The sequence below is a fragment of the Castanea sativa genome, chromosome 2 (genome assembly GCF_040712315.1).
Source record: "Castanea sativa cultivar Marrone di Chiusa Pesio chromosome 2, ASM4071231v1".
Classification (NCBI taxonomy): Eukaryota; Viridiplantae; Streptophyta; class Magnoliopsida; order Fagales; family Fagaceae; genus Castanea; species Castanea sativa.
This window is the reverse complement of record NC_134014.1, coordinates 40,402,256-40,546,434: the sequence shown is the minus strand read 5'-3', so window position 1 is coordinate 40,546,434 and position 144,179 is coordinate 40,402,256. Positions and strand designations below refer to the sequence as shown.

Genomic DNA, 144,179 nt, shown 5'->3' with positions numbered 1-144,179 from the left:
GGGTCAAATAATATTATATTAGAGTATTGGGATCTAATTTGTTAATAAGGCCTAGAGTGTAGTTATATTTTCATAGTGGTACATGTTATATAATTAATAGTAATTTTGGACTTGTCAAAAGTTAACAGATAAGCTTAAAGCCCATTGAAGCTTGAGCATTATTCGTCACTTTGGTCCTATCTCAAACCACACACTAATTAATAGTAACTTTGGGCTTGTCAAGAGTTGACAGATAAAGTTAAAGCCCATTGAAGTTTGAGCATTATTCGTCTCTTTGGTCCTATCTCAAGCCACACACTAAAGCCCAATTAGGCTAACCCAAAAAACTAACCTAATTAGATAGTCAATTATTTATTTAATAAGAGTTATTAAATAAAGTAACTGCTTAGACAGTTAAAACGTACATATGATTAAAAGAAGATAAAACAGTTTTCTCTGTAACATCCTTTGTATACACTTTTCCATAAGTAAAATTAATGTACTAAAGAACCGATTGAGAGACCACACATCTTGAGTATAATGTGGAATTAGAATGAAGATTGAAGGTCTTCTCAAATCTTGTTTTTAATTTTACTACATTAAGGTACGTTTTCTATTTTTTATTCTAAAATTTAAGATTTTATGTTATCGATCATGAATGAAATAAATCATTATGTTGCTTTTGCTGCTTGTTTTGTATAAGATAGAAAACTATGTTTTCCAACAAATTTTTCTAGGAGAATACCATTTATCATTACTTTTACAAAAGAGTAAGATTTAAGGACGGTACTTAAATGTTGTTCCTTATGTTTCCCTCTTAAAATTCTACCATGTGAATTTTTTCTCATAAAATTAAAGTGTATTTTTTAATTAAATAGTTACATGACTCAATCTTAATAAAAAAAATTTAAAAATAATGTACTTAAGTTACAGAAACCCCCCATTTCTCTCCCGATTACCTATAGTTACACGTCTAAATTATGGCAAAATCATGACACAAAAAAGTTGTGTCGAAGGGCTGTCTCATCCAATTATAGGCTCGGCTAGCCGCTAGCACAAGCTGAGTTAAACACATGGCTCTACGTCAGCAACTTTCCAAACCATTGGTCCCTCGTACGTGCTTCCAATCACAAACCAACAAGCGGCCGAAGGTGGGCCCCAACCATTTTGTGTCTTCATGACTAAGCAAAAAAACCAATCTTTTCGAGGGACCCACGGGGCTTAGGTCACACCACAAATGCCAATGCCCCTTTAATTATAAAAAAAAAAAAGCGAAGAGTGTCACATTTTAACCCCACACCATAGTGCCACCTGACTCAAAAGCTCTTTCCTGTACACATACAGTTCTACACTTGTGCTCGTAGTCTCATACAGACGAGTATTTGACCAAAACACCCCTAATAGATTCCCAAAATTTTAACCTCACTGCCACCCACTCATTCTTTTAGCTATAAATATGAAGCCCCGTAGCTTCATTTCTTCCCTTTCTCCTTCTTTCCTTCCTCCTATTACTATTAGAGAAAATACTAAGCTTTTTTTAGCGTTTCTTAATATTCTTTTCTTTCCTTAGATTTCCAGCCATGCTGTCTGCTTTTCCGATCCAACCCGATTCTCTGTTCGGAAACCCATTTCCGGCTTTCGAAACCGGCTTTACGCCGTGGGACTGTCCGGAATTCTTCCCAACCATCCAATCCCCAGAACCCGTCATTTCAAATTCCGATTCCGATGCTTTGCAGTCCACGAAATCGGAACCGGACGTTTTTCCTTCTCTGAACCCGGTTATTTCAAGTTCCGGTTCGGGATCGGACGAGCCGAACCGAAGCCACGGCGACTCGGACGGTACGAAACATAAGCGGGGGGCGGAATCCGTGACTGTGGTGGGTGTGGTGGACGAGCGGAAACGGAGGCGGATGATATCGAACCGGGAATCAGCTCGGCGGTCGCGTATGCGTAAACAGAAGCATTTAGAAAACCTAAGGAACCAGGTGAACCGGTTTAGGGTGGAAAACCGAGAACTATCGAACCGGTTGCGTTTCTTTTTGTATCACTGTCATAGCGTACAAACAGAGAACAATCAGCTGAGGTCCGAATATGACATGCTCCGACACAAACTGTCTGAGATACGACAATTTTTGGTGTTCCGGCAACTCCAACCTCTGACTTCTGCATGGCCATGCAATAGCACGTCGACCCAATAGACCCCATCATTAATTCAAATGAATTTTAACTATATAAATTACCTACTCATGCCCTAAAACGAGAACTATGAGACCTCTCTCTCTCTCTCTCTCTCTCTCTGTGTTTATATATTAAGTCAAAAAGTAGCTAGCTAAAGGAATTAATTGGTGGGGGTTCTGATTCTGATCAGTGAATTTTGGGAAAATGTCACGTTATGAGTAAAAACTTTAGTTATTACTATTATTATGTAAAAACTTTAGTTATTAGTGTACTTGTGGTCTTAGTTATTATTAAATTAAGTATAAATTTTTAGTTGTTTTGGTGTTCTCTCTAGTTTTAGTCATCTACTTAAATAAAGGTTCAATTTCACTTTCATTTACAATCTGGTCCACATATGGTGCAGAATTGTTGAGTTAACATATACCAAAGTGCTGCCAAAATTTCCTGTGCTCATACTATTCTTGAGAAAAGTTCGTTTATATTATTGGAGTCAATAATTGGAGGAACGTGGAAGTCCGAAATGTCCTTCGCTATTCAAATAGAAGTAAGGTGCGTACAAACCATTTGAAAGGGATGATATTGTCCTTCCAAAATAACATACCCAACCAACAAAGAATAATTGAACATTCTAAACCCAATTTTCAAGCAATGGTTTTGTTTGTACTCTTACTATAATCGACGTATGATATGATTCCACTAGTCTTTGCATTTTGTAAAAAGAACAGAGAGCCAATGAGTGACAACTGACACTTGCAAGAATATAATAATTGTTGTTATTATTAATAAAAAAAAATGACAATACTCATTGATATGACACAATCATTTTAATTTGATTCATAGCCCAAAAAGATATTCAAAAGAGAAAGAAGCCATCAACTTGGCAGCGAATATGTCTCTCTCACGAGTTTTCTCGATCTTATACATCATCATCAACATCAAGCAAGCCTTTTTCACCCAATATATGTATGTGTGTGTATATATATATATATATATATATATATATCTCACGAGTTTTCTCGATCTTATACATCATCATCAACATCAAGCAAGCCTTTTTCACCCAATATATGTATGTGTGTGTATATATATATATATCTTTTACTAACTTCGATAGGGTTTTGGTTTAAGTACAAAGAAGATGGGTGCTTTAGTGTAGAATAATAAAGTGATTAATGACTTTATACTTAATTTGAGGCGAATGGGGGCCACAAATGGTGTTCTAAAACCTAATTTATTAATAATCCCATGACGAAACAAGATGCCTTCATCACCGCCATTTATTGAATTGCCTTTCAATAAAAGTATAGTTTTAATAAATAGACTACCTAGATTGCATTTTAGCTTAAACCATTTTTTATTCTGCAAGTAACTCTCAAGCTTTTTGTTTTTCCATTTGGCTAATTATTTTACTCAGCAACCCAAATAGCATGAAGCTAAGGTGCAATGGATTTTTCCCACATATATATTACAATATTAAATATGTGCCACTAAATCTTGCAAACAAAACAAGAATGAAAGAAAATATGCACCTACCATATCCTGTAGTGTAGCTAACACACTTGACTTTGAAATTCTAAAATATTCACCAAAAGTTCTGTAGCCAAATAGTTGTAGAGAAGGTTAAAAGCTAGATCCATTTTAATGAGTGAGAATTTGTGTCGACTTATGTGATTTTAAGAGAGAAAAGAAAAGCATTATACAATTTGTTGTGATTAAATCCAGCAAACAAAACAAGAATGAAAGAAAATATGCACCTACTATATCCTGTAGTGTAGCTAACACACTTGACTTTGAAATTCTAAAATATTCACCAAAAGTTCTGTAGTCAAATAGTTGTAGAGAAGGTTAAAAGCTAGATCCATTGTAACGAGGGAGAATTTGTGTCGACTTATGAGATTTTAAGAGAGAAAAGAAAAGTATTATACGATTTGTTGCGATTAAAGTAATATCATTTTTATTGAGATTTATCATTGCAACACTTCTAAAATTTTCATGTCAATTGGTTGCTACCTAACAAAAAATTAAACAAAAATTTGTATTCGTAATCTTATTGATAACATATGCTTCAAAAATAAGTTTTCTAGAGCTTTTAATTTTTTTTGGCAAGCCTATATAAAGATGTCGGAAAAATTATTTTTCAAAAAAAAAATATATTCCTAAGCATATTCTAATTGATATAGTACAAAATAGGACTATATTCTGACTAACGAAAATTACTTAAACATTTCAAAAATTAAGAAACGATAAAAAGTATCTCTCATATTTTAGTCCTACGTCAAATCTTTCTATTTGAATGAAACTTAACCTCGAATTTTCGTTTGAAATTCGAAATCTTTCCATACCAAATAAAAAGGTTCTTTGAATACTTCAATAGCTTGATTCAATTTTTGAAACTTGTATTCTTGAGATGGTGTAACATAAGATTTCTTCTCATTGGTGTTCAATTGATTAGTAACATCAATCAATAATGGATTTTAAACAAAATGAGAATTTTCTATTCCAGGAAAATCAATCAGCTTTGATGGATCCTAAAACTTAAGAGCTCAATATCATATATAATTCTAACAATCTCCAACTCATTATCTTTGTCATTCTTTTCAATCAACTCAATTTTCTTTTCTTTAAACTCTTCATCAAACTCTTGAAATTAAAAGTATTATATATCTTCAAGCTTCAATTTCTCAAAATGTTGTAAGACGATCCTTTTTAACCACTTCAAGATTTTCCTCAAACCTTGGCCATATATTTTTTATCCCCAATGTTATATATTTTGTCTTCATGGTTTAATGCATATTTCATCAATATAATTCCTTTATTATAAAATTTTCAACCAATTATTTTGCTTTATATATGACAAATTACATCACAATCTAAGGGAAAAAATTCAATTGCAAGCATTTTTTTTTTCAACCATGAATGAATTCTAATTATAACGGGATTTTTTTGAAATTGTGCTCGTTCCCACCAATTTAAGACATAGCAACTAAGTTTATACAAACTAAATGTAACCTTTCTATTTTCACAAATATTCAGTAGTAATAATAATAAATATCATCATCATCATTATTTAGATCAAGTATTCAATTGAGAAAATCCTCCTTATAAAAAAATCCTTTAAATTTTGCAATTCTTTCAAAAAATCTTTAATTCTTATGAATATCATAAAAGAAATCGTGCTTACCAAATAGGGTGCCCATAAGTTATATCTCCACGACAATTATCCCTATTGTTAACACAATTTCCTTTGGTATTCAAACCCAAATTGATGAGCACATTGCGAATCTCCTAAACTTATTTTTCAAGTAAAATGTTCCTAAACATATTCAAATTGGTATATTACAATAATAGGACTCTATTTTGACTAACAACCCCTCAAGAACACTTACAAAATCAAGGAAATAACATCTTATCACTAAAAATAATGAAAAATACATAATTTATATAAAATTTAATAAACAATAAAAATTATCTCCCATGTCCTATATCAATTTTATAGCTGAGAAAGTTTATACGTACAATAAATTCTTATAATATTTTTACAACACTCCTGTTTTGAATTGTAGTAGGTCTTAGTATAATTTTATTTTATTATATTTTGATTTATGATAAATTGACAACTTAATTTATTGTGAAAATATTGTAAGATTTTGTTGAGATTGAAAATTTGAATCTCGAAAAAATTTTCTGTTTTAATGATTAGAAAAGGTGGTTTTTTTACACAAAGTGGATGCTAGTTGTCCATCAAATTAATATATGGTTGCCCAGAATTAATTGACTGTGTACTTTATTACTCTTTATTCTTTATTATTAGATGTTGACAAGCCTTTGAATGCACTTGTAAGCCATACGGAGTAATTAGGGCAGGGGGGAAAAAAAGAAAAAAAAAACTTGGGGAGGGGGGGGGGAATGAAGTTCAATAAATAAGAAACAATGAAAAAAGAAAAACTATTTGATACCAAATAAAATGGCACCTTCACCATATATATAATATAGGTGAGGTACTGTTCATCAAAAAAAATCCATCAACATATAGGCTGTCATGGATTATTTACATCCATGAGAGCCTAATAAGTAAATATAAACAAGGGGAAAAAAACACTATAAATTAAATCTCATATTTAAAAAAAAAAAAAGAAAGAGATAATAATAATAATAATAATAATAATAATAATGAAAGAAATATAAGGGGGGAAATAACTCAAATGCTATGAAACTGTTGGCACAATTTTTTTTTTTTTTTTTTGAAGTAGAAAACCATTCCTAATTTCTACTTCTAGAGCAGCTCGAAGAAAATTTCTACTGGAAGATCAAAAGTTAAAGATCCATGATTGGTAGGGTTGGCCCAGTCAGTGGGGTTAGGTATGGATCGAAACCCATATCGACTCACTCTGGAAAGCAATGTATTCAAAGGGTATGGTGTCCTTCATTTTCTCCTTTTATTTTTTTTCCTTCGTTAGCTGCCATTGTCTTTGTCTCTTCCTTTCTTCACCTCTAAGTTATATCGATGATTTTGGACATAACTTTTTCACTTCTTTTTTGATTAAAAGAAATCGACATGTGGCTCATGGGTACTCATTGGTATATCTGGACTTTGTCACACTCTACAGATTTATTCCGACATAAAATAAAATAAATAGGTTCCATGTTTCTTAGTATTCTCTCTAAATATCCCTCAATTAAACAAAAAACTAATGGCCCAAAAGCTCTAGGTAATCTACCTGGGTCCCTGTCCCAATCTAAGTTGGGTCCTCTTCCTATACCAGCTGTTTATAAGTAATTAAGTTACATATATATTGCATGTTGACGTAATTATCATTCACTAAAATAGTTACTAAGTTGGAAGTCCACTTTGTATGATTGGTAATGCTTTGAATTATAATGACAATATTTTAATTTTTAAATTTAGGAAACTCCATTCTTCACTCATTCTCTTATATGGTCCAAATTCTTTCAATTAAAGCCTAACATGTATGTTGTCTTTCAGTCCACGTGTTTGAAAATCTTTGGGGACTACAAGGTAGGAAAGTTTAGAAGAATGTATATAATAAGCTTAAATGATTCGAGTAGGCAAGTTCAAGTTAAGAAGTAAGATGATATCTTTGGCAAAGAGTAGGGCTGTCCATCTCACCCGCAGACCTGCCCAACCAGCACAACCCGCCCGTAGCTAACCCACTACAACCCGATCCGACAACTCCGATGGTCGGACGCGGGTCCCGAGCTCCAAAACCCGACGCCGGTGGTTCGGTTTCGGTTCCCTTCCTTCAAAACCCGTTCAACCCGACTCTCTCGAAGAGAGAACAACGAGCTGCGATTTCAAGCTTTCCAACGCGTTTTCCAACACGATTTGACAGATTTTGGCGACTAAAACACCAGATCCAGCGATTCTCAGCATGATTTAGGGGGAAAAGCATCGGATTTGATGAAATCTCTATCAAATCTGGCTAGATCACACCAGATCTTGGACGGCAATGGTCAAGATCTCGCCGATTTTCTACTTTTTCGTCCTTTCAGACAGGTTTCGGCCTCACCAGAAACCGCCGCTCACCGACAAGAAACCGACCTGTAAAACACGACGTCAATTGCGGGTTCGGCACCTCCCTACCCGATCTCCAGCGGGTCGGTTGCGGGTTGGGCACAAACCCGACCCGCCCGACCCGTGGACAACCGTAGCAAAGAGTGCTTCATTAATAATTATTATGATTTTCCACTACATCTTTAGATACTCCCTAGGAATAGGAACTTGATTTCATAGGTCCACAATGGGTGAGGTGAAGGGATGTGATTCTTTTGCTGTTAAAATTTTAAGACATTAGTTATAGAGTAGAGAACTAAGAATATGATTAGATTATCCCGTACTCTTAGTGTGATGGTCACTTTATAAATACAAAGTTTTTGTGAGGTATGGAGAGAGTAAGAGTCAGAGTTCAAATCTCCAAGAGGGAATTTCACACATATATACATTTAAATAAAGTTAGAGTAGAATTTATATCTTGTATATAAAAAAATTGATTAGATATTTGTATTCTAAATGCAAGACCTTTGCAATATCTTCTACAACTTGTATGAGTAAATAAAATTACTTCAGCGAACTGGATATTCTTTAATTGGTACCTTTCAACTATCAGAACATAACAAAAGACACGAAAAATAAAAATGAATTCTAAATAGGGTCTACCTAACATGAAAAAAAAAATCCCTACATCCAACTACCAAAATGAACTAAAACAAAGTACTTTCCCAGAATTTACATTGGTGACTAATAAATTAGTTATTATAAATTATTGACAATTTGATAATTTTAAATTACCAATTAATTAGTGGAGGTTAAACTTTCACCCTACATCCAACTACCAAAATGAACTAAAGCAAAGTACTTTCCCAGAATCTATATTGGTGACTGATAAATTAGTTATTATAAATTATTGACAATTTGATAATTTTAAATTACCAAATAATTGATGGAGGTTAAACTTTCACCATCAAATGGGGATTAAAGTAATTTTATGAGCATTTTCATTAATTGCTACACTTAATAGCCCATCTCTCTCTCTCTCTCTCTCACATATGAATCAATATTGAAAATAAAAAATTACTTTATGAGTACAATAATTATGTACACCTTCCTCTTAAATAAATAACAACTCATACTATAAATTTTTTTTTTTTTTTTTTTTTTGAGAATGATATAAATTTAATTATGAAACTCACTATTACGTGAGATGGGAGATGGTACAATATACATTATTGTATAGCTAGTGTAAGGACTCAATTTAGTACTTAAACCCAAACGGAAAAGGATCTAGGCCCAAGGAGCCCAATATAATGAATTTGTAGAGAGTGAGCTGAAAAATTAGGCTTTAATGAATCAGATAATAATTATAGTGAGCCCAGATGAAAAGAAAACAAGAATACAATTGCACAAAGTAAATCGTCCTCGACAGTCCGAGGAGACTAAATCTTTTATATATATATATATATATATATATATATATATATATATATATATATATATATATCTTATGACTGTGGTTACAAGTCCAGTTCTTGGTGTTATAATGGTTTTTCTCTCCCTAATTTCAGATACCCCCCTAATAAGGGGATTCCCTTTTCATTATATACCCTTCTTTTCTTTATCTTTACATTCCACGTATAGGTCAAGCTATTGGCTTTGATCCTTTTCCTATCAACACCTTCCTAAAGTCTTTGGGAGTAGCTGTAAGGCTGTTTGCCACTATTCAAGCATCACCTCCACATTAATGCGGCTAGAGGATTAGCTGCAGAACATTCAATGTGGTGGTAGCAGCTTTCCCTTAAATATTTCTTAGCTTCCTTTTGTCCTATGCTTTCCTGATGTTTATCCTTATCAATAGAACCCTTCGAGATGTTGCCCTTAAGGGTAGATAAATCCCTCTGACTTCTGCCTTACTTAATTGAGGAAGCACTCCTCGGACTACCTTCCCAAGTCTTTCCATCAAAAGATTGTTTGTGACACTTTGATTTGCACTTCTTCCATGTTATCTTCTGGTCCACAGACTAATAGACGTCCTTGGACAAGGCCTACGGCCCAATATACACTTATGGACCCTTTACCCCTACAATAGCCCCTCAAAATTCCCTTCTTTTGCTCCTCGAAAAAGAATGAGATTTTGATATTATTATTATTATTATCATTATTCTCTTCTTGTCGCACGTCATTTCCTGTCTATGCAAACGCCTTTTCCATTGCCCAACGCACGTCCCTGACGCTTCAGCATTCAAGGCGCACCTGTATTAAATTTCTGCGGCTCCATGTCTCCCAGGTTTTACAACGCGATGAAGATCCAACGGCTAAGGATTTCGTTTGGTACTTGGGTGGGAATAATCATGCTCGCTTTTCTCTTTCATATATATACTATTTGGAAACCTCATATGTCTCACTTTTGCACTTTCCGAACTCAAGAGCTAGTTCAAGGAGCTTTGATACATTTCCATAAGTAGTCTCTAGCGGCCTTTTCCTTCTTTCTTTTTCCCAGTCCCTTTCGTCATTCTTTGTAGTTAAACCCTATTCTTTTCCTCGGCCCGTATAATTTCACCTCGGCCACTTGACTCCCTTCACTCTTTTACATATATGGGGAGATTCGCTTACCTAGTGAACAACCCATAGGGTATAGAAGATTTTAGAACCCAATACAGAATTCCCCCAGGGGTTTCCATTAGGTATTGTAAACAAAGGGATTGGCACGCCGTGAGGCAGAAGGGAGAAGTGGCAATCCCTATGATTGCCTTTATAGAGGGAGGAATGAGAATCCCCATGGGTAGAATCACTAGGGATTACCTAATAGCTCACCGTCTTTCCCTCACCCAGTGTGCTCCAAACATGTTTAGGATCTTAAGTAGTGTAGATGCCCTCAATGAGAGGATGGGCTTAAACCTCACTCACCAAGGCGTCAACTAGATTTATAACCTCCACCTCTTAAAAGGGCATGGGTATTATTTAAAGACTAGGGTTCTTAAGTTTAGGCTAATCTCATGCCTCCTTGATTCCAATAAAGGCATGAACAAAGATTTTCTAATCTTCTCAGGGGAGTGGCACGATGGCCTCCACTACCCAACGAGAGAGGGGATACCAGGTGGGGCTCTTAGGTTTAGGTTTATTACCCTAACGTCGCCCCCCTTTTTCTCTAATATTTTTTGCACTTATTTCCTTTTGCTTGTGTTTGCAATTGAAATTTCCCTTGAGTTACACCATTTTTTTGATAATTTCATTTTTTAATGGCTTTGCAGATAAACACGCTACCATTTCCAACCTAAACCTTGTCAACCAGCCGAACCTAGACAAGATACTAAAAGCCAAGGTCTTTGTTCACAATGACGGTCAATTAAGAGCGGCTCACCTCATCCTTGGCTACAACCCACTATCATCTAGCTTTCAAGCGCCGAAAAATGTGATCAAAGCAAAAGACCCACGCTTACAGCAGATAAGCGTTGCCGCTCTGGGTTTCCTTACCACCGGCCCTATTCCAAAAGGTGTACCTATAGGTTGAACTGCCACTCTAACGCACTGCCAAGGAGGTAGCCACCTCATCTATACCAGTCATCAAGGAGGAGGAAGAAGTGGTCGAAATCTCTGAGTCCAAAGACGAATTTGAAGTTTTCAACCATTGCCAGTCTCCCGAAGCACCCGCCGAGGACTTCAGTCACCTTCCATCTGCCCACGTAAGCCATTCACAAGAAGACCCCTCCGTCCCAAACGCCATGGCAATCCAGCGCAGGACCAGAACAAGCCTTCGAGATCTGATAAAGTCTCAGGCAGGTGGCAATGTGCCTGAAAAAGCTGCTCAAAACAAACCTCCCACCCCTCCATCTACCCAAGGTCAACGTCCTAACCTCGCTGATCATAAGCGAAAAAGAGAATAGAAAGGAAAAGAGGTGGTGGAAGGAGGAAAAGGCCACCTTTCCAAGGACGTTGAGCCTCAAAAGGGGGCCAAACAGGCCAGGGTGACCCAGACCGTGGCAGAAAAAATGAGAGGTCTCCAAGTCAAGATTCTAGACTAGAACCTTGCCATGGTGCTGGACAAAGCCCCCTTGCTAGCTGATGCCTCTATCTGGGACTTCTAAGAAGACAGGGCTGGTTACGTGGCCAATGTCGTGGAGCAGACCTTGTTACTGCCAGGGGACATGGCCGACCTGAGGGCATTAAGAAAGCACGAGGTGTTTCTCAGTCTGAAGAGAGACCTCACCCTCATAATCTCACTAACTAGACTTTCTATCTTTCTCTTATTATTATTGTTGTTGTTTTGAAACAATTATACTTGCTTTTTCCAACACTTGCATTTTTTTTATTTTCCATAACAGGCTGTTCAAGCCACCCACAAAGCTGAGGAGATAGTCATCAGCTCTCACAAGTCAATGAAGGACGAGGAGGCCAGGCGTATTGCGGCGGTGAAAGCCTTCGAGTTAGCAAAGAAAAGGACGCAAGAGCTCAACACCAAGCTAACTAAGGCTGAGAGAGAAAAGAAAAGTGTCGAGGCCGCTTTGGACTGGGCGGAGAAGCAGGCGGAGTCTCAGCACAAGCAGCTCTACCAGGCCAAGGATGAGCTCGCCATGGCCAACAGCCAAATAAAAGCCTTAACAAAGAAGTTAGAGGAGGCCGAGAAGGCCAAGGACCAGGCTGAGCAAGAGGGGAACGAGGCAAAAGTGGCAGAGACCGAAGAGGCCCTTAGGGCTGAGGTCTCAGAGGTATGTAGATACTACTACCTCCAAGTGTGAGACCTCTTCTACCCTTAGGAGAGTAGAGAGTGTCTACTACCCTCTTGCCATCCAGGCTTCCAGCCCCTCTGTCCTCGAAGCTGACGCTACCTCCGAGGAGGCAGATGCTAGCAAGGGCAACCTGGCTCAGGTCCCCCTTTCTACTGGCAGCCCGTCCAAGGAGGCCGAGCAGCCTGAGGTCACTGAAAAAGTAGCTGACAAAATCAAGGAAGTGGTCCCTAACGTCTCCTAGCTTCCAGCTGCCCCTGTGGACCCCTCTAAGGAGAAAGAGACCCCCCACAACATGGAGCAAGAGACCCCCCACAACATGGAGCTTGTCCTTGCCACTCTACCCCTGCCTACCAAGGAGGACTCAAGGGTAAAGACCCTGCTTCTTCCACAACAGCCCCTGCCCAGCTCGTCAAGACTCAAGCAAAGGAAAAAATTGTGCTAAAAATTAAGTCATTATTAGAATAGTCTTTTTTTTTTTTTTGTAATTGCTATTTTTGGACTCCTAAGCTTGTAATTTACTTGCCTTTTTTCAAGGCTTAGTCTAATGATAGTTAAGAAGTTTTTATCATACATGTTCTGTGCAAATTTCCTACATTTCCTATGTTCTACTTTACACTCAATTGTTTTAAGAGTAAAGGATGATAGCATCTGACTTAACACACGCTCACATATTTAACTTTGATGATCATTGGTGCAAGTGACAGTATCACCGCCCTTCTTTACATGATTAATCACAAAATACTTAGAAGAAATACTGTTTACACTTAGTCAATATACGAGCAAAATATAACCTTATTTTGTTATCAGTGTAAGCGATAATATAGCTGCCACATCCCATACAATCAACAACAAATTTGGCAAGACCATCTAAGCTTATAATCTTGACAAAAAGACCATTAACTTTAAAACCATACCTTAAACATGGCCCACTTAAAGGACATTACATACCATCCATAATTCCACATACCCTTCCCCTTAGCAGCAGATTTAAGGAATTGTAGAGGACTCCTAGCTAATGATTTGATCATGGATACACTTGTAAATGCTTGGGTTATCCATCATAACTAGGCTAGTTACTAATTCTCTTAAGGCATGTAGTTCAAGAAACCCGATATGGCTGAGATTCTGTTTAGCACTTAGTTAAATGTTTAATAGTGTTAATTTACCCAAGGTAGGTGTTCTGAGGAGCTAGTCATAACCAAGGTTTTGTTTAACACTTAGATAAGTAATAAGAAGTATTAATTTACCCAAGGTATGCGGTCCGAAGAGCCAAGCATGACCAAGGCTCTATTTAATACTTAGATAAGTAATACTTAAGTGGGTAACCAACGCAACGAATAATATCATAAACAAAATATGGCAAAAGTGCCTTTTATTAATAGTAATACTTTCGCAAGTTATTTACATTCCAGAGGCGTGGTATAACTTTTTCATCTAGATCTTCCAGGAAATATGCTCCTATACCAGCTACCGAAGTGATACGGTATGGCCCTTCCCAATTGGCCCTAATTTCCCCCATGCTGGGTTCTTTGTAGTACCTAAAACCTTCCACGGTACCAAGTCTCCAGGAGCTAATGGTCTTAATCTCACATTTGAGTCATACCCCTGCTTAAGCTTTTGCTGATAATACGCCAACTGAACCATGATATTTTCTCTTCACTCTTCGATCAAATCCAAACTCTTCATTAATAACCCTTCATTACTGTCAGGAGTAAACGAGCTTGTTCTCAGTATTAGGAATCCAATTTTCAGAGGGATTACAGCCTCGGCCTCATAAGTCAGAGAGAAAGGAGTCTCGCCCGTGGACCTACGAGGGGTAGTTCTATATGTCCAAAGAACATGGGGTAGCTCTTCCACCCACTTGCCCTTGGCATCATCCAGCCTCTTTTTGAGCTCATTGACTACAACTTTGTTCACAGCCTCGGCCTGTCCATTTCCCTGGGGATAAGCTGGAGTTGAATATCTGTTCTTGATGCTCATCTCGCAACAGTACCTCCTGAAAGCTTTGCTATCAAACTGAAGCCCATTATCCGAGATAAGAGTGTGGGGAATCTCAAACTGAGTGACAATATTTTTCCACATGAACCTCTTTGCATCCATATCTCTAATGTTTGCTAGGGGCACAACTTCAACCCATTTGGTGAAGTAATCAGTGCCAACCAAAAGCCATTTCCTATTCCCTTCTGCCTTAAGAAAAGGTCATACAATATCTAAGCCCCATTGAGTGAAAGGCTAAGGACTAAAGAGAGGACTAAGGACACCCCTAGGCTAATGAATGTTTGGGGCAAATCTCTGGCACTGGTCACACTTCTTCACATACTCTTGTGCTTCCTTTTGCATACTTGGCCACCAATACCCTTAAGTGAGGGCCCTGTGAGATAGAGATCTGCCACTTGTTTGACTTTCACAAATCCCTTCATGCAGCTCTTCTAGGAGGGGTTCTATTGCCTTCGGATGTATACACATCAAGTACGGTCTAGAGAAAAAGCGCTTATACAAGTTTTGGTCCTCGGACAACCAAAAACGAGGAGCTTTTCTTCGCACCTTATCAACCTCTCCTTTCTTCTCGGGCAAGATGTCATCCTTGAGGAACATAACAATAGGATCCATCCAACTAGGTCTCACCCTCATCCAATGAACCTGAACTACATCCTTCTTTACCTCAGCAGGTTTGTACAAATCTTCAACCATAATGACTTGAGGTAAACTTTGAGCTGAGGAGGTTGCAAGCATGGCAAGAGAATCTGCATAAGTATTTTTGGTTCTCGGGATTTGCTGTAAGACGAAAGACTTGAAACCTGATCGTAAATATCTGACCTGACTCAAGTACTTTTGCATCCTCAGATCCCTGGCTTCTAATTCACCTTCTACTTGTCCAACAACCAGCCTAGAATCTGAAAACACTTCTAATGCCTTTCCTTCCATCTTTTGAACCATAGTCATTCCTACTAACAAGGCCTCATACTCAACCTCGCTATTCGTGGCCGAGAAACCTAATCTCAATGATTTCTCAATAACTATCCCCTTAGGGGATACCATAACTAGCCCCACTCTGGATCCTATTTAATTAGCAGCGCCATCAAAATATACCCTCTAGGATAGAGGTTCTTGTGAAGAGACCACTCCAACTGATTTTCCATCCATGTTCTGCTTTCTTCTTCTTCTTCTATAGAAGGTTCAGCAAATTTAGCCACCAGGTCTGCAAGGACTTGACTTTTAACAGAGGTGCGAGGCATATACTTGATATCGAAGGCCCCTAGAATCGTGCCCCATTTAGCAATCCACCCCGTGTAATCAGCTCTCTGAAGTAGGGACTAAAGAGGAAGTTGAGTCAACGCCACCACCGTGTGAGCTTGGAAATAGTGGGGGAGTTTACGTGTTGCATTCACTACTGCTAATATGGCCATTTCTAGTGGTAGATATTGGACCTCTGTTTCATGTAAGGACTTGCTCACATAATAAACTATCCTATAAACCTCATCATTAACCCATATCAGCACCAAGCTAACTGCATAGGGAGCTACAGCAATGTAAGCAAACAAAACCTCATCCTCCTCAGGCTTGGACATAATGGGTGGCTGAGAGAGGTATTCCTTCAACTGTTGAAAGGCCGAGCTGCATTTATCGGTCCTTTAAAACCCTTTCCACTTATTCAACAACTAGAAGAAAGGTCTGCACCTATCCACTAACCAAGAGATAAATCAGTTCAAGGCAGCAGTTATCCCTGTTAATCTCTGGACCTCCTTAGGGTTCTGAGGAGGCTGGAAACTGTTGATCGCTCTAATCTAATCAGGATTGACCCCAATTCCACGATAAGTGACCATGTATCCCAAAAACTTTCCTGAACCAACACTGAAAGAGCATTTAGAAGCATTAAGGCGCAACTTGTGTTTCCTCAATATTCCAAAGATGTTTCTAAGGTCATCAATGTGATCGGATTCTAACTTGCTCTTTACCACCATATCATCCCTATAGATCTCAATATTTTTTCCTAGTTGTGGCTCAAACATCCTAGTCATCATTCTCTGATAAGTGGATCCTGCGTTCTTCAAACTAAAGGGCATCACCTTGTAATGGTAATTTCTTGTAGGAGTAACAAAAGTTGTTTTCTCTTGATCATCCAACAGCAAGGGTATTTGATGGTATCCTTGGAAAGTATCTAAAAAGCTCATCCGAGGATGCCCTATAGCGGCATCTACCAATTGATCTATACGAGGCATGAGAAAGGGGTCCTTTGGGCAAGCCTTGTTCAAATCTATAAAATCTACGTATACTCACCATTTTCCATTCTTCTTCTTTACTACCATTATGTTGGCCAGCCAATTAGGGTAGAAAACCTCTTTAATAGCCCCGATATGCTTAAGCTTAATCACCTCGTCCTTGACAGCATCATAATGATCCTTAGATGAGCGTTGAGGTGGTTGCTTTCTATGCATAGCCATCGGGTTGATATTTAAATGGTGGCAAATGAAGTTAGGGTTCACCCCAGGAGCCTCGTAAGCACTCCATGCATACACATCAAGAAATACTACCAGTTCTTCCTTCTCCCGATGAGGCAGCTGTGCTCCAACTTGGAAGAACTTTTCCCCATCATCACCTATAACAACCTTTTCTAATCTCTCACACTTCGCCCATTCTACCACATTGTAAATAACACTGGCTTCTTTGATTGCTATAAGCCCCGCTTGGCAGAGGCCAAAGGTTCACATTCAGCTTGATGCCTAATAGCAGATACTAAACATTGCCTAGCCATAGACTAGCTCCCAACCAATTCTTCAACCTAGTCACCGAATGGATATTTCACCTTCAAGTATAAAGTGGAAGAGACAGCCCCCATGGCATGTAGCCAAGGTCTTGCTATGACGGAAGTGTAGAGAGAGTAAGCATCCATCACAATGAAGTTCACCTCTACTACCTTTAACCCTGCTTGTACTGGTAGTCTGATCTGACCTTTTGGTATAACCACTTTCCCATCAAAACCTATCAAAGGTGAATCATAACCAGTCAAATCCTTTGGTTTCAGCTTTAGCCCCTTATACAAATTAGGGTACATAATCTCTACCCCCCTACCTTGGTCAACCAACATTCGCTTCACATCATACCCCCATATCTTGAGGATAACCACCAGTGCATCATCATGCGGCTACAAGTTACCAACCTTGTCATCATCAGAGAAACTCAGCGCTGGTCGGACTTCCATCCTACTCCTCTTCGGCTTAGGGGAAGAGTCCTTTACAGGTGGCTGAGCTATGGATAGTACCCTAAAGGGGTGAGAACCAACCCTTCCCGGGGCGGCAAGAATAACATTGATTGTGCCCATAGGTGGTTTTGAAGAAGCATTTCTCTAAGATCCTGACCCTGCTTGGCCTCTCTGTCCATTGGGGTTATATAAAAACTGCTTTAACTTGCCACCTCAGACTAGCTGCTCTAGGTGATTCCACAAAGTTCTACAGTCCTCTGTAGTATGCCGTCGCGTGGTATTGGCAATTTAGGCTTTGGTTGCGCCTCGTGGGATCTCCCCCCATCTTGTTTGGCGATTGAAAATATGGTTCATTCTCAATTTTTTCTAAAATTTGATGCACTGGTTCTCGGACCACCATACTAACCACTTAAGCAGCAGCAGCAGCCCCCGATTGCCCAAAAAAATCCCGCCGAGGACGATTATTGTCAGACTTGTCCGACCTGAAGTCCTTCCTATCTTGAGGGACCACCTTAGCCTTGCCTTTACCTCCCTGACCCGCTTATACTTATCAATGCGGTCCATAAGCTAACACACATTACTAACTAGCTTTCTTGTCAATGATTTCCTCAAACCATGCTCGACAGGCAGGCCGACCTTAAATGTTCGTACAACCACATCATCAAAATCTCCATCAATTTTATTAAACATCTCCCAATATCGGTCAGAGTACGTCTTCATCGTTTCTCCCTCTCGCATGGCCATAAACAGTAGGGAATCCAAGGGCCGAGAAACCCTACTACAAGTTACAAACCGAGAACCAAAGGACCTCGTGAGTTCCTTAAAGGAGTTAATAGAACCCTCTTTCAGGCCATCAAACCACCTCATCTCCATAGGCCCTAAACTAGATGGAAACACCTTGCATATCAGAGGTTCATTCTTGGAGTGAACAATCTCTGGTTGAAATGGCTTACATGCTCCACAGGGTCCATCCTACCATTGACATGGTAAACATTGGCTGAGTAAACCGCCGGGGAAGCCTTCCTCCCTCGATTCTTTAGGCAAAAGGTGAGTTAGAGATCTGATTCAGAGCTTTACTCATGGCATCGTTGCCCAAGCCTTTACGTGACGGACTTCTCCTTCCCCGCCTATCACAACACTCCCAGTCACATGAAAAAGACTCATTGGGAGGTGTACTTGACCTGTGTCGGTAGCTATGATCATCATCACTATCAGAAAAATGGTTAGAACTTGAAAGAGTTCCTCTACGTCGCTCCCGGCATAACTTTCTTCTCAAACTATCAATTTCTAATTGCATGCTTCTAGTAGTTGCCTCATGAGAGACGTGGCTCCCACTTCTGGACTGGCTCCTGCTGGTATGTGTGGTATGTACACTAACCTCCCGGTCTCTTCCTTACTCATTCTGATTCTAGAACCCAATAGATTCCTCCCCCGAACTTACCATAACTGAGTGTTGGTTTCACTAAAGCTCAAGTAATTCCCACAAACGGTACCAATTGTAAGGACTTAATTTAGTACTTAAACCCAAACGAAAAAGGATCTAGGCCCAAGGAGCCTAATACAATGAATTTGCAGAGAGTGGGCTAGAAAACTAAGCTTTAATGAATTAGATAATAATTGTAGTGAGCCTAGATTAAAAGAAAACAAGAATACAATTGCACGAAGCAAATCGTCATTGGCATAGTCCAAGGAGACTAAATCTTATACATACATACATATATATATATATATACGAGGCCATGATATTACAAATATAAAATAGTGCCATCTGATTACAATGCTAAGGGTTGTAAAGAGAAGGCAAAGGTTTCTCCTAAAATTGGACTCGCCGAATGGAGAAATGGCTTCCTTATATGTGGATATCCATCATAAGGATCCCATGGGGAATCGTTATCACAATCGTGCTCGTGATATGGAGCTTATAAAATGGTAGTCCTTCCAAAGCTCTTGGCGACATCAATGATTTGGTTGTTGAAGTAATTCCTCCATCGTTCTGGTATTTGTATGAGATATATGTGTCTCCTTCATACCATGGGCCCGATAAGAGAAACCATTAATGAGGACAAGGTGCTTTGAGGCATGAACTTCCATCCAATTGTTTTTGTCCCATTCGATAGAAACAAAGGGGCTGTTGACTTGCCTAACGGCATTTTGGATGATCTCAGGAAGCTGGCTAATTTGGTCATGACTTGTGAGTTTGATGAGTCTAATAAAACCGGACTCAAACATCTGAGAGAGCCAATCCGGATCTCTTTCTTCTTCATCTGACCCGTCTTCATAATTGACCAAAAGTCCTGGGAAGGGATGCTTATTTTCATATACCCTGGAGCTACTTCCAAAGTATTCTTCCCATGCAGCTTGTACTAGAATGTTATCCATATCATCCGAATCATCTGGATTAGGAATAGTAGTTGTTACTAGCATTTTGAAATGCTCATACCAGAGATTCCGACTTTCGTTCATGGCCTTGCTTCTCAGAATACGAATTTGTAAATCTGATGGCAAGTTGGCAACGGCACTTCTTAGAGTTGCTCTAGTCTTAAGACTGAGTTTAGCATAATTAGTGCTCATGATAGTCATTTTGTCTATTGAATGGACATCCTCTTTGCCAGAGAGTTGACTAGTTAAGATTTTATTTCTTGCTTCAAGGTTTACTAAATGGATTTCTAGTGCTCTGAGGGTTTTTAGGAATAGGTCTTGGTTATTTCTGGTGTAGGCAAAGTGAAGGTTATCAAGGAGACATTTAATGGAGTAGGGTAGGTCTGTGTATGTTCCATTGTTGAACTGTAAAGCCCTGGATAAAACTTCCTGTAAAACAATAGCCATATCACCATTGGAATATGTCACCGTTGGAGGGACAAACTCCTGAAGGGATGTTGCTCCTAAGCGCCTTCATGCTTTACAAAAGACTGTCCCGCTGGTAGTCTTTTGTCTTGAGGATAGTCCCTTGCGGGTGCTTTCCCCTTGCCCTTCTTCTTAGCTGAAGAAGTCATCTTCCACTTATTAGTGGTATTGAGTATTGCTTTCTCTTTATCCTGCGAAGAAAGGTTTGGACCATTTGAGATTTTCAAATAATTGCTAAAAACCTTTTTGCTTTTAAAATTGATGGATGCAGAGATGCTAATATTTTTATGATGAATGCATGATGACAATTGATTGGAGTCAAAGGGATGATCAATTGTTTTGGCTGAATCAAGATGCTGGGCTTGATTATGAGCTGGAAGATTTTGGATGGTAATGGTGCTGAGAGTTTTTGATATGGAAGCTTTCTGGAGGGAGCAAACCTCCCAAGGTTCTGGGCTTCTCATAAATTTGAATTTGAAGGATGGGATTCCTTCGATGAAAGGATATAATAAACACAAAAAAGGGTTTCCTAGGATCACTGATGTTCTTGACAAGGACAAATTTTGTCATAAAGGATATGCCGCCTTGGCAAACCTCAGATATTGAAATCAATTTGCATTCTCCCGCCACTTGCGGATGTTAATCTCTCCTTAGACCTTTTAAAGTATTTGGAGGGAATGATGCTTTCTTGAATGCAATTAAGATCAGCTCCTGAATCAATTAAAGCTATGACCTCAAATTCAAAATCTTTGCTGATGACAATCCTGACTTTGGAATGCCATTTATGGAAGTTAATCCTACTGATGGTTTCTAAGAACAAACCTTTGCTGGGTTTGATCAACTTCTTCATCTGAGGGATTTTCCTCATTGCTTTGATTAGAAGTGCTTTCCAACAGTTGGATCCTTCGAGTAAGGAGATCATAATCGACCCTAAGAATGGTTAATTCTTGCTTAAGGATTTTGACTTCTGATTTGGTTTCCTTAATTTCTTTCTGAAGGTCGTTCTTCCTTCTTTGTAAACCTATTGTAAATTTGCTCTAAGTCTACCTTAGGTTGCTGGACTTTAAGGGCGATGGAAAAGGGTAAGCTTCGGGCTTTGGTAATAGGATCTTCTATAGCCTCTATGAGGTCTAAAAGGAGTTCTTCTTGTTCAACACATTGATGGTTTTGTTTCAACAACCATCTTTGCATGGCGTGGGTTCATCCGAGAGGAATCAGAGGATAACCTGTATATTTGCCTAAGCTCGCTGTCACTAGCACTGCTAAAAGACTCGCTGTCAGAGCGGTCAAGTTCTAGTAACTTGAAGATCTCATCTTTTCTGGGTTGGTCACTAATGAGGGCATTGATAAGGGATTTGGCTTTAGCTCTACACTCATTCTTGAAATGACCTTTCTTTCCAGCTTGTAGCATATGCTTGTGGAATGGGTTCCTTGGATTTTCCTTTCTTATAGAAATCATCAGTCTTGTACTTCTGTTTTCTATAATACTTGGTTGCTTTCTTCCTATAGGATTTCTCAAAAGATTCCTTTTCTTTGTGCTTGGATTTCCTCTTGGAAGGTTTGACAGAGGGTAAGCCATACTGAGTACAGAAATGTCCTATTTCGTACTTGGCTTTATTCTTGTTGATATGGCTTTGGATTTTGAGGTCTCTGCACATCTTCATTCCTTCACTTCTAATAGTGCTAGAGATGTCTCCATAGGTTAGGTTATCATAATCTATGACACCTAAGGGGGTTTCTTTAACCTTCGGTTGGTAAACCATTAATAAATTTCTCCTTCCAAAATGGAGAATTACAATCTCTTCTGTGCATGACTCTAGTGGTAAAAGCGTCTTCATACCACTTGTAATCTCCTAGGGTTTTACACCTAAGGTTGCTCAGTTGCTCATAAATCCTAGCTGTGATATTGCTGGGTTTTCCTATGAAGTGTTTCATGATTGTATAAATCAGGGTATTGACACCATCAGGAATTCCTTGTTCTATTTCATTGATAATGGGGTTTCCTTCCTCATCTTTCTGGATGGCGTACTTGATGTCTTCTTTAGACACTTCCAATTGTTCCACCATTGCCGGAGTTTGATCCTAATGCCATCATTTCAATGACTTCTTTATGGGGACGGCCTTCGTCCAGTAGTTGTTGGCTACCATAGTCATATGCTGAATTTTGTTTAGGATTTCCTGTTCGATAAACCATCTATGTTCCATTCATAGAGTCTACCAATTGGTTGCTAACATTTCTTTCCTCATACCCCGAGGTCGGGGGTGAAGATCTTGGATACCAATTCTTGGGTGAGCCTGGTTGGATCGGGATGGTAAAGCCGTTTTACATCTAAATCCCGAAACTGGTTTTCTAATTGTTCCATCTCCCGGTCGAGGTTTGGCTAGACCGGCTAGAGGCTGATTGGATATCTAGAACATTCATTGATGAAGGGGTGGCTGGTTCCTTTTTTACTAGTTCTTCTAGCTTCTCGGGCCACTTATCATCTCTAAGCTGTCTTATCCTTAGGATAACTAAGGCTGGTGTGTCTGGTTGTGGGTAACTTGACTAAGGGCTTTTCTAAGGTTTGGATCGGCTTACTAGAGCTTCCTGGTTGGAGGATAACTTTGTTTTCGATCCTATCTTCTATTCTGTCAAGCTGTTTTCCTATGACATTTAGACACTGGTTGGTATAGTTGTTTTGCTCAATAACCTTGTCAACAGGCTGATGTCTATCTATGGTGGCCTTGAAGGGAGAGGCTATTATCTCTGTCCTACGATGGTTGAAGGTTATGGCTTCTAGGGGTGGATGACTAGACCTTATAATTTCTTTGGTTGCATTGGGTCCTTCTATGGTCCAGGCTCTGGTGAGGACACAAAACTGCTTGTGTCGGCCAAAATACCTTTCGAAGTATAAGAAAAAAGGGACATTACGGGATATTTCCCTCATGAATGCCGTCCATGCTTCAAATACTTTTTCTTTTTGATCTCTGGTATAATTGGCTTTGTAGGCTTCTCTTTTAGTCCTGTTTTCCTCAGAACTAAACTCCTTTCCTAACTCTTCTAGGTCAGGAACGAATTCTCTGTTTAACACCAAGATATTCAGAGATTCCTCTTGCTGATCTGGAGGCTGTTCCATATCAGTTCCAGATGGGGATGGGGGGGATTGTTCTTGATCGTCATCCTCATTGACAATCGAATCCTGTTTGGCTGTGTAGCAAGGTGTGGTGAGTTGGGAATTGGTTCTAACTCCCTGAAGCTGAACACCTAAATCTCTTCTAGACCTAGGAAAAGGTGATCCTAAAGGTCTGGTTGAGCTACACTGGGATGCAGATCTATCTCTAAGGTAAATAGGTGACTGCCTATGGGGCTGCTGTAGATCGATTGGAGATCTAAACCGGGATGTGTCCAAAGGTTGCCTACACTCATAGTCTAGAGGAGTGCTAAGCCTAGATCTGTCGAAACTTAACCTAACCGTGCCGTCGGCTAGTTGTTGGACAAATTCTAAATCTGGATTCTGGGCTGGGTTTTGGATCTGTAGAGCATGATTTTCATTTTCTAACATCCAATTGGCTGGGAAAGTAATTTCAGACCATTTGAGGGTTCTGGGAACCTTAACTTTGGCGCTAGGGTCAGTGGTCTGGATGAGGGTTGTCTCACCCTTTTGCCTCCGATCAAGTGCTCCAACATTCATGTTCGTTCTCATGCACTTGTAGTAAACTCTATATATCAAGGCGATCTGACTAGTTCCCTGTGTCATAAGGGTTCCATGGGTCTTGATATTGAGTGTGAGGGCTTTGATAACTGTACTGTCATGGAGAAAGATGCTGAAATCTGGGAAACAGTTAAAATGAATGGGTCCGTTACTAAGACTGGTTTCTATGGTTCCTAGGAGGCTGTCATCAAATCTGACGTGACGAGCATCTCTAAGGGCCATGAGGATCGAAAGTTCAAACCTCTTCCTGAGTGGTTTCACTCCTATTTGGACTAATCCTATGTGTAGGAAGTTATGTCCTTTGTCTTTATGACTCTGGATAGCTGAGGGTGATAACAAGTAGCACGTTTCGTACTCCTTGTTAATTCCATAGACTTGTTCTATGGTCTTGACATGGTAGTCTGTTCTGAAAGCTGTTTTCAAAGACCATGAAGACTTATAGAATTGGCTGGTGGCTACTTTTGGGATATTCCAATCTCCTATGTCTAAATCTAGATCGGATAGCTCATAAGACTCCGAATTAATTGCTCCTACGTCTGCTGGGATGTCTGGAATGGATGTGGGTTGAGAACATCTACTGCTGGTGGAAGAGTAACTTCTAAACAACCTATTCATGATTCTGGGGTTACAAGTTTAAATCAACGATTACAACCTAGTCACCTTTATCCTCAAACTTCTGTATCTAACCTTTAGATCAGAAACACAAGTATACAACTATGGGATAGACACCTGATCTGTAAACTCCTTTTCGCCGGACTCTCCTCCAATAATGGGGACCACCCTAACACGCCTTCTCTCGGCTTCAACGGGCTGACCAAACCAAACCTAGGAAGATTTTCGGCCTCTTTAGAAAACGGAGCGCACCACAGACTTTGGTAACAAATCTCACAGGTATATAAATCTGCAACAAACTTTTAGGGCTAAACACAAAAATACGAAGAATCGGGATAACAGGGAAGCAAAGGTTAATTTGAACAAATAATCACAGAAGAACAAATAGAATGGTTAGAAGGAGGCTCAGCCTACCATTTGCAGATGTAATAGAAAATGACGAAATAATAGCAGACGAAGAAATAAATAAAAGGGAATGGAAGAGTTATCATGAAATAGATGTAAAACAAAATATGGGGTATGGGAGATATATCCATGAAAATAATTCAAAATAATTATAATGCCAAAAAATAAGCTGGATAACTATGACGGCAGTGCCGACCAACTTGATTATATGATAAACAGTAACTTACAATCCGACCGGGCCAAACTTGGCTCTGATACCAAAAGGGGGTATATATCCAATTGTTTTTGTCCCATTCTAGCAAAGTACTCCAACACCTGATGGTAACTGTAGGGCCGCCGGTTTGCCTAACAGCATTTTGGATGATCCGGGGTAACTTGCTGATTTGGCCATGATTTGTGAGCTTGATGAGTCTGATAAATCCAGATTCAAACATTTGTGAGAGCCAATCAGGATCTCTTTCTTCTTCTTCTGACCCATCATCATAGTTGACCAAAAGTCCCGGGAAGTTACTGTTTATAACTTACAGTAACTATGACTGGATAACTATGACTGGATTTATCAGACTTATCATAGTTGACGGTTGCTGTTTAGAGGTTTTAGGGGGTTGGGGTTGTACGGGTTTCTTTCCGGACATCTTGGCTGTGACTCTGCAAAAATTCACGGGTTAGGAAATCAGGGATACTGTTCTGGCTTCCTTCAATGAATTCTATATCAAAGTCAAAAACTGAAAGGATGGCTTGCCATCGTGCAAAAATCTGTTTTGATGCAATGTTTTGAACATCTTTTTCTAAAACATGTTTTGCAGATTTACAATCAATCCTGATTAGAAACTTTTGATTTAAAAGATCACTTTGAAATTTTGAAATGCATAGTACTATGGATAATATTTCTTTCTTAATAGTACTATAATTGATCTGAGTGGGAGTCCAAATTCCTGAATGGAAACAGACTATCTGTTCAGGGGTATTGGGGTTGATACGCTGGAGGAGGATGCCACCATAACCTATGTTTGAGGCATCAGTCTGGACAATCTTGAATGAGTTGTCAGAAGGAATTCCTAAACAAGGAAGGGTTCTGACATATTGTTTGATATGTTGGACAACTGTGGTATGAGCTGGAGTCCATGGGGAAGGATTGGTTCGGAGTCTATCAAAAAGGAGTTTGCATTGTTGCCTGAGATTTTGATAGAAATCTGAAATGTAATTGAGAGAACCTAGAAATCTCTGAAGCTGGGTTTTATCTAGGATTTCATCCGGAAACTTATCCGCAAACTGGATGGCTCTGTCTATGGGTTTGATAACACCATGACGGATATCAAATCCTAAGAAACGAACTTTAGTTTGGAAAAGTTTGATCTTGGGGGCTGAAACAACAAGACCATTGAGTTTGATGGTATGGAGGAATACTCTTAAGTGCTTCTGATGTTGTTCTAAAGATTCTGAAAAAATGAGTACATCATCAATGTACACAATGGCATGGCTGGAGAATGGATTAAAAATCTCATTCATGATATTTTGGAATTCAGAAGGTGCATTTTTTAGACCGAAGGGCATCACATTCCATTCATAATGACCAAAGGGTGTGGTAAAGGCTGTTTTATACCTATCAGGCTCTCTGATTTGTATTTGCCAAAATCCACTCTTCATATCAAACTTGCTGAAGACAACTGCTTTGCTAAGCCTGTTAACTAAGTCCTTTTTGTTGGGAATTGGGTACCTTACCCATTCTAAGACTTTGTTGAGGGGCTTGTAGTTGATAACTAACCTAGGGACACCTCTTTCTATCTCAGCATTTTTCTGCACGTAAAAGGCTGGACAAGACCATGGTGATCTAGATTTCCTGATGATTCCTTTCTTAAGGAGGTCCTCTATTTCAGCTCTACAAGTATTCATGAGTTCATGATTCATCTGGATAGGTCGAGCTTTGGTAGGGATATCCTTTTCATTGAAATCTTTGACATATAGGAGAGCTACCTCGTGTCTCTTTCTATGCCAAAAAGCTGTGGGTAGATCAGAGCAGACTTCTTGCTTAAGTTTTTCCTCAAACTTTCTGATCTCTTCTTGGAGGATTTTGCAAGTTAGTTGGTCCTCAACTCTCTTGTATCTTATTTCCTCCTGAAGGCACTTGAGATGTATGGATTTGGCACAAATCAGGTTTAACGTTTTGGAAACTACATCAGCTTGGATAGTGCTAATGTTTCTAGGAACTGGTCCATTGATAAACCTAAACTTGATGGTTTGGCCAAAGGGTTGGGTAGTGATTCCTTTACTATCCACTGTGAAAGGGTAAAGAATGCAAAGGAAAGGATTTCCTAAAATGACCTTGTCTGTCATATTTTTGACCAGAACAAATGTGGTTTTGAAACACATGTTATCTTGGCAAACATGGGCTTTAGGAAGTTTGAATTCAATCTGCATTTTTCCGCCACTTGCGGATGTCAATCGTTCCCTAGATTTTTTGAAATACTTGGAGGGAATGATTCCTTCTTGAATGCAATTGAGATCAGCACCTGAATCAATTAAGGCTATGACCTCGAATTCAAAATCTTTGCTAATGACAATCCTGACTTTGGAATGCCATTTATGGAAGTTAATCCTTGTGATAGTATCTAAGAATGATTCTTTGCTGGGTTCAAGGATAAGATCACCTGTAGGGTTAACAGTTTGGTCAACTTCAATATCAGAGGGATCCTCCTTGTTGCTTTGATAAGAAGTATTTTCCAAAGGTTGGGTTCTCTGGAAGGCTCCAAGGTTTTGCTTTAGGGTTCTAATTTCCCTCATGGTTTCCTTGGTTTCATTTTGAAGGTCGTTGATATTAACTTCCTTCTTGGGCTGGGCAAACCTATTGTAGATTTGTTTTAAATCTACCTTGGGTTGTTGGTTATTGGGTTCAGGTTTACTTGTTTCCTGTACCAAAGGCTGTTGGGTTAGCCTAGGCTCCTGAGGCTTGGCTATGGGGTCACCTATTTTTGGGTGAGAGTGAGAGGTTTTGGAGCTACAATCTCTTTTGAAATGGTCACGCTTGCCACAACCATGACATTTCCCAGGCTTATTCTTCTTAGTTTCCTTGTAAGCTTTGGAAATAGGTCGGTGGACTCTGCTAGCATGTCTTTCAGGTCTTTTCAATCTTAGGCGTTTCCATTTGGCTTCTAGGGTTTCATCATCTGTGTCAGAGGAGGAACTGCTAGAGGTTGTACGGATTTTTAACACCTTAAGTTGACTTGCACATTTTGATAAAGGAACGGCTGGTTTCTTTGCTAGCTCTTCAAGTTTCTGGGCAACTATTTCTAAGGCTGACTTGTCCTTAGGGTAACTGAAGTTGGTTGCAGGAGACTTGACAAGAGGCTGCTTAGGAGTTGGATTGCTAACCGTATCTTTAACTGGGTTGGGTTTACCTAAGGTCCAAGTTCTGGTAGAGACACAAAACTGCTTGTGCTGGCCAAAATACCTTTCGAAGTACATGAAAAAGGGGACATTACGGGATATTTCCCTCATGAATGCCGTCCAAGAATCAAATACCTTTTCTTTTTGATCTCTGGTATAATTGGCTTTGTAGGCTTCTCTTTTAGTCCTGTTTTCCTCAGAACTAAACTCCTTACCTAATTCTTCTAGGTCAGGGACGAATTCTCTGTTTAACACTAAGATATTCAGAGATTCCTCTTGCTGATCTGGAGGCTGTTCCATATCAGTTCCAGATGGGGATGGGGGGGATTGTTCTTGATCGTCATCCTCATTGACAATCGAATCCTGTTTGGCTGTGTAGCAAGGTGTAGTGAGTTGGGAATTGGTTCTAACTCCCTGAAGCTGAACACCTAAATCTCTTCTAGACCTAGGAAAAGGTGATCCTAAAGGTCTCGTTGAGCTACACTGGATGCAGATCTATCTCTAAGGTAAATAGGTGGATCGCCTATGGGGCTCGTCGTAGATCGATTGGAGATCTAAACCGGGATGTGTCCAAAGGTTGCCTACACTCATAGTCTAGTAGGAGTGCTAAGCCTAGATCCGTCGAAACTTAACCTAACCGTGCCGTCGGCTAGTTGTTGGACAAATTCTAACTGGATTAAACGGGTTTTGGATCCTGTAGAGCATGATTTTCATTTTCTAACATCCAATTGGGCTGGGAAAGTAATTTCGGTACCATTTGAGGTTCGGGAACCTTAACTTTGGCGCTAGGGTCGGTGGTCCGGATGAGGGTTGTCTCACCCTTTTGCCTCCGATCAAGTGCTCCAACATTCATGTTCGTTCTCATGCACTTGTAGTAAACTCTATATATCAAGGCGATCGACTCAGTTCCCCGTGTCATAAGGGTTCCATGGGTCTTGATATTGAGTGTAGGCTTTGATAAATTCGTACCGTCATGGAGAAAGATGCTAAAATCTGGGAAACAAGTTAAAATGAATGGGTCCGTTACTAAGACCGGTTTCTATGGTTCCTAGGAGGCTGTCATCAAATCCGACGTGACGAGCATCTCTAGGGGCCATGAGGATTGAGCGTTTCAAACCTCTTCTGAGTGGTTTCACTCCTATTTGGACTAATCCTATGTGTAGGAAGTTATGTCCTTTGTCTTATGACTGGATAGTAGAGGGTGATAACAAGTAGCACGTTTCGTACTCCTTGTTAATTCCATAGACTTGTTCTATGGTCTTGACATGGTAGTACGTTCGAAAGCCGTTTTCAAAGACCATGAAGACTTATAGAATTGGCTGGTGGCTACTTTTGGGATATTCCAATCTCCTATGTCTAAATCTAGATCGGATAGCTCATAAGACTCGAATTAATTGCTCCTACGTCCGCCGGGATGTGGAATGGATGTGGGTTGAGAACATCTCACGCTGGTGGAAGAGTAACTTCTAAACAACCTATTCATGATTACTGGGGTTACAAGTTTAAATCAACGATTACAACCTAGTCACCTTTATCCTCAACTTCGTATCTAACCTTTAGATCGAAACACAAGTATACAACTATGGGATAGACACCCGATTCGTAAAACTCCTTTTCGCCGACTTCCTCCAATAATGGGGACCACCCTAACACGCCTTCTCTCGGCTTCAACGGGCTGACCAAACCAAACCTAGGAAGATTTTCGGCCTCTTTAGAAAACGGAGCGCACCACAGACTTTGGTAACAAATCTCACAGGTATATAAATCTGCAACAAACTTTTAGGGCTAAACACAAAAATACGAAGAATCGGGATAACAGGGAAGCAAAGGTTAATTTGAACAAATAATCACAGAAGAACAAATAGAATGGTTAGAAGGAGGCTCAGCCTACCATTTGCAGATGTAATAGAAAATGACGAAATAATAGCAGACGAAGAAATAAATAAAAGGGAATGGAAGAGTTATCATGAAATAGATGTAAAACAAAATATGGGGTATGGGAGATATATCCATGAAAATAATTCAAAATAATTATAATGCCAAAAAATAAGCTGGATAACTATGACGGCAGTGCCGACCAACTTGATTATATGATAAACAGTAACTTACAATCCGACCGGGCCAAACTTGGCTCTGATACCAAGTATTATAGAAAACAGAAGAACAAGACTGATGATTTCTATAAGAAAGGAAAATCCAAGGAACCCATTCCACAAGCATCAGGCAGATGCTACAACTGTGGAAAGAAAGGTCATTTCAAGAATGAGTGTAGAGCTAAAGCCAAATCCCTTATCAATGCCCTCATTAGTGACCAACCCAGAAAAGATGAGATCTTCAAGTTACTAGAACTTGACCGCTCGATGCACGAGTCTTTTAGTGCGGCGGACAAAGCGAGCTTAGGCAAATATAGTGTCATCCTCGATTCCTCTAGTGCCGTACCTCACAGTGGCCCGGATGAACCCACGCCATGCAAAGATGGTTGTTGGAAACAAAACCATCAATGTGTTGAACAGGACAAGAAAGAACTCTTTTAGACCTCATAGAGGGCTATAGAAGATCCTATTACCAAAGCCCAGCTTACCACTTTTCCATGAGACCTTAGTGAGGGAAACCATGCCTGCCTTTAAAGTCCAAGAACCTAAGGTAGACTTAGAGCAAATTTACAATAGGTTTACTACCGCAAGAAGGAAGTTACAGTCAACGACCTTCAGAAAGAAATTAAGGAAACCAAATCAGAAGTCAAAATCCTTAAGCAAGAATTAACCATTCTTAGGGTCGATTATGATCTCCTTACTCGAAGGATCCAACTGTTGGAAAGCACTTCTAATCAAAGCAATGAGGAAAATCCCTCAGATGAAGAAGTTGATCAAACAGTTAACCCTACAGCTGACCTTATCCAGGAACCCAGCAAAGGTTTGTTCTTAGAAACCATCAGTAGGATTAACTTCCATAAATGGCATTCCAAAGTCAGGATTGTCATCAGCAAAGATTTTGAATTTGAGGTCATAGCTTTAATTGATTCAGGAGCTGATCTTAATTGCATTCAAGAAAGCATCATTCCCTCCAAATACTTTAAAAGGTCTAAGGAGAGATTAACATCCGCAAGTGGCGGGAGAATGCAAATTGATTTCAATATCCCACAAGCTGAGGTTTGCCAAGGCGGCATATCCTTTATGACAAAATTTGTCCTTGTCAAGAACATGACAGATAGAGTGATCCTAGGAAACCCTTTTTTGTGTTTATTATATCCTTTCATCACAGATACTGAAGGAATCACAGCCCATCCTTTTGGTCAGTCTGTCAAATTCAAATTTATGAGAAGCCCAGAACCTTGGGAGGTTTGCTCCCTCCAGAAAGCTTCCATATCAAAAACTCTCAGCACCATTACCATCCAAAATCTTCCAGCTCATAATCAAGCCCAGCATCTTGATTCAGCCAAAACAATTGATCATCCCTTTGACTCCAATCAATTGTCATCATGCATTCATCATAAAAATATTAGCATCTCTGCATCCATCAATTTTAAAAGCAAAAAGGTTTTTAGCAATTATTTGAAAATCTCAAATGGTCCAAACCTTTCTTCGCAGGATAAAGAGAAAGCAATACTCAATACCACTAATAAGTGGAAGATGACTTCTTCAGCTAAGAAGAAGGGCAAGGGGAAAGCTCCCGCAAGGGACTATCCTCAAGACAAAAGACTACCAGCGGGACAGTCTTTTGTAAAGCATGAAGGCGCATCCTCTACTAGCCATAGAGGAGCAACATCCCTTCAGGAATTTGTCCCTCCAACGGTGACATATTCCAATGGTGATATGGCTATTGTTTCACAGGAAGTCTTATCCAGGAAATACCATTTCGAAAAAGAAGCCCACACAGATTTACCAGCCTCCATTAAACTTATCCTTGATAACCTTCAAAAAGCCTTTACACAAAGCAGTGATAAGCTTTTCCACAACACCCTCAAAACCATAGAAATCCAATTGGTAAACATGGAAGCAGGAAAGCCATTTTTACCTAGTCAACTCTTTGGCAAAGAGGATGACCATTCAATGGTTAAAACGACTATCATGGGTACTGATTATGCTAAGTTCAGTCTTAAGACTAGAATGTCCCTAAGAAGTGCCACAGCCAACTTGCCATCAGATCTACAGAACCGTATTTTGAATAGCACAACAATGAACAAGTCTCTGAATCGTTGGTTCAAACATTTCCAAATGATAGTAACATTCTCTATCCCTAATCCTGATGATTCAGATGATATTGACAATTATATCATGCAAGCCAAATGGGAAGAATACTTTGGAACCAGCTCCAGGGTATATGAAAATAGGCATCCCTTCCCGGGACTTTTGGTCAACTATGATGATGGGTCAGAAGAAGAAGAAAGAGATCCTGATTGGCTCTCACAAATGTTTGAATCTGGATTTATCAGACTCATCAAGCTCACAAATCATGGCCAAATCAGCAAGTTACCCCAGATCATCCAAAATACTGTTAGGCAAACCACCAGCCCTACAGTTACCATCAGGTGTTGGAGTACTTTGCCAGAATGGGACAAAAACAATTGGATGGATGTCCATCCCTCGAAGCATCTTGTCCTCATTAATGGTTTCACTTATCAAGGCCCTTGGTATGAAGGGAACACATATGTTTCCTATAAATACCCTGATGCTCTAGTAGAACGCTGGAGGAATTACTTCAACAACCACATTCTAGACATCAGCCAGGATCTATGGAAGGATTACCATTTTATAGGTTCCACAGACAGAGTCTATGTTTTTGGAAAACGTCCATACGACTCAGCCATCAGAAATCTAAAGAGACTTGGTCCTAGTAACCCCAGAGAATTCCTATATAGGGAAAAAGATCCTCTCCTCTACTGCGGACTTTGCAATAATTATGCCAGATGCCATGAGCACGATTGTGATAACGATTCCCCGTGGGATCCATCAGATGCTCCTGATACTGACTAAAACATCCTGGCAAAGCAACTCAGGATAAAAATCCCAGTACTATTCAAAATCAGCACCAGCCACTGATATGAACAGTACCCGCACCCAGCAGATTCCCCAGAGGTTACTATTTCAACATGGTTTCCGAATCCAGAAAACAAGGGGACAAATCACTGGCATGAATAGTAAAAGTTTCTTGTTCACGAACACAATCATCAAGGGATACTCGTTGCTTTGTGGAAACACTTTCACCTCAAAGAAAAGCAATTTACCCTCCGGATTTTCAGCAATCATCCAGCAGCATCCAAGGCCTCCTCCAGCCTATATAAGGAAGCCATTTCTCCATTCTGAGGCAGGTCCAATTTTAGGAGAAACTTCAGCAACTCCAAAATTCCCTCCTCTTCCAGCCAAGAGTTCAGCTTTGCCTTCTCTTTACAACCCTTAGCATTGTAATCAGATGGCACTATTTTATATTTGTAATATCATGGCCTCAGTCGGCCTTTCTGTTTATTTTCCGCACATGGCCCCAACCGGCCTTAGCCTGGCCTCAGTCGGCCTTTCTGTTTATTTTCCGCACATGGCCCCAACCGGCCTTAGCCTGTAACTTACCCCCTTTTGAATCATATATCTTATGGCTTTGATTACAAGTCTAGTTCTTGGTGCTATAATGGTTTTTCTCTCCCTAATTTCAGATACCCCCCTTGTAAGGGGATTCCCTTTTCATTATATACCCCTCTTTTCTTCATCTTCATCGTTCATGTGTAGGTCAAGCTATTGGTTTTGATCCTTATCCCATTAGCACCTTCTTAAAGCCTTTGGAGTAGCTGTAAGGCTGTTTGCCACTGTTCAGGCATCACTTCCACATTAATGCGGCCAGAGGATTAGCTGGAGACATTCAATGCGGTGGTAGCAACTTTCCTTTAGATATTTCTTAACTTCCTTCTGTCCTATGCTTCCTTGATGTTTATCCCTATCAATAGAACCCTTTGAGATGTTGCCCTTAAGGGTAGACCAATCCCTCTGACCTCTGCCTTACTTAGCCGAGGAGACACTCCTCCTCGAACTACCTTCCCAAGTCTTTCCATCAAAATATTGTCTGTGACGCTCTGATGTGCACTTCTTCCCTATTATCTTTTGGTCCTCAAACTAATAAATGTCCTCAGACAAGGCCCACGATCCAATATACACTTATGGGTCATTTGCCCCTACAGCCAGAATATTGTATAATTTACTCTCAAGTTTTTTTGTAACTTTTTCAAAAGAGAATGGTTAGAAATCAAGGTGAATCACATTGTAATTCATTATTTCATTCCAATAACCCTAACTTTTATACCTATATTTAGATTGGGAAAAAAAATCATTTTATTTCTTTAATTAAGTCATTTGGCATATTTGAAAAAAATTGTAAATTATTGTTGTAATTTTTTTTCAAATAACTTTGTGTGAGCTACAAAAAAATGTTATTTGTGAGAACTTAAGGGGCTATTTAGTAAGAGTAATTAAATATAGTTTTTTGTTTTGCAATCCTGAAAATGGTGGTCCCACACTTAAATTAATTGTTTGGCTAATATTTTCTAAATACAGTTTTCAAAAAACTGTATCTTATTTTCCTAATTTAAAACGGGATTTTAAAAACGGCTTAGAGGGTGTTTTCAAGATACGGAAAATGTTTTTAATGACATAGTTGTAAATAAATTGAAAACAGTGGACCCCATATATTTGTCCAAACTCTTTTATCTCTTAAATTTAGAAGTTTATCTTTATCACAAAAAGAATTCTCACACTTCAAATTTGAAACTTCAAACATAATGAGCTCTATTCCTTTATCATTATCCACAAAAAAGTAATTTATAGATTCTACATATTACTCTTTGTAAATATTTTTTTTTTAAATCTCAAAAATAGAAATGATCTCCCGAACAATTATTTTGCTTTTAGCATTTTGAAAATTGTTCTTAAAAGTGAGAGTCAAACACGTAAAATATAAAAATTATTATTTGAAAACTAGTTTCAAAATTTCAATTTTTTGAAAATTGATTTTATACTGTTTTGAAATCAAAAACAAAAATTAACCTTCCAATTAGGCCCTTAACTCCAATACAAATAGTTAAATCACATTCCCATAAGGTTACTTGCACGGGTGAGTTGTTGTCGCAAGCCATCACAATTAATGGGGTCACTAAAAAAATTATTTTGTGGGGGTCCTTCGTGAAAAAGTATAATAATAAGTGTAAGTGTTGGACTTCGTTACCAACTCCATCATTTGACTCTCTAAATTATGGAAAAGATCTTGATCACGCCTTGAAATATGTGTGTATGTGTGTCTCTTTATTGTTTATTTTTTTTATTTATATGATTTAAATTATAAAGTAGTTGTCACACCGACCATTAGTTTTCTATGATGTGATTGAGCTTTTACATGGTTATATCTATTTGATTTTACTTCCTAATATGAACTAAAGAAGAAACCTATGGATTCCTAACCTAAACTACAATTTAAATTGATGTCTCATGAATATCGCGGTATTAGATTTTCAAAAACAATCAAATGAACGAATTAAAATTTCAAAAACAATCAACTTAACTTCGGTGATGGTTTTGGGAAAAAAATATGTATAATGATAGAAAAAGTTTAAAGCTCGTGAAGGGCATTGTCATTGGATGGAAATATTTGAAACTTTATTCAAGATTTTTTTGAGTTATTTGAAACTTTGAAAGAATTTTTTATTTTTGAGGTTGGCTGCCGGGGGCTTGACTCTTTTGCGCTTTCTCACTTTTAAATCCAAGGGAAAGTATCACAAGAGATAAAGATAAGCCTAAAGCTAACAAAACTTCAAGAAGGTTTTTATTTACATGTTGAAATATTGGGCAAGTTTAGGTTATGAGATGAATGGTTTATAAGGCTCAAAATTTCCTTCCTATCTTCTCCTTTTTCACATTTCGTTAACTCACCTTGGTGTCCTTGCCACGCTTTACCTTCTTTGTGTTTGTCATTTCCTCTATTTGCACATTGATTATTTGAGTTTAGTGAAATAATACTTAAAAATGAGATAGAGATAGTATTTTTATTTTTATGATTTTTCTCCGTACGAGAGTTTGTAAAAGCTGGAAAGCCCAAAATGATAGAAATTATACTCTAGTTTAATCTAAGTGTATATGTGTGTGAAACTTCCTCTCTTGAATACTTGAACCTCAACTCTTACTTCCTATACCTCGTACTTATACTTGTAGAGTGACAATCGCACCAAGGATGTACAATGTTATCAGTTTGTGTTTTTAAAAAATAAGAGTATTTTAGGGAGATTAAGAATTTGCATGAAGATGTACTACTGCATAAAATAATGAGACCCAAAAAAAGAATCTGTTTATTAGTAATATAGAAGATAATTTTTTTTTTCTTTTTTTGATAAGTTCTTTATGGTTTATACTTGTTTATCTTGAAGTTTACTTCGGAAACTTTTCTGAACTGTCAAATTGTCAGATTCTTCTTTTTTTACACGTATCCTAGCCGTCCTTTTCGGATTTTTAAGCCTAATTGGTTCAAAGGTCTTCACGTGATTGGTTCATGGGCTTCTACTTCTTGGGCCGTTGAAATTTCTTGGCCTGAAGTCTTCAAAGATTGAGAGTTGATACTTGGTGAGTTTTGAACCTTGACTAGAAGCTTTGATCTTTATTGGGCTTGAGCCTTGATTAGAAATCTTGGTCTTTGATAATCAGTTAATACCCTAAACTTATTATGGGCTAAACGTTGGACTAGTTATTATTTATAATAAAAGATTCAAAGTTTAAACAATGACTTTTTAAATCATGGTGGGCCGTGGGCCTAAGTGTTGGGTTTAGGCTCACCCATAACAAACCAGGTTCAAATAACTATTCCCTCAAGTTGTGAGTCTTGTTAAAAAAATCTAACTTTTTAAGATAAAATTATTTAAAATTTTTTTTTGGTTGCTTTGAGATAAAATTCTACTCTAACTTAATTTAAGTGTATGTATATGAAACACCTTCCTAGAGACTTGAATATCGACTCTACCCGCACATCCTACAAGCACTTAAACAAATTTCTAAAACTACCATTATTAATTTAAATTATAGTGGAAGAATTATATTGACATTTTGAACAAAATAAAAGGGTAAGTTAAGAATTTTATTTAGTGAATTTTCAAAAAAGACTTTATTTTGAGACATCCCAAAATAGAATAGAAGACCAACAATTTAGAATGAATGAAGTGTAATGGACTCATGAATTGGACTTAGGCTTATCATAATTTAAACAATGGAAAAAAAAAAAATGAAATTATGCCATTCACATTATGGATTGGACTGACATAGGGTGGTGAAGGGCTTCTGCATGTAGGTAGAAGGTGGGCTACAGGCTACTCACAAGTTGGTCAATCAACATATCAATCAAGAAAGGATTATTTCCTTCTAGAATCCTCAATCTTTAAAGTTGTTCGTGTAATCCACTATTTGTTAAAGATTTTTTCATGATGATAGTGTTCCATAAGTAATAGCTTTTGCGTGGTTACTCAAAATGCACCGTTCTAAGGTGTAAAAGTGAGTGGTGGGCTCAAGTCCCATTTTTAACCCAGGTCCAGAGATCATAAGTCCATTTACATGACACGTGGCGGAGGACACAACGACCTCAACAAAAGATAAAATGGAAAATAGATACTACAAACTCCCATTAATATAAAGGTCCGGTTAATGTGTGTCCTTAGGACACACATTAAGCTATCTATTTATGGTAAATTTTCTCAAAAATTGCAAAAGATAAATAACTCAACTTCACTCCCATTGTCTTTTCATTTTCCTGAATTTCTATGTTAGTTGGCGTGTGTATACACACAGAGGCAAAGTCAATGGTATACTTATTTTATAGAGAGGTACTACATCCACCACATTTTTACAATATTTTCACAACAAATCATAGGTGGTTAGTTATTATTTGTTCAAATTTGAACTTAACACTAAGATTACTTTTTTGCCCCAACAATAACAACCAGTAACAACCTGCCACTTAAGATTTGTTGTAAAAATGTTGTGGACATATCATTTCTCTATTTTATATAATAATTATAATCAATGCACTATTATCTTTCTTATGAGTCAAAATTAATTCGAAAAATAGAAAGCAAATCTTCCATAATTTATCAATGTCTTTTAAAGTTCAAATATATATATGGGTTAGGTTCAAGTTACACCTGGTGTAACTCTAAGTAATGTTACACCACCCAATAACTTGTTATTGAATTAATATTTTGAAAATCCAACCGCTGAATTACATGTTCTATATCTTTTTAACATGCATGCCAATTTTCATATCAATCGGATGCTATTTATCATCTAATCCATAAACTCATATTTTATGCATTATTTTAAATTACAAAAATTTGAATTTTGACAATTGATTGATGACATGATTATTAATCTTTGATTACCTTGAAATTTTGTAAGCATGAAGAATATACGAAGATAATGTAATCTAACGGTGGATTTGTCAATATTCGCATCCAATTAAAAAATGTTAAGTAGTATAACATTATTTAGAGTTACACCAAATGTAACTTGAACCCAACCCTATATATATATATATATATATATATATAGACCTTAAAACCTTTATTGAAACAATTATGTGAGTTTGGAAATAATTAAATAATAATATAAATTTACGTAAGTCATATTTTCTATCTATCTGATAATTAAAAACCATCTTTATAAGTGGAACTTTAACTTTTAAAAAAATCTAAAAATGGGTTCAAATTAACCTTCTGCTCCCTTGATATATAAAATTTATATGCATACGTATGCATGTGAGTTGAGTTCAAATTACACTTAGTATAACTTTGGGCTAATTTTTACTGGATGTGTATTTCTAGATTTTTTTTTTTCTTATATCATTCTTGCATGAAAATTTTCAAAATAATCATAAATCAATAGTTATCTCATATATAAAATATTTAAGTTTTAAGTTTTTTATATTTTAAAATCATGCATAAAAATGAGTTTAATTTTTTTTTATCAAAATATCAGCTAAAAAAGGCATGAAATTCAAATTGCATATTAAAAACATAAAAAATGTGTAATTCAACTATGAAAATTTTAAAATATTAGTTCAATAAAAAAAAATTATTAAGTTGTGTAATTTTTTTTTAAATGTATATCAAATATAACTTAATTCTGACCACTATATATATATATATATATATATAAAGTAAAGGCAGATATTGATTCTATCACACTTGTTATGGCATATTATTGGTATACATCACTCATTTCACGTTTTAAATGTGAATAATTATAAAATATGTGAATATTATATACAATATTATAAATAATGTCTTTCTCAAGAAAAAATTATAAATAATGTGTATTCGGAGTTTGCATCAATAAGAATGAGAGAACAATTACCAATAGAGTAAAAGTAAAACTTAAATACAATTTCTTATCTAAGCATTAGGTTTCAATAAACCAAACATATGTTCTTTATTTAAGGAAGAAAAATAAATAAAGCATCCATCCCACTCATCATTATAATCACATATGTAATACTAAATCAAATCTAACATTCTTTTTTCTCAAAAAAAAAAATCAAATGTAAAATTTAACGCCCAAGCTGGTAATTTTACCCGTTTAGCCAAAAAAGAGTACATTAGAGTTCCTGAAGTAATGCTCTATGTAATTCTTGTCTCTCTTGCCTTGACACACCAAATTTCTCTGTAGGAAGAGGAGGGAGCTTAGAAAACTTCAAAGTATTATCTTCTTGAACTTCACATGAATTCTTGCAGGAAAAAATGGACTTAGTCTTCCTTAATCTGGACTCAACAACCTTCTTACTTGCACTAGGGACCTTACCATTTTCCACAGTACTTTTGGTGCACTCCTTGTAGGCCACAAGAAAAGGGTCTTCCTGCCATCTGTGTCTCTTAACTGAAGTGCTTCTGCGAAGAGATTGTAGTTGTGGGCATGGAGGAGGAGGGATCTTAATGTCTTGACCCGAAACCTTAGCAGTAATACTATCTGAAATATATGGAGCAGGTGGTGACTGTGATGATTTTAGTTTAAGGGCATGTAGTCTTACTCTTATATCAGTAGGGCACTCTGTGTTAACCTTGCAGATCCCAGGCTTGTCCTCCCAGGAAAAGGGAATGCTTCCTTGTGAATAAACCTTTCTGTGACTCATCTTTGAAATGAAGAAATTTTTTTTTCAAACTTTTGGGGAGAGTGGAAGAGATGAGTTAAATAGCCGTTTTCATGTACATTGCACTCTCCAACCGCAGATGTACCTAAAGGGTAAAGCAAGGAAAACGTGTAGAGGAATTAAGCTGGTTTTTTTTTGCTTTTAAACAAATTATTCAAGATAGCAGATGATGAAAGAGTAGAAAAAAAGAAGAGCAAATTGTTGAAGCTAAGAGTCTAATGCCCAATAATTTGGTGGACGAGTTATTACGTGTACACAAAATTAATTTACGTGGGTTGACAAATTAAATAGTACGTTATTAGTTAGGTAGGGTGGATGATGCACTAAATAACTAATTTAGTGAAACACAATATTACACATCCTTGCATAACTATCCATGCTTTTTAAGGTCGTATAGTGACACATCAACAAGAAAGACAAGCAATATATATGGTCTATTTCCCATGAAATGTTTTTATATACATGCATTTCTTGAAAGTTGAAACATTGCCATGATTGGCCGAGAGGTTCTTTCTTGTATTTGATTGAATTGATTATACATATACGTTCATTTATAGCTTTCTGCATAAATAGTCACGGAATACGTGAACTTTGATAATAAATGACAATATGTCATATATATGTATGCATGCATCATAACTCACAAGGGAACCCAATTAAGTAGTAGTACAATAGAGACGTTTCAATATTTCGAAAACTTATTACGTGTTGGATCGGCTTAAAAAAACCGTTCTTTGGAGTAGGTAAACAGAAAAATCATATAGGACCTTGAAATCAAAATGTTCATGATGTTATCCAAGAAAGGCATCAGTCTGTTTCCTTCCTAAACATATTGCCAAAATCATTACCATTTTCTTCAAATCCAATAGAAGAATTGTGCATTGAGGTTGAAGCTATGACAACCGATCACCTAGATATAGATAAGTATAGACTGTTGGCTTGATGGTTAAAATAACAGCAAAGTTCTTCTGGAGTCAATTGCAAGGAAGGTAGTGACTGTAATTAAGTCAAGTTAAAGAAATTGATAATTTTTATTTAGATTAATGCTACAGCCATAAATTATTTTACAACATCTTTATAGATTGTTACTATGGCCAATTCTAATTAGTTTTTATCTAAGTTCACTACTAATTAACATTACCTTTTTACTTACCAATAACTATTTATCACATCAACCTTTTGCTAAAATTTTGTAAAATTTTTTTATATCTTTAGCATTTTCATTTTACTTATATAGGGTAGTGCAGAATTGCAACTAATTGAATAGTGCAATTTTTTTTTTCTTCCGTTTTTGGGTGTGCAGAAAAGGAGGAAGTATGGCTAGGACAAATGGGGAGCATAATATAAAAAGAGAATGTGATTGAAGGTGGAAGCTTGACATTTTGTAATCGTTTAAAAAATCTCAATCAGTGTTTAAAAATTAATAATTTAATAGAGAAAAAAAAAAAAAAAAAAGGAAAATGTCAATCATATCTTTTCCGTAAGTAGATCATGTTGTGTTTTAAAAGAAACCCAATGAATTTTTTTTCTTCTCAAATAATCTGATATGAAGCCCTGCCGCAACTCATTAGTCATTATCTACAAACTACAACTTGAAATGGGAATTTTTATTATATTTCTCGAATAACAAGTATATATATAATCAATCTTCTTCTTCTAGCTTCTTATTTTATTTTATTTTTTCAAAGGGATCTATATCTTTTTTTTTTTTTGATAAGAAAGCCACAGCTTCAATGCATTAACGGGAAAGAAATCAATTACAAACAGTTGCATCAGAGGCAATGAAAGCTTCTAAGAAACTGGATTGAAGGTGGAAGCTTGACATTTTGTAATCGTTTGAAAAATCTCAATCAGTGTTTAAAAATTAATAATTTAATAGAGAAAAAAAAAAAGGAAAATGTCAATCATATCTTTTCCGTAAGTAGATCATGTTGTGTTTTAAAAGAAACCCAATGAATTTTTTTTCTTCTCAAATAATCTGATATGAAGCCCTGCCGCAACTCATTAGTCATTATCTACAAACTACAACTTGAAATGGGAATTTTTATTATATTTCTCGAATAACAAGTATATATATAATCAATCTTCTTCTTCTAGCTTCTTATTTTATTTTATTTTTTCAAAGGGATCTATATCTTTTTTTTTTTTTTTTTGATAAGAAAGCCACAGCTTCAATGCATTAACGGGAAAGAAATCAATTACAAACAGCTGCATCAGAGGCAATGGCAGCTTCTAAGAAACTGGATTGAAGGTGGAGGCTTGACATTTTGTAATCGTTTGAAAAATCTCAATCAGTGTTTAAAAATTAATAATTTAATAGAGAAAAAAAAAAAAAAAAAAAAAAGGAAAATGTCAATCATATCTTTTCCGTAAGTAGATCATGTTGTGTTTTAAAAGAAACCCAATGAATTTTTTTTCTTCTCAAATAATCTGATATGAAGCCCTGCCGCAACTCATTAGTCATTATCTACAAACTACAACTTGAAATGGGAATTTTTATTATATTTCTCGAATAACAAGTATATATATAATCAATCTTCTTCTTCTAGCTTCTTATTTTATATTATTTTTTCAAAGGGATCTATATCTTCTTCTTTTTTTTATAAGAAAACCACAGCTTCAATGCATTAACGGGAAAGAAATCAATTACAAACAGTTATATCAGAGGCAATGGCAGCTTCTAAGAAACTGGGGGTTTCCTCAACCCAAGCCTCAAAATCAGTAACAAACTTTGCATAGTGCGCAGGCTTGTTTCCTACCTTTCTAATGTGAGAAAAAACAAAGCTACAAAAAAACTGATGTGCCATTTGGGACAGGAGAATCCATATTACTGTTGGCATCTAGATTTTTAGGAATCACATTCCTAAAAATGTAACTATTCCTATGTTTGGTTTCATTGGAAATATCTTAAGATTCTTAGGAATGTAAGATGATAATGTTTAGTTTATTCCCAGAAATCTTAAATGAATTATTTATTTTTCTTATTCTATCCTTAGATTTGAATGTAAACTATCAAGTCCTTAAAAAAAAATTTCCTCTAAATAAATAATGAAAAACCAAATATAAACTATTAATTATGAAAAATTCATTAAAATTATAGTCTAACATTTCAAAATGACAAGTACAATACAAAAATAACTATTTAAATTCTCAAATACTTTTATTCTTAATAATAATTTTAAAAGAGTTTAATCCATAATAATTTGTTTTATATTTTATCTTAATTGCTTAAATGATAATGAAAAAAGGTTAAAATTGTCAATTTATAAAAAATACAATTTCTTTTAAGTTTGGGAATCTAGATTCCCACCAGTTTTAAAGGGAATCCACATTCTTACTGAGAGGGGATTAAGGGGGGGAATCCAGATTCCCCTAACATCTGATTCCCTAGCGTGATTTGCAACCAAACATGGGAATCTTTAAACATTCCTAGGAATTCTAAAATATTACCCCATACCAAACGCCACATGAAGTTGGGAAAGAATGCCCTCTAGGACGTTAGCCACATCAGGTGGGACTAAAGAACACCCCAAAGGGATCTATATCTATTCCATAATTTTAGGGGAAACGTATGAATTTTTAGGTAAGATAACTTAATTTATATTATTATTTAAGGGGCTTCCCTTATTTGAATTCCTCATTTTTTTAGTTCAAAAATATCCTTACACCCTTATATTTAAGTAGAGATAAAACTAAAAGATAATTTGGTAAAAATGCAACTCTAACTGCCACTAAAACATTACCTAAAAAATAAAATCACTCTCTTGTTAATTTTCAAATTGTTTTATCCATTTATAAATTAGATTTACAAAATAAAAATTATATATATAAAATAAAAACATAGAATTTTTTTTTTTTGCTAAAAAAAACACTCTCATGTTAATTTTCAAATTACTTTATCCACTTGTAAATTAGATTCACAAAATAAAAATTATATATATATATATAATAAAAACACAGTTTTTTTTGTTTTTTAAACCTTATCACATGCGCTAAGCGCATAAATCTTCTTCTTCTAGCTTTTTATTTTATTTTATTTTTTCAAATGGATCTATATCTATTCCATAATTTTAGGGAAACGTATGAATTTTTAGGTATGATAACCTAAAAATTATCATTTGAAATGTTTTTACTTTTTAGGTTTTTATTTATTATTATTTTTTAGGATTTTTTATGTTGTTTAGGTAGTTGGATAATTAAACACACTTTCGAGTCCAGGCCCACCAAGTTTAATCAAATTTTAACTCTTCCCCACCAAGAAAAAAAAAGTACAGGCCCATAAATCTAGGCCCATATGGTTTAAAAACTGAGCCGAAGCAGTTACTACATTGGGTCTATCGTACATAGCCAAGCAGCACCGAAGTTTCGGGCCTTAAGACCCAAAAGCTTTATAAAAAATAAATAAATAAATAAATAACTAATGAAAAAGTGTGGGATAATAATGTCATTTACCATAAACTTTCATTTCAGCTATAAAATACTCTCTTCGAATTAGGGTTTCGTCTCATAGATCCAAACTGATAGAAAAAGAACTCTATGAAGTCTAAATTATCGACCTCTTAGTTTCAGCCTTGTCATTTTTTTCTTTTCTCTGTTTTCTTTGCCTCCAATTTGATTCTTGTAGAGCATATTGATTTTTTTTTTTGGTCATTATTTTGAGGAATTATGAGGCTGTGATGACGAACAACATTTCTCGATTCTGATATTATATGTACTGTTTTTAGTATTGGACCAGAGCAATTATATTGCTCTTTGATGACTTCATTTATGCGTGTCTGAGCCTTTTTTATGTTTTCAATTCATTGTGTTTATGTTTTTTTTTTTTTTGTCGGAAGTGTTTTTTTTTTTTTTAATTTTGAAAATTTGGGATTGGATTGGAGGTGGCGATGATTATAAAAAAATTCCTCGTACTGAATGCTCAATTATATGAAATTGGGTATGAGTATGACAGACTCTTATAAACACCCATAGAATCTGAGCCCTCTACAACTCTTACTACCATATTTTAATGTGTTAATAATATTCGTTATTAAATTTGATTTGTTTTGGTCCTGTAATATCCAGTTTTCTCTACTATGGTTTTTTGTTAGATTTTAGTTGTCTAGTCTAGACTTCCATATATACATGGTCTACTTCTTCTTTGGATGCGTATTGTTCAAGGATTTAATAATATTTTAGGAAAAGCTAACCTGATTCAATTTATGTTGGTATAATTGGATGTTGTTCAGGTTGATTTACTCTTTCAAGTATGGGCTAAATAAAGCATGAAGAATGATGATAATCTCTATGCTAGCGCAGCACCGTTACATTGGTGCTATGAGCGGCATTTTTCCACACGAGATTTCTGACTCAATAAACCATGTTTTCAAAGAGTCGTCTGAATAGGCATATTATTGTACATTAAAAAAAAAAAAAAAGAAGCTATTTCTTATCTGAACTTGTGTGAACCTATAATCTCTCCGATTGCACAGTTATGCCTTTCCAAGTTTCAAGTGCCTGTATCTTAGGCTATGCTTTCTGATTTCACGGAGCAAATACAAAAAATCTATCTATCAAAAAAAGATAAAATATCTCTTGTTCAGGTAATGCACACCTTGTGTGAACCTAACAATTGTCATTAGCTATGAGATGATGCCAACCGTTGGGAGTACTCTGTTTTGTTCTTTGAGCCGCCATTGAACCTTCAATTCTTATTTAAGGGGGGAAAAGTAGATACAATTGGTTGCATTTGGTTACAAGTTCTTTATATGTTAGGTTCTCTAATTATTTCAAACATATAATTGCATTGAACATGAATTATCTTTTGTAAAGGCATTTAAATTCAACTATATGGTTTATTGATCAAGGCAATTATATAATTGAATATATTTGAGGATGTCTTAGATTCTTTAATTAAATATAACCGTGTGCCATATAGATGAATCTAAATATCTTTAAAGAAAATAATGTTTTTTATACGGCATTGCTCAATACAACAATACATTTAATTTTAATTGGATAAACTCATAAACTAAAGCAAGTACCTAATTAATATATTAATTATACCCAAGTTTTGGCCCATATGGATTTATCTAATTTGTATTCTGATAGGCAAATTGTTGTTGAATCCACTTAAGTATTCTTAATGAGCTCTTTATGCACTGGGGAATAAAAATGAAGCTACAGCGTAAAGCTCTTTCTGCAGTGCCCAAAAAAAAAAACCACACAAAAAAACAGAGTACTTCATTATTCAGGTTGAACGTCAGAGCTAATAGAAGTTCCTCACATGAACCATTTATTTCTTTCACGATTAACCCAACTACAAGGGCAAAATTTGCTGAATAGTATCATTTTAGAAAACTCGAGTTCTATGCACCAATACTACTTGAAACTCGAGTTTGTTAAACTCTAGTTTCAGCCCAAATAAAAATTGACAAACTTGAGTTTTAAAAGCAGTCTACTTAACTATTCCTAATTTTTTTCTAAAAACATGCTATTTGGTAAATTTTGCCCTACTGCAAGAGAATCGAAATTGATTTGTAACTAAATTTTGTATGTCTTCCCCAGCTGGAGGTTCTAAAATAATTTCTAAATATTTGATACGAGTTGTAATGTCTACAGTCTACTGTCAGAACTCACATCACCAGCTTCAAAAGCATTTTAGATATTTTCTTTTTCATGTGCGGTCCGAATTTCAATTTTTAAACAAAATGTCGAAAAACATATGAAAAGGCTTATGATAAAATTTCTGAAATATAAAGAAAGGTTGGTCGGTTGCTTTCTTTCCTCTGGAGTTGGGACCATGCCTTTGATTGTAGGAAAAAATGAAACACATTTGTATGATGCTATGACGTTATCTAGGCCATTGTTAACCAGATTGATTGTCAACTGTTTACTAAATGGAGCTAGATCAGACAATGCTACTGTAGCCTACCCATGGCCATGCCTAATGCTACAGTACGTACAGGCCTATGAACGCAAAGTCAATGCTCTCGCTATATCTTTGCTGTCAATTCTTTTTGCAGTGTATTTTAACAGTCAGTGACAATGGATCTTTTTCCCTTTATAAAAGTGGGACTAAAAAGTAAAGTGGGGTTTTATTTTTGCTTATGCAAGACTCGATTTATAATCTCGCATTTGGTTCTATAAATCTCCCTTTATTGTCCTGGCAAACCAGGCTTGCCTCCCCAAAATTATTCTTGAATCTTGAACATCAATATGCAAACAGAATTTGGGAACCAAACAAGCAAGTATGAAGTATGTATAACATTTGATCTCAAACAGAATTTGGGGAGGGCCAAAAAGGTGGGGTGTTTGTAAATAGAATGCTGCAATTTCAACATCATGCAGGGGTGGCCGTGGGCCAAGGTAACCTCGAGTTCTTATCGTTCATTAGTTTCATGTTGACATGTTAGTGCGGTCCTGGTTATTTCAAACCCTGCCAAGCATTATAAATGACTAGTAAATTGTCACAGATAATGTTGTAATATTTTATGTAAATTTATTTTTTAAAAATATTATACATATATTATAGTATATTTATTATAAAACTTTGTTAGTAATAAGTTCATCATTAAAAGTAATAAGTATAAATTGCACATATAATTATTATGTTCAAGTAATGAGCAATAATTAAAATAATTTTGAAGTAATATTGTATAATAAAAGTTGATAAAAGCATACTAATTCATTCTATATTTTTTATTTTTTATTATGCGATGTAATAAAAGCTTCATTACAAAATCTTTTTTTTTTTTTGGTTTCTTCAATGCTTTGTTATTGCGGTATGGTGACACTTATTATCATCGTCAGTTTTTCCGTCTTCAACGTTTGAAGTTTAGTCTGTCCATATTTGTTCAATTTTTGAGCTTTCATCACTTTTTCCTTTTGTTGTATCATTTGTGTTAATCACTAATGAATTGACACTGGGAGATTTTTGATTGGATTTTACAAAGTTTAGACTTTGTCGCTAATATTTTTCTTAGGTATTTGCATTTATATTAAATTTCAATGATGTGACAGTTTTTTGTAAATGTTTTTATTTTTAATTTTTGTTAATTTTGGAATAATGCAACAAAAAGAATTAATATAACATATTGGATTTTATATATATATATATATATATATATATATATATATATTTTTTTTTTTTTTTTTTTTTTTTCTTTCATACATTTTTGTCATTTGAAGGTGCATCAAAAATCTTAGCAACTGTATAATTTTCAAAATCATGCAATTCATTAAAATGAAGTAGGAAAATCTTTTTTTTTTCCTAATTTTTTTTTTCAAATCACATGAGATTCCTTCTCTAATATCAATAGTTTTACAATAATTTAAATAAATTGTACCTCAGTTTATTTTTCAACAAAATCTCTTGTAGATCTATTTAGGATTTTCTCGACATCTCGATCAAATATCACAAAATTTGTTTTGTCAGTTGCATCAAAAATTTCAATTTGAATCTTGTGTCTGAAGTAAATATATATATATATATATATATATATATATATATATATATATATATGTGTGTGTGTGTGTGTATATATATATATAGTAGTTAAATATATTATAAATATTTGGAGAGTATGTAGTTAATGTGATTGCCTCTAACTTTAGGATAAAAAGATTTGATTTTGTTTCACATTTTGCACACCAAAATGATCCTGCTTGTGGTTTGACATTCCTTCACAAAGAACGCACAAAATGTAATACCAACTTATTGTTGTATCAATGTTACTTATTGTTGCAATACCCTAGCAGTTCACATCTTGCAATGAACTTTTAAATTAATATGTATTATTTTTTTAATGTAAATAATATGATGTATTATTATTTTTTATGTAAATGATGAGTATAATTTGAAATGATTAACAAACATGTTTCGTAGAATCTCATTCAATGCATTATATCTTTACTGTTGTCTTCATATTATTTAAAGATAAATCCTCCTATGAAAATTGTTTTGCATGTATTTTTGGTATTTCTTGTATATGATCACTTTTTACCATTCCTATCATTGAATTTTTTTTAAAAGAAAATATTAAGTTAATGGCATTTTGTAAGATAGTAAATGCTATTTATTAGACTTTTTGTTATTATAAATTTTAGAAATATGCACTTTTCAATTATTTCAACAACCTCAGGAATCTCAAACATGCACTAGTCGATGACAAAGAATTTGTCTACATAAATTACATAGAACATTATTAATAGACAAAAGCATATTGAATTGAAATTGGGGAAAAATTGAGACATAATTTCATGAGAATTAGATTTTTTAGAAATATCATCTATACGTGGGGAAGGAGAAGAGAGTTTGTAAGAGGGTAAGAGTTTTTGCTTTGATTTACACATGGGAATGGTTAAACTTTGGTCATAATATGTAAGGTAATAACTGGGCTTGAATTTTTCATAAGGCTTGGTCTACTTTTGAAAGGTAGTTCATTTTTTAGTAAATAAATTTTGGTCTAATTGTCAAGAACAGCTCATATTTGATATAATAGTAAAAAGAAGTTACTATTATCTATTGGGTAACAGTAAAAAATACTTAATAAAAAGAGGTAAAAAATGCTAAATTTATTTAATAGTAAGAATAAGTTACTATGATTTATGAGTAACAGTAAAAATAAAAATAAAATAAAATAAAAACTTAATGAAAAGAGGTAAAAAATGCTAAATGCAAAATTAGAGTGTCACGTGGCAGGACCTCATACACTCTCATATGAGGTCTCTGCTTTTATATATATATATATATATATATATTGATATTGATTGGTCATTTGAATTGATAACTCTGAATTGTTATTTACTAGTTACTGCAAATCTCCAAGGGCCAATAAAAATATAAAATCCCATCTAATAGGGAGATTTTTTTTTTTTTTAGTTACTAATATTTGAAGAGTTGATAAAGCATTATAATTTTTGTAGGGATAAAGGGCCCATAGGTGTATATTGGGTCATGGGCCTTGTTCGAGGACGTTTATTAGTCTGAGGATCAAAAGATAACAGGAAAGAAGTGTAAATCAAAGCTTCACGGACAATCTTTTGATGGAAAGACTTGGGAAGGTAGTCTGAAGAGTGTCTCCTCGGCTAAACAGGACAGAGGTCAGAAGGATTGGTCTACCCTTAGGGGCAACATCTCGAAGGGTTCTATTGATAAGGATAAATATCAGGAAAGCACATAACAAAAGGAAGCTAAGAAGCATTTAAGAGAAAACTGTTACCACCACATTAAAGGCTCTGCAGCTAACCCTCTAGCCGCATTAATGTAGAGGTGATGCCTGAACAATGGAGGTGATCCCAAAGATTTCAGGAAGGTGCTGATGGGACAAGAATCAAAGTCAATACCTTGACCTACACGTGGACGATGAAGATGAAGAAAAGAGGGGTATATAATGAAAATGGAATCCCCTTACATGGGGGATATCTGAAATTAGGAAGAGAAAAACCACTGTAGCACTAAGAACTGGACTTGTAACCAAATTCAAAAGAAACATATATAAGATCTAATCTCCTCGGACTGAGCTGAGGACGATCTACTTGAGCAAAACCATTTTATTCCTGTTTTTTTTTTCATCTGGGCTCACTACAATTATCATCCCAGTCCACTTTCTATAAATTTATTGTATTGAACTCTTTGAGCCTAAATCATTTTCCCTAAAGGCTTGGGAACCAAATCAAGCCCTTACACTTTTCATTACAAAACCATAAAGTTGAAAAAGATGAATTATCTTGGAAAATAAAATTTGGACCAATAAAAAGTTGGATTTTCTATTGTAGAAATTATCAAGTAATCGTGGATGAAAAAGAAGATTCGAAAGTTTATGAATAATGTCGAGTCAAATTTGTGAATCTGCAATACAAATATATCTAACAAGTCATATCAAATTAACATGTCCAGTAATCCATGTGTGGTATTTGAAACACCTTTCTAATTATATCATGAATCTTTTTGATAAACCTCCTAAAAAATTAGAAGGATCAGTATACTACCTTGTGTGATTTGATCAAAATTTTGATTTTAAGCTTCAAAATGAGAAATTGTCATACCATTCAATGAAATTGGTATACCTTAGATCTGACGTGTCCCTTGGTCATTTTAGGGATTTTGGGAGTATTTCTATCATTTTAGTGGTTTTTAGGGTAGTTAGTTATTTTTCATATTTCAAGGGTATTTTGAAAATTTTAACGGCAATATGATGTTTATTTTAAAGATTTTTGGACATTTTTGTTAGTTTTTAGGTATGCATTCTCTTCAATTATTTCAGTTTGAGTAAATTTTTCTGATTTTCAAACAACAAGAAATAAGGAAAACATATGAAAAGAAACATTATTAGTAAACAATTGTAAGAAATTTTTAACATCACTTTCATAATAAGTTTCTAAAAATATTTCTTAAGCTAATGTTTTTAAAGCATCGGTTACCTTTTCCCTTAAACTAAATATATCACTTTCACTTTTAGATTAGTTAGTAAACAATTTTAAGGAAGTTTTGACATCTTCTTCAGAAAAAATATGATAAAAAAAAAACTACAAATTTTTTTTTAAAAAAAATTCTCATAAAAAGTTTCTAAAAGTATTTTTCAAACTATTTCTTTTAAAGCATCAGATAACTTTTCCTTTAAACTAAGGCCCTGTTTGGTACGCGAGTTCAAACACATGTTTTCAGTTTTTAAACAATATTATACATATTTTCACGTACTTTTTCACACTTATGTATTACCAAAAAATAAAACTGAAAATTATTTAAGCACACATACCATAAATCTCTCACTTTCAGGTCAAGCCAGTCTTCACTGTTTCAGCTAAGAAGAAAAAAATAATGCAAAACTTTTGTCAGTGGTTGTCTAGTCTTAACCCATGGCCCCATGGCTAATAACTGAGCCGGGGAGCAATGGCTCGTTCTGCCTTATGGGCAGGCCACAAGAGTGCCCCCTGTCTGGAGTCCAGGGTACTCCTACCTAATTCATTATTCTGATTTTTACGATTCCAATACTGTTTTGAGCAATCTACCAAATCAAGATGCTTTCACTGGGGTCTATGTCTTATCACTGGATGGCCCAATTCAGAGGGTCAATGTCTCAATTATCAGTATCTATATATGTATTTTGGATTGGAAGTCATGCATACATGTTATGTTATTTGATAATGGAAGTTTCGCCACCCATTATTGCTCCATCTTGTCCCTACCATTTTTGGAGGCTAGCCTGTACAAACAGTTTTAATAACTTGTTTCTTATTGTTTCAAAGTTTCAGCACAGGCTTCCCAATCCCAAATATCCATATTTCATATCCTGTGTAGTAACGTAACTTGTGCCTGTCTGAATGATCAAATTGTTGTAGCAGATGAAAGTCAAATAGCTAATAAGATCTGAGGCATCAGGCATACACAAACACAGCATAAATTGATTTTACTAGTAAAAAACTATAGATGGCACTATGACAGCAAATCTTTAACAGTCAAAGTTGTCAATAACTATTGAAATTAAAATAAGCCAACTCCCTAGTTGGTAAATTTAAATTAACCATCCAAATCAGATAAACAACAAGTTACTCCACACTTCTTGGCTCTCCTTCCTTTGCTTCCACCTACTAACTTAATCTCCATCCTGTTCTTCACCATCTGTTTCTAGCCCAGGTCAGGTCTGTTCTTGATTACAAGGATGGAATTGAGGAACTTGCAAGAGTTGAACCAAGCACATCCTCAAACAAACTAGCTCCCTCTCGGCTCCTTTTGTTCTCAACTCTCGGGCTACTGCCTGAACTGCTATTTGAGAGTGAACCAAAAGGCGCCTTTTGCAAGACACCTGTGGGGGAAGACCCCAACTGAGGACTGCCATCCCACCCTTCTGTCAAGAGGTTAAGAGCTGATGAGTTGTTGCAGGCTCTTGCAGTGCTGGTGGTGCTGGTCAAGACCTCACCCAGAGGACCCCCCATTGAAGTACCCCAAGAGATTGGTATCCAGTTAGTTTGCTTCTGAGTCGGCTCACTAAAGTCAGTGCTCATCCCCAAGTTCATTTGAATTGGCTCAAACTCACGAGATAAACTTAGAGGTGAGAGTTTGTCTTGTGTTGGTGAGGATGAGGATGATGAGAAATCTGAGGGTGCCATAGGGATTGACATTGAGAGCTGAGTCCAGTCTGATTTCAGTTCTTCTGGCCAGGACATGACAGAGAGATTCGACTGGTCCTTAGGCGATTCATCAATGAATTGGCGAAGTGGATGTTGATCTTGGCATTCCTGATCATTGAAGTCTAGGAAAGAACCATAGCTTTTAGAATTTAGGTAAGAAACCCTATGTGAAGGATGAAGGAGGGAATCAGTGGAAACTAGCCCAAACTCTGATTGAGAGGATTCTTCTAATGGCATCCCTTGTTTCAAAATGGTAAAAGTGGGTTCATTAGATTTCAGGCTGATAGTGGAGGACATTGTGGAGAGGCCCCGTGGATCTTGCATTCTGGCACAAACATTCTCTCTGTTCCAGAAAAGGAAAGCAATATCTATATTGAGAAAAAAGAAAAAAAAAAGTGGCCAAGGAAAGAAAGCAGCTTACAAGTATCATTAAGTATCACTGTAACCTCTATAATGTCTACCATAAAGGCCTCTATCCAATTATCCAAAGATAATGGAAACGGAAAATAATAAAAAAAGGAATCCTAAGCCTCAACTATAAGGACTAGTCACTTTCACCAAAGTAAAGATAAAACGATGGGGTCTGCTTTAAAGTAAAGTGAAGCAAGTAAATAAAGTGCAAGCATGCAAACTGTTTTAGATTAAATATCTTCTTAGCTCAAAACTTAAAAGGTGTACTAAGAACTAGACAGATAAAGGAAGCTTTAATTCACAGAGTATTTTTATTCTTCACCTGCTGACAAGGGCATCCGCAGAAGGATTGGAAGCACCACTGGGCTGCAAGTTCTTGAACTGGTGCTGTGTCATAGCAAGGTTGTTAGATGCACCACTGCTGGGAATTACCACTGTTGACAGTGAGGAAGTCCCCGGTAAAACTTTTGAATTAGTGGCCCCAGGGGCAGCATGGCCAGTTTGACCTTCCACAGGCTTTCTTGAACGATGGCGGCCCCGATTTATGTGCCTTTCACAGTATTTCTGGTCGGCAACAGCATCTCTTGAGCACCGCCATTTCTTTCCATCCGTTCGACGACACCTTCCAGGCTCAGGATCGGTATTGCCAGAGAAACCTAGATGGAAAGAGCCCCAACCCACTGCATAAAATTCAAAATGAAAAACACCAATAAAATGATAGGGATGAAGGAAAAAGACTAATCAGACAAAAAGGGGAGGAAAAAAGAAGAAAATGAATTCTGCATCAAAGACAGTATCACTTTGTAGCTTAAAAACACAGCATATCTTGAATATTGGATAAAACTTTCTACCAAAAATTAGCTGAAAGCTTGGAGATCACTGCTGATGCTGTAATATATAACAGTGCAAGAAATAGCAGCCGATACTTAACATATAACAGTAAAGTAAGATGACATACACAAATGGGGTACCAAAATGTAACGAATTTATAAGAAATTACATGAATTGTAAGGCGAAGATCCAGTAGCTGAGCCAGACAAGCCATAAGGGTAGAGGGATCTCTTGAGTGGGAAGAGCAAATTGGAGGGCACAGCCACATTTGATGTGATGTACTTGTAGATCAAGGCCTGATGCTCTAGCTCTATCCACTGAGATGGAGTAAATGGTCCCCTAACTCCAGCAAAACTCCCATGCATGCTTGGATTCAAGCTTCCAGAACCATAAGCTGAAAAAAGACAATGTAAATAACTTGCCCATAAATTGTACGGGAATCACACATAATATGGAGGGAAAAAGAAAAAAAAAAAACCACTCCCCCACACACACACTAAAGAAACAGAGAAAACCAAGAAAGTCTTATCCACTAGTCCTAATGTTTTTCCTATCCTTTCTTGCCCTTTTCCCCTTTGGTTTCCATCAGTCTGAGAGCGTTGAAAATTATACCAAAACTAATTTAAAGCAGAAGTACCAAATATATAATACAAGGAAAACTCCGCCCTTTTTTGCTTGACAAGACTCAAAACTAAAATTTCCCAACAAATAACAATGAAAAAGACCCGCACCAGACATGAAAATGAAGCCACCTAATAACTTTTTTAGCAGAACCCATCTTTTGTACTAGAATAACGTGCTTAAATCTGTGTCTTCCCCAAACCCCATCTCACAAAACCAAATACAAATCTTCCCCCAAAACACGAAGCATACTCAACTCAAACCACGCCAAAGATCGTGTTAAAGGATTACCTGCATTTCTAGAGTAAGCAGAAGGTGTGCGTTGGTAGTAAGGGAAAACTGAGTTGTTTGTGGCTTTATCCACTAGTCCACCATCCTTACTTAGAAAAGGAACCTCTGATTTGACCGAAGAGAAGCTCAGCATAAGCTCCTGTTGGCGATTATCAGAAATGGGCAAAGTATTAGATCTCAATAAAGGAGTACCCTGGTGCAATGACATTGTCTTGTAAGCTGAAAGACTATCACTTTTAGCCATTTTAGAACTCTTCCAGTCATCTTCACCAGCCCCAGATTTGTGTTGCTTAACTAACCCAGATCCAAGACCCTTTAGCTTGGTTTCAGGGTCTGAGACCTTGGAAGAACCTCCTCTACCTTCAGGACCCACCAAATCCTCCAAACCCATTACCCCAAAATCCATTTTGGAGATACTACCATTCTACAAGACTCTATTAAGCATCATGAAAGAGGAGGAGAGAGGTTAAGCTTCAAATAGATGGAAGAAAGAGGAAGAGAGGCGCATCTGATGAAGCGTGGTTTTTGTACTTTGTTGAGCTGAGTTTTTTAAGTAAGCTTTGAGAAGGAAAAAAAATAATTGGAGAGAGAGACAGAGAGAGAGTGAGAGCGTGTGTGTGTGAGAGAGAGTTGAAACTTAAAACTGAGGGGCAGACAAAGCTTGAGTACCAAACCAAACACTCGTTCTCAGACATATATAACATATTATTGTGTGCTTCTCAAAACAAAACAAAAAAAACATATTATTGTGCTTTTATCCATATTTTTCTTTTTCTTTTTTTAAAGGATATTAGAAAGTTATAGGGTAAAAAACATTCTTGGTAAAAATAAATATGTTTGGCCCATTTTTTTATAAAAAAATATAAAAAATTCTATTTAAATTATTTTTTAATTAAAATAACATTAAGAATAAAGTTGATCCAAACTCAAACATATCATTTATACACACCAGAAAGAATTATATTCATTTAAATTGGTTTATTTCATGATTGAGATTAAACACTATAAATTTAAATATATACATATATATATATATATATATATATATATAATATTGTAAGTGGACCAATCCTGGAAGCCCAAGCCCATGGAGAATGGTGAGGTCTTGGCTTCGAAGTTAAGCCCAAAACAAACTAATTTGTATAGGGAGTGGGAAGGAAATTCTGTTAGGGGTTTAATTAAGACTGGGTTAGGAGCCGAAGAGCCTAACAGGGATAAGGAAGAGTATTCCAAAGAGCAATTTGTATTAAATCTATCTTCGGATCACTCTGAGCATGTGTTATTACATAGGGCTTTATGCTGGTCTTACAATGTGTTACCCACTACTATTCCAATCTTTGTGTTCTACACCTATTTTCCTCCTCAAAAGAATTCCAAATCCTCCTAATTAAGGAGCTCCCTCCCATTTTATACTCTCTCTCTTTTGCATCTCAGCCTTTTATTGGAAGATTTTTTGCACCATTTTCATGATACTTGTCCCATCAAAACTTCTTTCTAGGCGGTAGAGTAGGGGTTGCTAGTTGTGGTGACACTGTTCAGGTTACTTCTCCATTAATGCGGCTGAAAAAATTGTTGCAATGCATTCAATGCAGAATGGAGATGTGTGCTTTCTTCAGAAAGTTTTCCTCCATTGTCCTAGCACTTAGGGTTGGGTATGAGAAGTCCTCAGGTAAGTCACACTTCTATGGAAGGCCTACATGAGATTCTTCACCAAATATTCTCCCCGGTCTTTGGACACCCACAAATATCATATTATTTTAAACTTTAAATTAATTAACATTTGATAAAATATTATATTAAAAAAATCCTCTGTATTTGAATTAAAATGAAAAAGTTTATTAAGCACATATTTATTATTGGGCAAAACTTATGTTTAGTACTTTAAATATTCCTAAATTAATTTAAACATCTGGTGTATGGACTATGAACCAATAAAACATAAGTAACACCATTATCATTTTGAAAAGAAAAATTAAATTTTAACCCAAAAAAGAAAAAAATAATTAAATTCAACTAGACAACTAATCAAGAAAATATTTAAAAATCTTAGGTTAGATAAATCTGAACTGGGCAAAAAGTAAAAGAGAATGACGTAATCTCCTAAGCAGGTCATTGTTTGGACTTTGGGGTATATTGCTAATGAACAGAAAATTACTAAAATCCCCCTAGGCCTTAACCGGAATGGAGAATGACAAGGAATACGGTAAACCTACTCTTGTTATTCTTATCCCAACAAAGATTCTGGAGTCCTTCCAAAATTCGCTCGCAACATATCAAATCTAATCTTTCACAGCTACTACTACAACAAGATTCTTGGACAAGAAATGGCAGGACAATATCCTTCATGTCATCATATTTAACTTGGTTGATTTGTGGGTTAAATTAGCTAAATTAGTAAAGTCTCTGATGATTGAATAAGAGATACGAGGTTCAATCTTCGCCTACACTAAAAATTAATTAGTGTCTTGGTCTGATGATAAAGAATTATTATCAGAAACAAACGTCACAAGTTGAAACTTTCTCCACAAAAAAAAAAAAACTTGGTTGATTTTCACAAAAGTCCTCGCTAAATATTCATGTCATCTTTTTTTCTTTTTCTTTTTTCAAATAGTTACAATATATTGCTATAAAATTTTGCATTTGGAACGTTTTCACTATAAACAGTAAACCTTCAAATGCTTGATGCGTGAGGAAGTGTCTAGTAAGGCTGCGTTTGGTTGGGTGTAAAATATTTTTCAAGTGTAAAATAATTTTAGGTGAAAATATTTTCGGGAAAGGAAAATATTTTTAGGTGTTTTGTGGTATTTTAAAAAATACTTTGGAAAATATTTTCAAGTGTTTGGTAACATTCTGAAAATGCAAATTTTTTACTGATTTCTCACATTTTTCTCAACCATTTTCTCACCTTCCAAACAAATTTTATAATAGAACATTACAATCCATCAACTTCTAAACAAACAAAAATCAAATAAAACACCATGGCTAAATCATTCGGTCAAACTGAGAGAGGGAGGTGAGACAGGGAGGAGGAAGAGTGAGATCGGTGGGTCACCGATCTCGCCGGCGCGATCAAGCGCGTCGATCTCTCCCGGCGCGAGCTCGAAGGCGCGAGATCGCACCTCGATCTCGCCCGGCGCGAGCTCAACGGTGGGCCTTTGGGTTGAGGAGGGCGTGATCTTGGCTTCACCGGCGTGATCTGACCGATTCAGCAATCTCCCTCTAGCTCTCTCTCTCTCTTTTCTGGTGTGGGTCGTTGCTCTCTCCCTCTCCTTCTCTGTTTTCCAACGAAAAACTCTATTTGAAGGTAAAATAGAACATTACAATCCATCAACTTCTAAACAAACAAAAATCAAATAAAACACCATGGCCAAATCATTCGGTCAAACTGAGAGAGGGAGGTGAGACAGGGAGGAGGAAGAGTGAGATCGGTGGGTCACCGATCTTGCCGGTGCGATCAAGCGCGTCGATCTCTCCCGGTGCGAGCTCGAAGGCGCGAGATCGCACCTCGATCTCGCCCGGCGCGAGCTCAACGGCGAGCCTTTAGGTTGAGGATGGCGTGATCTTGGCTTCACCGGCGTGATCTGACCGATTCAGCAATCTCCCTCTAGCTCTCTCTCTCTCTTTTCTAGTGTGGGTCGTTGCTCTCTCCCTCTCCTTCTCCGTTTTCCAACGAAAAACTCTATTTGAAGGTTAAATAGACATGGAAAATATTTTACGGGTGGGGAGGGTTTATTTTACGGTCAATGGTTTTGATTTTCCGTTTGACCAAAATTTCAGGTGTTGCCAAACACCCGCAAATGCTGAAAACATTTTCCGAAAGTTATTTTCCGTCAAAACAAATGTAGCCTAAGTTTCAAAACTCTTAGCAAATTCATGTCTTTTTGCAATTGTTATAAGAAGAAAGTGTGATATCATCTTTATTAGTTTATTTCCTATGTATAATTTTTTAAAACTTCAACTTTTCCAAGAACAAAAGTTAATCCAAACAACCATTTGTGTAAGTTTTGGATTAGATTTAAAAATATAAAATAAAAACTAACTTGTTTATATAAGGTTTTTTTTAAGTGAAAAAGAGACTAATAAGAAGACAATCAAAAGAAATTAAGTAGGAAAAAGTAATGACTTAGAATGTTGAAGCACCATTGATTATGCAGTAAATCAACAAAGATACTTGCTGAAATAGTTTATCCTTTTAAAACTCATGAGTCATGAAGATGATTGAATCGCCATTTGTCATCATCTCACGAAACACTAGGATTGAAAGTTACTATGTAGTACATTTGGTTGATGTTGCAATTTTGAAAAAGCTAGTAAGTATCGGTGGTACAAAAAATTTAGCAATTTGACACTACAAAAAACTTTTTTTTAATCTATTTTACTATTTTATTTTATAAAACACTCTAATATTAGTAGTTGTATTTTAGTTTCAACACAATAAAAAAATATAAACAACACAATAAAATAATATATCCACTATAATAAATAATTTGAGCTACAGTGGTGATACAATAATTTTTTTTTTTAAAAACATTTGAGCTACAATGCACAGTTAAAATAGCTGTACACTATAGCTCAATAGCAAAAAATTATGTCTTTTAGCTCTCTTGATGTACTTGACTTTTGCTATATTTTGATGATAAATTTAGCATTTTAGCAAATGCCTCCACGAATACAACTAATGCTCTAAACAAAACGATTGGATTAGCCTTTTTTGCGAAAAGCTTATTGTTGGATATTATTAGGGACAGAGAACATTATTAGGGAAAAGCTTATGGCCTGTCATGACTTATGAGAACAGAGACATTGAACATAACGATATTATCATCTATCTTTATATTCATGCCCATGGCATGACCAAACAAATTGATGAAATGCGAATATATGGGTGTAGATGGTATATGGAAAACCATATTCATAAATATAATATGAAAATTGTTAGAATATTCATATGGAAGTAGTATGGTTGATAATAGCTACCTAGATTTTAGTTGTTGATTTTTTCTTAATCAACAATAAAAATTAAGCTTGGAAGAGGGTTCTCTGTAGGTTAAATGGTAATATTTATTTTCATCAAGTAAGAGACTTGAATACGAATTTCACTTACAATAAAAATCAATTACCATAACTTAACTTGTTAATAAATACTACCATAATATCTATCAAATACTATAATCCCAAAATCAAATCCTATAGTGTTTATTAAAAGAAAACAAAATTCAAGGTTGATAATATCTACAGTATTACTTCGCTAATGGCATAAACAAAAGAAGTGCGGCTTCCAAGAAAAAATTAGGTTTAATAATTTTATTATCATAAAAAAGGTAGGAGGTGGCAACAAAAGGGGCTTACATGCATAGACTCTATTATAGTAGTGCCTTACTACTAAATTCAAGTCTACAAACAAGAAAACCAATGAACCGTAATCATTATCTCAAGCTCAAAAAAGCACTAATAAACATTGAGCCAAAACATGGAGTTTTTTCTCGAACATTTTTCAATATTGTAGATATAATCATTTATTAACATAGTAAATCATTTAAAGATTACTATAGAAATAATTTCCACATAAATGCTATATTTGTTTTGGGTTCACAACTAAAGATAAGTTTTTTTTTTTTTTTTTTTGAGAAGATAAAGATAAGTAGATTAATAACTGATGATGCCGAAAAAATCACCGGTAAGCTGCAAGCACTCCTAAACCGAAACAACACCTGCAAAAAGAAAAGAGAGGACCTAACAGAGAGCACCGCTGTGGTGCCGGCCAAAAACCCTCCGAAAGTCAAGTTAGAGCTTTTTTCACAACCCTATAATGCTAGAGTCAAGTTAATTATGCGTACCTTCATTTACGAGGGTTTTGGGGTATTTATATTGGTGTAGGGTATCATCCATGCCTTGACCAATAAACTCCTTTCCTTTTAGGATAACACTTCCTCTAATTTTGCATTTTTTATAAAGTTCTTTTCTATATAGGAGTCTTTTGATTATAGTTAAACGTGCAGCGCAAGAACTCCCTTCATTCACGCTTGTGTGGGGATCAAGCAAAACCATATCAAACTTATCATGAGGCACAAGTTGATTCCGATTAGGAGTCCATGAAGCCTAATCAATACCGACGGAGACCAAATGCTACAACTGTCCACTACGCGTCCTTGTAGCTCTGACCCGTTGACCCTCCTTATGTCAACACCGCTCCGTCGTAATTGATGAAGAAAAATCCGTCTCATATTTGATCCCTTCAATAACCAACTGTCCACCGCCATTGCTCTAAATTCGAAGTTAATAAGGTAGTTTCTCGCCATAAATGAAGATCAACTATTTGTTTCTTTTAATTTAGTAAAGGAAAAAAAGATTGTAAGTATCCCACTTCGTTCTACTGCATTGAACAAGGGCATTTATGTTACTTCAAATTTTATTTGACCTGAACTAGAAATTTCACCGGGGATTTTAATGGGCTTTTGTCCTTATACGGAACAGCATGCGTTGAGCTAATTTCCCTTGCGATGTCGTCTAGCGGTTTCATAACTCCTATTCATATATAATATATTGCTCTTTTCTGTCACTATTCAGCATTTTTTTTTTCTTTTTTTGCTAAATAAAAAATGGGGTCTTTAATGTGAGCCATTGACCTTATGTCACGTGACGGTAATAAATAATATTACGTATACCATACAGGACTTGTTAGAGTTATCACTCATCTCTAAGGGCTGAAATAAATATTTCTACGATCAAACTACACCCGTATAATATCACTATTCAGTAACCTAAATCAATGTATTACCACGTGCCCCACCCCGAATCTAGGTCCATATGCACTTCCAATGATAAAACAAAATCCGTTTCCACCAAACCATATGGTGTTGGGCTAATAGCTTTTAATAAGGCCACGATATTTATGAGCTTTTGCATTTAAAAAAACAATATATATATATATATATATTTATATATATTTACAAAGATGTGTCATAAAATGCTTAAATTATTGTTTATAAGTGACACATTAGTTTGTAAAACCTACTTAAGAAAATTTATAATATTATAGTATTGCTTTAAAATTTGCAATCAATATCTTGAAACCACTTCCAAATAATTCATCTCTGTAATTATTTAATATGGGTATAGAGAACTACACACATACACTTGAATAAATAATCAAAGTATATCTAGAGAGTTTTGGGCTATTTTTTGACATAATATATTATACTAATATTAGATTATACACCTGGGACTAAAATGTCATTTTTAGATGGTTAGATAGTGAGAAAAGATGAGTTATAGTTCAAACTATATATATGGGACGCAAAAGATTTTATTTTATTTTGGATAAAAAGTTAGAAAACCAAAAATAATCTATTTAAATTCCCATGTGTACGTGTGCAAAAAATAGTATGTAATTAACATTGCCCTCTAAATTAAGATAATTAATATCATAATCTATATATATATATAAAATAGGTGAAGTAGAGAGAAACTCAAATTGCAATTCTAAATTAGAATCCTAATTTTGTGCCATGTGTCAAGATTCATGTGGCTCCATTTGCCTACATTTAAGTGGGATCAATTAGAATTCCGGTGTGTTTTTTTTTTTTTTCACACCCGCGTATTTCTAGGTTCACCTCCCCTTCTACAATAATCAAAACCCAAAATCCTCCCTCTCCTACTCAGTTAACGGTGCATGTACCTAGTTACCACACCGATTCAGATACCTTAATATACATCTCCCATCTTCTTCAATGAATGCTATGGAATTTGAAAAGAATTTCTCGGTATCAATGATACATGTATTTTGGTATTTCTGTATCTTATATAAGAAGAAGTTTTCCATATATTCCGATTGTACTCACAATTTTAATGGTCCTGGTTTATGCTTCTTAAGGTTTGATTACTTCTTTGTTTCATCTGCCTATACTTTCGTTCGTTTTTGTGAATAATTTTTATTGTTTAATGATAATTTTTTTTTTGCTTTCCTATCATTGATGTTGCATTTTTATTTTCTGTTTCATAACAAGTTACAAGTAAACTCAAAATTTTAATGGTCCTGGTTTATGGTCTGCAAAACGAATTCCAACCATTCCTAAGGTTTGATTACTCATTTCTTTCATCTGCCTATTGTTTCCGTCCTTTTTGTGAATAATTTTTATTCTTTAATTATAAAAGTTTTTTTTTGTTTGCCTATGATTGATGTTACATGTTTATTTCCTGTTTCATAACAAGTTGCAAGGAAACTAAGGAATTGTTTGAATTCCAAACTTTCAAGCAAGCCACAAAATTGGAATGGGACATTGGAACCGAGATGAACCTTATCCTTACGGTTATGAAGAATTTGTAGTTACGTGCAAAAGATGCTCAATTGACCTTGAAATGTTTAAGTTGGTGAATAGACTTCTTTAAGTCTCTTTTATTGTATTTTATTACCCTCATTGTAGCATGACTTAAATAATAAGATGCAATATTCTGTTTTTTTGTTAATCGTTTGGTAAGCTTTACAAAAGTTTTACAATTATGATTTCCTTAATGGTTTGCCAAAAGGAATGATTATCGATTGTGTAAAATTCAAAGTGTAATCAACCTTATCCTTGTGATTATCAAAAATTTGTAGTTACATCTCATTGAATATAAAAACCTGACTCTTCACTTTTTTTTTTCACATCAATCCCAATCACTCTAAAATCCTTTCTTAATTTTTGTGCCTAAGGAATTATATATAATCAAAGTTAAGAGAAAATATAATTTAAATTCTAAATTGAATCGTTAATTTTGCATCATGTATCTTATCTAAAATTTTAAATTTTTGTGCATGCATTAACACCTAACACGGAAGTTAGAAAACCACAATAATCAAGTTCATTCACCTAAGCAAAAACATTTAACTTGCACACTATAAAAACTCCTACCATCCCATTCGTTGTTCGAATAAGCATAAACATACACCTTCTAGAAACATTCAGCTATATTTTCCACCAAAAAAAAAAAAAAACCCCACATTCCTACGCCTCCAATACTAAAAAGTTAAAACTAACACAAACTTTCACTCTCACATAGATCTTCACATTTAACTTTCGTCTATCTCTCAAATGCATAATCTTTGCTCTGAGTTTTTAAAGAAATTAAAGGTAGTTTCTCTCTATCTCGCTTGCTTTCATATTCTTATTTTTTCCCCAATTTGTACAATCGTTTTTTTTTTAGTGGTATGATGAAGATCAAAAAGACAGAGTCTCCATTAACGGACCCCCTCTTTTTCCAGTTCCTTTATGTTAATGTTTATTGGCCATATGATTTCCTTCTTTTGTTCCAACCAGCCCCCATGAAGAAATCGAGTTTGCATGGGACATATATACCTTTTGAACGTTCCCTGTCAATCCTGTTTTGAATGTACCTATTATATCATTATTATCATGTAAAATATGAGTGGGTTGGGGGATTAATTTGTGGTGCTTCTTCCTTTTTGATTGCTTACTAAAAGTCTTTAAGTTTATACTACTAACATGTTTGAGTTTGGAAAAACTTTGTTATGTGTTTTCGGGCTAAGCATTATTTGCTCCATTTGAATTTTTTGTTAGTTTTGTACGCTATGCAAGTTAATTTATTCCTTTGTTTGACTTGGTTCTATGTGTTATAATCCAGAACCACTGAATTAACCAATATTATTGTTAAAGTTATATTCAACTGAAATTTGTTTGTTATGTTTTATTATTTCATGGCTCTAACATCTACAATTTCCTTTCTCCCTCTCTCATGTCCAGTATTAATTGTAGAAAATTACATTGGTTTACATAAAATTAAAAGCAGACAATTATTAATTAGAAAACAAACAAGCAAATACGTTTAAATTGCACAAAAGATATTTATAATAATATTATTCTAACTTATATATTCATTTTCAATATTGATTTCAATTTTTTTTAATCCAAATGAATACAACAATTTCATTACATCATATGAAGTTTTCCTATAAATAAATCATAATTAAAAAAACATTATGAAGCAGGCAATTATCACTTAGAAAATAAGCAAGCAAAAAAAGAAAAAAAAATGCTTCACAATATCAAAAATTAAGAATCAATAAAATTTAAACAAAAACAATATGGACAATTTACATTTTCTACCTAATAATATCCTTACAAGATTTTTTAAAGACTTAACAAAATATAAGAATGACTATTTATCAATAGTATTTTAAATTATATATACAAGAATTATACTATGCATTTTAATGTATATTTTTTAAGTATATCCATGCAATTGTAAAACAAATTACATAATACTAAGTTTTGTTAATGAAATTTTCTGGTTAATAATATGAATTTAGACTTAACTAAGCCTTTTAAACATGAATAAACTCATGATTAATTAAAAAAAACAAAAACCAATTGTGTGGGGCAAAAGGATCCTGGTGGGAACGTGGGCCTTTTGGGCCTTGTTAAGGAAGGCCGACCTGACCCTGGGGTTAGAGATTGTTGGTGCTATGGGTCGGCCTATACGCCGAGGATCCGAGGATCCAGTCGAGGATGGTTTTCCCCTCGGATTGACATCAAAGAACCTGAGACTTCATGGTAAAGGTTAGGGAATGACACGGTCAAGACCAATGGTTAAAGGGAGAGAACCCTTGAATGTCCTAGAAGCGCCGATGTTGGAAGAATATCAGAGGTAAAGGCTGCTACCTCCACATTAAAGACCCTGCACCTACCACCCTGGCCGCATTAATGAGGAAGTGACACTTAAACAGTGGAAGGGAAACTTCTAGTTACTGTTCAAAGGCACTAAGAAAAGAAATATCTAGGCTAAGGGAGGAATTGGGGGCAACACGTTGATAAAGTATTAAAAAGAGGAGTATTTAAGAAGGGACCTAGGACAGAAAGAAGAGGGAACTTTTTGTAACCTAAAAAGAAAAAGAAAAAGAGAGAGAGATATAATATAAGAACAGCTCTCGGCTTACGTCCGAGGAGGCCTATTTACATTACTCCTTTTTGATTCCAAGTGCTTGCAATCTTTAGTTTGTCATTTCATCCTCATACACTTCTAACCTGGGTTTCAAGCCCACGCTCTACAAATTCATATTGTTTAAGGCTCATTGGGCCTGAGCCCATAACTGTTCTTGGGTCCAGGTGCAATTGTGCACTTACAATTGGCGCCGTCTGTGGGAATCTAGTCTAGAAGTAGTAGGGATATTATGGCAGGCTTAGGCTCTCATCATGCAGAGTCACAAGGATCACAACCGGAAGATCATTTCGAACGTCTTGAACAACGCATGGATCGTGGGGGAAGCGTCCATACAGAATATCCAGGGGCTAGCCATACTCGTGGAGGGGGTAGCACTACCCACGATGAGGGTTCTAAATCCATGCAGAAAGAAATCAATCGTTTAAAGAAGAAGTTACGCCGTGCTAAACGTAAGGTTTCCCCGTCCTCGTCTAGTTCTTCCTCGGAGAAGGATAGGAGAGTTGGCTACAGTTCGAGGTCATATTCCCCCACCAGCGCAACATCCTCTGGTGAGGAGAACGACCAGCCAACCCGCAGACGTAAGAAGCTTCGTTCTAGGGGCTTAGGCAACGATACCATGAGTAGGGCGTTGCACCAACTCTCTAAGTCTCCGTTTTCACGGAGGATTGAGAGGGGGAGGCTTCCCAGGAGGTTCACCCAGCCCACCTTTACCATCTATAATGGCCGGACCGATCCGGTGGAACACGTGAGTCACTTCAACCAAAGGATGGCAGTGCACTCTCATAACGAGACTTTGATGTGTAAAGTCTTCCCCTCCAGCTTGGGACCTGTGGCTATGAGATGGTTTAACGGTCTCAAATCGGGGTCTGTAGGCTCGTTTGGGGAACTAACTAGGGCATTTGCTTCGCGGTTCATTACTTGTAGCGAGTCCCTCGGCCATTGGACTCGTTGCTATCCATGGTCATGAAGGAAGGGGAGACACTAAAAGCATACTCCGACAGACATCTTGGGAGATGTTTAATGAAATAGACGGCGACTTTGATGAGGTGGCGCTTAATACCTTCAAGGTGGGCCTCCCTACCGATCACGACCTACGAAAGTCTTTGACGAAAAAGCCCGTCCGCGGCGTACGCCGTCTTATGGATCGTATTGATGAATATAAAAGGGTAGAGGAAGATCGGCGAGCGGGGAAAAGGAAAGGAGAAGATTATCCCGCGGGAGAGAAGGGATTTCGGGTCGGACGGATACCACAATAACAAGCCAAGGAGGGATTACTTCGGACAATCCGGCTCGGCGGTACCCAGCCGTAAATGCGTGTTCCGAGAACCAGTGCATCAGTTATTAGAAAAAGTTCCTAAAGAGCCCTTCTTCGTATGGCCTGGCAAAATGGCAGGTGACCCTGCGAGAAGAAATCAAAACCTTTTCTCGTCGGTACCATCAGGATGTGGGCCACACTACCGAGAAATGTCGGACCCTGTGGAACCATTTAGAACAGCTCGTCAGTGAGGGAAAGTTAAAGCAGCACTTGTGTCAGCCCACGGGGCAGGTCAGTCAAGTTGGTTCAAACAACTAGAGGAATAGTTCATCTCGGCCAGCATTGGGGACGATTAATGTTATCTTCGCTGCACCTGGTAGGACCGGCTCAGGTCCCACTAGGGTTATGGCGGTTTCCCATTCGCAGGCCGAGGATGTGGGTAGCAGGCCGAAGAGATTAAAGAGCACTTTACCTGTCTTGGGTTTCTCCGAGGAGGATAAAGTAGGGACTATCCAGCCCCATGACGATGCTCTTGTGGTTACCCTCAGGATAGGGAATTATGATGTGAGAAGGGTGATGATAGATCAAGGCAGCGGTGCAGATATTATGTACCCTGATCTATTTAAAGGGCTGAGGTTGGAGTTGGAAGATTTAACTCCTTATGACTCCCCACTTATACGCTTTGAGGGATGGGCCGTTGTGCCGCAGGGGCAGATCCGTTTACCCGTTCAATCCGGCTCGAAACGGTTGAGGTAGATTTCATTGTGGTTGATGCGTACTCTCCATATACGGCCATCCTCGCCGGGCCATGGCTGCACGCTTTGGGAGCCGTCTCTTCTACCTTACATGTTAAAGTAAAATTCCCCTCGGGGAGCATGTTGAGGAAATCCTCGGCAGCCAAGTAGTTGCTAGGCAATGCATATCGGCTGCGGTGCTTCGTCAGTCACGAATTGAGTCATCAACCTTGCCCATCCAGGAGTCATAGCAATTAACAGCTCCGGAGGCACCTGTGGCGATGATAGAGGATGAGGCTGTTTGTGAGGAGTTAGAAAAGTTTTTAATAACCGATGATCCAGATAGGTTCTTCCAAGTTGGCATACGATTGCCACACCAAGAGAAGATGGAGTTGTTGAAATTTCTGAAGGATAATCTAGATGTCTTTGCATGGGACCCCTATGAGGCTCCAGGGGTAGATCCGAACTTTATTTGTCATCATTTAAACGTCAATCCTGCCATTGTTCCGAGGAGGCAACCACCTCGGCGATCTTCCCGAGAACATTTTGAGGCTGTGAAGGAAGAAGTTCTTAAACTCAAAAGGGCGGGGGCTATCAAAGAAGTTTTCTACCCTGAATGGTTGGCTCATACTGTTGTCGTTAAGAAGAAGAACGGCAAGTGGAGAGTGTGTGTAGACTTTACTGATCTGAACAAAGCCTGTCCTAAAGATTCATTCTCAATGCCACGGATTGACCAATTGGTAGATGCTACTGTCGGACATCCTCGGATGAGTTTTTTGGATGCCTTCCAGGGTTACCACCAAATTCCCTTGGCGTTGGAAGATCAGGAGAAGACTGCTTTCATTACACCAACCGGGAACTATCATTATAAGGTCATGCCATTCGGGTTAAAAAATGCGGGGGCTACTTACCAAAGAATGATGACCCGAATGTTTGAGCAGCAACTGGGGAAAAACATAGAAGTATACGTGGATGACATGGTGGTGAAGAGCAAGACGGTACCTTCGCACATGACAGACTTGGCCGACACCTTCCAGATGCTGAGGAAGTATAAGTTGCGCCTTAACGCCGCCAAGTGTTCTTTTGGCGTGGGATCTGGAAAGTTCCTAGGATATATGATCACTCATAGGGGCATAGAGGTGAACCCAGTGCAGATTAAGGCTATTCAGAATTTGCAGCCGCCTCGGAACCCAAAGGAGATACAGAAATTGACCGGAATGATTGCTGCGTTGAATAGATTTATTTCTCGGTCAGCTGACCGGTGCCGCCCTTTCTTTCAGTTGTTGAACAAGTGGAAAGGATTTCAATGGACTGAGGACTGTGAGTCAGCTTTCCAACAGCTTAAGCAATATCTTTCTAGGCCACCCGTTTTATCTCGCCCTGAGGTCGATGAGGTTTTATTCGCTTATCTGGCCGTGGCTATTCATGCGGTGAGTCTAGTTCTTATAAGGAATGAAAATGGGATACAGAGGCCGATCTACTATGTTAGTAAGTCCTTGAATGAGGCCGAGGTGCGCTATCTGCCCTTGGAAAAAGCGCTTCTGGCAGTAGTCCACGCCACGCGTAAACTCCCTCACTATTTCCAGTCTCATACTGTGGTTGTTTTGACTCAGTTGCCTCTCAAGGCTGTGTTGAGCAGTGCTGATTATTCTGGCAGAGTGGCAAAGTGGGGAACTATTTTGGGAGCCTTTGATGTTAAATATAAGCCTCGCACCTCGGTGAAAGGTCAGGTCTTCGCTGATTTGGTGGCAGAGTTTGCTGAACCATTGTTAGAAGAAACTTCAAAGGAAGCACACATGGGTGAAAAATCAGTTGGTGTGATCACAGCCGTATCGCCCTCGGCTTGGAAAGTTTATGTGGATGGGGCTGCTAATCATAAAGGGTCTGGCGTTGGACTTGTTCTAATGTCCCCTGAAGGAATTGTCTTTGAAACATCTTTGAGATTGGCCTTCTCGGCTACTAATAATGAGGCCGAGTATGAAGCGGTCTTGGTAGGCATGCAAATGGTACGTAAGATGGGTGGCAAGGAAATCCATTTGTTCTCGGACTCTCAGTTAGTAGTCGGCCAAGTCATGGGTACCATGGAAGCTAGAGATTCCAGAATGCAGGAATATTTGGCCCAGGTCAAGCGTCAGCAGGCTGAATTCGACTCCTTTGCCTTAGCTCATGTCTCTAGGAGTGGAAATATACATGCAGATTCTTTGGCTACGTTGGCAACATCCTCGGCTCAAGGTCTACCAAGGGTTATTCTCGTTGAGGATTTGGTAGAACCTTCTCTTGTAGCTGCTAACGCACCTCGCGTCCATCTAATAAGGCCTGGTCCTAGTTGGATGGATTCGATCATATCTTTTCTCAAAAATGACATCCTTCCCGAAGACAAAGTTGAAGCAGAAAAGGTACGTCGAAAGGCGCCCCGTTTCTGGTTGTCCGAGGACCAGAAGCTATACAAACGATCCTTTTCAGGACCGTATTTGTTGTGTGTACACCCTGAATCAACAGAATCATTACTGGAGGAATTGCATGAAGGAATTTGATGGAGTAACACTGTGGGAAGTTCATTAGCTCATAGAGCCCTTACTCTGGGTTATTGGTGGCCCAATATGCAGAGGGAGGCTCAGGACTATGCCAGAAAGTGTGATCAATGTCAGAGGTTCGCCCCTAATATCCACCAACCTGGAGGGGTTCTTAACCCTCTGTCTAGCCCTTGGCCTTTCGCACAATGGGGCCTGGACATTGTCGAGCCATTTTCGAGAGCTGCTGGCAACAAAAGATGGTTGCTCGTGGGAACAGACTATTTCACTAAATGGGTTGAAGCTGAGCCATTAGCCAATATCCGAGATGTTGATTCCAAGAAATTTATATGGAAAAATATTGTTACTAGATTTGGTATACCGCACACACTTGTCTCAGATAATGGCGTTCAATTTGACAGCAACGCCTTTAGGCAATATTGTGGTGACATGGGTATCACAAATAGATATTCTACCCCAGCGTATCCTCGAGGGAATGGGCAGGCCGAGGCCGTTAACAAGGTCATAGTCAATGGGCTCAAGAAGAGGTTGGATGATGCGAAAGACAGATGGGTAGAAGAGCTCCCTTATGTTCTGTGGACATATCGGACCACACCGCGCAGGTCCACTGGAGAAACACCATTTTCCATGACTTATGGAGCCGAGGCGGTGATACCACTAGAATCTGATTTTCCTACTCTAAAGACAAATTCTTTTAGCCCCGAGAATAACCAGGGACTTCTGGAGAAAGATCTTGATTTACTTGAGGAACGGCGTGAGGCAGCTATGGTCCAATTGGCTTATTATCAGCAGAAGCTAAAACGAGGATATGATGCCCACGTGAAGCTAAGGCCACTTGCACCTGGTGATCTTGTATTAAGGAAAGTTGTAGGCACTTCTAAGAACCCAGCATGGGGTAAGCTAGGACCTAACTGGGAAGGCCCCTATCGCATTGTTTCAATAGCAGGCATAGGGTCGTATAGGCTAGCTGACCTAGATGAACGAGTTGTACCACGTCCATGGAATGTAAATAATCTTAGAAGGTATTATTATTAATCAAATAAGCTTTTGTCAATTAATATTTCAAAGTTATGGCTAGCTCTCATATTTGAAGTTACAATTTCTAAGAATCAAACAGAAACTTGGTTAAGTGTAGTCCTCGGACCATAAACCTTGTGGAAATTGATGTCTTTTCATTTGTTAAACAGAACCTTAGTTATGCCGGGTCTTCGGACCTCCTACTTTGGGAAAATTAACATTTGAAGTTACAATTTCTAAGAATCAAACAGAAACTTGGTTAAGTGTAGTCCTCGGATCATAAACCTTGTGGAAATTGATGTCTTTTCATTTGTTAAACAGAACCTTAGTTATGCCGGGTCTTCGGACCTCCTACTTTGGGAAAATTAACATTTGAAGTTACAATTTCTAAGAATCAAACAGAAACTTGGTTAAGTGTAGTCCTCGGACCATAAACCTTGTGGAAATTGATGTCTTTTCATTTGTTAAACAGAACCTTAGTTATGCCGGGTCTTCGGACCTCCTACTTTGGGAAAATTAACATTTGAAGTTACAATTTCTAAGAATCAAACAGAAACTTGGTTAAGTGTAGTCCTCGGACCATAAACCTTGTGGAAATTGATGTCTTTTCATTTGTTAAACAGAACCTTAGTTATGCCGGGTCTTCGGACCTCCTACTTTGGGAAAATTAACATTTGAAGTTACAATTTCTAAGAATCAAACGAAACTTGGTTAAGTGTAGTCCTCGGACCATAAACCTTGTGGAAATTGATGTCTTTTCATTTGTTAAACGGAACCTTAGTTATGCCGGGTCTTCGGACCTCCTACTTTGCGAAAATTAACCTTTTAAGTTACAATTTCTAAGAATCAAACAGAAACTTGGTTAAGTGTAGTCCTCGGACCATAAACCTTGTGGAAATTGATGTCTTTTCATTTGTTAAACAGAACCTTAGTTATGCCGGGTCTTCGGACCTCCTACTTTGGGAAAATTAACATTTGAAGTTACAATTTCTAAGAATCAAACAGAAACTTGTTTAAGTGTAGTCCTCGGACCATAAACCTTGTGGAAATTGATGTCTTTTCATTTGTTAAACAGAACCTTAGTTATGCCGGGTCTTCGGACCTCCTACTTTGGGAAAATTAACATTTGAAGTTACAATTTCTAAGAATCAAACAGAAACTTGGTTAAGTGTAGTCCTCGGACCATAAACCTTGTGGAAATTGATGTCTTTTCATTTGTTAAACAGAACCTTAGTTATGCCGGGTCTTCGGACCTCCTACTTTGGGAAAATTAACATTTGGAGTTACAATTACTAAGAATCAAACAGAAACTTGGTTAAGTGTAGTCCTCGGACCATAAACCTTGTGGAAATTGATGTCTTGTCATTTGTTAAACAGAACCTTAGTTATGCCGGGTCTTCGGACCTCCTACTTTGGAAAAATTAACATTTGAAGTTACAATTTCTAAGAATCAAACAGAAACTTGGTTAAGTGTAGTCCTCGGACCACAAACCTTGTGGAAATTGATGTCTTATCATTTACAGTTACAATTTTGAAGAATTAAACGAAAGATTGTTTAAGATTTATCTTCGGACTATGACTTTAATTAAACTTAACTTCTGATTGTGTTTGGATGTTAACACCTTACTGTTTATTAACTTGGATCTTAAGTTTTATATCTTTAAGTATTGAGTAAATTTGGGTAAGGAATGGTCCTCGGATCTTACATCCTACCAGAAACAGTGTTGTGCACTATAAGGGCTTAACCGTTATATGAAGTCCTCTTTCCTTTTTTAATCAAGGCATTGTTCAAACGTATTAACTATGTCACCTTGTATTAAATCTTTAGTAATATACGCATGATAATGTGGAAGTTATGATTGTGCAATCCTTGGAATTAGATTTTCATATTCTGAGAAACTTTTGATATGACTTAATGGGAAACTTTTGTAATAAGTACAAAAAAAGAGTAAAGTAGAAACAGAGACAATCCAAGTGAAAAGTAAACGAAATCGTTCTTCATTAATCAATTGAGTATGCATTACATATAATTCAAAAAAAAAAAAAAGAAGGAAAGGAAAAAGAGAAGTCCTAAGCTAAGTCCTAAGCTGTTGGAGGAGGATCTTGCTGAGAGGTACTAGTGCCCTCGGTCTTTCTCAACTCCAGCTCAAAAGGAGTCATAATCTGCTTTCCTTTATCCACTGTCGTTGTTGAAAGGACGATGGGTTCCACTGTTTTGCTCAAGTCCTTCTCTGCATCCACTCCTCCTTCCTTCTTTTTATTGGAACCAGAAGGTTCTGTAGGATCAGAAATTTGCTGTGGGACCATCAGAGGTAGAGCAGGAAGAGTTGGCTCAGGGGTAGGAGTAGCAGCAGGAGCCTCTTCAATCTCCTGTATTTCTAGGGGAAGCCAAACGTTCTCGGACTTCCTCAAATTCGAAGATTGAGGAACTCCTGCTACGTTTAAAGCTTCCCCCCATACTTTTTGACAGTATTCGCGGCATAAAGCTGCGAACTCCTCTGTCAGCTGCTCCTCGGTAGTGGCTACCCCTTCATCAAAACTTGCCTGCTTGGCAGCTTGAAGAGAGAGTTGGAAGGAACTGGCTTCTTCCTTCATCAGCGCCAACTGCTTCTTCAGATCCGAGCACTCCTTTTGAGCTTGGGAGAGCTCTTCATCTCTTGCATGAAGGAGCTTGCGCTGTCCTTCTATCTGGGTCTTCATGGTCTTCAAGTTTGACTCGACCCCATTCTTCTCTCTCCTCAGCTCTGCTACCTCCGAGGTCAGCTTCTCGATCTCAGCGAGGGCTGTGCCCAAAGACTTCTCAGTCTCCATCCTGACTTCGAGCTCAGTTCTGGCTATTTTCCGAGAGTCTTCAATAAACTTTTCAGCTACAAAGACCTCCTGAATAGCCTGTAACAAAGTATGATGGAGTTAGGAGTACCAAAAACAAACTTACTTACGAATATTGTTAAAAGGAGAAACACTTACCAGCGCTAAGTCTCTTTTTAGGGAGAGGAATAGTTGTGGCTGGCCCATTTTCTCCAAGGTCTCCATGTCCTTGGGCAGCAGAAGGGGACGTTCCAAGACCTCGGCCAGGTGGTGGGCATGGCCTTGTTGAACCGCCCTTATACTGGACTGGCAGGAGATGGGAGCGCCGTCCAGCCTTAGATCGGGGGACCAGGTGGTCGGTGCTCGCGCACTACAGCCTCATTCCTGATTTCCCCGAGTTCAACTGAACGGGCTCTACCCTTGCCCTTGTCCAGCTTCTGCTGCTGGGCCGGTGGGAGTTGTTGGCGTGGTTTCTTGGGGTCTTTAGTAATCGTCCCCTCATTATCCCCCTTTCTCTTCTTCTTGGGGTCCTCGGCTGGCAATTTTGGCTCAGCTAGAGGAGGAGGAGGAGGTAAAGCTGGGGGAACTTGGGACGTTCCCGCTTTCTTCTTCTCTCGCAACCTTAGCAGCCCTACTAGTGAGAAGACCCTCCATTCGTCCCATGTCTTCTTTAAATTCGTCCTCGGGAAGGGCAACTACAAGCCCCGCAATTCCGAAGCCTCGGTGGTTTCTTCTTCCTCGTCGGAAAGTACCACAAACCGGTTCCCGCGAGGTCTCTCGGTGTCTTCGAGATGGAATTGATCTATCTCGTCGTCGAGTGTGTGTGAAGAAGACACCTGCTCTTCCGAATGACAGCTTGTTTGTGAGTGCACGGCAAGGGGGACCGTCGCTATCGCCCGGTTGTATAGAATGGTGTTAGGAGCGTCCGGGAGGTCACGGTCGTCCAAAAAATGGGGCCGAGCTACGTTTATCCTCTTTCGTCTTCGGCCGCCCGCAATAATGGCGTCCTCTATCTCCCGGAAGTCTTTGGAAAGGGGTGTACCCTAGAATAAGATGAGCAGCTCGGAGTTGCAGGTCTTCACTAACGAACACCTCGGAGCGAAGTACTCGGTTTAGATCCGCGACGTTACGGTGACTTAGACGAGGACGCACGTGTTGCTTATCTCGCAAAAAAGACATCAAACAAACAAACTTGGTCGATTTATATAGAAGTTTAACAAATTTAAGCAAGTGTGAATACGCATTTCGTGTGTATGTGTTAAGAGAAGTTGAGTTGTGGGGAGATTAATCCTACGGCGTCGCACCTGGATCCCCCCACTCAACCGGGCAAGGAAGCCGTCGTGCCAGTTCCCGGACACGATCAAGTAGTCGTCCTTCATGCCTTTGTTTGATTTGGGCAGACAGGAGATTAGTCTAACGGTGCTAGACCGAGATTTAATGTAATAACCTACCTTAGAAAGTTTATGGGACTCATATAGGAACACGACATCGTGCTATGTGAGATTTAAACCCATCTGCTCGTTTAGAGCATCTACACTACCTAGGACTCTAAAAACGTTTGGGAGGCATTGATCGGGACACAACCGATGGTTGCGGAGGTACTCCCTAGTTACAGGTTTCATTGGTATGGTCATCCCACCCTCTATAAAGGCTATCATAGGAATGATAACCTCTCCCTCTGTCCTAGAACCGGCCACGGCTGTTGCCGGGCAGTATTTTAACCCTACGTCGCTGGGAATACGGTATTTGGCTCTAAAGCCTTCCATCCCAGTGGCGGTATCAACTAGACACTTGAATTTTCCCATTACAGAAGGACGATGGACTAGACTTTAGAAGAGAGAGTGTTTGTAGTGATAGCCGAGGACAAATATCGGGGAGAAAATGTTAAGAATAGGAGCAAGAACTTACAAGGTTGAAGGTGTGCAAATCTCCACTGTTTTCTGCAAAGTAAGATATGATGGCTGATGTCTTGATGGGATTACCCCCTGAGGAATTAAATGAAGGCGCGGGTTCCCGAAGCGTCACGACGTGCGAAAGGGCGGCCTCGAAATTATGTCTGTCCCGCCTAGAATTTCGTGGAGTAATGAGAACCGTTGGATGCCCATCTCACCGTTGAACGTGGCAGAGAAAGTGTAACTTACAGTAATAAATGCGCGCGTTTTTGAAAATAAAACCGCCAAGTGTCATTTTCTGGGGCGCGAAACGATTTCCACACGTGCTATCACTTATAAAGTGTGTAGAGGGGATCCTCGCCAGATCAAAACCCTATTTTTCTCTTCGGATGTCGAAAATTAGAGTTTTGAGGGGCTATTGTGTGGGGCAAAAGGATCCTGGTGGGAACGTGGGCCTTTTGGGCCTTGTTAAGGAAGGCCGACTTGACCCTGGGGTTAGAGATTGTTGGTGCTATGGGTCGGCCTATACGCCGAGGATCCGAGGATCCAGCCGAGGATGGTTTTCCCCTCGGACTGACATCAAAGAACTTGAGACTTCATGGTAAAGGTTAGGGAATGACACGGTCAAGACCAATGGTTAAAGAGAGAGAACCCTTGAATGTCCTAGAAGCGCCGATGTTGGAAGAATATCAAAGGTAAAGGCTGCTACCTCCACATTAAAGACCCTGCACCTACCACCCTGGCCGCATTAATGAGGAAGTGACACTTAAACAGTGGAAGAGAAACTTCTAAGTACTGTTCAAAGGCACTAAGAAAAGAAATATCTAGGCTAAGGGAGGAATTGGGGGCAACACGTGGATAAAGTATTAAAAAGAGGAGTATTTAAGGAGGGACCTAGGACAGAAAGAGGGGGAAACTTGTTGTAACCTAAAAAGAAAAAGAAAAAGAGAGAGAGATATAATATAAGAACAGCTCTCGGCTTACGTCCGAGGAGGCCTATTTACATTACTCCTTTTTGATTCCAAGTGCTTGCAATCTTTAGTTTGTCATTTCATCCTCTTACACTTCTAACCTGGGTTTCAAGCCCACGCTCTACAAATTCATATTGTTTAAGGCTCATTGGGCCTGAGCCCATAACTGTTCTTGGGTCCAGGTGCAATTGTGCACTTACACCAATAGTATCACTTAAATAATAAAATGCAATATTTTTTTTTCATTGTTTTATTAAATTATATCAATTCCCATGCGGTAGCATTGGTTACATACTAGTATATAATAATAGGTAAAACTGAGAGAAAATCCAATTAGATTTCAAATTTAAATTTAATTATAGTCTAATTTTGTGCCACATGTTCCATCTAATCTAAGTTTTTAAATTTTTGTACCAAATGAGTTAATTCAATGTAAAAATTGGATTTCAATTAGAGTTTGATTTTGTGACATGACTCCCATTTAATCTAAGTTTTTTAATTTTTGTGTCAAATGAGTTAATTTAGTGTAAAAAACAAAGAGTCCAATATAAGTAAATTATAAAAACATGATTTTTGAATGATTTTATATTTATGAGCATTTTTTTTATAGAACTTAAAACAATGAAAATTTATAAGTCATATATATATATATATATGTCCCATCTAATCAATTTTTTTTTAAAATTTTTATGCCAAATGAGTTAATTTAGTGTAAGAAACGAGAAGTCTAATATAAATAAATCATAAAAAAATATAACTATATATCTAACACTATATATAAAATTAGAGGAAGAGAGAGTTTAAATGATTTTATATTTATGAGCATTTTTTTTTGTATAACTAAAAACAATTCAAATTTATAAGTCATATATATATATATATATATATATATATTAATCGGTAAAGTTGAGAGAAAATCGAATTAAATTCTACAATTGAAGTTCAATTTTGCATCATGTATCTCAAATTATTTATTTTTAGAGAGGATTTTATTCTTTAATTTTGAAATCAAATGTGAGGACATATAATAAATCACCATTTAAGTGAGTTATTGTATACAAAAACCAAAGAAACTAGAATTAATGAACATAAAATATTTTTTTTTTTTTTTTTTTTTTGATAATCCTATAAAAATGAACAATATACATTTTTTACCTAATAACATTCTTACCAAATTTTTTAAAGAGTTAAAAAAAGTATAAGAATAACTATTAATAATATTTAAATTATATATATAATAATTATATTATACTAGTCTCATCACACGCGCTTCGCGCGTGCGATGAGACTTTTCTCTTTTAGTGGTCTTATTTTGTAAAAAAAAATTGTATTTAATTATTTTATATATATATATATATGATTTTTATTTTAAAAATCTAATTTATAAGTGAATAAATCAATTTAAAAATTAATAGGAGAGTAGTCCTATTTTTTAGGCAATATTTTAGTGGGAGTTGGAGTTACATTTTTACCAGATTGTCCTTGAGTTTTGTCTCTACTTAAACGTAAGACTGTAGGGGCATCTTTGAACTAAAAAATGAATTTTTACCAGATTGTCCTTTAGTTTTGTCTCTATTTAAACATAGGACTGTAGGGGTATTTTTAAACTAAAAAAATAAGAATCCAAACAGAAGAAACCCCTTAAATAGTAGTATAAATATTTTAATGTGTATATTTTAAATATATCTATGCATATGCATAGATAGAATTTAGTTTGAGATAAATCAAAGGTACAAGATTAGAAGAAAAAAAAAAAATCCGCGCCACCCATTGTTCTTGGTATGGTGGTGATCTTGACTTAAGGCTAGTCTTCTTTGTCTTTCCCTAATATTTAGTACCCTAGTCTTGACTCTTCAATCTTGACCTCTGGCTTTGGGCTCTGCATTCCTGTTACTTCAATTATCAAGTTCCAAGTTCCAACCTGTGTCGAAAAATCCGAAGCCATGGCCTTAATAACGATACCTCCACAACTAACAAGGTTACAGAACCTGCCACCTAGACCTTCTACTGCTCCACCATCCAAATTTTCCTTAACCTCTCCTCCTAGTCCTAAGTCCCAGAATGCTTCCTCCACCTCCACTGTAACCTTTTCCTATTACCCAACAAAATCAGCCAACTCGAACTCTGTCAGCATTACTACCAGTACTAGTAGAAGATCGAGTCTCGTTGTGAGGGCCTCCACTTCGCAGTTCAGCCCAAATATCGCTGACACCCTCGGGGATGTTAAGATTTTCACCGCCGCTGGTGACCCCGTCTTCTTCAAGGACCTCTGGGATCAGAACCAGGTGTGTATGCGTGTGATTTTTTGTGTGTACATTTATGATTATGTACTTTTTGAGTTCCATTTCTGAAGATTGGAGCTTGATTTTTTTTTTTTTTTTGCTTGCAGGGAATAGCTGTTGTTGCACTTTTGAGGCATTTTGGATGCCCTTGCTGGTAATTACTAATTAGTCTTCACACCTGCTTATTGACAATAATGTTTTTTCTTTAAAACCAAAAAGCTTGACTTTGTTTCTGACGTGTTAGCTATTTTGGTTGTTTTTCTAAGTTGGGAACTGGCTTCTTCTCTGAAAGAAGCGAAACCAAAATTCGACGCAGCTGGTGTCAAATTGGTGGCAATTGGTGTTGGCACTCCTAACAAAGCTCGGATTCTTGCAGACCGGGTCTGTTTCTTTCTCCCCACATGTTACCTGAATGTATTTTCAGCACTAATTTGATACTCTAATTGGCACTTTTGATAAATAGTGGGAGAGGGCGGAGGTGGGGTTTGAACCACATACATCAGCCACCACAAAGGGTGCCAGATTCACTAGTCTATCACTTAAAACCTCTAGTTGACACTCTTTTTTTAACTCTTATTTATACTTTTAATTTAGAAAATTGGAAGCTTTGTCGAGATAGCTATGTTTTTGCTTTGAAAATTTGTGGTTAGAAGAATAGAAACCCAGCTGAACTACTCTGAACAAATTTATACTCTTTAATAAGTTAGGTATAGACATATTTTGTCATTGATTTTGTATAGATTTTCTATCCTTCATTTGATAAAATCATTTCCCATTTTTTTAGTTGGATGGTGTCATCACAGCTCTTCCAAATAACACATTCACCATGTTAAGTAGGGGCTTGTATTGTTTAAATGTGCCCAGTATCTTGAGTGTTGGTGCAATGGAAGTGCTTAAGAAAAATGGTGCTAGCCTTGACAACCATAATTGGATAATAAAAAATAAAAAAAATCAATTCTATGGTAGGCAGGGGCTTAGATGTTTTAAAACTAATGAGTATTTAAACTGCCTACGAATAATGAATTGTGCTTAAAGATCAGGGTGGATGTCTCGACTCTTTGATATTATTTCTAAGGTAGTGACTTTTTCCTGTTTTGGCATTCATGTAACTCTCTTGCAGTGAAAAAGCATGAAGTCATATATAGCTAGCCAGTCACTATCATGTCTTGTGGCTTGCTTGTTTAATAAAAGAGTGACACTAAAAAATAAGCATGATTGAATGACTATGACCGTTGGTGTTGTTCATATGTTTGAAAGGTTTCTTCAAAACTTTTAAGAACCGCATAATGGGCTGAAAGTCATCTGGTTTCATCTCATCAAGCACGGCTATTATGGTGGACTCATATTTGTTTAAATAAGCATACCATGTGACATGACAATGGCATACATCATTTGCTTTACTATTAAATGGAGGTTGTTTTGAGCTATTATTACCAATAAAGCTCAGTATTTACAGCTTCTTTGGATAGACGAGAAGAAGAGGAATAGGATTTAATAAACCTTGTTTGGTTGGATGTTATTTAAGGGGGGAGGGGGGGATGGATCTGAAGGGGTATCATATCCCTCCTAACCTCTATTTTATAACTTAATATATATATATATATTTTTAAATGTCAATTTTGCCTGTATGAGTCAAATTATATCTATATCATTAAAACTATCAAATGGGGACCATAATTGTCAATTTATATAATCACTTCCTTCCCTGATTTAATTTTTAAAACATCAAAAAAGAGGGGAGGAATATCTATTCCCAACTTAATTTTTAAAACATCCAAACAATGGGAGGGGCTAACCGTTCCCCTACTCTCTCCTCTCCTTCCCCCTCTTACCCTCTAATCTCCTCTCCTCTCCCATACACTTCTAGATACACGATTAGTTTATAATGAAGGACAGGTCCTAAGGTAAAGTTTTTTCTTTTGTTAATGGTCACTGAACATTTGCATGTCTAATTTATTATATTGAAATTTGTTACAGTTGTTCATTATTTTCATATAGTTCTATCTCACATCACAATTCTTGGAAAGACATGTCAAGTCACATTTGGACACTCGATTAAAAAACATCATTTTGCTGCACTTCAGAAGTTAATCTAGCATGATAGCATGTTTCATTTATCATATTGGGTAATATGCCTGCCTCAATCCAACAAAAAAAAATGATTTCCTCTACCTGAAAAATGAAATGAGTTTATCCTCAAAACAGATATTTGGTCAATCAATGTTGGAGATATTGAAATTTTAATGACATAGTTAAAATGCCAACAAGGCTTTAGATTATAGCAGAGTTTTTCAGATCGGAGACATAATTGCCAATAGATTTTTAATACAATGGAAATGGCAATATTTCTGCTGACACTACTGGCAGATCTGAAACCATCATTGCATTTGTTTCTTTTTAAGGTAAAACAGTTTTACGATTGGCCTTTACTTGATCTTTGAAGCTAATTCTTCTCCCTGATATTCAGTTACCATTTCCAATGGATTGCCTTTATGCTGATCCTGAGCGCAAGGTAAAATGTTGTGTAGTAGTACATTATGCTTTCCATACGTGATATCTCCTCATTTAGCAATTGTAAAGTCTGACTGAAACATAATTTATTTCAGGCATATGACATTTTGGGCTTATACTATGGTTTTGGCCGTACATTTTTCAATCCAGCTAGTGTAAGCATTTTTTCAAGGTTTTTGTAAAGTTGTCTTCTTGGGAGAGTAGGGATTATTTGCAGTTTCGCATGGTGTATAGGATGATGTTTCTGTCTTAACTCTGATGCATCAGGCCAAGGTGCTCTCAAGAATTGAGGCTCTGCAGAAGGCAGTAAAGAACTATACCATTGAAGCCACCCCAGACGATAGAAGTAGTGTACTGCAACAGGTTCAGTTATTCTGTTCAATAATCAAGCATTGACCAACTATTACGTCCTTCAATTTATTTACTCAAGGCATTTGCATGTATTTATTTCTCTGTTTTGTTTTTATCAGGGAGGGATGTTTGTATTTAAAGGGAAGCAGTTGCTGTATGCACGGAAAGATGAAGGGACAGGTGATCATGCCCCTTTAGATGGTATTTTTGATGTCTGCTGCAAAGTTCCAGTTGCATAAGGCAGTGCAAGCTTCTGCTTTATATTTGATCCGGTGAAGCTGTTGATATGTTTTGTGGGTGACACTTCATTAATAAAATGATTTCTGCCAAGTAGAATCATGGCAGCAATCATATAGTATCACCTATATATAGGTCTGTATAGCTGGTCAAATACTTATACTCTGTTGTGATTATAATGCTGACCAATAGAACGAAGAAAACTGTAAATAAATGGAATAAACGAATTGCATTAAATAGTGATCTTGTACTCTATAGTGTTGTTGCATCTTCAGGAATATCTGCACTCTTACTACCCGGAGGACGTACAACTCACTTAAGATTTTCCTTCGAATACCCATAAATCCTTTCGAGTATGCAACATGTACATCAAACATGGTACACAACTTGCAGAAGTTATCTCTTTGACGAGCTTAATAATATGGGATGAAGTACTATAGATCATAAATACGTATTTGAAGCGGTTGTTATATCAATCAGTAATCCGAGCTTAAAAAATACTCCATTCGAAGGAAAGATTATACTTCTTGGAGGATGATGAGGAATATTTCTGCGAGGCCAAAAAGAAATCAACTGAAGTTAGTTGTCTGACTAAACTCCAGTAGTCCGACTAGGTCTAGTCATCCAACTCCAAGAATTCAACTGATAGAGTCGATCAAATGACCAACTGATAGGCATCCTAGTAGATGGATGACGCCGGGCATAGTCTCATAAATGTACAACGAACCCAGACAGTCTCACAAATGTACAACCCGCCTTCCACTCTAAACTTGTGTACGTGGAAAGTCTAATACATGAGAGTTGTCATGTTGCCAAGGAGTGCTCAATACCTATGGGTCATTAGGTACCCTTTCTGACACCATCCGATACAATCGATCTTGGTAGTCGTCACATATCCAAGGGTCGTCAGGTACCCTCCTTGATACCATGCATTACAATTTGCTCTGACAGTTGTCACGTACCAAAGGGTCGTTAGATACCCTCCCTAACAGTTGTGAAAATTATGTACTTTACCTTTCGAGGTCTTAAAGTCAAAGTACAATCAAAATCTAAGTTAGTTTCTAAATGTAATAATATAATTTCATAGCAATTATTCATTTTAATGCTATATGACTCATTTATAATATTTAGTGCGAAAGTTGAGATGATCACCTTATCCTTACTATTTTTGACTACTAGTTGAAATTTTGACATTGTTTTAAAAAAAAAAAAAAATTATTGATAAGTGAAAGAAGAAATAAATGTATGGAACTACATTGTTTTTAAACCCGGACTGGACCAGTCGATCAGACCAGGTTAACTGGGAACTAGTCCTTGGACTAGTTCTATAAGAACTCAGTTCATCATGTCCTTATTTTGGTAAAAACGGTTCATCATGTCATTATTTTGGTAAAAATTGATGAAAATATGTTGTTGGCAAGACTTGATCTTGCTCTCAACAAGTGAAATAACATGTTTAGCATGCAAACCATTGGGCCATGCACATCTTGTTGTTCATGAATGAAAAATTAATATATATAAATCAATTTAAGTATCAAATATATTAAGAAATTAAATGACACATCACGGTTTGACCTCAGTTGAACTTCAGTTCGACCTCAAAAACCTTGAACCTCTCTCTTTTCCGGTTTATTAAACGGTCCGAGTTTCAAAACCAGGAGAACTTATAAGTATTAGTCAAACTCAATATTATATAATTGCTTTTCTAATGGAGCATAATTGATATTGTAAGTGCACAATTGTACCTGGACCCAAAAATAAATGATAGGTTCAGGCTCAATAAGCCTTATACAATGAAATTTGTAGAGTATGAGTTTGAAACTTAGGATTGGGATGTTGGAAGTTGGTTAACAGGCTAAAGTGCCACAATCTATGCAAATGGTAAGTAAATATGACAAAGAAACCTCCTCGGATGAAAGCCGAGGACGAGTTGTATAGTACTTCTCTTTCTATGCCAAAGATTACAATTCTTAGTTCTTTTTTTAGCTTAGAAGCAGGTCTCCCATTCATTCCTCTCTCGTCTTCTTATATACTTCTTCTTCTTCCCTTTTTTCATCCGCGTGTCATACAAACCTTCCCCCTAGATACTTGTCCCATCCACCACCTTCTTGAAGTCTTCAAATAATAGCAGGAAGGCTGAATTCTATTGTTCAGAGGTCATTTCCCCATTAATGCGGCCAAAGAGGTAGATGCAGGACCTTTAATGTGGTGGTAGCAGCTTTTTCCTCAGATATTTCTCACACGTTCTTGTTTCTAAAGGGTGTTTGGATCACACTTTTACCCACTAGTTCTTCCAGAATTCTGCCTCCAATTCGTCTAGCAAGTCCCAGGGCCATTGCTGGGCTTGTCCGAGGATATACTCCTCCTCGGACTACTATAGTGCGGACTGACTTGTGGGCCTATGGACCTTGACCAAATAGACTTGCATTAACCAATCAGGCCCAAAGCCCAAACGTTTGTTTGAACATTTTTACCCCCAACAGATATAATGAAATATATATTTTGTAAGCTAAGCGGTCAATAATTGTAAACCTAAATTATAAACGGTTTGTTTTTATAAATAGTTTGCATTTATAAAAACTCAACTTATTCAAGACAAAACTTTTTATAAATGTCCATGTTTTTAACCTGAATTGTTGTAGGAAAGAGAAATGAGACCATGGTCAAAGCAACATTTAGATGCGTACATATGAACATGATTTAGTTTGCAATTGATCATACAGTCTATGCTTTTGTAAAAAAAAGTTATGTAAATTGTATAAATATCTAGATCATGTATATGCTCATATGCTAAATCTAGTTTGATAGCAACGATTATTTTTGTAATACCATGGAATAATGAAGAATCACTTCATTATGCTGAGGTACTACTTAGAATATCATCTTAATTTCTAAAAGGCAAATGGTTACATTAACTGTGCATAGAGGGTTGAACATTGTTGAGAAGAGGGGACCTCTTTGCGCTGCACTAAGCCTGAACAAAAAAGTTGCAGATCCAATTTAGCATCCGTAAGAAAAAAAATTTAGTAATCAAAATGTGTACATTACAATGAGTCATTAAAAAACATCCAAGTAAGAAGTAAGGCCATGAAAAACTTATCATTTACTTCCCATCAAAATTCCTAAGGGGAAAAAAAAACACCAAAATTCAATAGTTAAATGCATATACCATTCTTTTGAGTCATACCCCAAGAGTAATGCAGTAATGATTGATTTGCTAACGCTAAAGATTGTTCCTATTATCTCGGAAATTCTTCTTGAGCTTCATATATTAACTTTCTCCATTCTAACCAATTTAAAGACATTTAGAACATTTAAAAAGTCTATATGGTTAATTATAAAGAGACGCACAAAAGAAGGATGCATTACATTGATATTTTATAAAATAGATCAACATGGTCTATGTTATTTTTATCACATTTTTTAATATTCCAAGAGTATCAGGAATTGAAAAATAATATATCATGCTATGAGCCTTGTCCAACAATAATAATAATATATTTTTGAAGGACCCATTACACCGGTTACGTTCCTTTGTCCAGCAGCAAGCTATAAGAGGTTTTTATAACATGGAAATCAGACATTTAATCTTATACATAATGAGAGAAAATGCAATTTGCACCAAACAAACCAATAAAGATGGAAGGGAAAACAGAAAAGGCAAACTCACCTCAAAGTGATTTTCCAACTCTGCTTGTACTTCGGCAACTTCTACGAAGGTGGAGGGAGAATTGGAAATCTATATATAAAGAAAGCGAATGAATGAGTTTTAATTCCAAAGGTGAGGAGTCTTGAAGGTTTTGGTAAGGAGAGGAAGAGCCCAAATAGAGAGAGTTAAAGGATGACCAAAATTATGAATTGGATTTAATGGGAAAATAAATAAATGGAGAAATGTTAACCATTTTGTGTTCTGATAAGGAGATGAGGAGTCTTGTGTGTTCGGTGGATAATATATAATGGGAAATGTTAACAGATGTTCTTAGGTCAATAGTTAACAATCCATTTAAAGAAAATTTTTATAGGAAAAGGAAAAAAAAAAAATTAATGTTCTGACAGTCTTTTTTCATTTCCTATAAAAGTGGTATCAAAACTTTCCTAAAATAGATTGTTCCTAAGAGCACTCGTTAGCATGACCTATATATAATACGATGGGACACTTGAACAAAATTAATAGAGAGTAGAAGTAATAAATGAGATAGGAGAGTTTACTGGAAATATTAAAGAGGGAGGCATAGATTTCTGAATACATTAAATAATTGTAATTATTTGAAACAAATTTGGAGGAAAAAATGAGAAGAAGAAGAAAGAGACAAAAGCTAAATGCAAATTACCCTAATAGAGTATCACATGGCAGAACCTTATGCTCTTCCGCATGAGATCTTTGCTTTTGTATATAAATAAATTGATAATTGATTTCCAGTACATAAGGACGAGTTAAATGCTAGTTCACTATCAACTATGGCAACATAACATTTGTAAATCAATCTAAACCGTAAAACTTCTATAATTAATTCTTAACTAGTAGCAGACCCATGAGTTACCCTAGAAGATTTTTTTAGAGTGGTCTCATTAAATTTATTTTTTACAATTTGGACTAATTTAATAAAGAGTAATGTATTTCATAATCATTTTTTCATTTATTATAAGAACAATCACAAATACAATATATATATATATATATATATATATATATATATATATATATATATATATATATATATATATTATAAAAATTTTTTCGTACCGAAATGAAAAGAATACTTTTTTTTCTTAGAAATTTAAAAGGTAAGTTAGCGAAAATATTTATTTTTTAATAAAATTTATTTATAACATTTTGTGTATCATTAAAAGTATATAGAATTTGGAAATTATTCTTTTAAATTTTAAAAAAATTTCTTAAACCTAATTTTTTCTATCCTACAATCCAAAACACCAAAAAAAATATATCTTTAAAAATAATAAAAGTCAACAAAAACAACAATTCAAAAGAAAAAAAGAAAGGGAAAAATACAACTCACGTCAAAGTCAAACTTTCTCTCGAATATGTAAAACATATCAAATGTAATGTGATCAAGCCAAATATCAAATGCATAATCAAAATTTTTAATTGGGGTTTGAAGTCATGCAATAGTAATAGGTGGTTAATCCAAGAATACAATTTCAAAGAGGAAAAAAGTAATATTATGTAAATATTTTCATAATCTAATCCAATATATGAATCATTAATAGATAAATAAATAATTTTAAACACAAAATTGAATTTATTTTCTTAAAAATAAAAAATATACACTAATGAGATAAGGAAGGTGAAGAGAAATATAAAATATTCCTTAACGCTTAAAACAATAACGTAAGTATTTAGGAACATCATATAACAAAGACATAACAATTTGATGCTAATTTGTTAAATAAAATATTTACAAACTGTGAAAGGAAACCGCATAAAAATCATTAATATTTTATTTATAATATGATTTTCCCCCAAAAATCAAATTAACAACAAAATCATTCATTAAAAGCATTTAGTATTGTAAATAATATGATAAAAAAAAAAGTTGCATCAAGGAACACATATAATAAATTAATAATAGGATAATAGGGGTACAAACCTCCAGTAAAAGACCTATAATGCACTTGATTCAGACTCTTTCTATGTGAAAGTTGTTAGGTTGTATTTTTTATGCTATCAAAGATTAAACAAGATATATAATTACTTTTTTAGAAACATTTTTATTATTATTCTTCATTGATTTCATTTTTCAGTTATAAACATATAAATTATGGTCTGTTTAGGATCCACTTATTTTGCTGAAATTGAAATTTTTTTACTGAAAGTACAGTAAATAAAGATAAAAGTTAACTGAAATAATACAATAAAACACATGAATATTATTAAAAAGTACAAGGAAGCTTATGAATATAACAAAAATAAACTAGATAATAAAATAAGCTGGTCTTTTAATTTAAAATTAAACACACACTTAAAATAAATAAACACATAACGACAAAATTATATGTCAAATTAAAACTACCTAGATTTTTTTTTTTTGTTGAGAAACACTAAAACTGCCTAGATGAATATAAATAGACAATATTTTTTTGTTTTAATTTCTTAGATTATTTAATTATAGCATTAAAATTAAGGTAAATGAATATTTAAAGTTAAAACTAATATATGTACATATTTGAGATTGTAATATATTTAAAAATAAAAAATAAAATAATGATGTGACGGATGACCCATATACGTAGACAGAAGTTAAATGCAGCATTAAATTCTACGGCTTCCACTTTTAAATCCGCGCCACTCATTGTTAAGGTTTGTCCTCACGTCTTTCTCCATTGATAGTGTCCTGCTCTCTGCCTCCTGGTATTTCAATTATCTTCCAAGTTCCAACCTGGGTCGGAAAATCCGAATTCATGGATGTGAGGGCCTCCACTTCGCCGTTCAGCCCAAATATCGCTGACACCCTCGGTGATGTTAATATTTTCACCGCCGCTGGTGACCCCGTCTTCTTCAAGGACCTCTGGGATCAGAACCAGGTGTGTGTGTGTATTCATAATCTCACTCCCTTTCTTCGTTCCATTTTTCGGTTTCATTTCTCAAGATTGGAGCTTTATTTTTTTGCTTTCAGGGAATAGCTGTTGTTGCACTTTTGAGGCACTTTGGATGTCCTTGCAGGTAATTACCAATTAGTCTTCACACCTGCTTATTGGCAGTAATGTTTTTTTTTTTCTTCTTTAAAACCAAAAAGCTGGACTTTGTTTCTGACTTGTTAGCTATTTTGGTTGTTTTTCAAAGTTGGGAACTTGCTTCTGCTCTGAAAGAAGCGAAACCAAAATTCGACGCAGCTGGTGTCAAATTGGTGGCAATTGGCGTTGGCACTCCTAACAAAGCTCGGATTCTTGCAGACCGGGTCTGTTTCTTTCTCTTCTCATGTTACCTGAATGTATTTTCGGCACTATTTTGATACACTTGTGATATATAGTGGGGAGGGCGGAGGCGGGGTTCTAACCACATACATCGGCACCACAAAGGGTGGCAGGACCAATGGGCTATGGCTTGAACTTCTAATTGACACTTTTTTTTAGCACATATTTTTACTTTTAATTTAGAAAATTGAAAGTTTTGTCGAGATAGCTATGTTTTTGCTCTGAAAATTTGTGGTTAGATGAATAGAAACCCAGATCAACTACTCAGAACAAATTTATACTTTTTAGTTAGGTATAAACATATCCTTCATTTGATAAAATCATTTCCCATTTTTTAGTTGGATGGTGTCATCACTACTCTTCCCAATAGCACATTCACCATGTTAAAGGGCTTGTATGTTTAAATGTGCCTAGTATCTTGAGTGTTGGTGCAATGTAAGTGCTTTAAAAAAACGGTGCTAGCCTTGACAATCATAATTGGATAAAAGAAAAAAAACATCAATTCTATGTTAGGCAGGGGCTTAGGTGTCTTAAACTAAGCAAGTATTTAAAGTGCCTATGAATTGTGCTTAAAGATCCGGGTGGTTGTCTCGACTCTTTGATATTATTTCTAATGTTAGTGATTTTGTCCTGTTTTGGTATTCAATGTTCATTTAGCTTTCTTGCAGTGAAAAAGCATGAAATTGTACATGGCCAGTCACTACCAAGTCTTGTGGCTTGCTTTGATGAAAGAGCGACACTAAAAAATAAGCATGATTGAATGACTATGACCGTTGGTGTTGTTCATATGTTTAAAAGGTTTCTTTAAAACTTTAAAGAATTTTAGGCATAATGGGCTGAAAGTCATCTGGTTTCATCTCATCAAGCATGGCTATTATGGTAGACTCATATTTGTTTAAATAAGCATACCATGTGCCATGATAGAGGCATACATCATTAATTGCTTTACTATTAAATGGAGGTTGTTTTGAGCTATTATTACCAACAAAGCTCGGTATTTACAGCTTCTTTGATGGAAGGGAAGGAGAGGAATAGGGTTTAATGAACCTTGTTTGGTTCATCTGGTTTTGTCTCATCAAGCATGGCTATTTTGGTGGACTCATATTTGTTTAAATAAGCATACCACGTGACATGACTGTGGCATGCATCATTAATTGCTTTACTATTAAATATAACGGAAGTTGTTTTAAGCTATTATTACCAAAAAAGTTCAGTATTTACAGCATCTTTGGATGGAAGAGAAGGAGAGAAATAGGGTTTAATAAACCTTGTTTGGTTGGATGTTATTTAAGGATAAAGGGGCCATAATTATCAATTTATATAAGAGAGATAGTACGTCCACAACATTTTTATAATATTTTCACAACAAATCATAGGTGGTTAGTTGTTATTGGTTCAAATTTGAACCTAACACTAAAATTACTTTTTTGCCTTAACAATAACAACTAGTAACATCTTGCCATTTAAGATTTGTTGTAAAAATATTGTGAAAATGTTGTGGACATATCATTTCTCATTTATATAATTACTTCATTCCCTGTCTTAAATTTTAAAACATCAAAATAAAGGGGAGGGATATGTATTCCAAACTTAATTTTAAAACATCCAAACAATGGGAGGGCTAAGCATTCCCCTACTCTCTCTCCTCTCCTTCCCCCTTTTATCCACTACTCTCCTCTCCCATACACTTCTAAATACACTATTAGTCTGCTTATTCTAGTTTATTATGAAGGACAGGTCCTAAGGTAAAGTTTTTCTTTTGTTAATGATCACTGAACACTTGCATGTCTAATTTATCATAGTGAAATTTGTTACAGTTGTTCATTATTTTCATATAGTTGTATCTTGCATCACAGTTCTTGGAAAGACGTGGCAAGTCACATTTGGACACTCGATTAACAAACATCATTTTGCTGCACTTCAGAAATTTATCTAGCATGGTAGCATGTTTCATTTATCATATTGGGTAATATGCTTGCCTCAATCCAACAAAAAATTGCTTTCCTCTTCCTGAAAAATGAAATGAGTTTGTCCTTAAAAACAGATATTTGGTCAATCAATGTTGGATATATTGAAGTTTTAATGACATAGTTGAAATGCCAACAAGGCTTTAGATTATAGAATAATGTTTCAGATTGTTTCAGATTGGAGACATAATTGCCAATAGATTTTTGATACAACGGAAATGTCAATATTTCTGCTGACACTACTGGCGGATCTGAAGCCATCATTGCATTTTGTTTCTTTTAAAGTAAAACAGTTTTACGATTGGCCTTTACTTGATCTTGGAAGCTGATTCTTCTCCCTGATATTCAGTTACCATTTCCAATGGATTGCCTCTATGCCGATCCTGAGCGCAAGGTAAAATGTTGTGTAGTAGTTCGTATGATTTCCATTCGTGATATCTCCTCATTAGCAATTGTAAAGTCTGACTGAAACTTAATTTATTTCAGGCTTATGACATTTTGGGCTTACACTATGGTTTTGGCCGTACATTTTTCACTCCGGCTATTGTAAGCATTTTTTCAAGGTTTTTGTAAAGTTGTGTCTTTTTGCGAGAGTAGGACTATACTCAGTTTCGCATGGTGTATAGGATGATTTTTCTGCCTTATCTCTGATGCATCAGGCCAAGGTGTTCTCAAGATTCGGGGCTCTGCAGAAGGCAGTAAAGAACTATACCATTAAAGCCATCGCTGACGATAAAAGTAGTGTACTGCAACAGGTTCGGTTTTTCTGTTCAATAATCAAACATTGACTAACTATTACCTCCTTCAATTTATTTAATCAAGGCATTTGCATGTATTTATTTCTCTGTTTTGTTTTTATCAGGGAGGGATGTTTGTCTTTAAAGGGAAGCAGTTGCTGTATGCACGGAAAGATGAAGGAACAGGTGATCATGCCCCTTTAGATGATATTTTTGATGTCTGCTGCAAAGTTCCAGTTGCATAAGGAAGTGCAAGCTTTTGCTTCATATTTGATCTGGTGAAGCGTATTTTGAAATGCTGATGATAAGTTTTTAGTGGGTGATACTTGCATAATAAAATAATTTCTGCCTAGTAGAATCATGGCAGCAATCATATAGTATCACTTCTATATAGGTCTATATAGCTGGTCTAATGCATATTTTCTGTTGTGATTATATGTATCTTATTTTTATCTAGGTTGCTGACCAACTGAACAAATAAAACTGTAATTTAATGGAATAAACGAATTGCATTAAATAGTGACCTTGTACTATTTAGTGTTGGTTGTTGCATCTTCAAGAATATCTGCCCTCTTATTACCCGGACGGCGTACGACTCACTTAATATTTTGAGTACCCGTATATGGATAATAGATACGCATTTGAAGCAGTTGATAAATCCCTAGAAGATATCCTAGTCATCTAACAACCCAAGTAGTTAGACGACCCTAGACATAGTCCCTCAAATAAAAAACCTGCCTTCCACTGAAAGCTTGTGTATGTGGAAAGTCTAACACATGAGAGTCGTCATGTCACTAATGAGTGTCACATACCTATGGGTCGTCAAGTACCCTTCTTGACACCATGTTATACAATCTGCCCAAACAGTTGTCACGCACTCAGGAGGTCGTCAGGTACCCTCTTTGACATTATACGATACAATTTTTCCTGACAGTTGTCACATACCTAGGGGTTGTTAGGTACCCTTGTTGACACCATGCAGTACAATCCACCTTGACTGTCGTCATGTACCTAGGGATTGTTAGATACCCTCCCTAATAGTCATGACAATTATGTACTTTACCTTTCGAGTTCTTAAAGTCAAAGTACAATCAAAATCTAAGTTAGTTTCTGTGAGGGTCAATTTTCGGACAGTATCCAGGCCCAAGCTTAAACAAGGACCCTGGACCCCTTAGTTGTAGTTTGAAGAGACTGAACTTGGTTTACGGCAGCTAAATGAGCTGCTGCAATACGTATACACTAGCAAGCGAGAATATATGTATTGATCAACAAGAAAATAGCAAAGGAAGACAAATGTAATAAAGAAACACAAAAATAATTGCTCGGGGTTCTCAAATCAATAAGAAATACTCCATTAGTTTTCTTAATTATGGATTACAATGTGCTCACTAAGACGTGATACAAGGTTCAAATAAGCTCCAAAATTACAGACTTGGATGATTATCTAAGCCTCTAAGACTTACAAAGTTTGAATCTTTTTGAATCTAAGTATGTACTGTAGTGGTTGTTTCTGGGATACTGAGAGATATTTCCCTACTTTATTTGTGTTTTACAGAGTTTTCTCAATGATTCTATATGATTTCACTATTGCTGAATGCCTTTCAACGTTGGCTGCTTCTCCCTTTTATAGTGTCACTTTAGGGTTCTGGGGTATCACTGATTCTTCTCCCTTGGCTCCCTGGGTACCAGAGCCCTTGTTTGTTCTAGCCCTTCTGATGACTGATTCTTTTCTTGTTTCCCATAGTTCTCTTCTTTTGGTGCTTTTTCCTTCAAAAGTGTCTTGTTGACTTTCCGTTCTAAGGTGCCTTTGGGGGAGCTGACTTTTAACTTCGCTCCCTCCAAGTTTTTCTCTATCTTCTCTTTTCAGGCTTAGCCCCATTTTAGCCGCCTCTCTCCTTTTGTCATTTTTCCCAGTAAGCCAAGTCCTTCTCTACCAAGTCGAAGGTTTCCCCAGTTATTTCCTTTCATGGGTCTCTTTTTTGGGTTCCTTGAGGTACCGGCCTCTTGCTCTTGAGTCGTTGCTCTCCAAGCCCTCTAGCTTTGTGCTGCATCGCTGAGTGCTCGAGAAGGACCCATCTGCCTTTCGTTCTTGGTGCCTTTTGATCTCCCTTTGAGCTGTCTTAATCCCACCTTGGCTGTGCTGTAGACCCCAGAGGTCCTAGGTAGTCTCCGGGATCCTGGCTCAGCCCCTTTCTTTTGGACTTTCTTTGGGTTCTCTGATCCTGGTTGACTAATTTCTTTCCTTTCTTCCTTTGTTTTATGGACTCTAAACCTTGTCTCTTCACAGATCCTAGGCCTCAAATCCATCGGCCCTAGCATCCTTCTTTCTTTTGTAAACCCAATCCTTTTTCCTCAATTTTTTATTTCCCATGGGTTGGCCCAATGTGCCATTTCTTTAGGCCTTTTATCATGATTTTTTTTTAGACCTCAACAATTTCTAATTGTAATAATATAATTTTACATCAATTATTCATTTTACTGTGAAATGACTTATTTATAATATTTAGTTCGAAAGTCAAGATTATCATCTTATATTTACTAATATTGACTATTTCTAGTGCATCAGGCCAAGACATATTAAAATAATTTCTTCCCTAGTAGGATCGTGGCAGCATATAGTATCTGTGTAGCTGGCCAAATGCATATACTCTGTTGTAATTGTAGGCATCTTATTTTTATTTATGTTGCTGACCAATAGAACAAATAAAACTGTAATTTAATGGAATAAGCGAATTGCATTAAATAGTGACCTTACTATATATAGTGTTGGTTGTTGCATCTTCAAGAGTATCTGCACTCTTACTACCCGGACGACGTACAACTCACTCAAGATTTCACGTACCCATAAATCCTCTGGAGAATGCAACATGTACATCAAACATGGTACACAACTTGCAGAGTTGATCTCTTTGACAAGCTTAAAAATATGGGATGAAGCGCCTATGGATCATAGATGCGCAGTTGAAGTGGTTGATAAATCCCGAAAAAATATCCTATCAATCAGTGATCCAAGCCTAAAAAATACTCCATTTGGAGGAAATGCTATACTTCTTGGAGGAGATTTCAGACAAATATAGCATGTTGTTTCAAATAGGAGAAGACAAGATATTGTATTGGGCTCCATCAATAGATCACACTTATGGAATTATTGTCAAGTTTTTCTCCTTACTAAAAACATGAGACTAAATGAAGAATTGACTCAAGAAATAAAATCTTAGAATTTTAAAAATGGGTACTTAATATTGGATATGGGACTGCACCAGCCATTGCCAAAGATGGGGAAATTAAGGAGACATGGCCAATTTTACTTTGCTTTTATCTCAAGTAACAAATCCTAAGAGTCTAAATATTTTTAAAAAGAACAACAACAAAGAAAAACAGCGACACACTAAAACAAAATATACAAAGAGTTATTCAATAATCTCTCAAAGGTAAAAACTACTTTTAACATTTTTTTTTAAATCATTAATATCAATATATATATAAAAGCAGAGACCTCATTGTGTGAGGGTCTAAGCTTTTGCCAAGTGGCACCTCCTATGAAGTTTCTCTATAATCATCCAACTGTCTCATTAATTGACTGAGTTTATATTACAACTCTCTCTCTTCTTCATGTCTTTTAGTATACCAAATGTTTCAGTTTTTTAAAAAAAAAAAAATAAAAAGGTACACTAATAATTAATGAGATCGAGATAGATAATATTCTAGCATTTCTGTTGCCTAAATTACACAAATCCATATATTTTATTTACTATAATCATTATTATTTTATTTTATTCTATGGGAATCCTTATTATTTTATGGTTATGAATTTACATACAAACATCTCATAAGCAAAGTCTCCTTCCCCTGTTAGTCTTTTTTTTTTTTTTTTTTTTTTGGTATGGTAAATTTTTACGTTAGTTATTTAAAAAGTTTCTGCCTTTATGATTGTGTAGATGCATTAATTACAGCTTGCCTGCAAAATAACGTTTTGGTTTTTGCCTTTTTGTTTTCACATTATGTACATTATCAATAATCTGCTATAATGATTAATGTAGGATTTTCTAAATCTTTGACTCCCCAACCACTCTCTCACGCTTTGCCTTCCCCTCTCAACTTTGACCATATGCCTCCATTCTCTTTCTTTCTCTCTTAAAAAAACTTTCTTTCTCTTCAAAAAAAAAACCTTTAATAGTTAAATTTCCTAAACTACTGCTACTCTCAAATTTTGCTTTCATACTCACAATTTTTTAAAACACTTAGCCAATGGAAGAAACCTATTGCTCTTGTGATCTTTTGTTGTAGCCAGTGGCTATCCATCGCACATTAAATGACCTTGACATGTATGAGTTCAAACTATCTTTTGTTACTTTCAAAATTTCATTTCTTCACTTACAATCGATAGGGTTAAGATCGTGAGATTCTTTGTTTTCCTATTTTCTTTTATAGGTTGTGTTATTGTGTATATCAATTTCCAAAAGATGCTTGAAGTCTAGAACTGAGAAATCAATAATTGTTTATTTAGTGTAAAAGTCTCATTGTCATTGTCCTTTCAAGATTGTTTAATCTTCGCATATGACTTTAGTAGACTGGTCTTTTCAAAATAAACAAAAGCTAAACATGTTGTAAATCACAAATTGGATTATAGGGATCAAGCAGTTATCATCTAGGGTGGTGGGTTTTTTTTTTTTTTTTTTTTTTTTTTTTTTGATACAAAATAGAAATTTTACTCTAGCCAAATCTAAGTGTATATATGTGTGAAGCTCTCTCTTAGAGACTTGAACCCCGGCCCTTACCCCCCATACCCCCACAAGCACTTATACTTGTGGAGTGACCATCACATCAAGGGTGTGCAGTGTTAGGGTGGAGGGAATTTAGTCAATGGCAATTGAATTTGCAGAGGAAAAACAACACGACTATTTAATCTACATTCTTTAGACTCCAAAGCTTCTTTCTCGAGTATGTCTCTTGATATTTCATTAAAGAAATACATATTGACTATTTTCCTACAATAAATTGAGTTTTGGGTCAATGTTTTTTTTTTTTTTTTTGGATTTAATGATGATTGTATAATGATCTATATGTGGTGTGTGCTTTCTTTTCTATGAACTTCAATAATGTATGAATCGAGGATTTTAGCATTTTTGTGTATTAAGGTTTTTTTCATCTTTATTTCATTATTTTGTTTAGTTTTTGTTACTTTTTATAATAAACTCATTACTAACAAAGTTCTATGACAATTATGGTATAATATACATACAACATTCTCCAAACTTATCTTACATAAAACATTACAATATTATCCGTGCATCGCACGGGCAACTTACTAGTTATCATTAATGAAACTGCAAATCACTTACAAAACTCTTTACTTATATTGTAGATCAATTTCATAAAAAATTCAGATGCAAATAGTTCGATACATATAACTGCAAATGTCATTATAACACAACTGATATGTTAGAAGATAATTTTTTATTGAAGTGTCATTATTTTCTATTTGATGTTTGTTACACCAATGTAGTTTATTCTCAAATAATATATATTTTATAAGTTTATGATATAACCATACTTAAATACTATATTTTAAAACTAGGGTTTCTATCCTAACAAGCAAGTCACAGCATCAACATGACCTCATTTTCCTTGGCCGCAAAAATGTATTATCTTACATCAAGTCTCATATTTTGCTTGGGCAAATTCCTATTGAGAACACTTCCTAAAAATTGTTCATAATATTTTACCTTCAGAGTAAGTTTAGTGTCACAAATATTTTCACAACTTTGTCATAACTTTGCTACATGGCGAGTTGTAAGTGATAAAAATAAGATAGTGGGTTCATGATTTTACTACTCACAAGTTGTCATCTAGAAAAATTGTGGAAAAGTTTGTGGCACTAAACTTAATCTTTACCGTCCCGTAATCAACTCCCTTGTTGATTCCTTTGAAAACCCAAGGCAACTCTACTACTACGGTTTATCTTTATTCCTTTACTCCATAGTCTTTCATAGAGGCTGTTTGTGCAAGAAGATTTTCGGGTAATTTTTCAAATTCAAGCAACGAAAATTGCCCAAAATTTTTATGCATTTGTGGAGGAGTTTCTTCAAATTTGAGGACTAATTTCAATATCTCTAAGAATTGGCTTAAAAGTCTGTTTGGTTGCTCAACAATTAGAAGAAAATGAAGGAACCGATAGAAATTTATATTATATAGTTTTTTGTTTGGGAACAGAGTCTATTAGGTTATTTTGTTAAGACCTTTGTTTATGTTTATTATTGATTACATTTATTATTATTATTTTTTGCATGTTCTTATATTTTGATATTTGCTTTTAATTTGCTTATTCTCTCAGGAGTCAGAAAAAATTGTTAACGGCTATATACAAAACGGTGTCGTTCCATATAATTACACAGTCACGACTTATGTGACAGCGAACTAAAATTCTGTTTTAGCAGTCAGTGAGTTACAATCTGTGATAATTATATATAGATAAAAACTGTTACACACACCCGGTTACAACAAACAGCTTTGAACTCTTCAATGGCTTCCTCTACTTCAAATCCTCCCAATCTCATTCCAATTCTTCTAGGCACTTCAATTTTCATTCCGTGGAGGTATCAGATTACTTCCTATAATCTGCTCGGCTACGTGGGTGCATCTATGCCTTGCCCAGACAAATTCTTCAGAGATGAAACTGGAAAAGTAGTTAAAACTCCACACTTTGATGGATCGAACCAACGTGTTGAATCTGGAGATGGAATTGTGATGAAAAGCAGTGATTCAATTTGAAGTTTTCCTTCAACGGTTCAGGTTTGCCTATCTCTCATTCTGTTCAAACTTAGAAATGCCTCAATTGCGTCTCATACATTTGTTGAACTTTGGTTTTTTTGTTTTTGTTTTTAGTGTGGTTGTCTTGGTTTACTGATGGTTTTTTAGGTTGTTTTAGAGTGCTGTTTTGATTTGTTTTAGGAGTTGGAATGGAGGTTACGGAGAATTCAGAGTCTCTTACGTTGGTAAATAGTAGTGATCATTCTGTAGGGAGATTAGGAAAATTGCCAATGGAAAATGTTGGTTGTTCGTTTCGTACTGCTCCATCTAAGCCTAAGAGGCGTATGATTTCTGCTGTTCGCGATTTTCCACTAGGATGTGGACCGCTTGCTCATCGAATCCAGTCTTCCGAGGTTTCAGAAACTCTGGTTCCCGAGCAAAAAAATGTGGTTGAATCTGTGAAAGATGAACCTGTTGAAATATGCTCACTAGTGTCGGAAGCTTTGAATAAGGTAGTGCTGAGTGAACCTGTAAAAGATTTGGAAGATGCAGCCTTTAATTGGTCGAAGATACATGTGGTAGGTGCTTCTGCTTCAAAGAAGACTACGGCTAAAACTTTTGCTTCACGAAGAACAGTTTCGGCCATCAGAGACTTCCCGCCCTTGTGCGGAAGAAATGCTCCACGTCATTGTAAGGAAGAAAGCCCGGAAGTGCTTGCTTCTCTGAAGAACAAGAGTTTGTGTCAAGATGAGTCCGATATAGCTGACAGGCCCTCGGAAGAGATGAGAAAAGCTAATGTAAAGCAAATGGGAGAGGATGTTCAAGATGGGGTTGCACAAAAGAGTGATTTATGGGGGAATGTTGCTTCTCTGAGGAACAAGAATTTGTGTCAAGTTAAGTCTGATATGTATGACAGGCCTGTGGAAGAGACTAGAAAAGTTGATTTAAGGCGAATGGTAGAGGATGTTCAAGATGGGGATGAACATAATAGCGAATTATGGGGGAATGTTGCTTTTTTGAAGAACAAGAGTTTGTGTCAAGATAAGTCTGATGTGTATGACAGGCCTGTGGAAGAGACAAGAAAAGCTGATTTAAGGCGAATGGTAGAGGATGTTCAAGATGAGGATGAACAGAATAGCATATTATGGGGGAATGTTTCTCCTCTGAAGAACAAGAGTTTGTGTCAAGATAAGTCTAATATGTATGACAGGCCCGTGGAAGAGACTAGAAAAGCTGATTTAAGGCGAATGGTAGAGGATGTTGAAGATGGGGATGAACAGAATAGCAAATTATGGGGGAATGTTGCTTCTCTGAAGAACAAGAGTTTTTGTCAAGATAAGTCTAATATGTATGATAGGCCTGTGGAAGAGACTAGAAAAGCTGATTTAAGGCGAATGGTAGAGGATGTTCAAGATGGGGATGAACAAAATAGCGAATTATGGGGGCATGTTTCTATGATAACTGGAGACAAAATCAGGGCTAAATCTGATAGATGTGCTACTAAAGAAATCAGGAAGCAAGATGAATTTGGAATGGCTTCTAAGGTGAAGGTGGAACAGGATGATACAAGAGAAAAGTGCACTAGACCTTCTTCTCAAACTGAAAGTAATCAACATCAGTCTGACTACAAGTCCAAGACAGTTGTTAAAATAGAATCTAGGGACATTGGAGGATTGGAGGAAAAAAGGGGGAAGGAGATTGTGGTTTATGAAAAGGACTCAAGTCTAAAGAGAAAGCTGTCTGATATATATGGTTATCAGATCCAATTGCAGGAGGATTTTGGCAGTTTGGAACCTGGGATGGAGAGTGCCATGGGGCAAGGTCTGATGGCTGTGCCACGTCGTTGTTGGAAGCAAGGTAAAGGGGTCTACAAACCATATACAGCTAGTGTTACAAGTCAAAGCATGGGAAACAAGCATAATTCTGTGCATCTTGGAAAATATAAGTCAGTTATCACAACAAAGGATAAAGCCGAAGGTTCTGGAGTGAAGTTAAAAACACATAAGCCATCTATTATAGAAAACACTGCTAATCATGGTATAGGTAAAATGGTTAGTAGAGATAAGGGGGGTTCTCTTGAGGATGATGATGAATGCAAAGACTTTTATGTGGCTCCAAGACCATGTAGTTTTGGTGTAAACTTTCCACACTTTGAACAGAGTGTAAGTGTTAAACATCATGACAGTGATGCAATTACCCGAAGCAAAGTGAGGGAGACACTGCGTCTGTTCCAAGCCATCTGTAGGAAGCTCTTGCAGGAGGATGAAGCAAATGGGAAGGAGCGAGGACGTGGCAATAGGAGGTTCGACTTACAAGCGTCAAAGATTCTTAAGGAGAACGGCAAATATTTAAACACTGGAAAACAAATCTTGGGATCTGTCCCAGGAGTTGAAATTGGTGATGAGTTCCATTACAGGATTGAACTTAATATTATTGGCCTTCATCGCCAGATTCAAGGTGGTATTGATTATGTGAAGCATGATGGGTTGATCCTTGCAACTAGCATTGTAGCATCTGGGGGCTATGCTGATGATTTGGACAATTCAGATTCCTTGATTTATACAGGTCAGGGAGGAAATGTGATGAGGTCATTTAAAGAACCTGAGGATCAGAAGCTTGCACGAGGGAACCTTGCTTTAAAGAGTAGCATGCAGGAAAAGAATCCTGTTAGGGTGATTCGTGGCTATGATTCAGAAGATGGAAAAACGTATGTTTATGATGGGCTATATTTGGTGGAGAAATGTTGGCAGGATTTGGGGCCGCATGGTAAGCTGGTTTTCAAGTTTCAGTTGGACAGAATTCCTGGTCAACCAGAGCTTGCTTGGAAAGAAGTCAAGAAGTCTAAAAAGTTCAAAATAAGGGAGGGTCTCTGCGTAGATGATATCTCTCAAGGGAAGGAGTTAATTCCCATTTGTGCTGTGAACACCATAGATTATGAGAAACCTCCACCGTTTAAATACATAACTAGCATGATATATCCCAATTGGTGCCGCCCTCTCCCTCCTAAGGGTTGTGACTGTACCAATGGATGCTCAGATTCTGAGAAGTGTTTGTGTGCAGTCAAGAATGGAGGAGAAATCCCATATAATCGTAATGGGGCTATAGTTGAAGCAAAGCCCCTAGTCTATGAGTGTGGTCCTTCTTGCAAGTGCTCTTCTTCTTGCCACAATAGAGTTTGTCAACATGGTATCAAATTTCAGCTTGAAATTTTTAAAACAAAATCTAGGGGATGGGGAGTGAGATCCCTTAATTCCATCCCTTCAGGAAGTTTTATATGTGAGTATATAGGAGAACTCCTTGAAGAGAAGGAGGCTGATCAAAGAACTGGTAACGATGAGTATCTATTTGACATTGGGAATAACTACAATGACAGCTCTCTTTGGGATGGACTCTCGTCCCTTATGCCTGATGCGCACGCAAGTTCCTGTGAAGTTGTGGTGGGGGAGAGTGGCTTCACTATTGATGCAGCGCAGTATGCCAATGTGGGGAGATTTGTCAACCACAGCTGTTCTCCCAATATGTATGCTCAAAATCTCCTTTATGATCACGAGGACAAAAGAGTTCCTCACATAATGTTCTTTTCTGCTGAGAACATTCCTCCCTTGCAAGAGCTGACATACTATTACAACTACACCATAGATCAGATTCGTGATTCGAATGGCAATATAAAGAAGAAAAGTTGCTTCTGTGGTTCCATAGAGTGCACCGGTAGGATGTATTGATGCGGCGTAACTGGAGAAGGTTGGATTCATGAAGACCGTAAGTCATCAACAAGCTCCCGCCTCGACAAGGACTGTAAGTTACTTCTCTACCTCAAGGCTAAGGGTTGTGCCGCTGCTGATAAGGAAAAGGTGACCAAGTTCACTGCTGAGGATATCATCCAGAATGTTGATTAAATCGGTGAAAACTGGTAACCTTTGTCCTAGATTTCCTCTTTCTCGTTTGTATTTTTTGCTTTCAGATCCTATGTTTATTGGCTTTCTGAGTATCTAGCTTTTTTTTTATTTTTTATTTTATTATTAAGTAAACTGACAGATGTACAATGACAAAGCAGAAATGAGAAATGAATTCGCTCTGCATCATTTCGTTTTCATTGCTGTTCAGTGAAGCTTATGTCTTGAACAGTTTGCTTAAATTCATTTCGAAAATCAGGGGGAAAGGGGCAAATTTCACTCTCTTGAAATGATAAATTTATCTTTTTTTTTTTTGGGTTCGGAATATTGTAAGGAATATTGCATGATTTATCATTACTGACATTGTAACTGTATTGTTTTTGGATGTTTGATCATTGGTTAGGAATACCATTACTGCCTGAGAGCTTTTCTACTTTGTTTTTAAGAATAATTGCATTATAAAATTAATTTATGAGAGAGTCTAGGGACACAAATTTTTCTGATCAAGTTGCACCACTGTCAGGCCAGCCTTCCACCTAGGTCCGGTTAAAATTTTATTTTGGGTCCTCCTTTTCAGCTTCTTTTGGTAAAATCTCTCCTTTTTTTAATTTTTATTTTTAATTTATGGTTTTAGATTTTAATGTGACCATTTGTAATGACTTTAAGAATATATTAATACAGGTATAGTGTGGGTTCAAAGTTATGTTGAAAGATTTGGAATTGTTTGTGGAAGTCTGTCCACGAAACTGTGCATCAAACAGAACCTGTATAGCTGTTTGATTAAATTTTTGCAAATGAAAATTTTCACCTAGCTTTGTGGTTGTTTTTTATTTTTTATTTTTTTAAATGAATATAATTTGTCTTTTTATTATGGTGAGATAGAAGACATCAAAAACAATGGAACTATGGAAGGACCGATATAAACCCACAAAGGCAGATCCTAGGAGAACAGCACCAACAAAAATGGCAGAGCCCATATTTGGCCAAAAACCACCATCAACTGCTCCATCCTCTATTATAAACCTTTATTTTTATGTATGTCTTCCTCTTATTTTTGTGGGTTTAGATTGAGTTTATGAAATTTACTTTTTTTAAATTAAGTGTTGTTACTGGCGCTTTGTCTCTTTCTTATTATTATTTTCCTCAGAAGCATTTCAAGATGTTTTCTTGCCATTGCTATTGACTTTCTCTCGAAATAAGTCTTTTGATAAAATTACGTTGCAGTATATACTTGGATATCTTCATTTGATACCACTAATTTTAGGTGATTTAAATGGAGGAACAATAATGTGTGGATCTCTTTTGAGACCGTAAGATCCTTAGGCCCCCCTACTTTTGATGATTAAGATTTGTTTTGTTTTTGCAATTTGGATGTCCATGTTTGTCTTGACAAATGCACAATTTAGCAGAACAGAATTTGATGCAAAGAGTGTCATGCCATTTATTGTTGATGGATTTGAGTTGGATTTACATACACCTGGTTATGAATATTAAGTTTGATATCTTCTTGTCCTTTTGACTCTTCAAGACTATGCGTTTGAAACCAATTGGAAGGATCAAGTTTCAGGGAAAGGTATTTTGTGGGCAAGAAATTGGCTTCAACAATGCATTTATGTTTCCATTCTATAATTACTACTTTCGAATGGGGATTTACAGTAGTCACGGTATCTATAGTTGTTATATCTATAATAACATATACATATGGTGTATCCCTAACTCTAAACATTTGAAATCTTCTATTCACTATGCTCCTTTTGAGGACTTTCATATGCACATTAGAGATCTTCACTTGCACTCATTAGCATTTTAAGATATAATGGAAAATTGATCTCAGTATCATTTCATTTCATTGCTAGATGCTTATTCAATCCAAAGCAGCAGTCCTTTGACTTCTTTCTAACTCTGCTAGATTCCCACACTTTAAAAGGCATGAGAGAATCTCAAATATTTAAAAACTGAAGCGTAGAATTTATTGTTACTACGCTCTAGTTGAGTTACATCAACGTCCACATCATTATCTTTTTTCTTTTCAATTTTCCTATAATTGTTTTAAACATTTATTTTTTTAATATTTATACTTTTCCAACCTTTCTCCCTCCTTTACCTTTTCATCTCTCTGTTACCCTCTATATTAATATCATTCTTCCTATTTCCCTTTATCTTCTTTTATTTTTGTCTTTTCTTATTCAGACTCTTTTACTATATATTCGTCACTATTACTTCCATTCTATGAATATTTTTCCCTCACAAAAAAGGCTCTCTCTCTCTCTTGCTCTCAATTTTTTGGTTGATTTTTTTTTATTTTCTTTAAAACTTTATGCGATTTAGTTTTTTTTTAAATTGTTTTTTTTTTGGTTCTCTTTGATCATTATATTTTATCCTATTACATTATAAACAATTAAATATAGCATATAAAAATATAATATTGTTCTATTACATAGCATGATTTGGATAATTTGTTATTTATTGTTTTTTTTTGGTTCTCTTTGATTGTTAAATTTTACCCTATTGCATTATAAATAATTAAATATAGCATAAAAATATAATATTATTCTATTACATAGAATGATTTGGATAATTTAGTATTTATTGTTTTAATTTTTTTTGTTCTCTTTGATTGTTAAATTTTATCCTATTACATTATAAAGAATTAAATATAGCATACAAAAATATAATATTATTCTATTGCATAGCATGATTTGGATAATTTGATATTTATTCTATTACACATCATGATTTTTTATGGCGCTCAATTTAGATGTTAAACTATGAGACTATTTACTAATTTTTGTTTATTTTTTAATCCTTTGTGGTGGACAAAGTACTTTTTTTTGGAGAACCAAACTGAAATAATTTATTATTAAAGAAATTTAGCCAACATCAGCTAAAAGTACAGGTAAAATATGGGAGGGAAGCTCTTCCATCCAAATCACTGAACCGCTAACATGTCTAGCAATGTTATGAGCTACAAAATTCCCTTTTCTTTTAACATGAGAAACTCTAAAATTGAGAAAAGAGTCTGCGTGGAATCTAATCTTCTCAATGAGATTACCATACGAAGCTAGGGACTGCTCCTTTGCCTGAATTGCTCTAGTGATGATCTCCGAATCTCCTTCTAATATGATAGAGTTAAATTGAAGATCTTTGGCTAACGTGACAGCCCTTCTCGCCGCTGCTGCCTCCACCTTTGCCACGGTCTGAAGAAGAGGAATGTTCTCTGCTAAGGAAGCCAACACCCGCCCTCACTGTCCCGGATCACTACTCCAATTCCTGCACTATTATCATCCCGGAAAATTGCCCCGTCGTAATTAATTTTCAGGAATGGAGTGTGTGGAGGGGTCCAATTTGCCGCTGTGTGGAGATTAGCATTTGTGTTAGCTATTCTCACTGGTTGCATCCGTTTGTAGTCATGCAGCTGTTGCTGAGCACGAAAAGGCAACTGTTCAAGTGAAGTAGCTGGATTGCCAACTCTGATCTGGTTTCTCCGCTGCCACAAGAGCCAGACAATCATAGAGAATAAATCTAAATCGAGCCCCTCTTCTTCAACGTGTAGAATGACCTTTTGAAAATCATCCCAGCGCTGTGTGTTTCTAGTCCTCCACTTACTATTTGATTCCCATACCACGTTCAAGCACGGGCACAGCCATAAAGCATGCACCACATCTTCTGATTGCAACTGACAGTGATCACACTTCGCATCCTGAAGCACCTGCCGTATGACTAAATTAGTTTTAACAGGAATGGCATTTTTGGCAGCCCTCCACATGAAGTTTCCGACTTTTGGTGGAATAGAGAGATTCCAAATTGTCTTCCATAGCTTCTGAGGTGGGGCATGAGTGTTAGTATCCCTGTCTGTTTGTTCCTTCTCCTTTGACAAAAAATAATATCCTGATTTCACTGAATAGGAACCAGATTGTGTATGAGGCCAGATCATTCTGTCACAGGCTAAAGCATCACCTAATGAAATGCTCCTTATCAATTGAACTTCTTCAGGCTTAAAAAGAGCTTGCAGTAGTTCCATATCCCAGCTTCGCGTGTTGGCATTGATCAGAGCATTAACCTTCACTTCCGGGAATTCGATCCCCATTGGACTACAAACCTTTGGCGTGGATATAGAGGGCAGCCAAGCATCACTCCAAATGCTAATATCCTTCCCATTACCCACCCTCCATCGACCTCCTTTCTTCAAAACCTCCCTACCCTTCAATATCCTACACCAAGCATATGATCCTTTAGCAGAATCAGCAGCCTCCAAAATAGAGCAATCCGGAAAGAACTTTGCTTTGAAAACCCGATAGAAGAGTGAATTTTGATTATGAAGAAGCTGCCAAGCCTGTTTAGCTAAGAGAGCATCATTAAATAGGGTCAAGTCTTTGAAACCCATGCCTCCCTCCCCTTTTGGCTTACACATGGTGCTCCATTTTACCCAATAAATCTTCCGTCTATCTCCTCTTTGTCCCCACCAAAACTTCCAAATTAAGCCCTCTATTTCATTGCATAAACCCACTGGAAGTTTAAAACAACTCGTAGTGTATGTAGGAATGGCTTGGACAACGGCTTTGATGAGGATTTCCCTTCCGGCCTAATGGCCTGTTTGGGAGTTTAGAGAGGGAGGAGAGTAGAGGGGAGTAGAGGGGAGGGGAGTAGTGGAGAGGAGAGTAGAGGAGAATGATTACCCTCCACCTTGTTTGGATGTTTTTATAATTAGTAAGGGGGAAGGGAGTAATTAGCCTTTCCCCTTGTTTTTAACATTGTAATTTTATAAATATAATAAGGGTAAATTAGGTAATTTACTTTATCAATAATTTTATGTGTTCTACTCTCCCTCCAAATCTCTCCAATTTGGGGGAATTAAAAATGAGGGGGTTGGAGGTAGTTGAAACCCCTTCAAACCCCTCCAAACCCCTCCCCCTCCTTCCTTAAAAAACTCCCAAACAAGGTAATTGAATTACTCCCCTTCCCTCTACTCTACTCCCCCTCCTTTTTTAAACATCCAAACAGGCCATAAGAGAGCAACTTCTCCCCCCACCCTTGGAGCTTTCTCCATACTCGTTCCTTGATATATTCAAAGCTAGCTTTTTTCCTTCTCCCAATCAAAGAGGGTAGCCCCAAATATTTTTCATAGCTTCGAATTTCAGTAGCTCCAAGTGCATTTTTGATAGATTGCTTTCTCTCCGGATTGGTGGACTTATTGAAGAAAATGGTGGTTTTACTTTTGTTGATGTGCTGCCCCGAGTACTTACTATACGTGTCCAAAAGTTCTAAAACTTTGTCACATTCCTAAGGAGTAGATCTGCAAAACAACAAGTTATCATCTGCAAAGAAAAGATGGGTTAGTTTAGGACCATTTTTGCAAAGTGAGTAGCCATGTAGTTCTCCTTGGCTGGCCGCCTGTGAAATGAGACCATGCAAACCTCTGTGCACAATAGAAATAGGAAAGGAGAGAGGGGATCTCCTTGCCTAATTCCTCGGGTTGGCTTGATCAAGCCTTTGAGCTCACCATTCACCAATATGGAATAAGAAACTGTTTTTACTCCCAACAACAACAATTGAATCCACCTTTCTATAAAACCCATCCTTCTCATGACTGCTTCCAAGAAAGACCATTCCACTCTATCATAGGCTTTGCTCATATCTAGTTTCACTGCCATATAGCCCTCCTTCTTTGACTTGTGATTCTGCATACTATGAAGACTCTCAAAAGCAACCAAAATATTATCAGAGATAAGACGACTTTTTGTAAAGGCGCTTTGGTGTTCTGTAATGAGAGAAGGTACTACTTTCTTCAACCTATTCGCCAAGACTTTAGAAAAAATCTTGTACAAGACATTACAAAGGCTTATAGGTCTAAATTCTGAAACTGACTCCGGGTTTTTTACTTTGGGGATTAGGGAGATAAAGGTGTGGTTCAAATGACATGGAAATGTGGTTGAATTAAGAAATTGTAGGACAGAAGTTGTTACCTCATCTCCAACCAGCGGCCAAAAGTGTTGGAAAAATATTGGCGGCATTCCATCCGGACCGGGTGCCTTGAGAGGACCCATTTGTTTCACTGCCTCATGTACTTCCCAAGCCTCAAAAGTTGTTGATAGTCTATTATTCATTTGTGTAGTAACCCGAGTATTAATGGTCAGCAAAATTTCTTCAGGGAATGTGGGATTGGTTGAAGTGAATAATTCTTTATAGTATTGAATAAAAATATCTGCTACTTCTTCATCATTTGCACTCCATTGTACATTTGGGTTTCTAATCTTTTGGATGATATTCTTTCGGTACCTGGTGGTTGCTTTGCTATGATAAAACCGTGTGTTACAGTCTCCTTGTACAGCCCATTGAACCTTTGAATGTTGCATCCACATCCGGTTCTCTCTATCTAGAAGTATTTCAATTTCATCCTTCAATTCCCTAAACCGAGTGTTCCGCCCAGAAATCATTGCAGCTCTTTCGGCTTTAGCTAATTGTCTTCTCTTTTTTTCCAGCTCTCTTCTTACATTACCAAACTTCTCACGACTCCATTTTTTAAGTTCATCACCACACTTTTCAAGTTTTCCAGGGATCCGGCTTTCAATGAAGTCGGAATCACCAGACAACCACACAGCTTCTACTGTATCAGAGCAGCCTTTATCGGAAAGCCACATCTCCTCAAATCTGAAAATTTTCTTCTTTCGAACCTCCAAACCTGTGGGATTGATCAAGAGTGGTCGATGATCAGAGGAATCCGAATGGAGGTGATAAACTCTTGCCCCTGCAAATCGAATAAGCCAATCGTAATTGGCTAATCCTCGATCAAGTCTTTCCCAAACCGAGTGTCCTGCTGCGTAATGCTTGCTCCATGTAAATTGAGGACCTACAACGCCAAGATCCAGAAATCCACATTTGTCTACAACATCTCGGAAAAGTTGCATTTGGGATTGTGCTCTCATGCTTCCTCCCTGCTTTTCATTGCTCCTCAAAATCTCATTAAAATCTCCTGCACAAAGCCAAGGAAGATTATAACGAGAATTTAACTGTCTTAGCTTTGACCATGATTCATGTCTCAAATGTGTTACTGGTTCCCCATAAAATCCTGTAAATCTCCATGCATCCGCCTTACCTTTGTTAATAATTGAGTCAATGTGATTTTTAGAGAAAGTCTCCACAGTGACATCAATAAAATTTTTCCAAAACAACACTAATCCACCTCCCCTATTTTCACGGGGTACAACAAATAAATGATCGAATTCCAAATTCCGCTTGATATCTTTTAGCCTTGCTTCATCTAACCATGTCTCGGCTAAAAACATGATAGAGGGATCTTTTGCCCGGACTAAAACTCCAAGCTCCTTCTCTGTACGTAGGTTCCCAAGCCCATGACAGTTCCACACTAAGAAACTCATTGCTCCTGGCGGGGCTGAGCATCAGCCTCCACCATTTGAAAAGAGAATTCAGCCTCATTCGTCAAAACCTGTTTCTTGCTGCAAGGTAAATCGGAATGACCCCCAATTTTTGAAAAACTTCGTTTGTATGGACTTGTACCCTCTGCCTGAGGTGCTTGCTGCGTTACTTTGCCTCTGTCCAGCCTAGTCCACGTGCCTATTTTTTTATTGACCTTATCACTTTCATGCCCCTCATGTGCCTTAGAATTAGGAGTGAGAACATTATCACTAGGGTTTATTTGTGCCACCTCCTTAACTTGATTGCTGCTTGTGGATTCACTCTGGTCATGAATTGGATTAATTCCAATTTGTGCCGTTGGGAGTAAAGAGCAATTACCACCAGAAATTTCGAGTTCATTGATCCCTATAATTCCTGCATTCAAGTTTCCCGGATTTTGTGGAGAGTTAATAGTGGCTTGAAATTTATTTCCCATGAAACCGCCTTCTGAATAATTGGGAGCATTAATTATGTCGGTTTTTTCCTTTAATTGAGCATTTAATACTATATCAGGTTATTCCACGTTGTGCACCACCGTGAGCTCCTCCCTAGTTCTTGAATTGCCATTGATTTCTCCACCACCCTCAGGCCTAGCTTCCGGTACCTGCATTTTTTGGGCTGCACGTTTTTGGCTGTAAAAACCCAAGACAACCATCACACTTCTTTTTGATGGAAAAAATGGTGGAGCACGTAATGATGGCCCAAATTGCTTTTGAGATTTTGCTAAACTTCCTTCGTTATCCAACCAAATCTCACAATCCCGGTCTGAGTGATCCATCTTGCCACACCAATAGTAGATATTAGGGAGGCGCTCGTACTTAAAGGTGATCCAAGATTTTTTTGCCATTCTCCATAGACACAACTCGACCACGAAAAAGTGGTAAAGATATATCCATCTCCACTCGAATCCTCATAAAATTCCCCCCCTCCGTTTCATTTGGATCATTAGAGTGAATCACTTGTCCAACAACATCACAAATTTTCTCGGCCGCTTTAATATTCATGAACTTATAAGGGAGTCCATGAACTTGGACCCAGAATCGAGTCTTATCAAACTTCAATTCTTCCTTCGCCATACTTTTATCATATTTTTGCATGACCACCAAGTGCTTATCGAAGCACCATGGTTCAGCATTGAGAACCTTCTCCGCTTCAGTTTCATTTTCAAAGATGAAAAGAATCACATGATCACCCAAATTTTTAATCTTAAAACCGCTCCTTGAATGCCATAATGGGGTGAACGTGTTTGCAATGGCCTCCATGTTAAGAGCCCTTTTTGTGAGAAACTTTGCTGCTATGATATGCTCTTTTGAACTAAATTCTTCCTCCAAACAACATCCTGGACCTTCTCTCTCCAAAAGTGATAGTTTCATCCAACTTTGTGACAATTCCTCCATAATCTAAACTTTGACTAGGCAGTAAGAAAAGGTAGAAGAAAAGAAAAGTGTTTCCCTATTCCCTAGAAGAAAACCCAACTAGCCACAGATCTAACATTGTTAGAACGTGGAGAACAAAAGAACCTTTGTAGAAGGTACGACTATTCTACTGCCTAAGATAAGTTTAGAGAACTTTCTTAGCTACAGAGAAACTTTAAGTACTCTTAATAGTTATTGTAAAGTCTCATTTCGAGTCTCGGCCCAACAAAAAGGAGGACGTAGGTCCAAAGAACCCGATACAATGAATTTATAGAGTGTGAGCTAGAAATCTTGATTCTAATGAGCTTGAACGGTAATGGCAACGGCCTAAGATCCCAAAACAATATTGATGAACAAGTTTATAAGATGAAGTTTATCCTCGGACTCAAGCCGAGAACCAAGTGTTTATATTTCTTCTTACTTTGAAGATTCTTTACAAATATCCTCTCCTTTTTTTACAGGACCTCCCTCTCTCTTATAGTCCCTCCTCACTTCTTCTAGATTTAGACTGCTCCCCTTGATACTTGTCCCATCCGCCTCTTTTGGAAGTCCCTAAGTAATAGCTGTAAGGCTGAAAATCACTTTTCAGGTATCACTTCCTCATAAATGCGGCCAGAGACTTAGGTACAAAGCATTCAATGTGGTAGTAACAGCTTTCTCTAAGATCTTTTCTTTACACCTCCTACTCTCTGTGCCCTTTTTAAACATATCTTCATCCCCAAGACCTTCTAAAATATCATTCTAGTTAACATGACGTATCACCTGATCCTTGCTGCACTCAGCCGAGGAGGTAGTCTTCCTTGGATTATTTACATTCACCTCATCCGCCACATTTGCTTTCGGGGCTGTAAGTGTGATATCGTTATTACCATTAACCCATCCTCGGACAAGCAAACGTCCTCGGCTCAAGCCCATGGCCCAAAAATGTATCTTGGGCCTTTTGTCCCCATAGTTATATTAGAAGCACTCTATAATGCCATTTATTTATAGAAAAGCAAAGGTTAGCCAAACGAAAATAATCAAATGGGTGACAAATTTTAGCTTTTGTAATTTTACTTTAATTGTTATTATTATTTTATGTAGAAATTTAATTCTTAGATTTTGCTAATAATTGTTTATTTGATAATATGTTTTGGGTGGATGAAATTACAATTTCTACAAAGAAAATAACCTTAATAGATTATCAATAGCAAATTGTTTTTCCTAATTAGTCCAATTAATCAGTGTTAAGTTTATTAATTTTCTTAGTTATGTTCTTCTGTGTTTTGGATTGTAGGTAGAAAAAAAAAGGTTTGAGAAAGTTTGTTTAAAACTAAAAGAATAATTCCAAATTTTATATTATTTTCAATGACTCACAAAATGTTATAAATAAATTTTATTAAAAAATGAATATCTTTGTTAACTTGCCTTTTGAATTTCTGAGAAAAATTGTATTGTTTTCATTTTGATACGACAAAATTTATATTTATGATTTATGATTGTTCTTATATTACATTTATGATTGTTCCTATAATAAATAAAAATATGATTATGAAATACATTATTCTTCATTAAATTATTTTAAATTGTAAAAAAAATTAATAAAACCACCACAAAAATAATTATCATGCGCAATGCGCGGATTTGCGACTAATTGTATTAATAATGGTCTACATTTAAGCTTATCATTCAATGTTTATTATCCACCTATAAGTAATGACATATTGTTCTTTTTGGAAGAGTATGCATAAATAATTGTTTTGTTATCATCGAGTGGATAGCATATCTCATTGATAACAGTTGGATTCTTTGAATTGCTTTGTTATTATTATTTTGGCGTAAATACACTTTTAGTCCCTACATTTTGGCTTTTTTTCATTTTGGTCATTACATTTTAATTTTATCACTTTTAGTCCCTAAACCAATTAACAGGTGTTATTTTTGTCCTTTTCTTCGGTCAATCGACGGAAGTATTGAGGCGGCTGACGAATAAATTAAAATATTATAAAAAATGCCACATTAGTATCTAATTTTTTTAAAAAAAATAATTTATCAATTTTAACTAAATAAAAAAAGAAAAAACAGAATTAAAAACAATAAAATACATAAATTCATATCTAATTCATTTTGAACAAGAACACACAAGAACATGATCATAGATTTAAACATCAACACAAGAACATAAGAGCAAAAACCTAGAACCAAACACAAACTCAAATTTAAAAACACAAAGAACTCAATAACAAACTAAAAGTGCATTTACGTCAATATTTTATTGTTCTTCATGTTCTTCTCCAAGAACATGGTTGCCCAGAAAATTAAAAAATTCAAGATTTTCTTCTATTTTTTTGCATTTTCTTAGCAACCAAACAGATGAAAACACCTACAAAACCATGATCAAACTCAGCAATGCTGACACAATCAACTAACAAAACCCAAACCACGGTCAGATCAAAGTACAAAACCAAAAATACCAAAACCCAAACTAGTCAGATCAAAACACAAAACCAAAATTACCAAAACACAAGCCAATCCTTATCAATTTCAAATCTAATTTCCTCTAAATGATCCTAGCCAAAGAGAGAGATGATGAGATTTCGGCCATGGGTCTTTAGGCCTTCAACCATGGGTCTTTGGGTTTTGACCATGGGTCTCTGGGTCTTCAACCATGGGTTCGGCCATGGGTCTTCAGCCATGAGATTGTTGGGAAATTTAGACCCCGGTTGATAAAATTAACAAGTTTTAAACCTAAGTTGTTAATTAGATTTATTATGTATTAAGCTTGTTAAAACAAACAAACATCAATATCTTGTCAAAATCATATGCAGCGAAAAAGTAAATAAGACAAGATATGATGACCCAAGAAAACCAATGAAACAAACTAGTTTCACAGTAAAAAACCTGGGGGGAAACCTTTTCAAAAAGCAATCCATTATAATGAAGAGAAGTTTCAGGTCTAGTACAAAATCTTTGTCCCTAGACTCTATAATTCCCTTAGATGAACTCACAGCAGAAACCTTCTACCACTTTAGAACCTCTGAGCTCTTCAATATATGAACGCCGCCCTTTGATGTACAGATCCCAGTACGTGACTAACTCCTTTGCACGAATCCTAATACGTGACTCACTTACCAACTTGAGGAAGAAGAATGTTGCAAAGTTCTTCACTTCATCAACAATGAAGATCAAGAAACACTTGGTTACAAAACCCTAAGGCGCAAAGACGCAGTAACTTCTTTTAGAGAGAATAAAGATTCGGTCACCTTTTGCATGTGTTCTCCTTGTATTCACTTGTGTGACGGCCTCTAAAATAAGCCTTATATATGTCTAGGGTTATGAGAAAAAAAACCATACACAAATACATAAACATGGGCCGAAAATCAGATCTGAAAATCTGAATTTCATAAAGCTCGATAGATACAGCTGTCGAGACCTCGATAGATAGCTATCTGTTGAGCAGCTGTCGAGCAGCTATCGAGCTTTAATGAATCAATACTTCTTCACTTGTTTCTTGAACAGATTTGTATGGCTTCAATACTAGACTTGAACTCTTGTTCCCTGAAGTATTAAATACATCCTAGATCTACTCAATTACAAGTAAAGTGTGTTCTGTCAAAGGATTAGCCAATACATAAAATGTTGATATATGTTTCTAATATTGAATCACATATGTCCTAACAGAGATGGATCGGCCATGAGAGAAGAGAGAGAGCCTAGGTTTGAGATGAGAGATGAGAGATGAGAGAAGAGAGAGAAAGAGAATGAGATGATAGGCGTGGGTTTCGGCCATGGGTCTTTGGGTCTTCAACCATGAGGTTCGGCCATGGGTCTTCAGCTATGAGATGGATCGGCCATGAGAGGAGAGAGAGCCCAGGTATGAGCCATGAGAGAAGAGAGAGAGTTTGAGATGGAAGAGAGAGTTTGAGATGGAAGAGAGAGTTTGAGATGAGAGAATAGTGTGTGGCCGTGTAGTTTGAGTTTGAGATGAGAGAATAGAGTTTGAGTTTGAGATGAAAAAAAGAAAAAGTGTGTGGCCGGTTTGAGAATAGGGTTTAGGTTTGGATCTTATGTTAATTTTTTGGGTTTTAAAATTTTTGGGTTGGTGTTTTTGTTCAAGAAACTTTTAGATCTTAATTCATGTGAATTTTGGTTTTTAATTCTGTTTATATTTTTTTTATTTAGTTAAAATTAATAAATTAATTTTTTAAATTTATATGTTGATATGTCATGGGTGATGTGACAGTTTTTATAATATTTTAATTCCTTTGTTAGCCACCTTAGATATTTCCGTCGGTTGACCGACGAAAAAGACGAAAATAACACGTTTTAATTGGTTTAGGAACTAAAAGTGGCAAAATTAAAATGTAGGGACCAAAATGGAAAAAAATCAAAATGTAGGGACTAAAAGTGCATTTACGCCAAAAACATCATTTTGGTCTCTACATTTTGGTGTTACAGTCAATTTGGTCCCTATATTTTGGTAATGGTCAATTTGGTCCCTACTTTTCAATTTAAAATCAATTTGGTCCCTACGTTAACTCACTAACAATGCATACGTGGCAAACGGTTTGCATTGTTGACACACACATGGCTAAAATAATAATATAAAATCAAACAATTAAACATTAAAAAAGCCATTTAAGCAATTTAGTAAAAAATGAAAAATAAAAATCCACATCAACCAAAAAAATTCTGAAAAAATTAAATGAAAGAAAACAAATAAAGAAAGTGATTTAAAAATAAAAAAAAATCTTTAATTCCTTACAATATAAAACACTTAATTTGGAGAATTGCTAATGAATCCTTGCCAGCTCTTCAAAACTTGCTGCGTAGAAATGTGGTTTGTAATGCTGAGTGCCCAACTTGCAAATCTGCTTGTGAAGATGCAATACATACCCTCTGGAATTGTCAACAGTTACGGGTAATTTAGGATACTAATGAGGAATTGAAAAAATGCTTTAAGCATAGATTTACCCTCTTTGCTGATTTGTTGGATATGATTTTCCTGAGAAAAGAACGTGTGGATGTTAACCTCTTTTCCATATCATTTGGTTGATTTGGAATATGCGTAACACTAACTGGTTAGGGGAATCAACTACAAAGGCAAATATGATTCCGACTAAAGTTGGAATTTTGTGCAGGAATTCCAGTCTGCCCAATCCCATCATGTTCGGCCTCCAACAGAACTAATCAGAGTAGTTAGGTGGATCCCCCCGATCTCCCCTCATTATAAAATTGACTTCGACGTGGCTATTTTCAATGAGGTGGGGGCAGCACGCTTAGTTTTGGTTGTTTGTGATTCTTATGGCTGTGTTATTGCAGCTTTGTCTGAACGATTCCCATCCTTACTTCTGCTGCAACTGTGGAAGTTTTAACTTGTAGAAGGGCTTTGGTTTTTGCAAAGTAATTGAGCATCTTTGAGAAAGTAGTGGAGGGAGATGCAAAAGTAATTGTCAAAGCAATTATGGCTGACAACGTTAGTTATCCAGAGTATGGTCTAGTGATAAGTGATGCACCAATCCTAGCTGCCGATTTTTGTTCTTGTAGTTTTACTCATGTTAAACGTATTGGCAACTTTGTTGTCGATTTTCTTGACAGATGTTCCAAGTCTGGTAATGAGCTAGAGATTTGGATTAAGTCAATTCTTGATGATTTAGCTCTTGTTGCACGGGACAATGTTTAATTTCCTTTTTAATTGAATAATACTTGGCTGCTTGGTCTGGATTTTTAAAAAAAAAAAATTGGAAAAAAATAAGAAGAAAAAAAAGAGGATAATGCTTGCTTGCCGTTAAGGCTTAAGCTAAACCTCAAGGGTGTTTTTGTAATATAATCCCAAACTATAAATTAACGGGAATAACCTTTTCCCTCACATTTTGAGCTCTCGCATATTCTCTCAGAGAAAATTTTCACTACAAGAAAGGACTAAATTGCGTTCTATCTTTTTCTTCTCCGATCAATCTCTTTATTTATGCTTGTGCTAGCCATTTGGTGCCGATTGCTCATTTGGGTTTCTTTGATTTCATCCTCATTTTTTTTCTTTCCAAGAAAAATAATCAAAGAGGTACTCATTGATTTCTCTTTGTAAGTGGAACCAGTGAATCTACAAACGAAGAAGATAAAGTTCACACTGTTCACTAGTTCAACGGTCACTTGAGTTTTTAATATGTTACTGTGAAGTCAAAACGATGACGTTTATCTAAATGATAAACGACATCGTTTCTTATTTATATCTGGCATGGCTTATTCAAGCCTGTAAGCGGTGTCGCTTTATGGAGCTGTTCTTCCTCACTAAGCACGACCTTGACTTTGCTTCAAATATTTGTATAGACTTTGCTTTAGATATTTTGTATAAAGTGGAGATATTTTTATGTATAGCTGTCATTAGGTTGTTAGAGTTTGTTAGATCTTTCTAGAAACTGTTGTAAGCTATATATTGCAATGTATGTGCATGAAATTTATTAAGCTTGGAATACAAAGTTCAGAGAGTTTTCTTCCCAAGTTCTCTCTTTGTTTCGTATCTCCTCCATTGTTGAAGCTTCAAGCTTTTACTAATTCTCACATGGTATTAGAGCCACAATCCATGGCGTCCTTGACTCTTTCAAGCTCTACTCCACCATCACAAACTACCACAATAGTCACTCCTACTCAGTCTCCTTCACCACTATTACTTCTTTCCAATATGTCAAACCTAATATCCATAAAACTTGACTACACCAATTATATTTCATGGAAGCACCAGTTGATCACAATTCTAGAAGCTTATTCGTTGATTGAGCATATAGATGGCTCATCTGTTCAACCTTGTCAATATCTCCTTGATGCTTAAGGAAGCTTGACTACAAATGTGAATCCAGACTTTCTGACTTGGAGAATCAAGGATAAAGCTTTGTTGTCCTTGATCAATTCTACTCTCACTCCACAAGTGTTTTCACTTGTAGTTGGAATTACCACTTCTAGAGAAGTCTGGAATACTCTAGAACAGAGGTTCACATCAACCTCAAGGGCAAACATTTTGAACCTGAAACTTGAGCTACAAAGCCTCAAGAAAGGATCTGATTCAGTCAATGGCTTCTTGCAGAAGATCAAGATTGCACGAGATAAACTCCTTGCTGTTGGAGTTGTTGTTGATAATGAAGAACTTATCTGTATTTTTCTTCGTGGTTTGCCTAAGAATTTGCTCACTTCTGCTTTGCAATCCGCACCAGGAGTGATCCAATTACCTATGAACAGCTTTCTATCATGTTAGAAAGTGAAGAACAGGCTATGGTAGAGAATTCTGATAATTTCTCTCATTCTCTAGCCATGTATGGGTAGTAAGCATTCTAACAATTCTCAATTTCAATCACAGAATCATGGTGGATCTAACCGAGGAAGAGGTGAAAACAATAATAACAGAGGTTGAGGTGGAGGAAGGTACACCAACAATGGTGGTGGAGGTCAGCAACAATGGTGGTGGAGGTCAACAACAGCAGTTCTACTCACCTCAACAACAATAGCAGTTTTACACACCACAATTTCATCAGCAGAATTACTCTCCTGCTCAGACCTCTTAGTTTGGTGGCCAAAACTTCAAGGGTGATAGACCTATTTGCCAAATTTGTGGAAAGGCAGGTCATCAAGCCCTTGACTGTTATCACAAAATGGATTTTGCCTATCAAGGCAAGAATCCACCAACCAAACTTGTTGCAATGGCTCAAGCTTCTAATGCAGCTTTGACAAACAATCAAGATCCTTGGCTAGCTGATTCTGGTACCTCAGATCATCTCACTGCCAATCTTGGTAATCTTTCTGTTCAGTCACAATACAAAGGACTAGAGCAGATCACAGTAGGCAATGGTCAAACTCTTCCTATCAACCATATTGGTAATGCTTCCCCTTCTACAAAATATCATAACTTTGTTCTCAAAAATGTCTTACATGTCCCTAGAATAGCCATGAACCTTCTGTTTGTTCATAAATTTTGTTTGGATAATAATTGTTCTTGTCATTTTGATGCTCATGAACTCAAGATCCAGGATGTTCCTACGGGGAGAATCCTTTACAAGGGCTTGAATGAGAATGGAGTTTATCCAATCTATTCAAAGAATTTCATCAAGCATCATTAACCAGTTAAGCATCATCCTCACTCTACTACTACACATTCATAGTCACATATACCTATCTCATCTTCTTTTCATACTCAGAAATCCAATAAGTGGTTATTGTGGCACCACAGACTAGGTCATCCTAGTGATAGTATTCTTAGGACAACTCTCTCTTCTTGTAATAATTCAGTGAATTGTAATGATTCCATTTCAAATTCTATATCTCATTGTAAACATTGAGAAGTCTATTTTTCTTGCTTCTAAACCTCCTGAATTAGTTCATAGTGATGTTTGGGGTCCAACTCCCATTACTTCTGTATATTTTTAGACCCCTTAAAACACAAGTTGTTTAACCTAGTTATTTAGCTAAGTGATTAACTTAGGTAAATTATTCAGATTTAGGTTAAAACAATAACAATCATATCATGTAAAGCAGTGTGGAAAAATAAATAACACACGATATGATAACCTTGGAAAACCAAATCGGCAAAAAACTTGGGGAGGATTTAACCTAGCTATCCTCAAGGTAAAACAGATCCACTATGAAAGAATTGAAGTTTTACAATAGTGACTTAGACCACTAACATTCTATTGCTACCTCAAGTAGAAAACTTACTACCACGACCACGTGACAGCTCCGAGTCCACAAACTACTTTCTTTCTCAGATCCACAGCATCCACAAGTATGCCACTTGTATTTCTTTAAACTCTTTATGCAGCAACTGAAACGATCACCAAGCTCTTGACATCAATCTCGATCTTGATAACCCTAAGTATGTATGAAGGTAAACACCTCTAAATTTCACAAGAGATTCACACACACAGCATAAACAACAACAACCTAAAAACGTGGCTAGGGTTTTTCCTTTTATACTTAAGGCAAAACATAAAACCCTACATGTCAAACGGGCTTGGGCTGAGTTGGAAAATTTTGTAGAAAAACAATCTGCACGAGCTTCGATCAATCGAGTCTAATCGATCAATTGAGCCTTGCAGAAATTGAACAGTAATTTTTTGCAATTACTTGATTCCAACTTTACATTAAACGTACTTTGAGCAGCCTAAATCTAGACTCTAAGTTTTGATCATGGTTTGCCAACATTACACATTGAAGTTCTAATACATATAGATCCTAAATCCTTAGAACCTAACAACTTCTATAAATGATTTTAGATACTATCTTGTATTCATTGATGAATTTTCCAAATTCACTTGGGTATATCTGCTACAACATAAATTTGATGTGTTTGATGTTTTTAAGTACTTCAAAGCATATATTGAAACTCAATTGAACACACAGATTCAGATCTTAAGAATAGATGGTGGTGGTGAATACACTTCTAATGCCTTTAATCATTTTTGCTCTAGTTCTGGCATCATCCACCAAACCTCATGTCCTCCTTAGCAGAATGGCACTGCTGAGAGGAAACAAAGACATCTTATTGAATGCTCTCTCACAATGTAGTCTCACTCAACCTTCCTTTGTCCTATTGGTCTACTGTAGTCTCTACTGCTACTCATCTCATTAATAGGCTTCCCACTCGTATTCTTCATAACAAATTACCTTAGGAAGTCCTATTCAGCACTAAACCAGATCTTCTACACCTTAGAACTTTTGGTTGTACCTTCTTCCCTCTTATCAGACCCTATAATAAACATAAGCTTCAGCCACACACAACACCTTGCATCTTTCTTGGCTATCCAGCTTACTCTAAAGGCTATATTTGTTTAGACCCTACTACCTTTTAGATTTATATATCAAGGCATGTCTTATTCAATGAATCTGAGTTTTTAGCTTTACAAACCACTTCTTTACCTGTTGGTCTTTCATCTGATACATCCTCCTCATCTTCTATTACACATTGGTTGTCCTTTCTTTCCCTTTTTTCTGCTGACAATACATCATAGTTTGTTGTCCTTCCTGAGGTCAACCCTACTACACATGTCTCTTCCTCTACACCTAGTCCTTCTCATCATCCCTCTTTACTTACTTCTCCAACACTTATTCCTGGCTCACTTCCTTCTTCATCTCAATCTCCTACATCATCTTCCTTTCCTGCATCTCCTTTGGTTGAGTCCTTGCCATCCACTACTGTGACTTCTATGCCTGTTTCTGTGCTTGCTCAGAACATACACCCCATGATCACCAGATCCAAAGATGGAATTTTTAAGCCTAAGGCTCTTGCAGTCTCAGTCTCCAAACTTGCATCCAAGCCTCAGATTGATTATACCTTTACTGAGCCTCCCACTTATAAAATTGCTTCTCAATTTCCACTATGGTGCTCAGCTATGGATGAGGAGTTTGCTGCCCTCACTAGATAGAAAAACTTGGATCTTGGTACCACCTTCACCCACTCAGAATGTTATAGAGTGCAAATGGGTGTACAAGCTGAAACATATCATTGATAGGAGTATAAGTAGGTATAAAGCTAGGTCGATGGCAAAGGGGTTTCACCAATAGTTCGGTGTTGATTTCGATGAAAATTTCAGCCTTGTGGTAAAGCCTCCTACTGTTAGAATTATCCTCTCACTTGTTGTTCAGTTTAATTGGCCTTTAAAGTAATTGGATGTCAGGAATGCTTTCTTACATGGTTTCTTAAAGAGGAGGTTTTTATGGTCCAACCTCTTGGTTATGTGGATCCTGCCCTTTCTAATCATGTGTGTCTCTTACAAAAATCTCTTTATGGTCTCAAATAAGCCCTTTGGGCCTGGTTTGAGAGGTTCTCTACTCATTTGCTTCACTTGGGGTTTTAGGCTTCCTTAGTTGATTCATCCTTGTTTATTTTAAGGCATGGTAAGTACTTGGTGTTTCTTCTAGTGTATGTAGATGACATTGTTCTCACTGGCAATTGTCTCTCTTTCTTGCAATCACTGATTCAACAACTCAGTTATGAGTTTGAACTTAAGGATCTTGGCAATCTCCATTACTTTCTTGGGTTGCAAATCACTCATACTTCTAAAGGACTGTTTCTGAATCAATCTAAGTATGCCCAGGATTTGCTTCTTAAGCATAATATGCTCTCTGCTAAGGCTGCCAAAATCCCTTGTGCTTCTAACTTAGTTCTTGCTGAAGGCTCTCTTCTTGCCAATCCTCATGTTTATAGGAGTATGGTGGGTTCCCTTCACTATCTGACTTTTACACGTCCTGACCTTAGCTTTGCCATTCATCAGGTTTGTCAGTTCATTCCACTCCAGGTGAAGCCCACTTAATTACAGCCAAACGGATCCTAAGATATGTTTCTAGCACTCTCAATTTTGGGATTTTCTTTCAACATGGACCTTTGTCTCTCTCAGCCTTTTTTGACTCGGATTGGGCTGAAGATCCTTTTGATCGTAGATCCACTACTGGCTATTTGATTTATCTTGGCTTCAATCCTATCACATTGAGTGCTTAGAAACAAGACACTGTGTCTCACTCCTCCACTAAATCTAAGTACAGGGCTCTTGCCATTGCTGCCGCTGAGCTATGCTGGATTCGTCAAGTGTTGCGAGATATTGGCATCTTCCTTTCCTTTCCACCAAAGCTTTGGTGTGACAACATTTCTGCCCTTGCCATTGCTTCCAATCCTGTCTTTCATGCCCGTACCAAGCATGTTGAAGTGGATTACCACTTTGTTCGTGAACGCGTTCTTCGTTGTGACCTTCAAGTTTGCTACATTGCAACTGGTGATCAATTGGCAGATATTTTTACAAAAAGTCTCTCTTTTTCTTGTTTTCAGTTTCTGCGTTCCAAAACCATGGTGTCCCTTGACCTCTTGGTTTTGAGGGATGATGTAAGTGGAACTAGTGAATCTACAAACAAAGAAGATAAAGTTCACACTGTTCACTAGTTCAACGGTCACTTGATTTTTTAATATGTTACTAAGAAGCCAAAACGATGATGTTTATCTAAATGGTAAACGACATCATCTCTCATTTATATCTGGCATGGCTTATTCAAGGCTGTAAACGGTGTCAGAGCTGTTCTTCCTCACTGTGCACGGCCTTGACTTGCTTTGTTTCAACTGAATTTGCTTCAGATATTTGTATAGACTTTGCTTTAGATATTTTGTATAGAGTGGAGATATTTTTATGTACAGCTGTCATTAGGTTGTTAGAGTTTGTTAGATCTTTCTAGAAACTGTTGTAAGCTATATATTGCGATGTACGTGCATGAAGTTTATTAAGCTTGGAATACAATAGGTTGTTAGAGTTTGTTAGGTCTTTCTAGAAACTGTTGTAAGCTATATATTGCGATGTATGTGCATGAAATTTATTAAGCTTGGAATACAATGTTCAGATCTCTTCCCAACTTCTCTCTCTATTTTGTATCTCCTCCATTGTTGAAGCTTCAAGCTTTTACTAATTCTCACACTCTCTCTGTAAATACTCAATCTTTGTGTTCTATTTGATTCTTTATAAAATTTTCTTTCAATGTTTGAGTTTTTGAATACTATCTTGGACTACATACATACACTAGATAGTCCCTGAGATAAGTATTTTCTAAATTCCAAATATTGTTCTTGCGTAATTGGGCATTCTTATTTTCTTTTTGGATTGGGTGTGATTTTTATATATGTAGTATAGGGCTCTCTGTTTTTGGTTCTTTTAGCATTTTTCTTCATTCGATTTTGTTTTAAACCATTAATCTAATGTTCCTTGTGTTTTCTTTTATTCCCAGTTGGGCATTTGAAAGTGTTTCTGGGGTGTGTTTTCCATGGAATCGATGAACGGAAGGTTGAGTGAAATACTTTGAGAAAACACTTCAGCAACTATGGGGAAGTGGAAGAGGCTTTAATTCTCTCTGAAGAAGATAGGGGCGATGGAAGAGGGTTTGGCTATGTTACCTTTAAAGACCCAGCTGGGCCAAATAATGCCCTTAATCAGAAATTCATTCATGGTGCAAAGGTTCGTTTTTTTTTTGTTCTTTCTGTATTTATTGTTTTTATGCTTTTGTCCTGGTTTTGATTTCTTTTTCTTTTGTTATTTGTGAATTCCTTTTCTTTTTGTCTTTTGTTTCATTTTTTTTTTGGCAAAAGTCTTTTGTTTCATTGAGTGTATATATATGCTACTCCCATCTAGTTAGATGTGAAACCAGCCTTTTGGATAGGTAATGTGACGAACCTAGATAAGAATAATAAGAAGATTTTTGTCGGAGGTCTTCCATATGATCTGAAAAAGTTGGAATTGATAAACTACTTTAATTATTTTGGTAAAGTTAGAAATGCTGAGGGTTTTGAAGGAAAAACACAAATATGGATGTTAACGTATATAGTGTTATGGGCTTTAGATCCAACTAGATAGATTACTTGTATAGCACACATTCTTGTACTACACTTTTACTTGTAGTGCACTCCTATGCCTCCTATATAAAAACACGCATGTATATTCTTTAATTGAGAAATACAATACAATCATTCAGTATTTCTAACATAGTATCAGAGCCACTGCTCTGACCTTTTCTTAGCAATCTTGTCTTTATTGGTGTTACTCCATTCTCAACGTCGCTTCCGCCATCATAACAGCCGCCGTCGCAGTTTTTCGCCGTAGAACCTCCGATGTCTTCCAGTCGTTGTCCTTGGGTTCCACACCTGCAGCCACCGTCGTTGAGGAGTCTTGCACCACACAAACCTCTGCACTTACCATCTCCGCTGTGCATCTTGCTCTGATTAGTATTTTTCAGGTACCACATTGATCGTTTCATCTCGATCTACTCAATCGTGGAAACCTCGAAGTCATCGAAGCCAGTACGCACCGCCCAAATATTCTACGCTGAAGCTCATGCGCCCCATGCACTTCCACGCACCGATTGACTTCCTCACGTGCTGCCACGCGCTTGCATGCGCCGAATTTGCACCTGCTGTCGTCAGCCTTAGGTGACATCATTAGCTAACATCAGCGTCCATTCACTTGGTGATGTCACCTGCCACATCATCATTGATAGACCGTTGACTCGTGTTGACTTGACCGTTGACTTTTACTGAAGGTTGACTTTGACCATTGACTTTTCTCCGGGTTGACTTTTTGCAGTCCAAGTGCTCCTTACCCAGTTTTTCGCGTAGATTTCATTTTTGCAATCCATTTTTTTTTTTTGCATATTTTGCTTCTAAATGAAGAATAAGGACATGTCTTCTTCCTTTTGCTACAATTGTCGCCGACAATCTAGCAAACATTTTTGCAATTTTTGCAAACGTTTTGGTCATAATATTGAGACTTGCTATCAGCGCATTAAATCAGCTGTTTCAATTTCTGCTACCACTGTTGCTAACACTGGGAGTGTCCAACCAATGGCTCCCATCTCTGCATAGTCTAAGTCTTCAGGTCGCACTTTTACCATGTCCACAGATGACCTTAAAAACATCATCGCCAATGTCATTCGTATGGTTGGTAATGCATCTTATTCCTCTTCTCTCTCAGCTTTATCAGGTATGTCTCCTTCCTCTTGGCTTATGGATTCTGCTTGTTGCAATCACATGACACCTCACTCGTCCTTATTTTTTGAACTTAAACCTGCACCACACCCTCTTAATATTCGCACAGCAAATGGTTCCACAATGTCTGGTCATAATATAGGTTCCGTTTCAACCTCCAACCTCTCAGTTTCTAGTATCTTTAATGTTCCTGACCTTTCTTACAATTTGTTTTCTGTGGGACAATTAGCTGAGTTGGGTTATCGCATTATATTTGATTATTCTAGGTGTATTGTGCGAGATCTAAGGACGGGACAGGAGCTAGGGACCGATCCCAGAGTTGGGCGTATGTTTCTCGTGGACAACTTTCTTCTTCCACTTGTTGCTCCTGTTTCTGTTGCCACAGCTGCTGCAGTTTCTTCTATTCATTCCCTTGCACTTTGGCATGCTTGACTTGGTCACGTATCTTCTTCTCGTGTACAACAATTGACTTCTAGAGGTTTGTTAGGTTTAGTGTCTACATAAATTTTTGATTGTGTTTCATGTCAATTAGGAAAACAACTAGCTTTGCCTTTCAATACTTGAATCAATATCTACTGATATCTTTGACCTTATTCATTCTGATGTTTGGGGACCTTCCTCTGTTTCTAGTATTGGTGGATCTTGCTATTTTGTTGATGATTACTCTCGCTACAGCTGGATTTTTAATATGAAACATCGTTCTGAATTGTTGCAAGTATATTCTAATTTCGCAAAAATGGTTGAAACCCAATTTTCCAAATGCATCAAAAATTTTCAATCTGATAATGCTCTTGAGTACACTCAATATGATTTTCAAGTTGTTTTGCATTCCTATGGCACTGTTCATCAACTAACTTGTCCAGGTACCTCTCAGCAAAATGGTAGAGTTGAACGAAAATTTCGTCATATTCTTGACACTGTTCGTGCTCTCCTTTTCTCTGCCAAAGTTCCTGCTCCTTTTTGGGGTGAAACGGCTTTTCATGCTGTTCATGCTATTAATTGCATTCCCAATCCTGTCATCCAAAATCAAACTCCATATGAGCACCTTTTTGGTTCACCTCTAGACTATCACCACCTTTGCTCCTTCGGTTCTGCTTGTTTCGTTCTTCTTTAGCCACATAAGCATAACAAACTTGAGCTTAGGTCAAGACTTTATTGTTTTCTTGGCTATGGTGAAACTCAAAAGGGGTATTGGTGTTATGATTCTGTTTCTCATCGTCTCCATATCTCCCGCAATGTTATCTTTTAGGAACATCGCCTTTTTGTCGAGCTCTCTCACTTCTGTGCTTCTCTGTCTTTCTCCTCTGTCTTAGATCTATTTTCAGATGAGGCACATATTCCTTCTGTAGCTGCTCTTAACCCTCTTGTAGCTGCTCCTGATCCTCCTGATTCTCTTGTAGATTTCTCTGTCCAACCACTAGATATCCTTGATCCATTTCCTAATTCCCCCTTTAATGAACAGGTGGAAGATGAACTGGTCGAAGACGAGCTACCCAACCCTAAGCTTGGGTCCCCTACTCCTGCTTCGCCTGAAGATCTTACATAAGACATTCCACCTCGTCACTTAACTCGGGTAAGATCCATTCCTGCACATTTACTTGACTATCATTGTTACACTGCCCTTGCTACATTGCATGAGCCTCACACCTATCGTGAGGCTTCCACTGACCCTTTATGGCAGATTGCAATGAAAGAGGAACTTGACGCATTATCTAAAAACCATACTTGGGACTTGGTCACTCTCCCCCCTAGAAAATCTGTGGTTGGTTGTAAGTGGATCTACAAGATTAAGACTCGCTCTGATGGGTCTATTGAGCGCTACAAAGTTTGCCTTGTTGTAAAAGGTTTTACACAGGAGTATGAGATTGATTATGACGAGAACTTTGCTCCGGTTGCTAGTATCTCATCTGTTTGCGCCTTCTTAGCTATTGCTGCTGCTAGTAAATGAGACCTTTTCCAAACGGATGTCAAAAATGCATTCCTTAATGAGAATTTAAGTGAAGAAGTTTATATGTAACCTCCTCTTCTCTGTTAAATCAAACAAGGTTTGTCACCTTCAATGTGCACTTTATGGCCTTAAACAAGCTCCACGAGCTTGGTTTGCCAAATTCAGCTCTACCATCTCTCGCTTGGGTTACATGGCCATTCATTATGATTCTGCCTTATTTCTTTGTCGCATTGACGAAGACACTATTTTACTTTTCCTGTATGTGGATGATATGATCATAACTGGTGATGACTTCAATGGCATTCAAGAACTCAAGGATTTTCTTAGTCAGCAGTTTGAGATGAAAGATCTTGGACATCTCAGTTACTTCTTGGGTCTTGAAATCACTCTACAGATGGAGTTTACGTTACTCAAGCCAAGTATGCCTCTAAACTCTTGTCTCGAGTTGGACTCACTGATAGCAAGACTGTTGACACTCCAATTGGGCTTAATGCGCATCTGAGTCCCTCAGGGGGAAACCGTTGTCTAATCCCTCTCTTTACAGACGCTTAGTTGACAGCCTAGTTTATCTCACTGTTACTCGTCTAGACATTTCCTATGCTGTTCACCAGGTGAGCCATTATCTGTCTGCTCCACGATCGACTCACTATGCTACTGTTCTGTGCATTATTCGGTACTTAAAGGGCACTCTCTTCCATAGTCTTTTCTACTCTGCTCAGTCTCCTATTGTTCTCCGTGCTTTTTCTGATGCTGATTGGGTAGGAGATCCCACTGATCGCAGGTCCACCACTGGTTATTGCTTTCTTCTTGGTTCTTCTCTGATTTCTTGGAGAAGCAAGAAACAAATTCATGTGGCCCGCTTCAGTACTGAAGCAAAATATCGTGCCCTTGTTGATACCACATCTGAGCTTCTTTGGCTACGATGGCTTCTCAAAGACTTAGGTCTGTCTACATCCTCTGCTACTCCTCCTTATTGTGACAACAAGAGTACCATTCATATTGCTCACAATGATGTCTTCCATGAATGGACTAAAGACATCGAGATCGATTGCCATTTTATTTGTTATCATCTTGTTCATGGTGCTCTCAAGCTAATCTCAGTCTCCTCTACAGATCAACTTGCAGATATCTTTACCAAGTCACATCCTAAGGGACGCCTTCGTACTTTGGTTGACAACCTCAAGTTGGTCTCACATCCACCTTGAGTTTGAGGGGGGCTGTTAACATGTATAGTGTTATAGGCTTTAGGCCCAACTAGATAGATTACTTGTATAGCACACATTCTTGTACTACACCTTTACTTGTAGTGCACTCCTATGCCTCCTATATAAAGGCATACATGTATATTTTTTAATTGAGAAATACAATACAATCATTCACTATTTCTAATAATGGATTTGTTACTTTCGATTCAGAGGCTGCTGTGCATAAAGTGCTGAAAAGGTCTCACGTACTAAAAAAATACATTTCTAAATGGTTGAGATGGCTAGATCTAATGATAATAAGAAGAAGATTTATGTAGGGGGTCTTCCATTGCATTTGACAAATAAGGAATTGAAGAAGTACTTTGAGAGTTTTGGCATGGTTACTAATGCTAAGGTGGTATATGACGAAAAAAAAATCGAGGGGCTTTGGATTTTTTACTTTTGATTCTGAGGATGTTGTGCATAATGTGTTGCAGAGAAGAGATCATGGTTGAGAGGGCTAACTCTGACAGCAATCAAAGGTTGATATACACTTATGATTGTAACAACACATGCTTGGCTTTTGGTCGTTCTGATTCTGTGACTTATGGGCATATTGCTGGGAATTATGCTAGTTTGTATCCTTATGAATACAAGGCTCCTGATGAGAGTCATGCTAGTTTGCATCCTTATGAATACAAGGCTCCTGATAAGAGTTGTGCTAGTTTGCATCCTTTTGAATACGAGGCTCCTAAATCCTAATGAGTGCGCTGCGTGGAATTATTCTAGTTTGGACCCTTATGAATACAAGGAACCCACTTCAGGGCCTAGTGGAGTTGGTTTTGGGGATTGGGATGGGATTAAACCTAGTGGAGGTTTGTTGCCTTATGCTAACCCTGCACTCCATCACAATTCAACTAAGAATGACAATCCACCTCAGATGTAGGATAAGCGGGCAAACAATGATGTAAGTGACAAATAGAAAGAGTTTGATAGTCAAAAGTAATGTGATACCTGTCAATGACCCATTGGTTCAATTAGCACCTGGGGGCATACTTTTTGGTGACGGTTAAAGTTTGATCTCCCATCCCCAAGTTAATGTAGAAAAAAAACAAAGTAATGAGATATATAGAATTTAAGACTTGTGATGATTATAAATGGAAGTTTGTAATTTTTCTACATCTTCAGTTTCTTCAATTCATTAATTCAACATTCAATTTAGTGAAATTTTTTTAGCCCTGCTCACCATCGTTCACTTTCTTCAAGTCATTAATTTATATCACAATTTTATAACACTCATGTTGATCTCCAATGATTGTTTAGTTCCTAAAATTATTTATAACTAGCTAATGTGTGGGTATGTTATACTTGTTGATTCGTTTTGAAATATTTATAAGAAATTATCTTTTATGACCCATGAAGAATAGGCCTTTTTTTCTTAATAATACATTTTTAAATATTATTTGGTAAACCCTGCAACTTAGACTTGCTCCACCATCCAGATTTTCCTCAAGTTCAATCTCTCCTCCTAAGTCCTATGCTTCCTTTACCTCTAATGCTTATTGCTACTTTTTACTATACCAGCCAACTCCAGCATTAGTACTAATAGTGAGGGTGGACTCCACTTCACTGTCGAGCCCAAATATCTGAGATCGTCAGCAATGTTAGCATTTGACTAGCTCTAATGACCCTGTCTTATTCAAATATCTCTGGGATCAGAACTAGGTCTGTGTACATATATCTTAATCTCAGTTTTTAAGGGGTTTTTATAATTTAGACCAATGATTAATAAGTGATTACATTCATCTCTTCTTTTTCTTTTTTCTCTTTTAATGAAAAAGAGGTGGTCCTAAGTTTAAATCTTGTCTCTATTATGTCCCATTCATTACTAAGAGGAGCTTTGGCATAGTGTAAAGAATGAACATCTGTCGGAAAGAGAATATATGATTCATTGGATTTTGTAGTAGTTGCATAACGAAACGGTTTCATGGAAATGTTACTGTGAATTGTGAAAGACAAAAAATTTGTAGTGGGAAGCAGAAAAATGTTGTTCCTTGATTTTATCTAACTATACATTAGTCGTAACGTAGGGAAATAGATGTGGTTGCACTTTGAATGCCCTTTATGGAAATTGATGCTATTATTACCAACGAAACTCAGTATTTAGTCTGCTTGGTCTAGTCTATATATATATATATATATAATAGGTGAAGAAGAGAGAAACTCCAATTGCAATTCTAAATTAGAATCCTAATTTTGTGCCATGTGTCAAGATTCATGTGGTTCCATTTGTCTAAATTTAAGTGGATCAGTTGTAATTCCAGTGTGCTCCTTTTTTTTTTTTTCCACACTTGTGTATTTCAAGGTTCATCTCCCCACACCTGCTTATTTCAAGGTTCATCTCCCCTTCTCCAATAATAACCTTCATATACAGCTCCCCTGTTGTCTAATGAATGTTATGGAATTTGATAAGAATCTCTTGGTACCAATGATGCATGTATTTGGGTATTTTTGTATCTTATATAAGAAGTTGTTTTCCATAGAGTCGGATTGTACTCACAATTTTAATGGTCCTAGTTTATGCTTCCTAAGGTTTGATTACTTCTTTCTTTTATCTGCCTATACTTTTGTTCGTTTTTGTGAATAATTGTTATTGTTTAATTATAATTTTTTTTCCTATCATTGATGTTGCATGTTTATTTTCAGTTTCATAACAAGTTGTAAGGAAACTCAGAATTTTAATGGTCCTGATTTATGGTCTGCAAAACGAATTCCAACCATTCCTAAGGTTTGATTACTCATTTCTTTCATCTGCCTATTGTTTTCGTCCTTTTTGTGAACACTTTTTATTTTTTAATTATAAAAGTTTTTTTGTTTGCATATGATTGATGTTACATGTTTATTTCCTATTTCATGTTTCATAAAAGTTTTTTTGTTTGCCTATGTTAATCAGGTTTTCCCTAATTGCGTAATAGTATATGCTGTAAACAGCTTATTGTCTTGATAAAGGTCATATATGTTTTCACAGTTTATATCCTTATTTGCTGTGCTTTTTTCCCCCACAGGAAATTGTCATAATATTGGAAACTTTGTTGCCAACGAACTGAGTCTTTAGAGCTACTGATTTCCTTACCAAAGACATAATCATTAGACGGAACATAATTTTTAATTTTAAGATAAGCCAGGAGTATTTTGTAAATATTGAAAAGAAGACAAATCAAATATGAAATTCAAAAGCATAGTCATTAGACGGAACATAATTTATAAGTTTAAGATAAGTCAGGAGTATTTTGTAACTCAATGGATAGCATCCTTTCCTGAATTAGTTGAATCATAATTCAAATCTCTCATAATTTTTGTAACCATTCAATTATTTTTTTTTAAAAATTGTAGAAAATATCTATGTTCAAAAAGATTATTTTCTTAGTGCATGAAAGCCCCGATTAAATAAATAAATAAATTATTTTAATTCATTAATATCTTGGTCTAATGATAAAAAATAATCATTGTAAAGTAAATATTATATATTCCAATCATATTGTATTTAAATAGTTAATTAATAAAAAGGTAACAGTAACTTAATTTGTTATATTTGTTGATAACCTTAAATCAAGTGGGTAACTAAACAACTTTTTTCAGTTTATATATTTATTTATTTTTATTTTCTATTTCATGTTGGACTATAACATTACAAATCAAGTAATAACTCCACCATTTTTTTTGTAGTTATATTTTAAGTTAGACCATGGCATGGTTACATAGTAGTTAATTAGGTTTGCCACGTTGCATTGTAAAAAGCTAGATTTCTTATTTTCTTTCATTTCATTTTTGTCACTTTGAATAGAAACTAACAAAGTTATTTTGACTCATACATGACAAGAATTATATCATATCAATTAATAATTCATATCACATTGAATAGTAACCCCACAAGTCTTTGATAATTTTTTTTTCCAAACTATAAACTATGATAAGGTCAAATTCGATGGGAGGTTTCACCATATCACATGATAATAACTCGTATTTATTATTCTTTTTTTTTTTTTGCCACTTTAAACATATAATAATAAGATCACACATAAACATCCATGACTAAACTCATAATGACTAGGTATATACTAATTAAAATTGAATACATAATATGTTGAGTGATTTAAATGAATCACATTTCTTGTCACTCTTTAATAATTTACCAATATTTGAATATAAATTTGAAGAAAGTAGTGACCCAATTCTGAATCTATCTTTATAGTTGTTTCAAAATTCTTCTTATTGTACGGTTCAATAAGTAATAATTAATAAGTTTGATCAATTTTCTTCTCTATGTTATGACTTTTTTCCCTTCCTTCTAAGCAAATTCAATTCCTTTATGTTTTACATTGATTTTCGTTTTTGTTGATTCATTGAACTGGTTTGTGTTATATTCCTGGGATCCGAATCATTGCCCACTTTCTAATACTGTGAATCGCTAGGGGACTAACACAACAATTCAATGAACCTAATTAACCACTAACATTAACTGTAAAGTATTAATATTAATGGATAGAAACAATGAAATTCATTAAGAACCAATTGCAATACAAAATTCTATACGAATTGAACCATTTCACCATCAAATTCATGTATAATCATTTCAAAATTCTTAAACATGTGATTATTATGTATTTTTATTTAATATCATACTATGAACCTTAAAAAATTATTTTATTATAAATAGTAGATGAAATGTTATAATACTATTCCAAACAAAACAACAATATGATGAAAACTTTAAAAAACCTTCCTAATGACATATGGGTTGAAATCTTTCAAAAGTGGGCAAAGATTCGGCAACACTCTTAGGTTACATTAAGTTAAGGTAAAAAAACTATTTCTTCAATTTGTATCTACTTATTCATTTCCCTCTATATAAATAATTTAGTCATTAATTTAATTTTTTTTCCTTTCTCTTAATTAGTTGCAAACGCTTCAAGAAGTTAACAGAAAAGAAATTAGTCCTCCAACAAATTGAGCTGACTCCATATTTCAATCATCTAGCTCTACTACATGACAAAGAAAAAACTTAATATTTTCATGTTATGAAGCAGAAAATCTTTATGCGCTACTGATAGTGGGAAGCTACCAATATTTTTTGAATGAAGAAGTCGTTGTAGGAAAAAAAAAATTGAAAAAACTCTTCCATGTGGCAATTTTATTGCACCTTATATTTATGGAATCATGCTACTTTGTGAGTCAAATAATGAAGGCATTGATAACCTTTTGGAATTTTAAATGATGAACATGGGAAGCATTGGCTTGTCAGATGCCGAAAAATGCTTCAACTACTTATTGCAAGAACCGACATGTATAAAATTCCAAACTTTCAAGCATGCCACAAAATTGGAATGGGGCATTGGAACTGAGATGAACCTTATCCTTACGGTTATGAAGAATTTGTAGTGACGTGCAAAAGATGCTCAATCGACCTTGAAATGTTTAAGTTGGTGCATAGGTTCTTTAAGTCTCTTTTATTGTATTTTTTTACTCTGATTATAGCATCACTTAAATAATAAGATGCAATATTTTGTTTCATTGTTAATTGTTTGTTAAGCTTTGCAAAAGTTTTACAATTATGATTTCCTTAATGGTTTGCCAAAATCAATGATTATAGATTGTGGAAAATTCAAAGTGTAATCAACCTTATCCTTGTACTTATCAAAAATTTGTAGTTAAATGCAATATATATTTTTAATGTTTTATCTAGTTCTATCCTCTTTGTGATAAACCCAAAAAGACAAAAAAGAAATTGCCCAATAATATCACTACAAGTAACCAGTATCTGTGCGGTTATCAATAGTATTTAAATTATATATATAAGAATTATACTATGCCTCTTAATGTGTATTTTTAGTATATCCATGCAATTGTAAAAAAATTATATAATGCAAAGTTTTGTTAATCAAATTTTTTTGGTTAATAATATAAATTTAGACTTAACTAAGCCTTTTAAACATGAATAAATCTACCTAATAATATTCTTACAATATTTTTTAAAGACTTAACAAAATATAAGAATGACTATTTATCAATAGTATTTACATTATATATATAAGAATTATACAATGCATCATAATATGTATTTTTTAAGTATATCCATGCAATTGTAAAAAACTTACATAATGCAAAGTTTTGTTAATGAAATTTTCTGGTTAATAATATGAATTTAGACTTAACTAAGCCTTTTAAACATGAATAAACTCATGATCAATAAATAAATAAAAACAAAACCTGTAGGGGTATTGGGCCCAGTAATTTATGAAGGACGGCCCAACGAAGTCTTTTGGGTTAGAAACCCAAATCCGAAAACATCAAAATGATCGTGGAGTATTTAAATGTCCCAAAACGTCCGAGGAGTAGATTTGTCCTCAGAATGTTAAGCCGAGGACATAGGAAGAGAAATTTAGTGTCCCCGAGTTAGGTTATAAAGAGTCCTACAACTATGGGGATACACAGTATACGTGGAGGACAATAAGAAAGAGCGGTGGAATGTCTAAAGTAAAGCTGCTACCACCGCCCATACATTAAAAGCTCTGTAATTGATACGCTGACTGTATAGATGGAAGGATGGGACCTGAGCATTGAGCTTGGAACTTGGTCCCTAATCCCAGCGGGCTTTAGGGAAGAATGGATGGGATAAGTATCCAAAAATGAGGATTGCAACCAGAAAGTGGAAGATGATGAAGAGAAGGAAAATAATATAAATAGAAGGGAAGGCATACGAAGAAGAGAGAGGCTTTTTAAGAAAGAAAAAGTGTATGATAATCAACATTTGTATCCAAACTTGAGAAATACTATTATAAACTATCCTCGGAAACAGTCCGAGGAGGAATTCTCAGTCTTACTCTTTGCAAATGATTCTTTGTTTTGTTCCATTGGGCCCAAAGCCCGTTCTTTTTGTAATTGTCTAAGCCATCCTTGAAGTCTAGATTACAAACCCATCCTCTACAAATTCATTGTGAAGAAAGGCCTTTCAAGCCCATTTCCTCCCAGTCGTGGTTCGGGAATTTGAATTGTGTCCTTACAATTGGCGCGTCTGTGGGAATTTAGTCTTTAAGGAAGTTTAGGACATCATGGTAGGATCAGGACCACAACGCAGCGTGGAGTCCGTGGGCTCTCAGCGTGAGGATCACTCCTTGCATCCTGATCACGGAGAAAACCGAGAAGGAAGTGTACATACTACACACACCATCAGAAGTGCAAGTCATTCGCAAGGAGGAAGCAGAGTTCCTTATGAAAGAAATGCCAGGGCCATGCAGAAGGAGATTGACTTGAAAAGAGGAGATTGCGCCACGAAAGGAGAAGGAGAACTCCTCCGGTCTCTCGACCCCTCTTCGAAGGATCCGAGGATGACAATTACGGCAGATCCGTAACTCCCCCAAGGTGAATATGTCTCTTCCGAAGAAGACAATCTGCATGGGAGGCGTGGCAGAGACTACTCCCTGTGGGCTTAGGAAATGACGCAATGGGAAGAGCGTTACACCAAATCTCCGGTGTCACCCTTCACGCGCAGATTGGAAGAAGGGAGGTTGCCTCGGCGCTTCACACAACCGGCCTTCACTCTTTACAATGGTCTGGACGGATCCCGTGGAGCACGTAAGCCATTTCAACCGCAGAATGGCAAATGCATTCCAGAATGAAACTTTGTTATGCAAGATTTTTCCTTCTAGCTTAGGGCCCGTAGCCATGAGATGGTTTGACGGCTTAAGGGCAGGCTCCATTGATTCTTTCAAAGAGCTTACTAGAGCATTTGGTTCTCGCTTTATCACATGCAATAGAGTTCCTCGTCCATTGGATTCTTTACTATCCATGGCCATGAGGGAAGGGGAAACCCTGAAAACGTATTCGAATCGGTATTGGGAGATGTTCAACGAAATTGACGGAGATTTTGACGATGTAGCAATAAGGACCTTCAAGGTCGGCCTACCAACGGAGCATGACTTGAGGAAATCCTTAACGAAGAAACCTGTCAGAAGCGTACGTCGACTGATGGATCGCATCGACGAGTACAAAAGGGTTGAGGAAGATCAAGCACAGGAAAAGGCAAGGCGAAGGTTATCCCACAAGAAATGAGGGATTTCAGTCGGATGATACAACAACAATAGGCCCTGCGCGGGATTTTTCCCAGCAGCCGGTCACATACCCCCCACAAGTGGTCAACACCGTCTTCACTGAGCCTGCAAGAATGTTGGAGAAAATAAGGCATGAGCCTTTTTTCAAATGGCCAAATAAAATGGCAGGGACCCTTTGAGACGCAACCAAAATCTCCATCGCCATTATCACCAGAGAGAGGTCATACCACCGAAGATTGTCGCACTTTGTGGAATCATCCGGAACAATTGGTTAAGGAGGGAAAGCAGCTTCGTACCAACCGAACGGGCGAGGAAACCAATCAGGAGTGGCAAACCACGACGGTCCTTCGTCCAGACCTCCTCTAGGTACTATCAATGTCATTTTTGCAGCACTGTAGGACCGGCCAGCCTCCTTTCGTGGTAATGTCAGTGGCTCGAACATTGGCCGAAGAGTCACGGATCACCGAAGAGGATTAAGGCAAGTATCCCGCCAGTAAGTTTCTCCGAAGAGGACAAGATGGGGACCATCCAACCTCATGATGATGCCTTAGTGGTAACCCTCGAATAGGGAACTATGATGTAAAGAGGGCAATGGTTGATCAAGGCAAAGGGGCGATATCATGTACCCCGACCTATTTAGGCTTGAAATTAAGAGTTGAAGATCTCATGCCATATGACTCACCCTTGATAAGCTTCGAAGGGAGAGTCGTTGTTCCGAAGGGACAAATTAGACTGCCCGTGCAATCGTGTCCGAGGTGGTAGACGTAGATTTCATCGTGGTCGATGCTTATTCTTCCTATACGGCTATTGTGGCGAGACCTTGGCTGCATGCGTTAGGGCGTTTCCTCAACCTTGCATGTCAAAGTCAAATTTCATTCGGGAGACCAGGTGGTGGAGTTACTTGGGAGTCGGGCCTCGTGGCTCGACAAGGTGTCACGGCTGCACTCGCGTCGACTGTAACCGCACTCTCGGCCTCGGCTAACGGAGAAGCATAGCAATCAAAGTCTCTTCCCACAGCCGAGGTAGATGAAGTGGTATGTGAAGAATTGGAGAAAATTCTCATAGACAATGATCCTGAGAAGTTCTTCCAGGTTGGAGTTCAATTGCCACAGGAAGAAAAGACAGAACTGATTTTATTTTTAAAGAAAAATATGGATGTATTTGCTTGGAACACGTATGAGGCCCCTGGGGTTGATCCGAACTTCATATGTCATCATTTAAAGGTCAATCCAACTATAGTACCAATGAGGCAACCACCTCGGAGGTCCTCCAAAGAACATTCCGAAGCCGTAAAAGAGGAAGTGCTCAAACTCAAAGAGGCAGGTGCTATCAAAGAAGTATTTTATCCTGAATGGTTAGCCAATACGGTGGTGGTGAAAAAGAAGAATGGGAAGTGGAGAGTTTGTGTAGACTTCACAGATTTAAACAAAGCTTGCCTGAAGGACTCATTCCCAATGCCTCGGATTGATCAATTGGTTGACGCTACTGTTGGACATCCTCGGATGAGTTTTCTTGATGCTTTCCAAGGTTATCACCAGATACCTTTAGCCGTTGAGGACCAGGAGAAGACTGCATTTGTCACTCCGACAGGAAATTATCGTTATAAGGTAATGCCCTTTGGTTTGAAAAACGCAGGGGCTACCTACCAAAGGATGATGACGAGAATGTTTGAGGCCCAGCTAGGAAAAACTATTGAGGTATACGTGGATGATATGGTGGTAAAGAGTAAAGAAGTTTCTGCACATCTGGAAGATCTGAGCAACACTTTTCAGTAAGCCGAGAGAGTATAAATTGCGGCTCAATGCCTCTAAATGCTCTTTCGGTGTGGGATCGGGCAAGTTTCTAGGATATATGGTGACTCACCGGGAATTGAAGAGAATCCTGCGCTCGTTAAGGCACAAACAACTACACCCACCTCGGAATCCTAAAGAAGTGCAAAGGCCGACAGCATGATTGCCGCTCTCAACCGATTTATATCTCGGTCCGCGGACGTATGCACCTTTCTTTCAGTTATTGAATAAATGGAAGGGTTTTGAATGGACCGAGGAGTGCGCAGTGGCTTTCCAACAGCTAAAAGAATATCTCTCGCGACCACCAGTTATGTCTCGACCAGAAGTTGATGAAATTCTGTTTGCATATATTGCGGTGGCCAACCATGCAGTTAGTTTGGTTCTTATCCGAGATGACAATACATCCAGAGACCGGTTTATTATGTAAGCAAATCTCTGCACGAGGCCGAGCTAAGCTATTTGCCACTAGAGAAAGCTATCTTGGTGGTGGTACATGCTACACGAAGACTTCCCCATTACTTCCAGTCTCATACAGTTGTTGTTCTTACACAACTCCCTCTTAAATCAATTCTGCGAAGTGCAGATTATATGGGAAGAATTGCCAAATGGGGAACTGTCCTAGGAGCTTTCGATATTAAGTATATGCCTCGTACCTCTATAAAGGGACAGGTCATCGCGGACCTTGTGGCGGAATTTGCTGAGCCTTCGTTAGAAGACTATCAAGAAGGCATGGGTAAAAAATCAGTAGGCATGATTTCGTGTGAAGGGCCTCCATTATGGAAAGTCCATGTTGATGGAGCAACAAATCAAAGGGGATCGGGTATAGGACTAGTTTTGATATCCCCAGAGGGAATTACTTTTGAGAAATCTTTGAGATTAGGATTTTCGGCCACCAACAACGAAGCAGAGTATGAGGTCGTCCTCGCAGGGATGAACATGGTTCATAAAATGGGAGGAAAGACGGTGCAAATGTTCTCGGATTCACTATTGGTGGTAGGCCAAGTAGAAGGGAAGCTAGAAGCAAGGGATTCCAGAATGCGAGAATACCTAACCCAGGTTAGGTATATGCAATCTAAATTTGAGTCTTTTTTACTATTGCATGTATCCAGATGTGGCAATACCCATGCCGACTCATTAGCCACGCTCGCAACGTCTTCGGCACAAAGTCTACCACGAGTTATCCTCGTTGAAGATCTATTGAAACCCACTGGGACAGATGGTAACTCCACTCAAATTCTTCAAATTAGGACGGGGCCTAGTTGGATGGATCAAATAGTAACATTCCTCAAAAATGACATCCTGCCAGGAGAAAAAGCTGAAGCAGATAAAGTTCGCAGGAAAACCACTCGTTTCTGGTTATCCGAGGACCAAAAATTGTACAAACGTTCCTTTTCGGGACCATATTTTTTATGCATGCACCCCGAGGCAACAGAGCTACTTTTGGAAGAGTTACACGAAGGGATTTGCGGAAGTCACACAAGAGGAAGGTCTTTAGCTCACAGAGCCCTTACTCAGGGCTATTGGTGGCCAAATATGCAGAGAGAAGCGCAAGATTATGCAAAGAAGTGTGACCAATGTCAAAGGTTCGCTCCAAATATACATCAACCAGGTGGAGTCTTGAATCCTCTATCTAGCCCATGGCCTTTTGCTCAATGGGGCTTGGACATTGTTGGACCCTTCCCCAAAGCAACAGGAAACAGACGGTGGCTTCTCGTGGAAACAGATTATTTCACCAAATGGGTTGAAGCTGAGCCATTATCAAATATCAGAGACATGGAAGCAAAAAAGTTTGTGTGGAAGAATATCGTTACCAGGTTCGGCATCCCTCATACTCTCATTTCAGATAACGGTTTACAATTTGATAGCAAAGCCTTTCGAAAATACTGCTGTGATCTGGGCATTACGAATAGATATTCCACTCCGTGTTATCCCCAAGGAAATGGGCAAGCCGAGGCTGTCAACAAAGTAATAGTGAGCGGACTCAAAAAGAGGTTGGGTGACGCCAAGGGGAGGTGGGTGGAAGAACTGCCACATGTCTTATGGACGTATCGAACTATACCACGAAGATCCACAGGTGAAACACCCTTCACCATGACTTATGGAGCCGAGGCAGTAATACCCTTAGAAACTGGGTTCCCAACCCTGAAGAAAAGCTCCTTTATTCCAGATAGCAATAATGATCTATTAATGAGAAACTTAGACTTAGTTGAGGAACGGCGAGAAAACGCCATGGTTCAACTAGCTTATTATCAACATAAGCTCAAGCAGGGGTATGATTCTCATGTGAAACTTCGACCTCTTGGACCGGGTGACTTAGTATTAAGGAAAGTTTTGGGCACGATGAAGAATCCTGCGTGGGGAAAATTGGGTCCCAACTGGGAAGGACCTTATCGTATTACTTCGGTCGCAGGAATAGGGGCCTACAATCTGGAAGATTTGGACGAACGTGTTGTACCACGTCCCTGGAATGTAAATAATCTACGAAGGTACTATTACTAAATAAAAGGCACTTCGGCCGTTTTTTTGTTGTAAACTACATTACATTCATTATCTTCGTTTGTCTAAGTATCAAGCTGAAGCTTGGTATGCCTGGATCCTCGGACCACATACCTCGTCTAAATTGATATTCTTTACTAAGTGTTAAACAGAACCTAAGTTACGTCTGATCCTCGGATCATCTACTTTGGGAAAATTAACATTTTAATTTATTCGTCTAAATATCAAGCTGAAGCTTGGTATGCCTGGATCCTCGGACCACATATCTCGTCTAAATTGATATTCTTTACTAAGTGTTAAACAGAACCTAAGTTACGTCTAATCCTCGGATCATCTACTTTGGAAAAATTAACATTTCAATTTATTCATCTAAATATCAAGCTGAAGCTTGGTATGCCTGGATCCTCGGACCACATACCTCGTCTAAATTGATATTCTTTACTAAGTGTTAAACAGAACCTAAGTTACGTCTGATCCTCAGATCATCTACTTTGGGAAAATTAACATTTCAATTTATTCGTCTAAGTATCAAGCTGAAGCTTGGTATGCCTAGATCCTCGGACCACATACCTCGTCTAAATTGATATTTTTTACTAAGTGTTAAAAATGTAACCTAAGTTACGTCTCGATCTCTCGATCATCTACTTTGGGAAAATTAACATTTCAATTTATTCGTTCTAAGTATCAAGCCGAAGCTTGGTATGCCCTCGGATCCCTCGACCACATACCTCGTCTAAATTGATATTTTTTACTAAGTGTTAAACAGAACCTAAGTTACGTCTAATCCTCGGATCATCTACTTTAGGAAAATTAACATTTCAATTTATTCGTCTAAGTATCAAGCTGAAGCTTGGTATGCCTGGATCCTCGGACCACATACCTCGTCTAAATTGATATTTTTTACTAAGTGTTAAACAGAACCTAAGTTACGTCTGTTCCTCAGATCATCTACTTTGGGAAAATTAACATTTCAAATTTATTTATCTAAGTATCAAGCTGAAGCTTGGTATGCCTGGATCCTCGGACCACATACCTCGTCTAAATTAATATTCTTTACCAAGTGTTAAACAAAACCTAAGTTAGGCCTGGACCTTGGATCATTTACTTGGGAAAAATTAAACACTTCTTTTCTTTTTGTCAAAAACATCAGATCTTTGCATGTCTAAATCAAAAGACTATATGCCTTATTTTTACATAGTTCAACTAGAGATCCAAAATGAAAAGCCAGATACATAAATGCATCATTTAATACAGTTCCCGGCATAATTAAACCTTCCTGAATTATCAATTTCAATTCAAGTTGTTGCTATTAACTTTGGTAAAGAACAAAAAGATGGTGTTTATGGAATGATATGATCAAAACAAAGCAAAAAAGTAAGAATCATCTAAACAAACATTCGTGCTTATATTAGATTCCAAATAGTACTTTTTCAATCACACTTAGAAATTACACTTAGAGATAAAATAAAATAAAATAGAGAAAGGCAGTAAGCATTCATTGTTTCAGCTTGATCTTCAGAGGGCCTTTGGGGTCTTTAGGAGATGGAAGCTGAACCGAGGATTCAACGGCAATTCCTTTGCCTTTGGGATCATCT

The 144,179-nt window shown here is 36.8% G+C and overlaps 7 protein-coding genes and 2 non-coding genes across 9 annotated transcripts; 7 read left to right on the top strand and 2 right to left on the bottom strand.

Moving 5' to 3' along the window:
- Positions 1–1,465: 1,465 nt before the first annotated feature.
- LOC142625859 (uncharacterized) lies at positions 1,466–2,533 on the top strand. Its single transcript, XM_075799599.1, has one exon. It carries the CDS (start codon positions 1,560–1,562, stop codon positions 2,175–2,177), a length of 618 nt encoding a protein of 205 aa, XP_075655714.1. The 5' UTR covers positions 1,466–1,559; the 3' UTR covers positions 2,178–2,533.
- Positions 2,534–45,354: 42,821 nt separating this feature from the next.
- On the top strand, positions 45,355–45,470 carry LOC142626547 (small nucleolar RNA snoR126). The gene has a single exon (XR_012842543.1). It is a non-coding gene; the product is annotated as a small nucleolar RNA snoR126 (small nucleolar RNA).
- Positions 45,471–45,563: 93 nt separating this feature from the next.
- Positions 45,564–45,669, top strand: LOC142626543 (small nucleolar RNA snoR8a). Its single transcript, XR_012842539.1, has one exon. It is a non-coding gene; the product is annotated as a small nucleolar RNA snoR8a (small nucleolar RNA).
- A 7,381-nt stretch (positions 45,670–53,050) lies between these two features.
- Positions 53,051–56,561, bottom strand: LOC142623231 (growth-regulating factor 1). The gene is made up of 4 exons (XM_075796629.1): positions 55,951–56,561; positions 55,208–55,432; positions 54,530–54,887; positions 53,051–54,139 (listed from the first exon to the last, which is right to left on the bottom strand). Exons 1-4 carry the CDS (start codon positions 56,354–56,356, stop codon positions 53,320–53,322), a joined length of 1,809 nt encoding a protein of 602 aa, XP_075652744.1. The 5' UTR covers positions 56,357–56,561; the 3' UTR covers positions 53,051–53,319.
- Positions 56,562–79,829: 23,268 nt separating this feature from the next.
- LOC142626139 (thioredoxin-like protein AAED1, chloroplastic) lies at positions 79,830–83,732 on the top strand. The gene is made up of 7 exons (XM_075799925.1): positions 79,830–80,381; positions 80,486–80,532; positions 80,645–80,759; positions 82,846–82,890; positions 82,985–83,044; positions 83,157–83,252; positions 83,360–83,732. The coding sequence occupies exons 1-7, from the start codon at positions 80,040–80,042 to the stop codon at positions 83,477–83,479; spliced, it is 825 nt and encodes a 274-aa protein (XP_075656040.1). The 5' UTR covers positions 79,830–80,039; the 3' UTR covers positions 83,480–83,732.
- A 6,048-nt stretch (positions 83,733–89,780) lies between these two features.
- LOC142623634 (thioredoxin-like protein AAED1, chloroplastic) lies at positions 89,781–93,666 on the top strand. Its single transcript, XM_075797078.1, has 7 exons — positions 89,781–90,020; positions 90,113–90,159; positions 90,280–90,394; positions 92,727–92,771; positions 92,864–92,923; positions 93,037–93,132; positions 93,240–93,666. Exons 1-7 carry the CDS (start codon positions 89,898–89,900, stop codon positions 93,357–93,359), a joined length of 606 nt encoding a protein of 201 aa, XP_075653193.1. The 5' UTR covers positions 89,781–89,897; the 3' UTR covers positions 93,360–93,666.
- A 5,970-nt stretch (positions 93,667–99,636) lies between these two features.
- On the top strand, positions 99,637–104,066 carry LOC142625337 (histone-lysine N-methyltransferase, H3 lysine-9 specific SUVH6-like). The gene is made up of 3 exons (XM_075799014.1): positions 99,637–99,871; positions 100,066–100,724; positions 101,484–104,066. Exons 1-3 carry the CDS (start codon positions 99,637–99,639, stop codon positions 103,584–103,586), a joined length of 2,997 nt encoding a protein of 998 aa, XP_075655129.1. The 3' UTR covers positions 103,587–104,066.
- Positions 104,067–111,988: 7,922 nt separating this feature from the next.
- Positions 111,989–112,567, bottom strand: LOC142625335 (uncharacterized). Its single transcript, XM_075799013.1, has one exon. It carries the CDS (start codon positions 112,565–112,567, stop codon positions 111,989–111,991), a length of 579 nt encoding a protein of 192 aa, XP_075655128.1.
- A 7,637-nt stretch (positions 112,568–120,204) lies between these two features.
- Positions 120,205–124,478, top strand: LOC142625334 (uncharacterized). The gene is made up of 4 exons (XM_075799012.1): positions 120,205–120,627; positions 122,557–122,948; positions 123,438–123,819; positions 124,044–124,478. The coding sequence occupies exons 1-4, from the start codon at positions 120,205–120,207 to the stop codon at positions 124,476–124,478; spliced, it is 1,632 nt and encodes a 543-aa protein (XP_075655127.1).
- The last annotated feature ends 19,701 nt before the right edge of the window (positions 124,479–144,179 follow it).

Coding starts and splice junctions, on each gene's coding strand:
- LOC142625337 (XM_075799014.1), top strand. CDS start 99,637: ATGGCTTCCTCTACTTCAAATCCTCCCAATCTCATTCCAATTCTTCTA. Junction 99,872..100,065: donor TGGAATTGTGATGAAAAGCA/GTGATTCAATTT, acceptor GATTTGTTTTAG/GAGTTGGAATGGAGGTTACG. Junction 100,725..101,483: donor AGAGTGATTTATGGGGGAAT/GTTGCTTCTCTG, acceptor AATCAACATCAG/TCTGACTACAAGTCCAAGAC.
- LOC142625859 (XM_075799599.1), top strand. CDS start 1,560: ATGCTGTCTGCTTTTCCGATCCAACCCGATTCTCTGTTCGGAAACCCA.
- LOC142625334 (XM_075799012.1), top strand. CDS start 120,205: ATGGATTTTGCCTATCAAGGCAAGAATCCACCAACCAAACTTGTTGCA. Junction 122,949..123,437: donor TGCTCAGCTATGGATGAGGA/GTTTGCTGCCCT, acceptor GTTTATTTTAAG/GCATGGTAAGTACTTGGTGT. Junction 123,820..124,043: donor TTAGCTTTGCCATTCATCAG/GTTTGTCAGTTC, acceptor TTGAGTGCTTAG/AAACAAGACACTGTGTCTCA.
- LOC142625335 (XM_075799013.1), bottom strand. CDS start 112,567: ATGGAGGAATTGTCACAAAGTTGGATGAAACTATCACTTTTGGAGAGA.
- LOC142623634 (XM_075797078.1), top strand. CDS start 89,898: ATGGATGTGAGGGCCTCCACTTCGCCGTTCAGCCCAAATATCGCTGAC. Junction 90,021..90,112: donor ACCTCTGGGATCAGAACCAG/GTGTGTGTGTGT, acceptor TTTTGCTTTCAG/GGAATAGCTGTTGTTGCACT. Junction 90,160..90,279: donor CACTTTGGATGTCCTTGCAG/GTAATTACCAAT, acceptor TGTTTTTCAAAG/TTGGGAACTTGCTTCTGCTC.
- LOC142623231 (XM_075796629.1), bottom strand. CDS start 56,356: ATGGATTTTGGGGTAATGGGTTTGGAGGATTTGGTGGGTCCTGAAGGT. Junction 55,433..55,950: donor TGCTTACTCTAGAAATGCAG/GTAATCCTTTAA, acceptor GTCTTTTTTCAG/CTTATGGTTCTGGAAGCTTG. Junction 54,888..55,207: donor ATCTTCGCCTTACAATTCAT/GTAATTTCTTAT, acceptor AATTTTATGCAG/TGGGTTGGGGCTCTTTCCAT.
- LOC142626139 (XM_075799925.1), top strand. CDS start 80,040: ATGGCCTTAATAACGATACCTCCACAACTAACAAGGTTACAGAACCTG. Junction 80,382..80,485: donor ACCTCTGGGATCAGAACCAG/GTGTGTATGCGT, acceptor TTTTGCTTGCAG/GGAATAGCTGTTGTTGCACT. Junction 83,253..83,359: donor GAAGTAGTGTACTGCAACAG/GTTCAGTTATTC, acceptor TGTTTTTATCAG/GGAGGGATGTTTGTATTTAA.